Genomic DNA, 121,830 nt, shown 5'->3' on the forward strand with positions numbered 1-121,830 from the left:
TTTTTTATTACAAGTCAGAAGAAGAAAACTCAAATCTTTACTCAGGCCTGCGGTTGAGTTTCCCACTTCACATCCTCCGTGAGTTTCTGTTTTTGGCTAACTGGAATGTGTATCTTGAACTCTGATCATGCTTCTTGGGTGCCTGGTTGGAGAGTATGCAACTGGGTGCTGAAACAAGCCTACAAAGGTGAAATTGCTGTGCCCACTTTTGCCTCTAGCTCCACCCACAGCTGGCATCTGGCCCCTGGAAGGTTGCTCAAAAGGGAATGTGGCCCTCTGGCTGAAAAACATTCCCCATTCCTGCCATATAGTGCTTGACAGTAAACAATCCCCCACAGACCTGTGGCACTATCCAGACCAGCCCATCCAGCGTGGCTGGGGCTTTCCTGGGTCAGAGCTCATGGCCTCATTTGCATAATTGGTGAATTATTATTTACTTCCAGCAGCGACCAAGGGGGAGGAGGGCCTGTGCCTGCACTGGCGGGCGCAGCAGCGCTTGGGCCACCTTGCACAGGTGCAAAGGAACTGACTGGCCACAAGAAGTGCCCAGGGTGGTTACAGGTCAAGGAGGACAGGGGCCTGTGTTGGCAGTTGCTGGTAGCCAGTCAACATCTGTGGGCTTGGAGGGGGTCATTTATTCATTTATTGCTGGATTTATATGCCCTCCCCTGATTTAAAGCAGCAAAATTAAAAATTAAAATGCAACAGAACAAATGCAATGCACTATCAACCTTTGCTGCTTATGCTGTCAAGAGTGATGTCCTCCAGAAAGGATGTGGAGCCTCCCCTGCCCCAGCAGCATTATGCTCTGCTCCACCTCACCAGCCCCCACTGCTTAACACCAAGGATTCATGGTGGCCTTGCCAGAACAAGCAACAAGGGCTTTCCTGCCAGGATCTGGCCAATGACAACATTAGCAAAACCTCCTCTAGAAAGAGAACACAACACTTTTTATTTGCAAAGTGCACTTCCATTTTGATTGTATTTTCCTTACAACAGCATTGTGAGGTATGGTGAAGTGGAATCTGAGTGACTTCCACAAGGCATGCCCCCCTCTGCTTCCCCTGGCTTTCTGTTATTAAATAACAGCAGTTTATATGTGATGGGGCTTTTGGACTGGTGGCATAGATGCAGGAGGGGCAGGTGAACATCACCAATCCCGGTCAGCCCTTCCCAGTGAGGAAACTAGTCCTGGTCCAAACATTCAGCCGTTTCCCCTTAGCTTCTCCACTGCAAAGATTGCCACTGGGAAATGGTGGAGGGCCGGGGCTTGCCCCTTTAAATGTACTATATTGTGACTTCAGCATGAGCTTATATCATTTGGTTTGAGATTCAGCCAGGATGTTTTGCTTTGTGGTGTCAGAATGCTGTTTATTGGGTTTGTGTCTTGCAGCTTAAAAAGCAGTTTTATTCAGAGCTGTTCTCTGTGAGTTGATGATGATTTTGCAATAAACAAGTTGGAGTTGTGCTCAAACAGCCTCTGGTGTTTTTAAAAGCTTGCACTGGCTGCCCATACATTACCGGGCCAAGTTCAAGGTTCTTGTATTAATCTGCAAGGCCCTTAACCACTTGGGTCTGAATATCTTAAAGACTGCCTGATTTCTTACACCAGTTGATCACCGAGATCTTCGGGGGAGCGTCTGTTAATGGTCTGCTATGGCTTGGATGTACAGCTCATACCCACCAGAAGCCATGCACTCAGCATAGTGGGGCTGATTCTGTGGAACTCCCTTCCAGTTGAGACTAGATAGGCACCCCTTCCTTCAGACACTAGACAAAGACCTTTCTATTCCAGCAGTTATTTTAAGGAAGTTTTCTTTTTATGATTAATTTTAATTGATTTTAACCACTGCATGCTTTTTGTGATCAGTTTTTATTGCTAAACTGCTTTGACGTGTTTTATGTGATTCAGAAATGGAATGAAACAAATGGTCAATAAATTAGTAATAAACACTCTCACGACATTAAACCAAGACAATCGGGTTTGTTCATTGTTTTATTAGGCAATACATTTGTCAGTCTCTTGCCACCTAAAAACAAGACTGGCTTTAAGACCTGGTTGGCTTTAAAAATTCTCAAATAGGTTAAAACGGGAGATATTGAGAGAGTCGACTAAGATGGTAATAAATCAGGAAAATTCCAAGCACAACTGTGATGGCGCATATTTTTTGGTAACTGGAACCACAAAAACGTCCCTTGGCTCGTTTCCTGCTTTCTGCCACATATGATCGGAACGCTGCAGCCATTGAGGAAGCCTGCAAGAATGGCCTCCCGACCCCATATCTTCTATTCTCCTGGACCATTCCCAGGACCATTTCCATCAGCTCCGAGACCTGGTCCTCTCGTTCTGCTCCTTCTGCTCTGTTATTGAAAGCGCAGAGGCGGCCCCCACATTTTTGAAACAACTCCAGGACAGCTTTGTTATCTGACCCCATAATGCTGCAAGGAGCCCTCTCCTAAATCTTCTTTGCGGGTGAACAAGACAATCATGTGCTCGGTGGCCTCCTTTCCAAACACTTTCTGGACTTGCTTTGCTGCTGCCTCGTCTTCTGCAGTGAAGCGGCCCACTTGGGTGACGAACACGAATGCGTGAGGGCCAGGCTCAGAGAGGTCAATACAACGCTGGATCTCCTGGCACGGCCCTTCACTGCAAGCTTCCAAGTCCAAAATATCTGCTGTGTCAGTCACTGAGACTTCCCAGCCTTTCCATGTCCCGTACTCCCGTTGGCAGGCCTCTGTTGTCGTCCTTATCTGAAGCCTGGAATCAAACACCCTCTGGCCAAGGATGGTGTTTCCTGTGGCACTTTTCCCACCTCCGGTCTTGCCAACCAGGACAACCCTCAGTTCTGATTCTCTGCCTTTTCCTGTGGGTTTCGAAGAACGTTGAAGACCATGTCAGCAAAAAGGTAGAAAACCATTGCTAAGATCCCACTTACTATGTGATTGTTAAACTTAAAGAGTTTAATTGGGCTGATCTACACAGTGGTTTAGTGTGTGTTTGGCGCTACTCAGGTCTCCTTTAAATTTGCGTGGTTCACATGACGTTACTGGCAAACAGAAGCCATCACGCAGTTTCCCCCATGCAAATCTGTACTAACCCAATCCACTGACAATACAAAAAGTTTAGAAAAATACGGCTCCACTCTGCTCCAAACATCTTTGAAGGTTTGCTTCGATGGTTTTCAGTGGCCGGGTAAATCGTCACTTTTGGCTGTTCTCCTTCCTCCGCCCACTAACTCTCCCATGAATTCCATTTCGTTTTCCATGGTTCATCCAGCAACTTCCGACTGCTCTGTCCTCCCCCCTTCACAGTTTGCTGCAGCCCTCTCTTCTTTCCTCCCTTTCTCCCCAAGTAAACTTCCTTGATTCCTTGTTAACTAGTGATGGGATTTGCCACTGGATTTCATCATTCTTTCTCATATTCTCTATCTTTGCGGAGAGAATTTTGAAGTAACATCTCTCTGCGCTTGGATGCCAATTTCTCCGCCCCCCCGATTCCTTTTTTGAAAAATTTGCTTTGAAATCATTGATAAATGTGATCAGTACGTTTATTGATGTATTTTCTATCATTACAAAGTTGAGAATAAACATCAATACCAGTGGAGACTCATGAATGAATATTGATTATAATATTGATAAATCTCTGCAAAGCAAAAAAAATTTTTTGGAAGAGATCAGAAAAATGGGAAGATAGTGAAGAGAAAAGGAACTGGACCATTAAAGACCACCGGGGGGGGCACACTTAAAAACTAAACGTAAAAAGGAGAGGATTGCATCCCTGTAACAGACCAGGAAGAAGAGGAGCTGGCTGGTGACTCCACTTCTCATCAACTCCCAAAATACAATCTTTCCTCCTAACAGACTAGTGTAAAGTGGGGAGGGAGGGGTGCTTGTGTGACTTAAAAGAATTGTGATGGCGAACCGGGAAAAGGAAAAAGGGGAGCAGGCAATGACCCCACTTCTTTTCAAACGCCAAACTTCAGGAAGTGGTGCGGGCAGGAGGGAGTGGAAATACTACATAGGTCAAAAATATTTGCACATGCCCAGTAACTGAGCGACCAGAGGGTGTAAAAATGTAAAACTAGAGGGCGGAGCCACAAGGAAACAGCGACAGTAATCCTTCCCAGAGGAACGTCTACTTGCATGAATGGAAAACAACGGATTCGAAGCTACCATTGAGCACAAAGTGTTGACCTTGCAAATCTGTTATGATGGTAAAAGCCGTGCATTTGCTATGAAGAAATGCTCCCATGTGGATGAAATGAAAATGGAAATGGACTGCCTTCACGTTGCTTCCGACTTATGGCGCCCCTATGAATAGGGTTTTCATGGTAAGCGGTATTCAGAGGGGGTTTACCATTGCCTTCCTCTGCGGGTGAGAGGCAGTGACTGGCCCAAGGTCACCCAGTGAGCTTCATGGCTGTGTGGGGATTCGAACCCTGGTCTCCCAGGTTGCAGTCCAACACCTTAACCACTACACCATGTGGATAAGCCCATTGTTTTCTGATCCTCGCTGTAATTTAGTGCACGGCTACATTTTGGGGAGGCCAGCACAGCTAAGTAACAGAGCACCAATGCTGCATGCAGGAAGTCCCAGGTTCAGTCCCTGATGTCTGCTTTTAAAGGATTTTATGTAGAAAGTTAGAAGAGATTTCAGCCTAAGACCCTGTAGAACTACTGCCTTGCATGGAAGGACCGCAACTCAGTGACAGACGACCTGCTTTGCACCCTGACGGTCCCAGGCCCCATCTCTGGCACATCCAGTCAATGTGATCAGGGAGTAGGTCACAGGAAAGCCAGGAAGTTGCTGGCAGTCAGGGTGGAATAATGCTGTTTGTTCTCACTCTCACTCTCCCTGGTTATGTGTAGGCTTCAGAGCCAGTGTGGCCTAGTGGTTAGAGTGTTGGACTACGACCTGGGAGACCAGGGTTCAAATCCCCACACAGCCATGAAGCTCACTGGGTGACCTTGGGCCAGTCACTGCCTCTCAGCCTCACAGGGAGGCAATGGTAAACCCCCTCTGAATACCACTTACCATGAAAACCCTCTTCATAGGGTCGCCATAAGTCAGAATTGTCTTGAAGGCAGTCCATTTCCATTTTCAACACATGAATAAAACACCCAGATCAAGCTATAGTTGTGTGCTGGTAGCAGCATGCCCCTAACGCAGATGGCAGATTCTGGGAAGGATTTTTATGCTGGGGGTTGGGGAATAAGGAAACCGATTTAATTTACTGCAGAAAGGGTTAAACTCCCCCTCCTCCACCTGCTCTGGTTTTTATCCTGATCCCCCATGCCTAGTTTTTGTTTTAAATAACTTATTATTTAATTCACCAATTCATTTATTTTTTGGAGCAAACAAAATGCTTCCCACCCCCCAGTGGAAGCCAAGCAGTCCATCTGCCTATGAGTCACTTGGACCTTACCTTCTCTGATCCTGTCCATCTTGCCCTGAAATAGTTGTAAGAAAAGAGTATATTAGTTTTATGCAGTCTGCAAACCCAGCACGTCACAATGCTTTGTTAAAAAAATTGCAAATTCAACAAAAGGGTGAAAAAGGAAAAAAGAAAAGGATGATTAAAGACAAGTAAATAATAATAAATAAAAGGAAATAATAAATTACTAATTACTAAATACTAAGAAACCACCATAATCAGCTCACATTAAGGATGCACTGATCACCAGTGTGATGTAGGCAGCGTGATGTAGAGCCAAGGTTCGAATCCCCACACAGCCATGAAGCTCCCTGGGTGGCCTTGGGCCAGTCACTGCCCCTCAGCCTCAGAGGGAGGCAATGGGAAACCCCCTCTGAATACCGATTACCATGAAAACTCCATTCACAGGGTCGTCATAAGTTGGGATCGACTTGAAGGCAGTCCATCTCCATTTTCCCCCAATCACCAATACATCCATCTTAAGTTAAGCGGGTAACTTGGGCATACACAATGCTAGTTGAGAAATTTGTTATCGCCAGAGAAAAATGATTCCTATCCTTGAGCAAGCAATGAGAAAAGAAACGCCAACTAAATTGCACAGAAGGCCGACTGCGGGGGAAAGGCTCCAACCTCAGCTTGCATTAAGTGCAGCCCTGCAGTTCTGCCCGGTTGCTTGTTTTCAAACAGCAGCTGGGCAGTCGGGCGGGCAAGCATCGCTCCAACCCGATCTGGCGTCTGCACAAGCACCGCAGCTCAAGCGGAGGGGTTATTACTATTATTACTTATTGCATTTATATTCACAAACAGTTCCCTCTCTTGGCACACGGCAGCCCCTGGGCAAACAGGCTCTCCAGGAGTGGGGAGACTTGCTTTGTCTGAGCGCTGGTGAAAGCGAGGTGCCCCACGACTGGCACCCTGCGGCCAGCTCAGGGCGGAGAACTTTACGCGGCGGTTCTGCCCTTCCGCACTTGGGGACGCCCTCCGCTCCCCGACGTCGCGTTCTGGAGGACAGCGCTTCCGCCCCCCCGCTCCGAGGTCCTGACAAAAATCCCCCCCCGGTACTCTTTGCCCTGGGAGGGAAGAGGCTCCTCTGGGCCGGTCTCCATGCGCCGCGAGCCTGCAAGGGGCCACGGCAGAGCGGGCGCTTCGTCGCTGCGTTCCCTGCGGAAGAACCCGTCAGCCTGGGCGGCTTCTGCGGGCGGGCCGACCAGGGAGCGCCCCCGTCTGCGCGCGAGAGGCCCCACGGGGCCCACCTGGCGAAGCTGTCGGGCGCTTTCCCCCGCGCCGTGCGCTTGGAGAGACGGAGCCCCGCGCCCTACCTTTTCCCAGCCGCCTCCTCTCCCCTCGTCAGCTGCTGCTGCTGCTGCTGCTCCTTCCCGGTCCCGCTCCTTCGCCCGCTCCTCCTTGCAGCTTCGCTGCAGTTGACCGGCGCTCGTGCCAAGCGGCCTTCCTCGCCAAAGGGAAAACGAAAGCGACGCTGAAGCCGCAGGACGAGCGGCGCGGGCCTCCCAGCGGCCGCCGGAGAAACAGGGCGCAGGCAGCAGTACTGTAGTAGAGTGACAAATTCAGAGGGGCGGGGGCCCTTCATGTCAGTCATAACCACGCCCCCTCCCCTTTTTTGCCGCTGGGTTGAGAATGAGAACCTTCTTAATGCCATCTCCCACAACAGAAGCCCCGCGGAGCCAATCAGCATGAAAAGGGGAGAGTGTGTTAGCTACTGAGAAGAATCTTCTCAGTGGCTGACTCCCCTCCTTTCACTCTGATTGGCTCCAAGTGGCAAGAAAGGACAAAGAAGCATGTTAGAAGACTCTCCCCTTTCATTGTGATTGGATCATAGAATGCTGGAGACATAGGGACCCTGCCCCCCAAAAAGTAAGGGCTCTAAGACCCCTGAGCCTCTGGGCTATACTCCTGGGCGCAGGAGTCTAGGTTACCAGGCAGAGCTTTCCAGGGGCGGGGTGGGGTTGAGCCTGCTCTAGAACTTGGTACGTTTGCATAAGTAGCGGCACCTCCTCTCTCCCCCCCCCCAGTGCATTGCTTCTTTATTTGTAAATGTGGATATTTCCAGGACACCCGTTAACAGTCCCCAGCTCTCTCCTCCAGGGGAAACTAGCCCTGCAAAGGGAGCACAGAAAAAGGAGAGGGACCCCATTCAGAACAAGTTAGGGGAGAGGGAAAATGGCCTTTTTTTTTGGAAGAAAGTCTTCAGATATTTTTTCCAAATTATTTTCTGAGACATTTTAGTCGAATGCAAGGGCAAGCAAAGGCTTGAGGAGTGGCTGTCTTCTAGGCTTCCTGACTCTTTTACAATTCCTCCCCCCCCCCCCGGTGGTGAGAAAGACAAGACACCACTACCTGGAGTTTCAGCCCTCAGGTGTTTTCTGCTGCTGAAGCTTCAGGCAGGCCCGGTGCCAGAGGGCAGCCATGTTGGGCACTGGCCAAGGGCCCCTGTGGCTGAGAGGGGCCCCTGCTGCTGGCAATAGGTAGATGTAGCTCCTGCTCTGCGATCCATGCTGGCATCAGGTCATGGACCATGCACCCTGCAACTTGATGCTGGCACTGATCGTGGAATGGGAGCCACCCTCCCAGGCAAGACCCCTTCCTCTGCCAGCATGGGCTTAAAATAGGCCCAGCCACACCACTGCCTGTGTTGCTGCATTAGTGTGCCAGTGTGCCGTGCTGCCACTGCTGAGGGCCCCCTGCAGTCTGGTGCCAGGCCAGGGTTGCCCTTTTCCTCTTTGCACATTGAGAGCAGGGAGGTGGCCAGATTTGCTGCTGATACTAAATGGTTAAAACAAAATGGCATTGTGAAGAGTTCCAAAAGGACGTCTCCAAATTGTGAGTGGGCAGTAAAATGGCAGATGCAATTTAGTGGGAGCAAATGTAAAGTGATGCATGTCAGGGCAAAAAAATCCAAATTTCACATATATGCTCATGGGGTATAAACTGGCAGTGACTGACCAGGAATGAGACCTCGGGGTCGTAGTGGAGAGCTCGATGAAGATGTCAGCCCAGCGTGCAGCAACTGTGAAAAAGGCAAGTTCCATGCTAGGGAACATTAGGAAAGGTATTGAAAATAAAACTGCCAATATCATAATGCTGTTGTATAAGTCTATGATGTGGCTGCATTTGGAATACTGTGTACAGTTCTAGTCGTCTCATCTCAAAAACAAAGTGGAGAATTTCATCATCTATGGTGGGAATATTTTGCAGCTAAAAGGATGCAGGAAAAAGATCCAGTAGGATAATAGGAAAGTTATTGGGGTATGTAGTTGCATTTGACCCTCTTTTTAAAATATCCTGAACTCTGTGGATGGTGTTGCCTGTGGATAGCCATGCATCCTACATGGTGGCCATGGCTGGAGTGCTTTATTCAAAATATTGGAGACTGCAAACACCGCCTTGGATTGAAAAAACCTGGGAATATGCACTGATGGCCCGACTGACCTATTGGCCTGGTTCACACATAGCACTAAACCATGGTTTATGAAATGATGGTTTATTCAACCATGGCTCAGTGTCATGCATGAACTGTGCCCAACAGCTTAACAAACGTTTGTCAACTATGGTTAAGAGTTGTTCATTAACCGCAGTTAGTAGCTGGTTTATAAGCTGATGTGGTGTGATCAAAATGAACAGTCTGGTTAACAAACTTGTAGGTCTATTAAAGGCAGCCTTGTGTAGAACACATTACAGTAATCTGAACATTCCCCCCCCTGCGGAATTCCCTCCCCTTGAATATCAGGCAGGCGCCATCTCTGCTATCTTTTTGGCGCCTTTTGAAGACTTTCCTCTTTCAAGAAGCCTTTTAGGTTGAGACCTATTCCAGTCTGTGTCTGTGTTAGAATTACTTTTAATATGTTTTCTTTAATAATATGTTTTTAACCTTTTTTAAAAAAGATGTTTTTAAAGCTTTTTTAAAAATGTTTTTAATGTTGTTTCATAGTGATGTATTTTAAGGTCTTTTTATGATGTTTTAAAGTGCTTTTAGCGTTTCTGTTTGGTGCCCTGGGCTCCTGCTGGGAGGAAGGGCGGGATATAAATCAAATAATAAATAAATAAAATAAATAAACATTCATAATTCATAATGGCGAAAAGCCAGCAAATCACAAAACAGTCCTGCAATTTTTGTGTTCAACCTGGAACGGAATGGACAAGAGACAGAGCCCTACAGGTGAACCAAGAGCACGGGAAAAAGTGTGGGGTGGAACACATGAGTCACTGAGTACAGTTGGCCTCTGTTTCTGAGGAAGCAAACAGCCTATAAGACAGTTTTTCTTTTCCTTTTGAAAGTAGTAGCTTGCCAGCCTGAAAGAGGCAAGTGCCCACATCAGACCTTGTTTGCTATGTTATGTTTGCGAAATTGCTTATTTTTATCTAACTTGAATTTATTGCTGTGTTTGTAGACTGACTTCTCTCCCCTCCCCCAGTGCTTTTATTTTGAGTGTTTGTTGTAAGCCACTTTTGGCACAGGTCACTGTGGAAAAGTGGCATATAAATAAACCCAGTCAATCAGTCAATCAATCAATCAGCATGAGGACATCAGAGCATGGGTAACTGTTGCCAGGCGTTCTCTGTCCAGGGAGAGTCACAGCTGGTTTATCAACCAAAGCCGACAAAGGGCACGCAAAGCCACCGAGGCTGCCTGTGTTTCCAGTGACAACGGTGGGTCAGTGAGCATCCCCATCACTCGAGCAGATGAGCCCAGCCATAAATTGCAGCCTAGCCACAAATGTAGGAACGTAGAAAGCTGTCCCATACCAAGTCAGACACACTGGTCCATCTAGCTCAGTATTGTCTACACTGACTGGCAGCAGCTCTCCAGGATTTCAGGAAGGAGACTTTCCCAGCCCTACCTGGAGATGCTGCCGGGAACTGAACCCGAGACCTTCTGCATGCAAGGCAGATGCTCTACCACTGAGCTACAGCCCTTCCCAACCATTCATTTATTCATTGACCATTTAATTGAGCATTTAATAGTCAATGAATGAAGCATTTGGGAGACATTTATCCCCAGCTATTGCAAATGGGCTACCCTGGAGTCAACGCTGCATGAGGTTGTCTGACCCACCCAGGGTGATTTCCCCACTTCTACCAGGCTGTAAAGTGAGATAATCGACCAGCACCTTCTGTGGCTCCATGAGCAGGAGGGAGACGAGATGTAGCACATCGTAGTGGTGAGTTGAATTGTGGTGGTGGCAGGCTTCCTATGCCTCAGTGTCTGCACAAAGGTGCAAAAAACAAACATTTGTGGAACAGGCAGCAGTGGGGAAATATGATTTCGCCTCTGTTGTTTTTCAATGAGGGTAGAATCACAGAACAGTAGAGTTGGAAGGAGCCTATAAGGCCATCAAATCCAACCCTCTGCTCAATGCAGGAATCCAAATTAAAGCACACCCAACAGGTGGCTGTCCAGCTGCCTCTTGAAGGCCTCCAGTGTTGGAGAGCCCACCACCTCCCAAAGGAATCGGTTCCATTGTTGTATTGCTCTAACAGGAAGTTTTTCCTGATGTTCAGCTGAAATCTGGCTTCCTGCAACTTGAGCCCATTATTCCGTGTCCTGCACTTGCACGCCACACAGTCAAGCAAATCTGGCATTGGGAAAAATCCACTGAGTTTACAGCAAACATGCTCGCTGCTCACACAGAGTGAGCATGGATACTATTGAAAAATCCAGTAACAAATTTGAAGTAAGCAAAATTCTCACCCTTCCCTAATCTGGGCAGCCCTCTCTCCCTGTTTATTTGTTGAAGACATTTATATACCACTTCCTCATTCCACAGCTGGGTCCCACTACTGAAAGCACAGCTAAAAAACAAAGAAGAAGGAACTAAATGGGGGGGGGATAACCCAAGGCTGCTTGCGATTAAAAAGTGACCAAAAAGTGGATGTGGCCATCACACACAAACGCATGTCAAAAAAATGCACAGAGGACTTGTACTTAGTGAGCTAAATAGTAACAACAGCAGCATTTTTAAGAATGGATCCGTAGTAGAAAAGTTGATCAGTTTGTTTTTTTTAAAACTCTCATATCTGGACAAGGTGCTTGTGACGATGCGACCAGCAACATGTCCTCTTGACCCTTGCTCTTCTTGGCTTATTAAAGCTTGCCGAGGGAGTATGACCGAGTGGATCGAGGGTGTGGTCAATGCGTCTTTGCAGGAGAGTGGTCCAAGCCACCCTGAAAGTGGTGGTGATCTGACTGTTGGCATGAGGCCTAGTAGTTTTCCATCAAGTCTGAAAGTTTTGAAAGTAAAGAGGAGTTATGTCTTTGCCAGTCTGGGAACGGACAGTGAAGGCCGTTGTTATGGTAACCATCAAGATATAGACTGGGAAAGTTCTAACAGAGTCTGAGTTGTTGTCTCTTCTGCACCATGCCTCTGACCTGAGAGGCTGTCTTACTTTTGCTTTTGAAGAGAAATGTGCTGTAGAGCTAGAGGGGGGGAAGGAAACTGCTGAAAAGCTTTAATGTCTTTGAATAAAGACTCTTAACATGCTCTAATGCTCTGAAGAAGTTTCTTGCTCAACTTAACTCCAACATAATGTATGCTGTTTCACGCAACAACGCACACACGCCAACAGGGGTTATGGGCCCAGATCCACAGCGCATTACACGGGAGTAAGTTGCTGGTCTGAACGGCAGATGGAGTTCCAGAGAGGGCAGCTTGATTGATTGAACCAGACGGAGGTGAGCAACATGGCTGTAAACCTGTCTAGGGGAGGCTTGCTGATGGAACGGCTCAATGAAAAGAATTATGGCAGCTGGAAGCCGAGGATGCGGGCTTTGCTGATAACAGAGGATTTATGGGACATTATAGATGAACCACCCCCGGCGGTACTGACCGCGGCCTGGAAGCGTCGAGACCAGAGGGCGCAGGCGTTTATTACTTTGGCTCTATCGGATTCTCAACTGATGTGTGTGAGAGATGAGCCATTGGCTAAACAGATGTGGGACGCGTTGCAGGATTTGTCCCAGGAATGGCAGCGGAGGCAGGAGGCGCAGAGAGCCCAGCCGGTGGAAGCTGTCAGAAGCAAGGAGGAGAAATGTGCCGAACCGGAGCAGGCTGTCGAAAGCAGACAGGAAAACAAGCGGGAGCAGCAGCGGCTGAAGTCTTGTTTTGCCAGTGGGGCTCGTGGGCATCTCCGTAAAGATTGTGCAATCAAGCGAAACTCCAGGGACGGAGGCTTGAAGCAGGGAAGTGTGAACTTTGTTTGTAAACAGAAGTCTAAAGACTTGGACCAAATTAACTGGCTGCTTGACAGTGGAGCAAGCCATATATTAATTAAAGACAGACGTTTGTTTTACACTTCAGAAAATGTGAAAGACTTTGTTTTACTTGCTGATGGATCACGTAAGAACGTTGAAGCCCGTGGTCTGGTGAAATTTGACAAGCTTGGAATAATGTCAGACTGTTTGTTTGTTCCGGAATTGGCTCATAATATTTTATCAGTTAGAAAACTGGTGAGTTGTAATTATTCAATTTTGTTCCACAAAGACCAATGTTTTGTAATGAGGGGAGATGAAGTGTACATGCAGGGAAGCCTTAATGATTCACAGTTTGTAATAAAGAGCAGTCAAGCAGGGTGTGCTGTGTTAAACGCTGAGGCACAGGTACATCAGGGCTGCGTCCATGAATGGCATCAAAGGCTGGGGCATGCAAACCTTGACACGATAAAGAAAACCCCTTTGCACAGTGAAAACATGTGTTTAAGAGATTGTGGTCAGTTAATGGATTGTGATTCTTGTAATCAAGCTAAAATGACTATTGCACCAATAAACCGGGAGGCTGAGAGAACCACAACAGCTCCCTACCAGCTAGTACATGTTGATTTAGCAGGGCCAATAAATGCTTCACGAGGAGGTGCGAAATTCTTCATGGTACTGGTAGATGATTTTTCAAGATTTTGTCATGTTTTTCTGTTAAAGCATAAAAGTGAAGCTGAGCAGAAGCTGAAACTGTTCATTAAGAGAATCGAAACTCAACACGGCGTCACGGTGGGGCTATACGCTCGGACCAAGGTGGGGAATTCACGAGTAAAGCATTGAGTGACTTTCTGGAGAGTAAGGGAATAAACCAGAATTTCACTGCTCCACACAGCCCGTTTTCCAATGGAACTGCTGAGAGAAAAAATAGGGTGCTTGTGGAAGCAATGAGAGCCATGCTGCTGGATTGCAGTTTAGGGAATTCTTTCTGGGCAGAAGCAATTCTTTATGCGAATTACATTCACAACAGGGTGTTACACAGTGCTATTGGAATGTCTCCTTATGAGAAACTTACTGGCAGAAAGCCTAGAATACAACACATTCAAAAATTCGGGGCAAGGTGCTGGATCCATATTCCACAGGGAAAAAGGAGGGGCAAGCTTGTGCCCAGAGCACAGCAAGGTTTTGTTTTGGGATTTCAGAATGCATATTTCAGAGTTTGGTGTCCAGAAACACAGCAGTTAATTCTGAGCAGAAGCATTAAAGTCTCAGAAAAGCCTTGGGATCAAAGGCAGACAGTCCTTCTTACAGGAACAAATGACACACAAACACAAACACGAACACAATCACAGAAATTTAAGCCAGATGTTGACATTAAAGTGGAAGGTACACAAATACCTCTCAGAGATGCTTTGAATGAGCTCATTCGTGGAAAACGCAGATCAAAGAAACGAAAAGCTGAGGAAATGGATGATCCTGGGCACGCGGTGCCAAGCACAAGCACAAATGGGGGGGCAGAGAGAGCCGAAGCTCTGGTTCCTTTAAGACGCTCCACGAGAGCGAATTTAGGCAAACCGCCTGACAGATTTAATGTGGGATTAATAACAAGTCCTGGAATGAATAAAGTTGTAGACATGGATCCTGAGACACTCTATTTGACATGTGTTGAACCAAAGTTTGATTGAGTAAAGTTTTAGCTAAATGTACTGAGATGTAATTTTGAACTGTACTGAACTGCAAATGTATGATGCAATGTACTGAAATGTATTGCAAGAGGTATTGTAGAAATGTATTACTGTATGAAGATGTATTGCTGAGATTTCTTTGTAATTGACAGACATGATGAGAAAAAGGGGGGCTTGTTGGCATGAGGCCTAGTAGTTTTCCATCAAGTCTGAAAGTTTTGAAAGTAAAGAGGAGTTATGTCTTTGCCAGTCTGGGAACGGACAGTGAAGGCCGTTGTTATGGTAACCATCAAGATATAGACTGGGAAAGTTCTAACAGAGTCTGAGTTATTGTCTCTTCTGCACCATGCCTCTGACCTGAGAGGCTGTCTTACTTTTGCTTTTGAAGAGAAATGTGCTGTAGAGCTAGAGGGGGGGAAGGAAACTGCTGAAAAGCCTTAATGTCTTTGAATAAAGACTCTTAACATGCTCTAATGCTCTGAAGAAGTTTCTTGCTCAACTTAACTCCAACGTAATGTATGCTGTTTCACGCAACAACGCACACACGCCAACACTGACTGCTCCTGAAAAAGCCCACCCTGGACCCCCTGGTTTGTGACAATTACTGCCCAGTTGCAAATACCCCCCTTTTTAGGGAAGGTGATTGAGAGGGTTATGGCACAGCAATTGCAAGTACTCTTGGATGAAACCGATTATCTTGACCCATCCCAGTCTGGGTTCAGGCCTGGTTATGGGACTGAATCGGCCTTGGTCACCCTGATGGATGACCTTTATTGGGAGGACAGGGGAAGTGCAACCCTGTTATCCTTACTTGATCTCTTGGCAGCTTTTGATACCATTGACCATGGTATCCTTCTGGGCCAACTTGCTGAGATGGGTATTGGAGGACCTGTTTTACAGTGGTTCCGATCCTATCTCCAGGGTCGCTCTCAGAGAATAGCATTGGGTGACTGTCTTTCGGCCCCCTGGCAGCTGTGCTGTGGGGTGCCGCAGGGTACCATCTTGTCCCCCGTGCTGTTTAACATCTATATGAAACCCTTGGGAGCAGTCATCAGGAGCTTTGGGGTGAGGTGTCAGCAGTATGCTGATGATACCCAGCTCTATTTCTCTGTAACATCTGAATCAGGAGAGGCCGTGCAAGCCCTGGACCGCTGCCTGGACTCGGTGGTGGGCTGGATGAGGGCCAATAAACTGAGTCTGAATCCTAGCAAGATGGAGGCGCTGTGGGTTGGTGATTCCCGAGTTCGGATAATTGGTCAGTTGCCTGCTTTGGACGGGGTTGTACTCCCTGTGAAAGAGCAGGTCTGTAGTCTGGAGGTGCTCCTAGATCCATCTTTGTCGCTAGAGGCCCAGGTGACCTCCGTGGCTAGGAGTGCCTTTCACCAGCTTTGGCTGGTAAGACAGCTGCGGCCATTTCTGGACCAGGATAGCCTGACCACTGTTGTCCACGCCCTGGCCACCTCCAGGCTGGATTACTGTAATGCGCTCTATGTGGGGCTGCCCTTGAGGTTGGTCTGGAAGTTGCAGCTAGTGCAAAATGCAGTGGCGAGACTGTTCACTGGGGCAGGGTATTGCCAACATGTCACCCCACTGCTGAAAGAATTGCACTGGCTGCCCATTTGCTACTGTGCCAAGTTCAAGGTTCTGGCTTTGGTGTACAAAGCCCTTTACAGCTCGGGACCAGGATACTTGAAAGACCGTCTTATTGCTTACATACCCAGTGAGGGCCTCCTACAGATACCATCTTATCAGGAGGTCCGTGTGGCAGCACCTACCCCGTGGAATTTCCTCCCCTTAAACATTAGACAGGCGCCATCTATGTTATCTTTTCAATGCCTACTGAAGACCTTCATCTTTCAACAAGCCTTTTAAGTAGAGAACTTATCTAGTCTGCATCTGTGCTGGAATGGCTTTTTAAGATGTTGTTAAAGCTGTTTCTTCTTTTAAAAGATATTTTTAATATGTTTTGTCTTAATATGTTTTTAAAGATGTTTTGCTTTTTTATATAATTTAAGGTCTTTTGTTTTTAAGATGTTTTAAGAGTATTTTTGTTTGCTTTTGGGAGGAAGGGCAGGATATAAATAAAAATCCATCCATCTGTCCCTGCCAAGAATTCTGGTGTGTATTCAACTAAATCCTACTCAGAGCAGACCCACTGAAATTAATGAATCTAAGTAAATTATGTCAATTGACTTCAATGGGTCTACTCTGAGTGGGACTAGCATTGAATGCCATCCATAGCTGCTAAGAACAATTAGTTAGAGATCCCTCTGCACATGATCCCCAGACTTACCAGTAAAAAAACTGACTTCCAAAACAAGTGTGTGTTTGCGTGTGAATGAGTGAGTGAGAGAGAGGAGGGGGTAGAGAGTGATTACAAAACTGGAAGGACTCCACGGCCTTTCCCGGAAAGCCTGTGACTGTATAGAAGACAAGCCCTTTTCTAACAAAGTTGCTTTCCTGCCAGAGTCTGTCTGTCGGGTCCCAGTTTCCGTCCTTGGCGTGTAGCTCAAGCAGCGCTTCCTGGGCCTTCGCTTGCCTTGCCTTCACCTTCTCAACGTGCTCCAGGGCATCCCTGCTGCAAATGGGAGGTGGGAGGGGGTCGGGGGGGTTGGAGTGGGGAAAGTGAGGGCAGGGAAAGTGAGGGCAGGGAAAGTGTCCTGTGCTCCCTTCTCTCGCCAACTCTCCACTCCTGCCCAATTGTTAGAGCAGCTGCTTTGCATGCAGAAGGCTCCAGGTCCAATCCCCCACGTGAGCAGGTACAGTCTAGAGTTGGGGTGAGCAGTGAAGCGGCCATGTTTTGCTGCTGCTGCTACGAAATTGTTCAACGTTATTACAACAGGAAGGGATTGTGCAGGGCTCCAGAAGGGCCCCTTCGGACAGAGTGATTCAGTGGTGAAATGGCAAATGCAATGTTCAGCGTCAACAAGCATGAAGTGATGCGTGTCGGGGCAAAACATCTTAGGAGAGGGTACGTGGGGAGGGGGGGTCACCTGCACAGATGGGAGGGAGCAGCTGCTGTTGCTGCTGCACCAGGAGGGAAACCGCTCAGAAACCCAACGGCCCTGAAAGTAAAGCCACACAGCTTTGAATTCTGTTTTTATTGTTGCATTTATACCCCACCTTTTCTCCTCCAAGGAGTTCAATGCAGCATACTAAGATGGTTCTTCCCCTCCTTGCAACAACCCTGTGAGGTAGGTTAGTCTGAGAGACAGTGACTGGCCCAAGGTCACCCGATGAGCTTCAGAGCCGAGTGGGGATCTGAACCCTGGCCTCCCAGGTCAACACTCTAACCACTACACCACACTACACCACTGAGAAGGCCCACTCTTGTGTTGCCACTGTCTGCATCTCCTTCAGAGGGGGACACACAATCCCTGTCCAGATAGCATCCCTTTTTGGCATCAATTTCTGTTCTAAACAGCCTGATCTGTTCTGCTCCAGCTTTTATACCATCCCAATTTTTAACCTGCCTTTTGGAATTCCTGCCCTCAAAACTGCCACTATCGATTGCTGATGCGGAAATAAGGCATTCGATCATGTTCGACTCCAATTACCCCCCATGCTGTTCTGCAGGTTCGTGTAAGCAGAATTGACAACGGAAAGCTACAAGTCTTACACTTGTAAGTCTGGACTCAGAAACACTTCCTTAACAAGTCTGCCAATTTTCATATTGATATTTTAAAAACTCAGGGAGAATTCACAGGTTAATTTTTTTAAAAAATGGTGTGAACAAACCCAGAAGTGGGTTGGGCATTTTTCTAGGATGTTCTCATGATTTTCACTCTCAATTTTTTTTTTAAAAAAGACAAACTACAGTGGTATCATTTGATAGCCCCATCATGTGAGGCGGCCCTTTTGGGTTTTTCAAGTTAAAAAAACCCAGTGATTGAATTTTAATACATTTATAAAATGTCAAACTCTATTCACTGGAACGACAATCAAAATGGCCACCGGGAGTAAAAGGACCACAAAGAAGATGGCTGCCATGAAAAGTGTCCACTATGTAATTTGCAAAGGAGGAGGAGAGGGAAAGCACCAGAACAGAGGGAGGCCATATGACTTTTTCCCCATCAGAGAAGCAACTGTGACCGTCATAACCCCTTCTGAACCAAAGTCAGTCACTTTACAGGTAGTTGCTGGTGACTCTGCAGTGGAAGGGAGTTCCAGTGGTGAACATCCTGTTTGCAGAGCAATTGCTCTAAATTCCTTGCAGCTTATCCCACCAAGGAATTCATGCAATAACATTTTTTCAACAATGTCAAGGTTATCAATGAGTTCTACACATTAATTTTGATGAACAACATCTAAAAAGAATGGTTTGTTTTTAACAAAGGGATGTTAGCATACAAATGAGGGAAGTGTCTCTCAGTGCAATTCAGGGCCTTGTGCCTGATCCATTCTTATATAGAAGAAATCTGGAACACACTGCTGTTTCGGAAGCCAAATTACATTTTCCAAATAAAGTTTCAGATAGACTATGATTATAACTGTAGGTTCCACATTTTATCTTCCTTTTTGGTCAAAAAGTTATTTGCAAGCAAAACTTTGTTTATTAGGAAAAGAAGGTTCATTAGTGAGAGGGTACACCTTGGTGGATCCAAGGAAAACAATCAAATCAGTATTTCAAGCTCCGTGGTATGAAATTTAAAATCAAGCCAAGTTTAATGCAAAACTTAACATTTACTTTTTCAAGATGGCGGCAGCATCAGCAGTGTCTGAAACAGCTCTTGGTCATTACTGAGCTTTTAATCTCATTTGAGTTTAAACAGAAAGTTAAACAAAGATAAATCAAATAGCCTCAGGAGTTTGTTATTCTCCGTGACTTTGTGTTATTTGGTGGAGGAGGGAGCCTTTGAAGAAAAAGCAAAGGAAGAGCGTTCCTCCTGACCTTGGACGCTGAAGGAAGCTTGCTTTAACTCCCTCCCTCCGAAGAGTTAGGGTAATGGCTGGAAGTTTATCATAACTCCAGGCGACCTTGGAGTCGGAGGAGAAGTCTGAGAAAAAAACAGGCAAGGCTGAAGCACTGTTTCAACTCATCTCCGCGTGCAAGTTGTTATATCTGACATTGAGATGCTCCAGCGACTGTGCCTACCTTGTCTGTGGTGCTCACGGAATCGTCATCGCACTAGTTATTGGCATAATATTTCCTGCTCGCCCCAACCTGCCTATTTGTCGTTATTGATGTTAGTAGTATGGAAACTCGCTCACTTGTTTCAAAGGCAGGATTTTTTTGCCAATTATTCGATAGATCATAGTGCATCTTTGGCTGTGGTCACGGACACTTGGCTATCAATAGATGACTGTGTTCTTTTGGCCACTTTCAAAACTCATGTCTTTCCTTGTGTGCATGCCCCTCCAAAGTCCAGCCGCAGGAGAGGGTCTGCAATAACTTTCAAGTCATCGCTGTCCACCAAACCCCTTTTGGTAAATCAACAAGTGCTGCCAACTTTCGAAGTGATGACGCTTTGGGTTGGTCATCCACCAGTGACAGCGGCGGGGATTTGCAGGCCCTCTGGATTAAATGAGGCTTTTTTGGAAGAGTTTTTTGAGTGGCTGTCTGCATTTGTGCTCCTAAACTCTTCCCATTTTACCTTTCGGGATTTTAATATTAAGAAGAAGAAGAGCCTGCTGGATCAGGCCAGTGGCCCATCTAGTCCAGCATCCTGTTCTCACAGTGGCCAACCAGGTGCCTGGGGGAAGCCCGCAAGCAGGACCCGAGTGCAAGAACACTCTCCCCTCCTGAGGCTTCCGGCAACTGGTTTTCAGAAGCATGCTGCCTCTGACTAGGGTGGCACAGCACAGCCATCACGGCTAGTAGCCATTGATAGCCCTGTCCTCCATGAATTTGTCTAATCTTCTTTTAAAGCCGTCCAAGCTGGTGGCCATTACTGCATCTTGTGGGAGCAAATTCCATAGTTTAACTATGCGCTGAGTAAAGAAGTACTTCCTTTTGTCTGTCCTGAATCTTCCAACATTCAGCTTCTTTGAATGTCCACGAGTTCTAGTATTATGAGAGAGGGAGAAGAACTTTTCTCTATCCACTTTCTCAATGCCATGCATAATTTTATACACTTCTATCATGTCTCCTCTGACCCGCCTTTTCTCTAAACTAAAAAGCCCCAAATGCTGCAACCTTTCCTCGTAAGGGAGTCGCTCCATCCCCTTGATCATTCTGGTTCACAGGGACACCTCTTCATTTTCTCAGAATTTTTATTCCTTTTTGGAAATATTTAATCTTAATATTTGGAACCACCCACCCCACCCCCCGCACTCATGAGGCAGGAAGGATCCTGACTCTAGCTTTATACAGTAAATTGAACATGGTATTGGATGAGATTATAGACTCGGGGCTATTGGATGACTTTCTGGTGTCTTGCCAGGTGGAGGTGGCATTCCCTCCCTTCCCCCCTCCCTGACTGAGGCAATGTCAGAACATGTCAGGGGTAGCTTTGGATTCTTTCCCCCAAGGTCTTAGCTCAGTATTAGACCACTCTTCAAGAACGGCCTCAGGCCCAAGGATGAGTGAATTGGGGAATAGGTTGATGATGAATGAGAGGCAGAATGCGGGTAAGCAGGGCTGGTGCCAGGCACTCTGGGGCCCTTGGGCACCAGCCTGCCCTGGGCCCCGGCACACGAATGCACACACACACGCCTCACCTACCTCTCTGAAGGGCCCCTCCTTAGGGTGGATGGGTATTGTTCCCACAATCTGCAGCACGGATCGCAGAATGGAGCGCTATGCATCCACCCTAAGGAGGGGTCCAGGGGCTCTCAGCCAGGGCCCAACCTGGCTGCCCTCTGGCAACGGCCCTGCGGGTAAGGAAGAAGGGCAGAATTTGGCAGGCGGGCGGTGCATTATATCCTGACAGCTTGGTTTGTCAGTTTAACACTATATATTGTATTTTATTGTATCTATGTTCACCGCCCTGAGAGCTATTGCTAGTCGGGCGGTATATGAGTTTTAAAAATAAATAAATAAATAATAAACACCATAACTACAGCCGCCTTGGAAATGGTAGCATTTTCCAGAACCCGCCTGGTATTACGATGTCTCCCTCATTCTTGGATGCACACAAAGCTGTGTTTGGAACAGACCACTGTATGTCGGTTGGAGAGGCAATGGAAACAAATTCCTTCAGTCGAATTGCATCAGTCTTTGAGGGCTTCTCTTACTACCACCATATGGACGCATCTCGGCAGTCTGATTTACAGAAGATTCAGTCCCAAGCTCATGTGCCACGCCAGTTATTTACAATGTTTAAGAATGGGCTAATTGATTGTGGCTGAGAGGGCTTGGGGTGGGGACTTGGTTTGGAGGAGAATACATGCTTTGGTTTTGGTGTTAGATGCCTTTTATGACGATGGTTGGTATTATGAGTTGTTATGTTATTTTATGTATTGCTATTTTAATTGTATATGTTTGGTGTGCCGCCCTTTGGTGGAAGGGTGTTACTGTATAAATAAATATCATCATCATCATCATCATTAATCTGTAGTGTGGAATTCTACCTGCAATGAATTTATCGGGCCACCAGAGGGTGTAAGATTAGGTTTAAATAAGAATCTGACCTCAGTTTTACTTGTCTGGAAAATGGACAAATAAAAAAATATTCACAAGCAAATAAAACAGGGACCCAGTTCTTACAAGTATTATTCAGAGTTTCACACAAAGCATTAAAAGGAAGTAAAAGGAAGTTTAGGGAAGCCTCCTGCCCATTATAAAGTGAGCAACGCAAAACGTTTCCACTTAGGATCACTACATTTTAACTCAGTGGTGCAGTTAGGTAATGTTAGACTCTGGATTTAATGGTCTTACAGGGACAACACAGTCCCTCACCCCCCTTGCTTTGGATGGCAAGGTGTGTTCTTTTCCATGCTACAAAGTGTGGTGAGCTGGTCCTTCAGTATTTAGGGGCCCTTGTGGTCCTTCTGTGGAGTGGGATTTGGAAGGGTGATGGTGCAGGGGGGGTAGAGATGGAAAGATCTGTCAATTTCAGTTCTCTCAGTTCCTCATTTTTCCAATCTTAGAATCATAGAATCATAGAGTTGGAAGGGGTTTATGGGGTCATCAAGTCCAACCCCCCCTCAGTGCAGGGATCCAGCCTAAAGCCTACCTGACAGGTGGCTGTTCAGCTGCCTGCTGAAGGCCTCCAGTGCTGGAGAGCCCACCACCTCCCTAGGTCATTGGTTCCATTTTTGTATGGCTCTAACGGTTAGGATGTTCAGTTGAAATCTGGCTTCCTGCAACTTGAGCCCATTATTCCGTGTCCTGCACTCTGGGACGATCGAGAAGAGATCCCAGCCCGCCTCTGTGTGACAACTTTTCATGTACTTGAAGAGTGCCATCCTATCTCCCCTCAGTCTTCTCCAGGCTAAACATACCCAGTTCTTCAGTCTCTCCTCACAGGGCTTTGTTTCCAGTCCCCTGATCATCCTTGTTGCCCTCCTCTGAACCTGTTCCAGTTTGTCTGCATCCTTCTTGAAGTGCAGAGACCAGAACTGGACGCAGTATTCAAGATGAGGCCTAACCAGTGCTGAATAGAGAACCAATACTTTATGTAATTTGGAAACTAGACTTCTGTTAGTACAGTGTAAAATAGCATTTGACTTTTTTTGCAGCCACATCACACTGTTGGCTCATATTCAGCTTGTGAACAACAATCCCAAGATCCTTCTCGCATGTAGTATTGCTGAGCCAAGTATCCCTCATCTTATAACTGTGCGCTTGGTTTCTTTTTCCTAGTGTAGAACGTTGCACTTAACCCTGTGAAATTTCATTCTGTTGTTTTCAGCCCAATGCTCCAGCCTATCAAGATCCCTTTGGATTTTGTTTCTTTCCTCCAGGGTATTAGATTCCCTCCCAATTTTGTATCATCTGCAAATTTGATAAGCCCCGTGATTGCATATCGAAGGAAGGGGGCTGACCCTGAGACATTTCAGCAGCAGGTGCAACGTGGGCGTGTCGGTGTGTCTTTAACTGCCTCCCCCTCTCTAATCGTCCTCAGAGGACTCCGGGCATTTGCTTCTGCCGTCTTGCTACCCTCCCTCTCTCTTGTTAGGCCTCTCTACGGATCATGCAGCTACAGGCTCAGCTTTACCACTGAGCAGGCCTTCGAAAAGGATCGATGACTGTCCCATCTCCCTGATGAATGTCCTCGTATGCCACATCTGCTTACAACCATGTTCTTGCTTACACATGACTTCTTACTTTGTAGATGTACATGTGAAAGAATGTGAAAGAATGTAAAAGTGTGCAAAGCAGCGATCTCCGTGTCTTGTTCGTTGAATGCCTCAGGCCTGCCCTCAACTTCAACCCGGCTGCCTTTTTTGGAAGCATGAGGCTTGGGCCAGGCTTCATGTTGTGCCAAACATTTGATTGAACGTTGCTTCCATCTTTCCTCCGCTTTGGAGGAGCGGAGTGGGGGAGTCAGGAGCGAGGCTGTGGTGTGCTCAACTCCTCCGCTGCTCCTCTGTTTGCCCTTACCATTGCCCTGAATGCAACCAGTACTTGCTGGTCACTGTTTGTACAGAGCCTGCCAAAGATGTTGTGCTGGGGGTCCGTCTGCCTTTCTGGGAAGCTTGACATCTGCTGGCACTTATCGCCCCCCTGAGGAATCCCCAGAAACCTTCTTGCGGACGCCAGACCACCGTTGGGAAATGGATGGTCATCCCCCAACACTTCACATTTGTGGCTTAAAGGAATGCAGCTGGGTGGAGCAGGCAGGACAAGGGAGCCAGAAACATGGCAATGAAATTCTGCAATCTCATCTGAGGTGTTTGCTGAAAGGGCAGAGTGACAAGTAGCAGGACAAAGGGAGAGAAAAATAATCTGTTGAGAACAACATCCCCTTCTGCTCTGTCAGCGTAGAAACCAAAATCCGCTTCCTGTTTATCAGAAAAGGAATGATACTTCTCATGACTAGAGGAAGTCTTCTTTCCAACCATCTGAGTTCCCCGAAATGGCCCACTGCAGGCGATTCGCTTTTGCTTTTGCCGCTTGCTCTGCTGCGTCCTCAGTGGCAGCTTCTGCCTTTGGGGGGTGGGAGCCTTCAGAAATCCAAACTCCAGGCAGCACCGTCAGGGCTGGTCTCCTGCCATGAGGTGAGGTGGAGATGCTGGCTGCCTTTTGGGGCCGGAGGAGGCTGAGGAAGGGTCACTTTTTCTGACGCAAGAGGGCACAGAACGCTGGGTGGCCCCCGATGCAGAGAATGGCCTTGAGCTCCACAAGACTGAGCTCAGCCTTGTTGATTCGTTTAATCATGAATGTGTATATTGGTCAATTGTAAATAAAACCTCTGAGTGGTGCCTTCATCCAGTGGCTTCGCAGAAGGACACATTCAGCCAGGCCAGCACATGTTGCCTGCCCTGCTAGAACCCACCAGAATATGGCGCCTGTGGTGCTGGGGGACCCTTTGGCCTTGCCTTTCCTGTGGCTCCCATCACCTCCCCCTAGGGTTCCCAGGTGTCCAGTGTTTGCCCAGAGACGCCGGATTTTGGGGGTCCTCTCTGGGTCTCCGGGTGAGTCAGCTTAATCTCCGGACTCTCAGCTTTCATTTTTTTAAAAAAAATTAAGTTTCTAGGTGGACTGGTTCATGAGATGTGCACCAAACTGGCAGCCACCCCGCAACTTCTGTGAGCTGAGAAACTGCTCTAACCCCGCCCTTTCAGGTTTGTAGCCAATAGGTGAAGTCAGGGTTGTGACTGAAAAGGGATTTCTGGGCCTCCAGGCAGTACCTACACCCCATTGCAAAGGTAGAAAACTTGTTTTTTTCCTGTTTATCTGAAAATCTCATAAATTGAGTAAGCATATGGCTTTCAGCAGTACCAAAAGTCTTTTTTTCTCTTGTGTGCAGGAGTCAAACAAGTTTACATTTTCCTGAGCTGGTGAAGAGGGCACTGTTTTGCCCAATATGAAGCTTTAATCCAATACTTGTTTTTCTGGGAGTAAAGCTGCAATGCTAATCCCACGTACCCAGAATAAACTCCATTGAATTCAATAGGATTTATTTTTGAGTAAACATGGTTAGGATTGTGCTGTAAATTAATGGGACTTTTGAGTGAAGCAAAGGATTGTGGTTGTGTTGTAAATCTTTATCTTCTGCTCCAGTCCTATTTTTTAAAGCAATTAGGCAGGGCTTACTGCTTTTAATATGTAGGAAACTAATACTGATTTATTTTTTTTAGAAAATGTTCTACAATGACCAACTGGTTTTGACAATAAACTATTATATGGGGTCTATGTATTTTTACATCTCCTCTGTGCCTGTGTGTGTATGGAAACACTGCAGATTCTGCTTTGTAATTTTGTGGTACTCCTACCTAATATGCACATACTTGCAATTTCTGCTACTATAATGCATTTTAGTATACTATTTTCACTAATGTATGCATTTTATGTGTTTTTCAATTTGTATATTTGTTTTTAATGTTTTTAATTGTTGTAAACTGCCCAGAGAGCTTTGGCTATGGGGTGGTATACAAATGTAATAAATAAATAAATATATTTTATGCCGTTTCTGGTAATATATGCATTTTTGTACACATTATCGGTTGGAGACCTGTACTGCAGAAAATAGAAAAGTCTGGATTTCAAAAGTTAGCAGTGTTTCTTTGCATATTGTTTCAGGAAGTATGAATTGGGAAGATTTGCATAAAATGTGAACTAAATTGAATTTCTCCACAAATTATGATGGCTGCAGCCCCAGCAGGGAATCTTTTGCCTTGTCTTTCTGATAGGCGGGAGAAAACAGCTGTGTGTGAAAGCTCAACATCTTTGAAGAAGGGGCTTGCAGAGCCATAACTTTTGTTCCAGTTGTTATATTTCTGAGGTTTTAAATTTTCAAGGTGTAATTTATTATTTAAATTTTGTATATTGCATATTTTTATTGTTGTAAGCCACTTTGAGCCCAAGACGGTGAAAACGGGGATATAAATTTTTAAAATAGCATTTCACAGAGAAGCAGAGAATGCATTTTCACACACACACAACCACTGCCTTGCTGACACACAGTCACGGATCAGTTTTATTTATTTATTAGCAACATTCACTAATTGCTTTCTATTTAGGAAATTTCAATGCAATGCAAGAAGAAGGATACAGCAATTAATACAATAATGTAACAATAGCTCTTGTTGAATTTTCAGTAATAATTTTCTCAAAATTATAAATTTGAAAATCAGTCTGGGGAAGTAACAGGCTTACAGTTCTGGATGGAACCCCAAAGAGTTATGAAATCCACTCCTTGCAACAAAAGCTGGACTTCTTGATAATGTGAGTGGATCCCAAAGTCGGGCTTGACCTTGAGATATAATCCTCTAAAGCAAGCATGTCATTTTAGCAGTCCCAACAAATCCAAACAGTCCTTATTTATTGAAACAAACTTAGAACTCACTCAGCGGGAAGGATTTAGGACAAGTACCTCTCCTGTCTCAGTTTCCCTTTTGTAAAATGGGAATCATAGAGAAGTGGTCTCTCTCACAAGGTCATTCTGAGGGAAAACACACCAAAGGATATAAAACAATTAAGAAACATGTATGTGTGTGTGTCTCTCTCTCACTCTCTCTCTCTCTCTCTCTCATTCTCTCTTTTCCAGGAGCAAAGTTTATCTAAATGAAACTTCAGTAAAGAAAAATCTAAATCTTTGTGTAGTCCCTCACTCACTATTATATTATGTGTGAAATATGGATTATTTTGTCTTGTGGCAGAGCACAGATGTCTATTCCATCTTGCCCTTTTCTTTGATTCTTCATAGGGCACTCATCCTGTGCTCAGAGGAACGCTGTCCTTAAAACCTTCTTTATATTAGGAAAAAATCAGTATCATAAGCAAAGTGAGTGTTTAATATGAATAACAAAATTTAAGCCAAAGCATTGCAGAAATCAAAGTATTCTTGCAGTGGTTAAACTGTACTTGCACCAGCTATAAGGCTAAAGCATCAAAAAGCAAGCAAGCAAACAGAAAACAACCATCCAGAAGCCATTTCTTGTTTCTGAAATTTTGTTGCCAAAAGCAACCAATAGGCACTAAGGCTGAAATTTTATTTATTTATTTAATTAATTCAATTTATTAGTCGCCCATCTGGCTGGAAACCCAGCCACTCTGAGCGACATACAAAATAAAGGCATATAAACATCAAACATAAAAATATATAATCCTAACCATGTCTACTCAGAAGTCAATTCCACTGAATTCAGTGAGGCTTACTCCCAAATAGGTAAGGTTAGGATTTCAGCTTTAATCTGCTTCCTGTTTTGCTTGTTAAAAACCAATGGAATGCATCACTCATTATGGTTCATTTCATATACTGCCCTGAGCTCCTACTGGGAGGAAGTGCAGGATATAAATCTAACAAAGAAGAAGAATAATATGGAAAGAAGTGATCTCTTTTGTGGATTTTTATCTCTGCTCCTCAGTTAAAGTCCTAGCCCCTTTGCCAAAGTGGGAAGAACCATCTGGATTTGACTGCCCAGTGCACTAAATCATAACATTAAAAGTAACGTTAAATTTAAAATTCCTCTCCTCCCCCAAAACGGTTTTCTTGACTTAGAACTAAACTGCTCCTCTCTGGTATATGAGCAAGGAAAATGATATAGGATGATAAGTTTACACTGAACTGTGAAATCAAGGCAGTGAGAGTGGTTGCAATCCTAACCCACATACTGATAAAGTTTGTGCATTGCTACTTATAGTATGATGCCTGCTCCTGTCTCTCTCAATAAATCTGGCATCACACTTTATGCTGTTTGTTTTGGGATGATGACAACTACAGGAAGGGGAACAGAGGAGACAATGCTTGTGGAGTTCCCACTTTAGGTCCAAGGTTAAACTGGTTTGCCACAGAGCTGAGCTGAACTGGCTAAACTGATCATTGTGTATCCATACCTTGTGGAAGCAAGCAGAAGGGCAACCATATTGCCTAGATTTTGAACGTTGTTGATAGAGCCAGTTTATGTTCCATGTAAACATAGCGAGACAGTGTGAACTTCATCAGAGCATTGTTTCCTTGGAAACTTTCCATGGAGGCCTCAAAGATAATTTATAGTATGACTTAAACCTAGCGAGCCTTGGAGAGAACATTCCTTTGATAATGAATGGAGTCAGTAAGTGAGACATAGTTAAGTGGGGTGCTGCTGGAAGAGAGAAAAGGACAATCTTTTCCACTGGTTTTTGAGAGTGTGCTTGCCTGTGATTGAGACAAGATGGGATATGGATAGACAGGGGGAATGGATGAAAATCCATTTTTAAAATAGATGCCTATGGGTTTTTAGACTTTGACATTCTTACTATTTTCATAAATCCTGTCACTAATAAAAGAATATTTAACAAAAACAGAGTAAAACCAGAACCTTATTCTGTCTAGGTATGCTCTGCAAAAGGGCCACTCTAGCTGGGTTAGATTGTTATTGCTTTGGGGAAATTTGAGGCATCCCAACCTCTCAAATTCCAGCAAAAAGTTTTTTCACCCACATAGGAGTTCAAGCCTCTGACAGGTTGAGTGCATCATTTTATCACATACAACATGGGGATATTTCAAGCCATGTGCTCTGCTGCTGTTATATCAGGAGCAGGGGGCATGCATGTTTTCTCGTTTAATAACTGGCCGGGGAGGGAGGGATTTGCAGAAGGTATAGATGGGGGAGGGGGAAAAGAGGGTTAAACCACCCCAACTGCCATTCAATCTAGATTGACCCCTATGGCTGTTTTTAGCAACAACAGTGACATCAGAGGTGCATGCATGCATTGCTGGTTCTGCCCTATGTCTGCCAAGCATTTGCTTTAGGTCTCCAGTTACGGTAGACTCCATTGCCCAACCCACTGCTATTCAAAATGTTTTGGTATTGAATTGGATGGTCCTCGCTATACTTTATTAGAGTATGTTACATGGTGAGCGGACCCTATCCACGTAGTTCTTCAGCAATTCCTCACGCATCTCCTCACGTATTTCTCTCCTCATCTTCTCATACTCTTCTTGGTCCTTCTCGAGCATGTCCTCAGTGTAGTTCGGGGCTGCTGTGTTCCTTTGGACCATCTGATTAACCATTTCAACCAGTTCGGCAACCTGATCATCATTTTCCTGCCCTTTAGCCCTGTTGTTGAAAGCGAGGCACCGCCCCCCGCACTGAGCAATCTGGTTCTGGAGATCCTCATCTCCCTTCAGCAGGAACTCTCTGAGAGGCATGCCGTCCAGATCATCTTTCCTGGTGAACAAGATGATCATGTACGCCTTGGCTTTCAAGCTGAAAATCTTTTGGATTAACTGGGCGACAGCCTTCTCCTCCTTGCTGAAACGATTCAGTTGAACGACTTGTATGATGGCGTGGGGTCCTGGGTAGAGGTGCTTCACACACGTTTTAATTTCTTTGCAGGTCTCTCTTTCTGGAACATTAGTGTCGAAAAACCCAGGAGTATCGACAACGACGACTTTCCTACCCCCAATGACCGTGTCCTCTTTTTGACACTTTGCAGTCACTGAGGAAGGTGACATGACAGACACAAATCTTTTGTCCCCCAGGATGGAGTTTCCTGTAGCACTTTTGCCAGCTCCAGTTTTACCAACAAGGACGATCCTTAGTTCTGTTTCTACAACAAACAGGTGAGAGAATGTAAGTGACTCTTCTGCAAGGTAAACTCAATGACTGGTATTGTCAGAGATGCCACATAGGAAATTGAGAAGAACAAAAGTGTGAACACCCCCTGCCCATCTCCATCACTCAGGAGCTGTGGGGAGGGATGACAAATCAGCAATTTCTGTCCATTTCTCATGTTCCCAGTCTTAAGTTCAGTGCTCCAAATTTCTACATTGGTTAACAGATTTTTTTAAAAAAACAAGTCTGCATGAACATTTGTACGTGTTTCATGTACATTTTTACAATGTACACATTTGGGAAAGCATGTTTGCCTAATATACACATTCTTGCAAGCAATTTCCCACACTATAATGCATTTTCCCACTAAAATAAACACTCTGTGCACACTTTTTCCCAGTATATGTTTTTTGGGGTACATTTTTGGGTTGAAGAACTGCACCCAATTTCTGTGTTCTGGTTCCTGTGTTTCTTTGGGAATTGTGAGTTAAATAGGTCTGTAATAAAATGCAAATCAAGCACATCCCTCCCCCATCCCCAGATTGACGTGATCCAACACAATCCAAGTATCAGGGAGAATGATATAAAATCAGGGGCTTCAAGGTCTTACCTTTGCTGGTCCCAGCCATATTCAGACAAGTCCACTAAGTCACGACTCACAAGCCAATTTTCAGGATTTCTACATTGGAAACAAAACAAAACAGAGAATCAGCTAATGTGGAGTTGGCTGTACTAGCTAGGAAAATGTGTCCCGCAAAATTTTGCCTCACAGAATTGTTTTTACAGTTTACAGAGGGCTTGTCCTAAGTTGTCTCCCCCACTCCAATATTTTATCAACGGGTATGTTTCAATAATCATCTTTCTGTCCTATGCCATCCTACCGGATCAGGCTAGAAAAATAAATAAATCAGATTCTCAATGAAAAGAAGTCATTATCTCTGTCACCAGTGAGAAGCTATTTGCTTCTTCCAGATGATGCTTAAGCTCAGCCTTTGAGAAGGTTTCCAAGGAAGAGAGTTGTGGACTCGTGGAGGAGCCACTGGTGACTCCTCTAGGCTTCCTGTTAGGATCTGGAGCTAGCAGGAAGTTATGAGGATTCTCTGGCCTGACATGTGTGGAGAGATTTCTGTCCCTGGAGACCTTGAAGACCCCTTTAGGGGGTTCATTCTCATAGCGCTCTCATCTCAAGGCCAACAGTCTAGGCCTCTCCATAGATCTGCTTGCTTAAAGACATATTAAAGCATTTGATAAAAGAGGAACTATGCTCTGCCTAAAATACAAGGGATGAAATAGGGAAGTCGAGGTTAGCTCTAGCTGCCACAAAAAAGCAATACCCCCCCCCGATGTCTGCCATTTCCCCCAGAATGCCTTGGGGAGGAGATGGTGGCTACCAGTCACCAACATGACCACCATTGTTAGCTTTCTTTAAAGTTAAGAGAGTGGAAAGCTATGACTGTGCAAAAAAAATAAACCCATTCAGTTCAGAATTTGGTTTGTCCCTTGGGACTGTCATTGTGCTTTGCTTCAGGTCCCAAGAGGAGCCTTGCTTTGGTGCATTGTCCAAAGCTTTGGTGGACTTCCCCATTAAGCAGAATGGGAAAATGCCCATCCCTTTTTAATTCCTTGGCAGAATTGAGAAGGCCATTTTCAAGGAAAGAAGCCTTCCACGTTTCGGACAAATAAGTGCATGAAACATTGTTCAAAGAGCCTTTAAAGCTTGAGGAAATTGCTAGAAAGAGAGACGGTGTGGTGTAGTGGTTAGTGTTGGACTTGGACCTGGGAAACCAGGGTTCAAATCCCCTGCCCAGTCACAAACTTACTGGGTGACCTTGGGTCAGCCAGTGCCTGTCTAATCTACCTTGCAGGGTTGTTGTGGTGAATCAAACAAGGAGAGGGAGAACCACGTATGCCACCTTGAGCTCCCTTGAGAAAAGGTGGGATATAAATGCAACAACCAAGCAAATAAATAAATGCCCTTCCCCGCTGTGCTTTTAATAGTGAGCAGTGTTCCCTTTCATGTGTGACTGTGCTTACACATGGAGAGTGTCTCCAGAGGGCATGGCTAGTGGCAGCTCCGCACCAGGGATGTGGCTAGCACTCTAGCAGGCCCTGTCCCCATCCCCCTGCCAGCTTCTAACGTGTAGAAGAGTCCCATGTGAGCTGAAAGCTTGCATCTTGCAATTTACACAGGACCTGGTCCAAAGAAAGATATTATTGTGTTTTCTATCCTGATTTATACCTTCCTTCCCTAGGTGATGGGGCAAATGAAAAATCTCACAGTTCTCTCCCAAACGCCAGCATCTCTTTGATCACATAACAATCCAGAGATTGAAACAAGTTGATAGATTATTATTATTGTATAACCATTTATAGACAGCTCTCAAAGCGGTTTACAACACAATACACAAAATACAACAAAAACCATATCAAATTTATTTACAAAGCAAAATACATGCACAATATGCAAAAGCACAATATAAAAGTGAAAGAGTAGTAGAAGGCAGTATAATAAAAATATGAGAGCCAGTGTGGTGTAGTGGTTAGAGTGCTGTACTATGACCTGGGAGACCAGGGTTCGAATCCCCACACAGCCATGAAGCTCACTGGGTGACCTTGGGCCAGTCCCTGCCTCTCAGCCTCAGAGGAAGGCAATGGTAAACCCCCTCTGAATGCCGCTTACCATGAAAACCCTATTTGTAGGGTCGCCATAAGTCAGGATCGACTTGAAGGCAGTCCATTTAGTGATAATAAAAATAACAACCACTGTAAGACACACTCAAACAACCACTCCCCATCCATTCCATACAACCACTCACCATCATTGACCTCAAACATATCAACCAACCACTCATACATCAACTACCTGCACTCAGCAATGTTACAACCAGATGGCTCCACAGCTGGCTACAGAATCGTACGCAAAGAGTGCTTCTCAATGGTTCCTTCTCAAACTGAGGGGAGGTAACGAGCGGCGTACCGCAGGGCTTGGTATTTGGCCCAGTGCTCTTCAGCATTTTTATTAATGACTTGGATGTGGAGGTGCAGGGAACACTTATCAGATTTGCATATGATACAAAATTGGGAGGGATAGCTAATACCTTGGAAGATTGAAACAAAATTCAAAGGGACCTTGATAGGCTGCAGCATTGGGCTGAAAACAACAGAATTAACAGGGATGTGTGCAAAGTTCTACACCTAGGAAAGAGAAACCAAGTGCACAGTTATAAGATGGGGGATACTTTATTTATTTATTATTTTTTAAAGCATGTATATACTGCCCCATAGCCAAAGCTCTTTGGGCAGTTTACAACAATTAAAAACATTAAAAACAAATATACAAATTTAAAAACACATTTAAAAAAAGCAATTTATGCCATTTTGGTTGTGGTGTGTTTGATATTCTGTTGCATTTATTTTATTTTAATTTATTAGATCATTATTACGCTTTGCTTATTTGTAATTAGCCACTTTGACCATCTTCACTTGGAGAGGAAAATGTGGGTTATAAATTTCACTGTTAATAAAGGAAGTTCAAATGAATCACATTTTATATCCACACTTCTTTTGCACATGCCTTTAGTTCCTGTCAGCCGTGAAGTGGGTCAAACATCTATGGAAGGCAAGGAGGAAGCCCACCCCTCCACCCACCCCTCTGACCCAATCTGCTCTGCCTGTGAAAAGGCACCAGGCATTTCTCAGGCGTTTCCCACACCTCTATTTACACGATGAGCGATAGACATTCAGCTTTGTTAAGAAAGAAAGGGGACAGCAGCTGAGATTTCTCTGATGGTTAATTTTCCAGGTCTCATTTTTCGTGCGCCCTGGTGGGAGTCCTGCTGGACACCCCGCTTCCCTCCCAGGCCTCCTCAAAGTCATATAGGATGCCCCTTAGTCCCTCTTGTCAAAAACCCTGTCTGTACATCAGTCGTTAAATGCATGCCCAGAGGCATCCTGCTACCTGCATGGTTGCACTACCCAGTATGAGAATGTTGCAAAAGATTTTGAGGTGGACCTCCCTGCTTGCCTCTTGCTTGACAGGCAACCCTAAAAATGTGATTTCACAATGATTACTGATGTCAGAGTACCACCCCTTCCCCTATGCAAGTCAATGGAGAAATATCTCTCTTGCTGGGAGAAGACACTATGCCCAAAAAATCTGTGGTGTGGGGCAGAAGCCATCCCCATTTTTTCCTGGGGATCCATACTCTTTCTTTGGCCACCCCCCGTGCTCACCAGGGTGTCTACCGCACCACTGTAGCTACAGAATCATTCTGAGATCTGGCAAGCTTCATTCCCACAGAAATTGCTTCTAGTTTCCAGCAGAAAAGAAAAAATGTGAGAGACGTAAAAGAAGAAGACAGAAAGACCCTTCAAAATGTCCCCTGCATGACAACCCCTGGATGGATCTGAGCGCAGTTTTGCCAAGTACCAACCTGGGGCAGCCTGTCTGCGTGTGGGGCTCCTTCTGTCACTCGGTGGGGCTCCTTCTGCAGTTCTGGATGCTTCTCCGAGTGCAGCAGGAAACCAAATGCAGCTCCTCTTGAACTCACCAATCCCATCACAGTTTCATTTGGGAGGAATGCAGCACCAAAGCAGTGAAACCCTCCAGACTTCTCGGAAAGCGCTCTGGCTGCTCGCCAAAAATACTTTCAGAAGGGCGCGAGCGAGAGCGAGAGCGCGAGCGCTCGGCCTCCCCGTTTGATTGATCTCAGGACCGAGTCAGCCATCCGCAAAGAGGGGCAGCACCAAACGCGGCGCAGAGGGCAGCTCCGTCCGACCGGCTGAGTTCTGCAAGCACCGGAGGCCACGGAGAGAAGGTACCGTTTGCTCTCTTGGCTGCCTTGAGGCCGAGACAGGGCACTGGGCTGTCTCGCTCGGTCCTGTCCGCACTGACTGACAAGGCTGCAGACCCAGAGGTCTCCCTCAGCCCTTAGCGGAGATGCCAGGGGCTGCACTTGGGGCATTCTGCATGCCAGGCAGCTGCTCCGCCCCAGAGCTGTGGCCTGTCTCCGCTTCCTCGCCTTTCTGGCCAAGATCTCTTGCGATGTGGTGCTCACTTAGAAGGGTCTCCAGCTCCCATAATACGGGCTTCGAAAGGGGCGTCTGTCCGTGCCTGTGCTTGTGACCAGGGTCTGAGACCTGGGGAGGTGGGCTCTCCAGGGCCGGGGATGGATACCTTTTCGAAAGAGAGTTGAACGTGAAGGACTTGCAAGCTGAGGGGGCTGGAGTGAAGGGTGGCTCTCCTGAACTGTCATGCCTTTTTTAACCCTTGGGGGGGGGCTGGCAAAGGAAATGTGCCTCCGAAAAGAGAGGGGGCTGATTTTTGCAAGAAACAACGTATTCATAAAGGATCCCGAGTTAGGAGGGAGCAGTGAGGTGGCCACGTTTGCTGATGATGCCAAATTGTTCAGGGTGGTTAAAACAAAAAGAGATTGTGAAGAACTCCAAAAGGATCTCTCCAAACAAATGGGCAGTAAAATGGCAAATGCAATTCACTGTAAGCAAGTGTAAAGTGATGCATGTCAGGGCAAACCACTACATTTCACATAGACACTCATGGGGTCTGACATGGCAGTGGCTGACCAGGAAGGAGACAGACTTGAGGCCTAGGGGAGAGCTCGATGGAGATGTTGAGCCAGTGGGCAGCAGCCGTGAAAAAGGCGAGGGATCACTGGCGAAGGTATAGAAAATAAAGCTGTGGTGTATAATCAGGGCTGTGCATGGGCTCCCTGATCTGATTCGGGGCCTGATCTGGTACTTTGAAGTGGCCCAATTCTGATCGAGGATGATCCGGCCCCTGAACCTGATTTCGCCCAGGATCCGAATCCCGCCCCTGAACCCTATTTGGGGGCCTTGCACAATGTGGGGGGGGGAGAGCAAAAGACCCTTCAGGGTGCCTGCCCATCTCCTTCTTCCCCTGTCTCCTCGCTGCCCCCCTTTGACAGCCTGGATTGCTCCAGGTAGACCCAGTCTGACCCAAGGTGATCTGGGGCTGCCTTCACTTGATCCTGCTGAATCCTGGGTTGGCCCAAATTGGGTCGATTCAGTTTGGGATCTGGGACTTGTCTGAATCTGATGGTCACCTCAAAAAGGATATTGTAGAGTTGGGACAGGTTCAGAAAAGCCAATTTCCCATAACATAATACATTTCTGTCTGTTATTTTTACCAATGTATGCATCTTTGATGCACCCTTTACCCGCGTTCAGTGCTTCCCACATTCAAAATTGCTGAGGGTCTTGGCAGACCACATAACGATTTTCCTGCCTATTGTTTAGCAGTTGTCATGTGCTACATTGGCTCCCTATGCCTTTCAAGTGCCCTGTCAGTCTCTTTTATCTGCTTGGGACCTTCCCTTGTCTTGCAATCAGCCAGAGTATATTCCTCTGAGGAAGGCGGAACTTCCTCTACCCGTCACTTCCTGTTCACCCCACTCACTTTCCGGGCAGATCACTGCTTTCGACGAGCAAGGGAGCATGTAGTGGGACCGCCGGTTGTCACACACAGCTACACCACTCTGCAAGAGTTACGGCCACAGACCTCCTGAATGAAGCTCGTGGACCACACTTTGGGAACCCTGGCCTGCCTCCAGCATATGCATTTTTCTCCTTATCAGTTGGATGGAGGACTGTATTCCAAACTTTGGAGTGGTGCAGATGTTGAAGGAGATCAGTGTTTTGATTTGTATATTGTTTTTGGAAAGTGTGAATTTGTTAGGCTCACCTTTAAGTGCAAACTGAATCGAATGTCTCCCCCATTCCTGTAACCACAGAAATCTTCTCTGAAAAATACTTTGGTGACCTCGTTAGAGGAACTGAGGCCAAAAAACACCAGCAGTCCACCAACCAGCAGCAAATCCCTAGTTCAGTGGGGCACACCCTTAGGAAAATGTGCATAGAATGGCTGCCTGAGATACCCACACTCTTCTCACTTCTGTGAAAATGAAATGGAAATGGCCTGCCTCCAAGTCGATTCTGACTTATGGCGACCCTTTGAATAGGGTTTTCATGGTAAACGGTATTCAGAGGGGGTTTTCCATTGCCTTCCTCTGAGGCTGAGAGGCAGGGACTGGCCCAAGGTCACCCAGTCAGCTTCATGGGTGTGTGGGTATTTGAACCCTGGTCTCCCAGGTTGTAGTCCAACACTCTAACCACTATGCCACACTGGCTCTCTCTCATTTCTGCAGGACCAGAGAATTAAAGTAGAGACATACTTACTTTTGTACCAGTTCCCATGCATTGTCACCTCTCTTTTCTGAAAATGGGGGCACACTATGCTAGTCAAACTCCGCCCCTTTTTACTCTAAAACCTGGTCGGATCAGCTCCAGTGCGTTTTTTAAAAAAATTCAGCTTCAGGCAGACTTCACAACAGACCAACCAGTTGCCCCTCCAGGTGTGGCCAGTGGAAACTCTTTGCTGTAGGTGACTAGTGTGTTCACAGCCATAGTTAAGTAGTGCCCCCCCCAGCCTGCTGTGATGTTCTCACCTCAAACAAACTTAACAATAACTTTCCTTTCATGTGCTCTGCTCTCTCTCATGTTATTGACACATAAAATTCCTCCCTTCCTTCCTTTGCAGGTGTTGAAGAAATTACACATTGGTTCAGGCTTTTGTGAGCCCTCCAAAATGGCTAGGCCTCAACATTGTAATGCATATTGCTGAAACTGCTTTTATAAAATTGTGGAAGGAAGTAAGGCAAATGTTAATGGTTAAGATGTATCAAAATACTTGCTTGCATTGCCACATATTGTCATGGGAGATATAAAGGACATAAGGAGGGGGGGAAGGGAGTGATCTGTATGTGACAGGAAGCAAAAAGTTATCTTGATATTGCATATTTCGTAGAAATGTAGTTACTTGTTTATGCCAAGTATGGAAAACTCATGCCAAGTTATGGGACGGAGTGACATACTGTTATCTATCATCATATGATAATTGTGTAATAATGTAACTTTTACAAAGTATATAAGCTGAAGCGTGCAGAATGTTGGGGGGCTTGCACTGAGACCTTACCTCTGGGCAACCTCCCAAGCAATTGCTTGATAATAAAGCTATCTAATCAAAGCATCAATTCTGTGTCTTGAGAGTGTTGGTGGATAGGGCCTCTCAGCATTGAGCATAGCAGGGGTTAGCCCAGTTGGGCTCCTGCAACAGCAGGGAAAAGTGTAACGTGCCAGGATTTATATATTGTAAGATGGTCGTTAACTAACTTCATTTTCTGGGTTGTTTTTGAGTTCAGAAATTTGCCTGAGCAATGGACAGATCAAAAGGGAAAAAGTCTTCGCATGAACATAAAGGTAAGCTTCTCCTCCTTATGAAAGAACCACAGGGCGCTTGTGAAGGCTGTATAATTCTTGATCCATAGTAAGGAGGGTTGGGGTGGCCCCATAAGGCGGCTTGATTTGTAGCAGTATCTAAACACTGGCTTGTGGACAAAGCACAGCACATATGGGAGCTGGACAAGGCTGTCACCTTTGACTGTCCTTCCATTGAAGAGCTGGAATATTTGGTACACACGATAGAGGAAGTTGCCTTATGTGGCCACTACTCCCTCTAGCTCAGTGCTGTCAACACGGGGAAGGCAGCAACGATCCAACATTTTATGCAGGGGACTAGCCCAGCCCTCCCTGGAAACACTGGGGATCAACCCTGGGCCTTTCTGAATGCAAAGCAAGTGCCTACCATTGAGCCACTGGGGTTTTTGCTCGGCCCTTTGGCGAAGGCAAAGTATTATTGATTTATTGTATCTATATACCGCCCCATAGCCAAAGCTTTCTGGGCGGTTTACAGTAACTGAAAACATTAAAACAAATATACACGTTTAAAAACACATCTTTTAAAACCAATTTAAAACACAATTTAAAAATTTAAAACAATTTAAAACACATGCTAAAATGCCTGGGAGAAGAGGAAAGTCTTGACCTGGAGCAGAAAAGATAACAGACACCCAAGGATAGCCCAGAGAGTCAGAAGGCCCCAACGTCCCAACCTGTTTCCCAGTGGCAGGACCTGCCACTTCCCTTCCACATCAAAAGGAGGGACCCTCCCAGACTGCCAGAGTGTTGCCAAAAAGGAGCCACAGAGACCCCCACTTGAGGTGGCTGAAGCAAGAGACCTGAGCCCCACTTTGCAGAGGCCACTTTGGGGGGAAGGGGATCCTTTATCATTTTGGATGGTGGTGATTGGCGAGTCCCTGAGTGGGAGCAAAATGCTTCCAGTGACTCTCCTCTAGTTCCCTTTTATTTTATGGGCTGTGTCACCCCTTTATTTTTCAAGGGGTTACTGTGTAAAACTAAAGAGATAACACTTGGCACATTTTAAGCAAAGCGGAAGATGCGACACAATAATAGCAAAAGCAAATGAAAATGAATCAATTCAATTCGCATTATTATAACGCCAACGGAATACCGCAGTGCACTCTCTTTTCATTGTAACGTCCTTGATTTGGGAGTTTGGTTTCTGGCCCCCTGTCCAGATTCCCCGGGATTACACCCACCTGATCCTGAAGCTGCAAATTACAAAAGGCTCTCTAGATATGGCTTATATGCCCGTTTGCTACATGACTTAAACATCTACAGGTCATTGTCCAAAAAGTGCTCTCAACGTTGGAGTCCATCCAGACATTCAGGGATTTTAAGGAATCACAGGGAAGTAGCTGCTCTGAGGCTTGTGCCGCCCGCCAGGGGTGGAGAACCTCAAGGCCAAGGACTGATTGCAAGCACCCCCAGGCCTTCCCAGCAGGCCCTAGGCCACGCCCCCTCCCTGGCCCTGGACTGCACCCTCCGTGAGTGCTTTTGCCTGGGTGGAATGTGCCCTTGAATGGTGATCACATCTCTGGCTTGCCAGGATAGGGACGTGCATGTTTGTCTGCATAAAAACCTCGGATTATAATATGGTATGCAGTGCAAAGGCAATGCGTCTCATGTGTTGCTTGGCCCAGTTTTGCCTTCGGCCCTGCCCACTGGCATCATGTGCCCCCCCAAAAGGTTTCCCACGAAGCAACGTGGCCCTCTGCCTGAGAATGGTACCCCATTCCAGCAACACACAATGGCTCTCACTTTCTCAGGCTTGGTCTGTGGGATAGATTTACACTACAGAATGCTTGAAGGTCACTTGGTAGGTAAATATGACTAGTGTGTTTCTTTCAGAAGAAAAACATGACAGACACACTCCCACCTCCCCCATGAAGCTCCTTGGTAATTAGATTAGCATAAATCTTAGCAGACAAAAAAAAGGATCAATGGTTTTATTTAAACGATGCCTTATATTACTGCTAGTTTTGCATTTTATAGTCTTTACCATCCTACGCATGCGTACTGGAATAGCAAAGTTGGCTTCCTTATCTCATCTTGCTAGGGCCAACAACAGGATGTTCTTTACAGTTTCCCAACGGTGCAGATACATTTAATCTTTCTGCTAACTCACTCCTCTTCTAGTCTTCAGTAAACGTTCCATGGTCCCCACAATTTCTTTCAGCTTCCTGAAGTCTCTCACTTCTTATTTACCAGCATCCACAATCTCTGCTCTCCCCTTTTAAAACATTTAAACTAAAATACTATATCATCTAGCTCCTTTACCATTTAAATGGAATAGATCAGACTTAATTATCTAGATCACACTCTTCTAGAGTCCAACACAGTTCCCAGTGGACCCCTGCTTTCTTGATGAAAGGGACTTGCCCTGTTCTGGGTGGGACCACACCACACTCCCCTGTAGGGAGAGGGGAGTTGCTGGAACTGCTGTACTTTGGATATGTGTGATGTGACTCTGGCCAGGTCGATATTCTTTCATCTTTGGCTGATATGCCAGCCAGGCTCTTTCCGGAGAATAAGGACTAGGACACTACACGTGTTCTGGTCATGTCTCAGTTGTACTGCTAAATTAGGCATCCCTTGAAAACAGTGCACTCCACAGTGTCCCAGACAAAAGTGATGGATCTTTCTGATTTCTTTCCAACAGATCTAGAATCCCCCAAAGCACAAGGGAGCAGCATCAGCGACTTCAGTGAGGAACCAGAAATACGGATTGTCCTCGTCGGGAAGACCGGAGGAGGGAAAAGTGCCACAGGAAACACCATTCTGGGCGAAAAGAAGTTTGAGTCCACACTCTCCCCACAGCCAGTGACCCAGATTTGTAGCAGAGAGGTCCGGGCAGAGAAGTGGAAAGGGAAACGAGTTGTCGTCATTGACACTCCGTCGATTTTTGATGCCTGCAATGCAGAACAGCTAAATTTCCAGGAGATTGACAAATGCCACTCTCTCTCCCAGCCAGGCCCCCATGCTCTGGTGTTTGTGACCCAGGCAGGCCGTTTCACTGAGGAAGACAACGTGGCCTTCAGATGGGTGGAGGAGATCTTTGGCCCGGAGGCCACGAAGTACATGATTGTCTTATTCACCCGCAAAGAAGACGTAGACGTGGGAAGCCTGGAGAAGTATATATGGCTGTCCGGAAACAGATCCCTCCAGGATTTGGTTGAGAAGTGTGACAGCCGTTGCTACCCTTTCAACAACAGAGCGACAGGAGAGGAACAGGCATTGCAAGTGGAAGAGCTGCTGACTAAAATAAAGTGGATGATGCTGAAGAATCAGAACAAGCCGCATCTGGAGCCGTTTTCAAGGGGAGCGCAGAAGAAACCAGAGGAAAAGAAGGAGGAAATGGATATAGAGGAAGGGGGACAGATCAAGTCCCCTACAGGTAGAATTAAATGAAGATTCTGGGGAAATTATGGGCCTCCCTAATTTGAGTTTCACAATGCGGCCATTCCCTAAGGAGACCCACCAAGTCACATTGTTGTTATGTGCCTTCAAGCTGATCACGACTTACGGCGACCCTATTAATCAGTGACCTCCAATAGCATCTGTCGTGAACCACCCTGTTCAGATGTTGTAAGTTCAGGTCTGTGGCTTCCTTATGGAATCAACCCATCTTTTGCTTGGCCTTCCTCTTTTCCTACTCCCTTCTGTTTTCCGCCGAATTATTGTCTTAGACTCTACCTTTTCTGTACAAGGAAGAGCCTAAATGACAGCCAAGCTCTGCACCTAGAAGAGGCTGGCTCTGTGACACATTTTGCAGATTACAGAAATGGGTGCACATATTTGCTTGTTTTGTGTAATCCATCTTGCACGAGGCCTGTCTGGTCATTTGAGCAAGCGCATGAGGGCAGACAATGGGGAATGGAATGGGGGTCACACACATGCACACATGCACGCCCTGCCCCCAACCTCCCCATGTGCACTGGCTCCACTTCAGGCCTCTGTGTGTTCAGTTTAGAAACCTCCCAGCAGCTGCGAAGCCTGAGCCCTCAGGCCCTGAACATGAGGAGGCTTATAATGGCGTCCAGCGGAATGTGCTTAGAAGCCCGCTTTAGCCCTTCATGCTACATGTGCAATGTGGTGCCAGCGCAAGTGGGGCTGGCGGGGGCTGGGCTCCTCTCTGTGCCCCAAAGAATCTGCCAGTTTTGCTGTCTTTGTTTCTCCGTTTTTGAATCTTAATCTCAGTGCTCTGCATTTCAACTGCCCTTAGTGATTTTTATTTTACAAAAGTACTAATGAGATTAATCATCATTTTGGTGTGAATTTCTCTTTATAAGGACATGTTTGTATGCAATTTCCCCAAGTATATACATTTCTGCAAAGCATTTCTCCCAAATATAATGCATTTTTGAATGTTATTTTCATGAATAGATGCATTTTATGTGCATTTTTGTACACATCACTTTGGCTGGAGAGCTGCATTGTGAAATTTGGATACGTGTGAATTTGGAAGGACAGGTGTGTTTTGGTTCAAACGTTGCTTTGGAAAGTCCAAATCACCTTTAAATGTGAACTCAATCAAATTTCTCCCCCATCCCTTATTCTGACTACACCCTGCCCCATTGAACCCTTCACATGTTCACTCAAAGGCCTGAACAAGGTTGTAGTTGTTCCCAGGGGAGACCCCCCTGGTCCCACCGGTGCTCTTGCCTATGCAAGGAAGGACACGAGACCAACCCAAAGGACCCCAAAGCCCCCCCAGTCCAGTCATCTCCACCCAGTTGAGATTGGAGAGAGGGAAGGATTGGCCTGCTGGCCGTGCGTGCATTGGGGGCTCAGCTGCAATGGGGAAGGTGCCAATGGAGGCTGACCTGCTAGGTCAAATGGGGCAGTGCCCCACCACTCAGTCAGCTCCTACCTGCCTGGCTGGCTGTCAGTTTCCTCTTTATTATTTATATTATTTATTTATCTATTTATCATACTGAGGTTATCATACCTTGGACACATAAGGAGAAGACATGATTCACTAGAAAAGACAATAATGCTGGGAAAAACAGAAGGGAGTAGAAAAAGAGGAAGGCCAAGCAAGAGATGGATTGATTCCATCAAGGAAGCCACAGACCTGAACTTACAAGATCTGAACAGGGCGGTTCATGACAGATGCCATTGGAGGTCACCGATTCATGGGGTCGCCATAAGTCGTAATCAATTTGAAGGAATATAACAACAACAATTTATTTCTTGTTTCCTCTTTATTGTTTACATTTATTATTTATTCATTCATTCTTCCCAAAGGATCCCAGGGCGGCAAAGAAAGCAATTTAAAAACAACAGCAGCGGAGCATTCTAAAACAATTAAAAGCCTTCTAAAGATGGTTATCACTAAAACATTCTAAAAACAGTGCAGGTAAAAACATTTCTACGAACGTTTTGCGTAATCTCTTTTGCTCATGAGGCTGGACAAGGAGCCGCAATGGGGCAGTGAGGTCCCAAATACCCTCTGTCCCCCAGCAGCCCTGTTCAGCCCTTGCTCTGACTCCTGAGATTTCACTCAGTGCCCTTCCCAACACAAGAGCACAGGAAGCCGCCTTATACTGAGTCACACTCATTGGTCCATCTAGCTCCGTGCTGTTTACACGGACTGGCAGCGGCTCTGCAGAGTGTCAGGAAGGGACTCTGTCCCAGCCCTACCTGGAGATGCTACCATTGGGGATCAACTTTAGAACCTTCTTCATGCAAGCAGATACTCAGCCACTGAGCTGCAATGGCCAATCATGTGCCCCTTTGGGACGCCCATATTTTCAGGTGGCAGGAGGAACTGGAGAAGTTTCTCAAGGGGACAGGGGCTTGCAGGTTAAAAACAGGGGCAGAAGCATCTTTTTATAACAGGTTTTCCCCCTTTAACCGATCTTTCACCTGCTGTTGCTTCAAGCAATGTGGAGCAGCTTCAACCCACAAACAACTGGACCTTCATGCCCCCTGGCAATCCCTCACTTGGACCAATGCCACGTCATGACAAAGGGTCCCCTTGTTATCATCAAGGTCTCTCCAGGGAGCAACCATTTGTAGGGCAAATTATGTGCAACCGTTATCGCGTTGTTGCTGGGCACCCAGATATTCCTGCTGTTGTAGAGAATTCCTCCTCCCCTACCAGCATTCAAATTTAATATTTTGTTCTGGGCAAATTATTATGATTGCCTACCTGTTCATGAGGACGTTATAGGCCGGTGCCCTCCAGACATTTTGGGTAGTAGTGCAAAATAGCAGGAGGGGACTGGATTAGCTAAGGCTGTCATAGACTATAGCTAGGCAAATGTCGAGAGCACCCTTTGGAAAGTACTTATAAGAGTTTCTTGGCCCTTCTCCACATATCTGCAACATTTTGCCTGCCTATTAAAGATATTTTACAGAAAAAGATTAAGTCGAGAGCGGACGTTCCCCAGAGCTGCACTGCTTAGTGTTTGAGTGCCAGTTTCTCTCTTTCCCACCCCCAGCTTTTTAAAACACTGTGAGAGAGGAGCGTACACCAGGAAAGGCTACTGCTCTCGTCACCCCTCATAGCACCACATTCCCCCCCCCAGCCATTCATGGCCTTTCCTGGTTTTTGTCATAGTTTCAAAAACCCACTTTTTAATCTCACCTGCTAGGCAGAGCTCCCCTCTCCTTATTAAAGAAATCTGGTCACTTTCATTGCTCCCTCCTTGTCATGTGTGTAATTGACAAAACTCTCTTGCAAGGAACCCTCTTGTTTTTCATGATAAGGTCTTGATGCAGCATAATAGGGATCTGTTGAAAGATCAGACAAAGTGCGCATGGGGTGAATTGCTCCTGGGATGCATTTTAATAGATGGTGCGGTCAAAAATTCAATAATATTCCAACAATGTTAATAGGCCTGATTTCATCTCAACAGAGACTGGAAACATCAGCTTCTCCCACGAGGATCTAGAACTACGTTTTGTCCTCGTTGGGAAGACTGGAGGAGGGAAAAGTGCCACAGGAAACACCATTCTGGGCGAAAAGAGGTTTGAGTCCACACTCTCCCCACAGCCAGTGACCCAGACTTGTAGGAAAGAGGTCCGGGCAGAGAAGTGGAAAGGGAAACGAGTTGTTGTCATTGACACTCCGGCGATTTTTGATGCCCACGTTCCAGAACAGCAGGCTCTTCGGGAGATCCAGAATTGCCACTATCTCTCCAAGCCAGGCCCCCACGCTCTGGTGCTTGTAACACAGGCTGGCCGTTTCACCAGTGAAGACAACGTGGCCATAAAGAGGGTGGAGGAGATCTTTGGCCCAGAGGCCACGAAGTACATGATTGTCTTATTCACCCGCAAAGAAGACTTAGACGTGGGAAGCCTGGAGGAGTATATACGGCTGTCCGGATACAGATCCCTCCAGGATTTGGTCAGAAGGTGTGAGAAGCGTTGCTGTGCTTTCAACAACAGAGCAACAGGAGAGGAACAGGCGCTGCAAGTGGAAGAGCTGCTCTCTCAGGTTGAGAAGATGGTTCAGGAGAACAGGGGCAAGCCGTATCTGAAGCCGCCCCCTCCAAGGGCAATGGCCGCGAGGTCAGCTGAAGGGAGTCTTGCGGCATTTCCAGAGAAAACAGCAGCAGGGAAAGTGGAGGGAGGTCACAAGAGTGCAGGAGAATTGCCTGAAGGGCACCAGAAGAAGACACGCACAGATCGGGCGAAAGAGGTAGGGTGATATCAATATTTTTTGCCCCCATTTCTTTTTAACTTGCTGATCACTTACATGATAACCATCTTCAAATTTTTGAAAGTCTGTCACATAGATGACAAAACAGATTTGCTTTCTGTGGCTCCAGAGGGTAAGAGCTGAACAAATAGCTCCAAATGACAGGAAAGGGGGAGGGGTTAGACTAAAGGTTAGGGAGGACCTTCTGTTGGTCTGAGCTGTTCAGTAGCGGAACTGTCTGCCCTGGGAGGTGGTGGATGCTTTCATTACAGGTTTTTATGCAGATACTGGATGGCTGCCAACCAGGGATGCTGCAGTAGGAGTTTTAGTGCATTGGCAGGGGGTTGGACTAGATAACCTTTGAGATCCCTTCCAACCCTGCAGTTCTATGATTGCTCTGTGCTAAAGGGAGGGGGACAAATTCTTACTTATTTGAGAACTCCACCCCTTCCTTTCCCCTCTTCCTCCTGACTCCAGACAACCACTTCCTGCTTTATTTTCAACAGGCATTTACTACAATGGGCTCTCGTTTTTTCTCCAAACAACCTTCCAAAGAAATGAAGAATGTGGGGGCAGAAGAGAAGCAGGAGGATTTTATAGTTCTGTAAGCAGTGCAAGAAATAACTACAGAAGGATTTCCGATCATTGATATACTCTCATTATTATTGCATGGCGCTATTTCATGGTCTTCATCACCTTTGTCTTCTCAATCTTCTTATGAGATTGGAGACACACACACACACACACCCCCATTTAAAAGAAAATCCCCAGAAGGACAAATGAATGAGGTGGAGAGATTTCCAAGGCTACCCAGGGAAACCTCGGCTCAGCTAGGAAGTGAACCCAATCTTAAGAACATCAGGATATGAGAAGAGCCTGTTGGATCAAGCCAATGGGCTATCCAGTCCAACATCCTGTTTGCACAGTGGCCAACCAGATGCCCATTATGGGATGCCCACAAGCAGGACCTGAGCACAAGAACACTCTCTCCTCCTGTGGTTTCCACCAACTGGTATTAATTTCATTCATTCATTCATTGGAGATCACTCATGGCCGAGTAAGACTGTCTTCCAAGATAAAGTCTTTAGCAGTGGGTCCGTAAGTGACTGTGGAGGCCAATTCTGCATCCACACAGCCTCCCACAGTGAGGACATAAGTTTCCAGATGAGAGATGGTTGCGAAGAGCATAGCCTCGTGGCTAGTAACCATTGATAGTCTCATCATACAATAGTTTGTCTAATCTTTTAAAGCCATCCAAGATGGCGGCCATCTCTATAGGCTTCAGCTGTAGACCTCTAGCCTAGTGAACTGCTTTGGATATAAGGGGGAGTCAGTGAGAGACTTAGGGTAGAGAGACACTCCCTCTTCTGCCGGTTCTAGTGCGTCTCCATCTCTCTTTTCAGAAAATGGGGGCACACGATGCTAGTCACCCCATTCCTTTTTACTGTGGAACCAGGTGGGAGCAGATCCAGTGCATTTTTTTAAAACTCAGCTTCAAACAGATTTTGCAACTGATTGGCAGATCAACCCGTTGCCCCTCCAGGTGTGGCCAATGGAAATGCTTTGCTGTAGGCGACTGGTGTGCTCACAGCCTTTGTAACCTTGACAGCCTAGCGGGAGAGAAAACCTGTTCATTTCTCCTGCTTTTTCCAAAACTCAGCATTAGGGATGCCGCAGAAATCCGCATCAAGTGGCCCCAGGTGCAGATTGTTCACCTTTTCCACCCATTTGCACACTATCAGGACTCAACTCCCCACTTACAGACACCAGCCTAATTGCCATATTGGGTTTTAATTTTTTAATGTTTTCTAGTTTATCTATTTATTTTGCATTTTTTCTTTTGTTGACTTTTTTCCTGACAGACATTAGAGAAGAAAAAGAAAATTTACATATACTCCAAATCCTCTGTCATGCTGAGGTGAGGATGGCTACCAATGACTGTTCCCTTTGTTTTCAAAAAAGTTAAAAAAAGAGAGGCCCTTTTAAGCAAAAAACAGGAGGTGGAAAATAAAGAAGCAGAGTGGAGTTGGGGGAGTTCGAAAAAAAGGGAGGGGGAATTATTCCTTTTTGGTCTGACCAAGACCAGCCTTGCAGGGCTGGTGTGTGTGTGTGTGTGGAGATGAGGATTCTTTGCCTATGAATGGGTGCAAGTGAGCAAGACAGAAGCAGCCTGCATGCAAAACTGACCCAGTCAGCAATCTAGTTTCAGCTTGCAGGCTTCACAACTACACAAGTGACTTCAGAACTTGCGTTAAACCAAAAATTACATCACTACGCCTCTTCTTTTCCCTAAGAAATAACTGTGTACTTAACTATAAGAACAATGACATGCATCACAAATAATTAATAAAATAAGTAATAAATCATGTCTAGTGAAAAGTAAGTCTCTGTGTGTTTAGTGCAGTGATTCCAAGGAGCTCAAGGTGGCCTACAAACATGGTTCTTCCCCTCTGAATTTTATCCTCACAACACCCCTGTGAGGTAGGTTAGGCTGAGAGGCACTGACTGGCCCAAAGCCACCCAGTGAGCTTCATGGCTGAGCAGGGATCTGAGCCCTGGTCTCCTTAGTCCACTCAGCCTTCCATCCATCCGTGGTCGGCAAAATGAGTACCCGGCATATGCTGGGGGGTAAAGAAAGGCTGGGGAAGGAACTGGCAATCCCACCCCATATATACGGTCTGCCTAGTAAATGTCGCAAGACATCACCCTAAGAGTCGGAAACGACTCGCACTACAAGTGCGGGGACACCTTCACCTTTTTAGTAGCCACTGGCCTCCTTAGCAGAGTTAAAGGGGGGAAAGTGTGGCAGGCTACTTTGAGTGGAGCTGGACAAAATGAAAGGCACAGCAGGGGGGGAGGTGACTGAGGCAGCCTGAATGGGGCCACTGCATCTCTCCCTGGAACTGAGTACCGCAGAAGAGGGCCGCCTTATAAGTCCCATTATACCAAGTCGGACCACCTTGGCCCAGCTTCCTTATTACTGGTGAAGACATTCAGGGGCCAAATGAATATCTTGTGGCTGGGGAGGGGGAGAGAACATGGCCCACAAGCTATTTGTTTGCATCTCCCCTCCCCAAGACCGCACTGATTTTGGCAGTTGGAGAAAAAAAATTGAAGCAGACACTCTGACGGGGATGCAAACATTCATCAGATAAATCATCAGATAAATCATCTGATGAGCAGGGAGGGGCGATAACCTCTCTTCTCAGCTAATCTGCATGGATCAGCTGAGTGTGTGTGCCAGTGTGTGCGTGTGTACGCATACTAGTGTGGCATGTCCACACTCAATTTTGGCACACCCACCATGGGCCTGTGGCCTCCAGGGGGCTAGCCAATGGTGGAAGTGGCCATCAGGTCAAAAATGGTTAGCCAACCCTGAGGTACAATGACTGGCTGAAGCTTTCCAGGGTTTCAGGCAGGAGTCTTTCCCCACCTGAGGAGAACTCTGAGGGAGAGGTGGGGGACCCCACAAAGAACCTCAGTGCAGCTGAGGGCCTGGAAGTATCCATGATACCCCTAAAGGCAGCCCAAAGCACCTAAGCCCCTCATGGGCATTTTGGCTTGAAAACATTCCTGGCCACATCCCTGCCTTGACTACGGATTCTGCCCCTGCACCCACCAGAGATCCTGATTGGAGGATAAGTCAGTGTAGGACTGTTTTGATACCAGGAGATCTCCTCAAGAGGAAAGGTCTACTTGGGAGAGGGAAAAGCCTGAGAAGATTCCACTATGCGCAGGGATGGAGGAGAAATTAGGTTCAGTTCACATGTAAAGCCAAATGTCTCAAATTCACAGTTTTCTAAAGAACATGAAACACAGCAATCCTTTTGAAATTCACACTTACACAATTTTTGTGATGCCGTTCTCTAACCAAACAATGCTTACAAAGATGCACATTTTAAGATGTAAAGATAAACATGCTAGTAAAAACAACATTCAAAAATGCATTCTACTAGGATAAAATTGTGTTTGCAAAAATAGGTAATTAGTCAAAACTGCATATAAACTGTGTTTATTAGGAGAAATTTCACACTAAAATGCTGAAGACTTTTCATGAGGATTTTTTTAAAATGCCAATTGCTGCAGAAATGTGGAGAACTGAATTTAAGATTGGGAAAAGAAGAAACTGAGAGGAGGACTGAAACTGACAGGCCCTTCCATCCCTAGCTATGGGCAATGAACCAGCAGGTGGCCAGAAAGGGGGAGAGCTGGCAAGGAGGCCACCATCTCCTGCTGGAACTCGCTGGGATGCGTATTCCATGCATGACACCATGAGGGAGGGGAGGGGAGGAGAGTATGGTGGGTCAATCCTCTGGGACAGCGCCAAGGCCCCATCACTAGCTCCCTTGCACTCTTATTTTTTATTTATTTATTTATATCCCGCCCTTCCTCCAAGCAGGGCGGCAAACAAAGCGCTAAAAACACTTTAAAACTTCATAAAAACAGATCTTAAAATACATTAAAACAAAACAGCATTTAAAAACTTAAAAAAAAAACTTTAAAAAAGGGTTAAAAACATTATTAAAAAACATATTAAGCAATTCTAACACAGACGCAGACTGGGATAGGTCTCAACCTAATGGTGGCAGCGGTGAAGAGATAGCGTATCATCAAGTATCCAGGGCAACCCAGGGCTGAATGCTTTATTGGCACAAAGATACAGGGGGGTTGTGGCCTGCAAGTGCACCCAGACACAAAGTAACAATAAGCCAGAAGTAGACTAAAGCAAAGTCTCAAGGCAATATTGTGAAACAGGGAGTGGCTGGTGGTGCTGCCTAGCAGTAGGATTTTGCAAGATCTGTGCTAGAGCCTGTGAGAGAAATAATACAAACCAGGATCCTGACTGGTGGTGACCCAGGGTGGGACCTGACAGGTGGTGGCAGCAGGAAGGATCCTGATAGGGTCCCCTAACGTTATACTCAATGGTGGCTGTAATTTTTATAAGGGTGTGAGGGACAGGTTGCCTGCACCCCATTTTCCTTGGTAGATCTGATGCAGCTTAAAATCATATATTTTAAAGTCTGCTTTTATGATGTTTTAGGGTGTTTTTGTTTGCCACCCTGGACTCCTGCAGGGAGGAAGGGCAGGATATAAATTTAATGAATAAAATAAATAAAACAAAGTATGTTTTAATGGTAATCTTTTGTTATCTTAAATGTTGCTAAATTTTTAAATATTGTCATTGATACTAGGGCTAAATTGTTTGAAGATCAACAGTCCATGGAGCAATAGGTTTTGCAATGTTTGTTTTATGGTTTGTAAACTTTGTTTGAGACATAATGGCTGGGAGGGGGGGCAGGGGAAGGAGATGTTGTGTCTCTTCCCCACCTGGACAGAGAGCAGGGGGAGGGTTCAATTCTGTGCGGTGCTCTTTTGCAAGCAGCTTTCCTGCAGGGAAGCCAGTTAATAAAGAGCACCCTGCCCCATGCAGGATTGATGTTTCCACTCAACAGCTGTTGGGCAGAGGCATCAATCCTGCAGGGTGCAGCTCCAGGGATGTTATGTCAGGCAGGAATGAGAGTCAGCCGGCGTCACGCTCCTTCCTTCTCCCAGGAAGACACAGCCAGCGGTCAGGTAGGTCTTGGGCTTTTCGCAGGTTTTCTCACCGGATGCCTGCCTCTCCTTTCTGCCTGATGCCGTGCCCCTTGTAAGCCCCAAACTGTTCTGGGCCATCCAATCTGACCCATAGTGTTCTGGGACTGTCTCAACCCGATTTGATTGATGCCCAGATCTCTCTGAATATGCCCAATTTGACTCAGAACTCAGCTGAATCTGGTGCACAGCCCTGGTTAGCACCCACCTTAACTGAAAAGTGTCTTTCATTGGTTCAGAAGAGGTCCTTGCTATCACAGTTGCTTCTCCATGGGAGAAAAAGTGTGTGGCCTGCACCTGGTTCTGATTGTCTCTCTGTCCTCCTCCCTTGCAAACTAAAAGTGGACACTTAAACATTGCTGTTTCATTAATTTTTAGCACCTAAGTGTTGGTTCAGAAGGGGTCCCTGCTGTCACAATTTCTAGTGTGGATTTATGCCAGAATAGCCATACATCACACAGAGGTAAGTCCCCACTTAACTCCATGGGGATTGCTCCCTGGTAAGTATGTAAATGCTTGTAATGCTATTCTCTGGTACTGGTCATGACCCAGCACAAAACCGTGCCTCCAATTCCCAACCCATGGAGATGGTCCAGTAGGATACCATGGTCTATGGTGTCAAGAGTCATGGAGAAATCCAACAGCAACAGGGTTGCAGGGTTGTACCCCAACTATCTCTCCCTTGAAGCAGGTCATTTGTCAAGGCAACCAAGGATGATCCATGCCAAACCCAGGACTGAATCCAGGCTGGAATGGGTCCAGATAATCCATTCTCTCCAAAAGTACCTGCAGCTGAACTGCCATCACCCTCTCAAGCACCTTACAAAAAAGGGGGGTATTGAAGACTGGGCAGTCAGGACAATCCCCTGACACAAGGATGCATTAACCACCCCCTAGGCAGAGCTTGGAAAAGTTACTTTTTTTGAACTACAACTCCCATCAGCCCAAGCCAGCATGGCCACTGGATTGGGCTGATGGGAGTTGTAGTTCAAAAAAGTAACTTTTCCAAGCTCTGCCCCTGGACCTGCTGGGTCAGCCCCCGCCCCAATTTGCATTAACAAACTATAATGGGCAAAGGGCAAGAGGTGGGATGGTCAGTCAGAAGAACTTTGTCCACATTCTTAGGTCTCAACAGCTGGAACGGATGCTGCAGAATTGGAGAAGACAGCGCCCTACGCGTCTCTCCAGAGCAGCTGCATCAAGATCAGTATAAGGAGAACATGTCCTTGAAGTGCCTAGTAAAAGTAGGCCCCATTAACTGCCTTCAGATTATGGAGAATTACTTGCAAATACAAGGAAGAGGACATTTGCAACCAGGCTAGAGTTGTTCAAGTATTCTGGGTCCAAGGAGGCTTCCTTAAGGAAGAGCCTCCCTGCCCGCTCCCTGCCAGATGGCCTGGGGCCGCTCCTTCTCCAGAGAGGCACAGATTACTCCCAGACCCACCCAGCAATGACCTCCCTGCTGGAGGTTACCAGCCACAAGGGAACAAGAGTCAATAATGTAACCTTAGTAAACAGCATGGAACTGGACTTTCCCGAGCCAGTTGGCATGTTATCACTTCAGATAAGACAAATTCTCAGAAACGGCGCACAGCTAATCTCTTTTTTTATTGAGCTCTCTGTCAACACAGAGCCCAGTGTAAACTTTCATTTTCTCTTTCTGCGCTTCCTGGAATGGAGCCATACTTAAGAAAGGTGAATCAGAGGTGGCCGTGCCATGAGATGGGAAATTAGGATTGTCATTATGGGGGGCTGAATGAGGAAGAGATAGCAGATCTGTCCCATGAAGCTTAGGACATTTTCATGCTTTATAAACTACACAAAAAGTCAAACTTCCAAGAGATTTGGAGTGTGTTTTTGGAACTCTTCACGGAACAAAACCTACAGCCAGAAGAAGAGGGAGGCACAACACAATGCAGAGGCAGGCGCTTCTCTAAATCAGCTGTTGTTAATCTGGGACCCCAGCAGAACATTCTCACCTGTTCTAACCCTTACCTGAGCATATGAATCTGACAACTGCAAAACATAGAATCATAGAATCATAGAGTTGGAAGGGGCCTTGTAGGCCATCGAGTCCAACCCCCTGCTCACAGCAGGAAATCCACAGCTAGAGCATCTCCCGCAGACAGCCGTCCAGCCTCTGCTTGAAGACATCCAGCGAAGGGGATCCCACCACCTCCCTAGGCAGTCGGTTCCATTGCCGAACTGCCCTTACTGTCAAGAAGTTCCTTCTAATGTCCAGTCTGAATCTACGCTCCTGCAACTTAAAACCATTAGACCTAGTCCTACCCTCTGGGGCAGCATTGAACAAATCTGTACCCTCCTCTATGTGACAGCCCTTCAGGTACTTAAAGAGTGCAATCATGTCACCCCTCAGCCTTCTCTTCACCAGACTGAACATGCCAAGTTCCTTCAACCTTTCCTCATAAGACTTGTTCTCCATACCGGCTATCATCCTCGTCGCCCTCTTCTGAACCCGCTCTAACTTGTCTATATCTTTCTTAAAATGAGGCGCCCAGAACTGAACACAGTATTCCAGATGAGGCCTGACTAATGCAGAATATAGTGGGACGATTACTTCCCTTGACCTGGAAACTATAGCTCTGTTTATGCAGCCCAAAACCACGTTTGCCTTTTTTGGCGCAGCATCACACTGCTGGGTTATGTTCAACTTGCGATCCACTACAATTCCAAGGTCCTTCTCACACACACTACTGCTAAGCCGGGTATTTCCCATCCTGTACCAGTGCATTTTGTTTTTGTGGCCTAAATGCAGAATCCTGCATTTGTCTTTACTGAATGTCATTTTATTAATTTCAGCCCAATTTTCTAGTCTATCCAGGTCCCTTTGGATTTTATTCCTGTCTTCCATTGTGTTAGCTATCCCTCCCAGTTTCGTATCATCTGCAAACTTCATAAGGCTTCCCTCCACCCCATCATCTAAGTCATTGATAAAAATGTTGAGTATCGGCCCCAGGACAGAACCCTGTGGCACTCCACTCAAGACCTCCTTCCAGTCCAAAGCCGAGCCACCGACGACCACTCTTTGAGTATGGTTTTCCAAACAGTTGTGAATCCACCTGACAGTATTTCCATCTAGTCCGCATTTGACGAGTTTGCTAATCAAAAGGTCGTGGGGGACTTTGTCAAACGCTTTGCTGAAATCTAAATAGATGACATCTACAGCATTTCCACCATCTACTAGGCTAGTGACCCAATCAAAAAAAGAGATGAGATTAGTTTGACAGGATTTTTTCTTGACAAACCCATGCTGGCTCCTACTAATCACAGCATTGTCATCTAGATAGTTGCCAATGGACTCTTTTATTATCCGTTCTAATATCTTTCCCGGTATTGAAGTCAGACTGACCAGCCTGTAATTCCCCAGATCTTCTTTTTTACCCTTTTTAAAGAGTGGGACGACGTTTGCCCGTTTCCAATCCTCCGGCACCTCTCCCGTTCTCCAGGATTTCTCAAAGATGATGGCAAGAGGTTCCGAGAGTACATCCGCAAGTTCCTTCAATACTCTGGGATGCAGTTCATCAGGCCCTGGAGATTTGAACTCATTTAGGTTAACTAGGTATTTCCTGACTATCTCCTTATCAATCTTGAACTGCAATCCCGACATGTTAAACAACTGTCCATAAGAAAATGAAAATGTAAAGAAACAGACAAGGGCATGAAGGCAAAGGGAGAAGGGAAGGGGGTGGGGGGAGGGAACAAGGGATTGTGTTGTCTTATTGTAATCATGTTAAAACTCCAATCAACTATACATAAAAAATGGAACCCTGAAGAACCCCATCATGAAGGGTCCATGGGCCCGAGCAACATCCCCTAAGCACCACCTCCTGGAGATGACCATCCAAGTAGAACTGAAACAATGGCCAGACTTTGCCCCCCAACCATGACGGTCTCCCCAGATGAACTCCATGGCCAATGCTGTTGAAACACACCAACAGGGACACACTCCCCCCGTCCCTCTCCTGACAGTGAACAGCATACAGGGTGACAGAGGTGTTCACAGTGCCAAAACCAAGTCTGAACCCCAATTTGAAAAGGAAATGGAATATCAGTCTCATTCAAGAATGGTTGGAGTTGGTAAGTGGCCAAGAACCTTTCCCAAGCAGGGGACATTTGCAACTAGCCTAGAGGTGTTCAGTTATTCTGGGCACAAGGTGGCTTTCTTAAGGAAGGGCCTCCTTGCCCCCTCACTGCCAGATGGCCTGGGGCCACTCCCTCTCTCAGAGAGGCACAAATTACCTCCCAGACCCACCTGGCCATGACCTTCCTGGCAGCTGTTATCAACCACAAGGGAACAAGAGTCAATAATGTAAGCTTGTTAAACAGCACGGAATTGTACTTTCCCGTGGGAGGTGGAATATTAGGACTTCAGATACAAAGAATTCTCAGAAATGACCCACAGCTAACCTCTTTCTATTGAGCTGTCTGTCAACACGGAGCCCAGCGTGCACTTTCATTTTCTGTTGCTGTTTCTGCCAGGCTTCCTGAATGGAGCCATCCTTAAGAAAGGTGAATTATAGGTGGCCACACCATGAGATTGGAGATTGGGGTTGTCATTACTGGGGGGGGGCAAATTAAGGAAAGGAGACAACAGATCTGACCCATCAGGCACTGGGCCGGTTCACTGAGTGGCCTCAAAAAAGGCTACCATGGTGCAAGCAGCTGGCACCTTTAGAGTGCACCCAAAAAGACCGCTGGGTCACTCACTTCATATCACACACGCTCACATCACAAAGTCTCAGAGTTTGAAAGGGGAATAGTGAAAATAACTGATGTGGACGATTTGGACTGGGTCCATAAGGAAGAGGTGGGAGCTGGTACACCCACAACTTTGCAACCATAACTCACATCTTTAGACAAGCTTGAATCTGATCTCGCTATTTTGAGTACTGCGGTGTTGTGAGGTTGCAAGTGCTTTTTAATAGAGACTCCCCTAGCACCTCCATGTAGCTGCCATTTCCAAAGGGGCAGGTTTGGGAGGTGTGTTAATCAGGTCATTGCTGGACCCTAAACAACTACATATGGAAGTCAGGTTATAAGTGGATGCACAGAAAAGAGTCGCCAGAGTGAAGCCATGATGGATTAATATGGAGGACAATTTCATGCCGTATGTGTCATTTTTGGCTGAAGGTTATTTGCAATGTTGTGATCATTGCACTTTCTGCTACCAGCGGAGCTTCTGATAAGACGTTGGTGCAAAGCTGCTTGGTAGCGAAGACAAAGGGCTCGTTCACATGGAGGTTTACTGTGAATCTGGAGCTATTTGCAGCCCCGTTTAATTCACACGCATCACATGACGTTTTAGGCAATGCGAATGCATTCAGCTGCTTTTACCTTTAAATCCAGATTAAATCTATCCGATAATAATCCGAAAAGCGATTGAAAATCCTTCTCCACTCCGGTGCCCTCCTGCCATGGAGTCACTTTTATCTGCTGCTTGTTGCTGTGCGGGTGGTCCACCACTTTCAGATCCTCCCTTTTCTCCGCCCCCCCCCCCCGGCCACTATAACAATTGCATTTCATTCCTTCCTAACAAAAAGGGGTTTAAATATGTGTGGAGGAAATCAAAGTGACAGAAAATAGTTTTTTGGTTATCAGTTGCACTCCCCCCCCACTGTTTCCCGACTTAGCGTGAAATTGACCAAAAAACCCTCCCCTTCTCCATTAGCAATATGGGTATTGCTGAGGGAGTTAACATGTAAATTTGGGAGTGGGGCCACAAGGAAACAGCAATACCAGATGAACGCAAATGTATGTGAATGCAAGACAGTGGATTGGAGGTAGGGACCGAGGATGGATGTGTGTGAACCGTGGAAATCTATAGCAATGGAAGAACCTGCATCTTTAATCCAGATTTCAGGTCCCATGTGACCCAGCCCAATATCTAATCGAAAGAATAACATATGTCTGTTGATTTGTTGTAATCCCTTGCAGGTTCTTAAGGGCCAAAAGAAATGAATTTGCAATGAATAGCTTGTGAACTTTTTTTCTCTTTTTCAGAAGGAAACATAAAACATTAAACAAAACACAATTGTATATGGTTCTTAGCTCCCAAATACTTAAAAGATAATTGTCCATGAGTCCTTCTTTTTTTGACAAATATCTTTGCAGTCAACTGAAAGTCCTTTTCTTCAGTCTTTGGAACCTCTCTGTCCTATTGCTCTGCACCTCCATGTAGCTGCCATTTCCAAACTACTGCAGTTTTCAGTTTCAGCTAGGCTAAGAAAGTCAATAGGTTCAATATGATTAAAGAATACATATACAAATAGCCGCCATTCAGATATATATATATATATATTCCCCATGCCCTTCCGTACTTCTGTACAATATAGATATACATATGTGCCTTAATCAAGGGGTTAAAGGCCAACTAAGCACCCGCTTCCCCAGCAGCCACACCCAGGACCGTCCTTCCGCTCCACACTCACTCTTTCTTTTTCTTTATTTGACACAAGCAAGGTTTGCTCCTACTTAATCCCACCCACAGGAATGAACCAACTAACACTAGGATGTGGGGGTTACACTGACACTACGCAAAAGGACACTGCTTGGAAAATCACTGGCACAAGGGTCTCAGTACTCCTTTTCCCCTCCCAGACAAATTATGGTAATTCATGGTCTGCATATTGTAGAGTGCCACCCACAATTACTGAAATTTATGTTCAATTATTGGATAATTCCAGCCTTGTGATCCAAGTTTGCTGGGTGATATAAAGGGATGTATTTGCTCTTTAGACAAAAAGCTATTTCTCGGGGTGATGATGGAATCACCTTTGGATGACTTTGTCTCCTTTTCTTGCTGCCACCTGCCCTGCCCTGCCCTGCCCTGCGTTTCCATGCTTTGCTAAGCTGAAAGGTTCAGGCCTACCGCTTGAGATATCTATGTCTTTCTGAATTCTAGTATTCTAGGAAACGTAGAGAAATAATATACATGTAGTGGGCTGGAGGGAGTTAGGAGGAAAATATATGGTTTATTCTGTTAGTTCATACTTTTATTGTTTTAGTTAATTAGTTTATGCAAATATGTATATCACATCACTTTAAGGTATTTTCTAAGTTACTTTAAGTTGCTGTAATGTCAAAGTATTATCCTTCTTTTGTTTTCTATCAATCCTATAATACCGGTGTAACTTTAAGTTTTTTAATTTGTTCCATCATTGAAGATTGTATTATTGTTTTTAATTCTTGAGAACTTTAATAAACCACGGTATTTGTTTCAGTTATAATCTGGAGTTTGTGGTTTTAAGTAATAGACTGCGTTTTCTTTCCAGTTTGACTGGGTTGCTGCTGAGCACTTAGAACCAGGGAGATGTATCTAATGAAGGTTGATGCATAGGCCAGAACTGGCATGGTATGCACCGGCCCTGACTGGATCCACTAACTGAGCTTTAGAACCTTATTTTCAAGGTGCAAATGGGCTAAAACTGATCCTATTAATAATGGCTCAGAAGTTCTTAAATACCGAGGTTAGTATACGACTTTCCCAAATACATAAGATGTGGCTGTGTTATGAATGGAGCACTTCCCCTTGCCCTCTACCCCAAAGACCAGGATTTTGTATTTGTAACTCCCATGACTGGGTTATAGAGGAAAAAAAGAAGGGACCTACAAACTGCAATGTTTGTTTGCAAGCAACATTTTTCCAATTCCCTCTTGGATTCAGAGAGGCTATTGCACTGTTCATGTTCTAAGCAAATTACTGATGCATTTAGCTCTTGGTGGAGAATTCCTGAATTATTTGGTATAATTGCAACTCCAATTAAAGAGAGTTTGTACGCTTGGGCTATTCACAAGGTTCCCACCCCTTCTCTGAACTCTAAAGGAAAAATAGAGTTTCCTGTCACCAACATACTCCAAAATTCCGGATGATCCCACTCGGTACCTTCATTTAGATGTCGAACAGCATGACGGATAAAGTCGAACCTTCAGGAACCCCATCATGGAGGCTCCATGGGGCCAGGCAATCTCTCCCAAGTGCCACTTCCAGGAGACAACCATTCACGCCAGACCAGAATGACTGCCACATAAAGCCTCCACCTCTGACAGTCCCTCCAGAAGGATTCCATGGTCAATGCTCTGAAAATCCACCAAGAGGTCAAAGGGAATCAACAGGTCAACATACCAGACCGCCTCAGTGAGACAGGTCAGAAGCAGGGCACATTCCATCAGCTATGCTGGGAGACCACCTCCATCAGGCACCTCCTACCCTTGAACTGTTTGTATGATGGATGGTCATTACAAGAGGAACTATTTAAGAACTGGTGCTTGAGTTTGCTTTATTCCTCTTCCCTCCCCTGGCCCTTCTCCTTTGTGTGTCATGTTTCTTTACATTGTAAGTCTGCGGGCAGGGACTGTCTTCTATTAACTGCTTGTACGTAAGTAACTCTGGGAGCCTTTTTGGCTAAAGAGTGTGGTACAAATACAATAAATAAATAAAAAATACAGAGTGACAGAGGAATTCTCAGGACCGAAACTGGATGCGAATATCAGTTTTGAAATGGATCTAGAAAATCAGCCTCACCTCAGGAAGGCTGGAGTTGGTCAATGACCAAGCCTCTTGCCTGGGAACGGGACATTTGCAACCAGCCCACAGTTGTTCAAGTCTCCTGGGTCCAAGGAGGGTTTCACCTCCAGACACCCAGGGGCCTCTCCCTCTCTCAGGCAGGTGTTCATTACCTCCTTGACCCCGATGGCAGTATCCGACCTGCAACAAGTGATCAACCACAAGGGAACATGGATCAAGAGAGCAAGAAAATTTGTCAGCATGGGATTATGCTTTCCTGGGTGAGGTGGAATATTATTACTTCAGGTACAAAGTGAAAATGAGTTCAGAAGCAGCCCACAGCTCACACCAATGTGCTGTTGCTGGTTGCATTTTAGCTGTATTTGAGTTTCTGTGTCTATCTATTAGTTTATGTGCACGTGTGCATGCATGCGTCAGTAAGTCTTGTGAGTACATTGTACAGTCCACTTGTCCATTGTACACAGTTCACAAACAGCACATGTAGGGTTGTATTCAGTGTGGAACTGACATTATGTGGCACCTGCAACAAGGCCTGTTCTGCAGAGTGAAGTGTTCGAGTGCTCACATATGGGGTAAGGTGGTCCTGCAAATAAACTGATCCCAAGCTGTTAAGGGCTTTATATTAATAACACCTTAAACTAGGCCCGGTAACACATCGGCAGCCAGTGCAGATCTCTGAGCAGAGGAGTTAGATGCTGAAAGGGTCTCACTCCTGTCAACTGCACTGCAGAATTCTGCACTAACTGCAGTTTCCAGGCCAAGCACAAGGGAAGCCACGCACAGAGCACATTGCAATAATCCAGTCTGAGGTCACCAAAGCCTACTGTGGTCAAGCTCTCCCAGTCCAGGAACGGTCATAGCTGTGTTACCAAGCACAGCTCATAAAAAGTAGTTCTAGCCACTGAGGCTACCTGAGCCTCCCGTGACAAAACTGGGTCCAGAAGCACTCCCCAGATGGCGTACCTGTTCCCCGTCCAGGGCAGGCTACGGAGCAATTTCTCAGACATGGGGACCACTCACCCACAGTGCCTCTGTCTTGCCAGGTTTCAAGCACAGCTTATTTTCCCTTATCTAAACCTCACCATTGCGTCCAGACATCATTCCTGTGTTTTATGGTTTAAATTTTGTATGGTTTTAAAAATTGTATACCTGTTTTTAATGTTCAGTTGTTTCTAATTTTTGCAAACTGCCCAGAGAGCTTCAGCTGTGGGGTGGTATATAAATGTAATAAACCAATCAATCCAAGGCTCACACATCCTCTCCTGATGCAGATGTTAAGGAGAAACAGATCAGCGTGTCCCAAAACTCCTAATGACCACTCACTGCAGCTTCTTATAGATATTAAATAGCTATTAAATAACACTGGAGATAACATAGTACCTTGTGTCACCCCACAGCACAATTGCTAGGGGCCCGAAAGGCAACCAGCCAATGCTATTCTCTGGACTCAGTCTCGTAGGTAGGACTGGAGCCACCGTAACATGGTTCCCCTGCTTGCAATTAGCCCCCACCAGCGCCCCCCATAGCTGCTGCAGGGAAATGCCCTCCCCAACAGAAGTAGGGCGCTGATAGCCCGGCAGGTGGGCTGGTAGGTCTTAATTGTGGACCACAGCACCAGATCTGCAGCAATCTCCGGGGCTCCGTCTCCACTGCCCTTCCCTGCGAAGAGTTTTCCTGTCAGCAGCTGCTGTGACAGGCAGTCAGAGGGAGGACTTTGCCCAGTTATTTCTCCACTGGAGGAAACCTCACCAGAGTCCACTATCGCTTTCATTTTCAACTCAGAGCAAATGTTCATCTTGTAATCATCTTGTAAGGAAGGTAGCCCAGAAACAGGTAAGAGCTGTGTATGTTGCCGAAGAGGATACATCTGTGTGTGTGTGTGTGTGTGTGAGAGAGAGAGAGAGAGAATGTGTGTGTGTGTGAGAGAGAGGTGCAGGTTGAAGAGTGGCAAAGGAATCTGAACTGATTTGTTATTGCACAGTGTGATCCTATATAGGTTTATTGAGAAGTAATTTACACTCGGATCAGTGGCACTCGCTCACCAGTTTACGATTGCAACTTCAGGGTAAGAGAACTAACTGGAAAGTGTTTTCTGCAAGAACACCAATGCATATGCCAAATTCTTTAACAGTATCAGACAACTTCTCAGCTTGTAGCCAATTGAAATAGTGTTTGTGCAGCTGCTGGTTGAAGCCGCTTGGAGGGGTCTGTACCTTGACAAGGCCTGCTTGTCATCAGTGCTGGGGAAGGGTCATCGTGGCAAGGTATCTGCTTTGCACACCGAAGGTCCCGGGTTCAAGCCCTGCCATCTCCAAGTAGGGCTGAAATCCTGCCTGCCTCTGCTAGTGAGTGCAGGACCTCGACGAACCTCTGGTCTGCAGAAGGGAGTTTCCAGTGTCCATCTGTGATTGTGACCAGGTGTGAGTGTGAATTGAGTGGAGACTGCATTTGGAGCAAGGCTCAGCTACAGAACCGGCCTTCAGTGCCAAAGCTCAGACCCAGAATATGTAAAACCATTGCACACAGGAATAGTGGAGGAGACAGAGGATTTGGGGTGATTTAAGGGCCACAGTTCTGTTGAAAGGATCTGGAACAGCAGCAGCTCTTCCTCCCGTTAAACATCCTGATTTCAGTGCCATTGTTCCCACACGACTGTGCACAGGATTGGAACCTTACATTTTAGTTGCTGTTTTTACTGGAATGGTCTGCTTTTAAGGGGGAAAATATAACCACTCTGTGTCTTAGGATCTGGCTGGTTGCTTGCTTGTAGGGAATGGAAGGATATGTTAATTTCGGTTCTCAGTTTCTCAGTTTCCACTCTTAAATTCAGTTTTCCACATTTCTGCAACAATTTGAGATTTTTTAAAAAAATTCAGATCAGTGCAAATTTCGAAAGATGGCTGTTTTGGTTCTCACATTGTTTTAGAAAGTGCGAATTTGATAAATTAAATGAGAACAGGATGAATGCCTCCTCTATCACTGGTTGCTTGTAATTTAAGTGTAAATAACTTGTATCATCTGCAGTGACAACTCCCTAGAGAGTGTGCCTTGCTGGACAGAAGAAATGTCAACTCAGTTAGGTTCATGGGTAAGTATTAATAAAGATGCAAGGAAAAAAATCCAATTTAGAATATGCCCATTCCTGACTGCGCAATTAAGTGGCTATTGCTTTCTGGGCAGAGCTATGTTTACATGCAGATGCTAGCTCTCATGGCTGTGTTCCACCTCCACTCTCTGAGGCTGTAGGCCTCTGAATACCAGTTGCTAGGAATTCCTTAATGCACTTCCCGTGGGCATCTGGTTGGACATTATGAGATGCTGGACTAGATGAGTCTTTGGCCTGATCCAGCAGCCAGGCTTTTCTTAAGTTCTTATGTTCCCAGCCCTGTGGTGCAAGAGCTGCTTAACCAACCCTTGACCAACCCGCACATTATCCCCAGATAGTTTTAACCTACTTTTTCCTAGCTAGGATCTTAGACAGGGAACAAGGGAGCACAATGACTCTGGTGTGGATTTGTATGGAGAATCAGCAGTTGCAGGAAGGGGTCAGCATCCCTCCTCTCCCCCTGCCAGTTTACTCTTATAAATGCACCCCATCCTCACATTTGCATCACTTCTGCAAATAAAACTTTGGGAAAACAGGCATGGAGTTGTCCCCCCCCCCCCCGCTTGCACTGAGAGCTGCTCGGTGTGGCATTTGCAACGGTGGTTCTACGCAGCAATAAATGTGCATTTTTCATGGGAAAGTCTGAAAATATTCTCTCAAGCTTATGCTTCTCTTGTGGCAATGTCACATGTAGTAAATTAGTGTTCTGTGTGTGGTGTGTTTACAGACTGAAAGCTGTTTGGATCTAACATATGTTCTTACATGTATTTTAGGGACAGAAGGACAGGAGCGGACTGGGTAAGGATGAAGACCAAACATTATGTTCCGATGGCATTCTACAATACCACCTTTAAAAATACCTCTCTTTTAAACAACAAGCAGAACACCCATTATTTTTTGAAAAGTTTTTTTTAAAGAGGCTCTGTAAATACTGACTTACCTCTTATTCCGCTGTGTGTGTGAATAGTGGTGGTGGGGATGGTTGTCCACAACCCATAATCAGTTCTGCACAAGTACTGATGCCAACATTTGTCATCAGGAGTCCGCAGGGGACCTGCCTTGAATCTGTAGGACTGCAGTGCACATTTCAAAAGTCTGATTGGTTTCTGACACTCGGTGTTTTCTCTTTGCCTTGATCTGTGTTTTAGCTTCTGGGCTGCTCTGTATACAACAAAACTCTATGATCCCTGTTCACTATAATGGGGAATCTAAAAACAGCGATAACGTTTCCTCCCTTTTGACCAAACTGGATGAAATTCCCAGGAGCCAGTGGAGGAGTCACAAGCAAGCACGTGGAGCTGTGTTCTTGCAGCAGGCACAGCTGCCACCATCTTTCCTCCGAGACAGGAGGAGCCCCACTGCTCAGCTGGTCTCTGCAGTATAAAACTGAATGTTGAAAGCTTTTTTGGAGGGGGTTACCTAAAACCGGCATATACGTTATTGTTTATTCTCGGTGGGGGGCAGAGTTCCTGGAGTGGATGCATCTGTGCTGATTTGGTCCACAGCCTCTCAGGCAGTGCAGAGGGCAGCACCCTCCCGGGGTCCATATTCTGCAGGGGCAGATCATTCCAAGAGACTAAAATGAGGCATCAAGAGGGTGGGGTGTGACTGAGTAAAATAGTGAGCATTTATTGAACTTTGCATTTTTCTTCCACTTTGCAATACCTCTTTTTTTAAAAAAAATAATCATGTCATCTGGGTAACAACAAACTTTTCCATGCGTGTTCATTCCCAGCACCTCTGGATATTCCTTTCCAGCCTCCTTCCCTCCCCATGAACCAACTCCGTTTACTAGTTATAGCCCTTTCCCCTTCTAATGTGGTGCAGCAGTCTACAAGTTCTGGCTAGCTCTGTTCAGCAAGCCAAAAACTGTGGTCGCCGGCCCCTCCTCTCATTGGTTTGCAACCAGGGAAGCTCCCCTCTTTTCTAGTTTGCCCTAACAAATACAGCCAAGGGACCTCCTGTTGTCATGGAAACATGGCTGCAGTCTGGTTGCAATGCTCAGATTCCTTGATGGGCAATCTCCATGCCTCCCTTTCCATGGAGGCCAAAGAAGCCTTCATCTCCCTTCCCTGCTTTGCAGAAGGACAGGGTAGGGGGCTTCTATATATGGCCCCCCACAATGACTACTAGCCATGATGGCTATGATCTGCTCCCATTCTCAGAGGCAGTATGTCTCTGGGTACTCATTGCTTGGAATCATTGGTGGGAGAGTCCTGCTCCCCATGGGCATCTGGTTGACCATTGTGAAGACAGCGGACCACATGGGCCGTTGGTCTGATCCAGCAGGCTCTTCTTAGGCTCTCAGGTAGACTTTCCAATTGCCTCAGTGTTGTGTCAGCCAAATCACTTCCAGTCTTGGAGCTGAAGGCAGGGTGGGGACCACACAACAACTGGGATTGTCACCACCCAAGTTTGCATTTTCGAGGTTAGGATGAAGGTTCAGTTGACCGCATTTGTCAGGCGGAAGTGGCAGCTCACTCAACATGGCAAGCATGGCAAGTGAAGATGCAAAGCCCTGATCTAGTATTAAGGCTGACTGCTATCATCATCATGATATTCATCACCTTGCCAAATATGCAAGTCAGAGCTGAAATTCAAATAGTAAAATAACCAGAATGGAGCTAGTTGGATCAGGTCTCCTGAGCAAGTTATGAGCCGCTTATGCATTTGGAATACTGTGTATAGTTCTGGTTGTCTCACTGCAAAAAATATATTGTGGAGTTGGGAAGGTTCAGAAAAGGGCAACTAAAATGATCAAGGGGATGGAGCAACTATGCGGAAAAGATGCAACCTTGGGGTCTTTTTAGTTTAGAGAAAAGGCAAGTAAGAGGAGACGTGACAGAATGGCACAGAGACAGTGGCTAGAGAAAGGTGTTTCTCCCTCTCTCATAACACTAAAAGTCATGGACATCCAATGATGCTGAATGTTGGAAGATTCAGGACGGACTAAAGGAAAATCTTCACGCAGCGCATAGTTGAACGATGGGATTTGCTCCCACAAGAGGCAGTGATGCCCACTGACTTGGAGGGCTTTAAAAGAGGATTAGACTAATTCATGGAGGGAAAGGCTATCCATGGCTATCAGTCCATGGTCGGAGGCAGCCTGCTTCTGAATACCAACTGCTGGGAACCACAAGAGAGGAGAATGCTGCTGCTGCGCTCAGGTCCTGCTTGGGGGCTTCCCAAAATAGGCGTCTGGTTGGCCACTGTGAGAACAGGATGCTTGACTAGATGGGCCACTGGCCTGATGCGAGAAAAAAGGAGGGGGAACCCCAAGATGCGGAAGAAAAGGAATTCTTGAGTTGAAAATCCAATTAGGTTTTATTAAAAAAGAAGAAGCCCAACACATTTCAGCTTCTCGAGACTTGGCCTTCGTCAGGGGATAACAAGTCTGCAATGTCTGTCTTCAGCTGTTTTGTATGGACATACAAGTTTCACACTCTCAGTTTTTGCTGTACACGGTCAGTTTTCTATTGCACAGAATCGGTGTAGAAATTCCATGCACATTTGTGCATAGGAAACAGCTGCAGACAGACATTTTAGACTTGTTATCCCCTGACGAAGGCCAAGTCTCGAGTTGCCGAAACGCGTTGGGCTTCTTTTTTAATAAAACCTAATTGGATTTTCAACTCAAGAATTCCTTTTCTTCCGCATCTTGGGGTTCCCCCTCCTTTTTTTTCCCACTGGCCTGATGGGCCAGCAGGCTCTTCTTATGTTCTTCATTGGACCTAGACAGAAGAACTTCCATTAGCTGAACCTAAACCACTCCAGAAATGGAATGGTGTGACTTTCTGCTGTACTGGATTGGCTGTGTTGGATTGCATAATGTGAGAGTAAATGTCAGAGATTTGGTAAATATGCACATGGAAATTTGTTTGGTCCTGACAACAATGCCCTGCTCCGTTGCTTAACATGAGCTTCCTAATTCACAGGGGAAGGCAAAGAATCCGAACGGAGGATTGTCCTGGTGGGTAAGACCGGAGGTGGGAAAAGTGCCACAGGAAACACCATCCTCGGCCGGATGAAATTTAGCTCCATTCTTGCAGTGAAGTCAACAACCAAGGCCTGTCAAAAGGAGAATGGGAAATGGAATGGCTGGGATTTTTCTGTGATTGACACGCCAGCTATTTTTGATTCAAAAATCCACTCCCAAACATCTCCCGAACGCAGCCATTGCATCGAACTCTGTGAGCCCGGCCCTCATGCTCTGGTGTTTGTGACTCAGGTGGGCCGCTTCACCGCAGAAGATGAGGAGGCAGTAGAACAAGTCCAGGATGTCTTTGGGATGGAGGCCACCAAGCACATGGTTGTCTTGTTCACCCGCAAAGAAGATCTAGAGGGAGACTCTTTGCAGAATTATGTGAGGTTGTCAGATAACAAGGCCCTCCAGAAGCTGGTTGAGAAATGTGGGGGGCGCATATGTGCTTTCAATAACAGGGCAGAAGGAGCAGAACAGAAACGGCAGGTCTCTGAGCTGATGAAAAAAATCCAGGAGGTGGTTGAGGAGAATGGGGGGAGGTATTGTTCAAAAACCAGAGGCGACAGAGAAAACAGTAAACAAGCCAAGAAAAAGAGAGGCTGCTCAAAGGGGTTGTGCTGTTGCTTCTCCTGACTTGTATCATTACCATAATTTATAGCATTAAGTTCTTTCTAAAATAGCTCTCAATGACTTTCTCATTCTAGTATGTTTCTCATCACGATTCTGGCATTAGTGTGAAGTTTGTTCGCAAAGCAGCTTGGAGCAGCACATCACTTTGGCTCTCATGCAAACTAAAAAGTTGTATATAAGCCATGTAGCATAAATTCAACTCATCTCTGTATTATTATATCTTACTGTTTTTCATTTGCAACTAGGATTCTACGTTATCTGTCGTCATCCTGGTGTGGTTTTGTTTTCTGGAGGTGCTCTACGTTTCTGAAATGCCCACTCTGCAGAACTCTTTATTTGGGATGAGTTATGCTTTTGGATGGCAAAAGTATTGCAGTTTTGTTTTATGATAAAAAGTGTGATGTTAGCCTGTATCCAAAGCTTGGGCATGAGGAAGGCCGCAAATATAAATGATCATATGCACATAAACTGCGCTCTAGTCTGCTTTTTGAATTTATTTTAATAATGTGCCTACACAGTGTGAATGGGGGGATTAGGGGCAGCCCTATTACAGTTGTCTGTGGGTTGACCTAGTCAGTCAAGGAGAAGAACAGCGCTATCCCCCCTTCTGACCCTTCTCCCAACCAACAGGATAGGGGTTGTCCTGTCAACTTGCCACTAGTCTAGTCTAGTGGTGCTGCACTTTAACGTCAGGTTGGTCCATAGTAAATTGACTATATTGCTGTGCGCAACCCCAATCTCCTGCACTTGCTCAGGTTTTTGTTTCCTTGAAAAGAAGGTCAGCAGAAGTTAGTGTCTTATAGGATGTATGGTTTTTATTTGCACACATTCCAAACTAAGCTTAAGATGGAGGGGTTCACAGCATTAACAGTTCATCAGATGTTGCTCCCCATTGACCATAGTTTTGGGGGGTCCAGAGAGCAAGCAAACCTCTCTGTCTGTCTCCCTAGTTCCCTGCTTCTCCAGAGCCTAGAGTAAAAACACACACACAAGCCTCTCCTTGGCTCCAGGAAGGGGGCTGCTGCGGAGGGCTCCTCTCCTGAGAGAATTCCAATATGCAGATAGACCATTCAGTAAATCCATTAACTCACAGGCTAGCTTAACAAAGGAAACGATCCTGACCAGTAGAGCAGGTTTCTTGCTTGCTTATCCCAACTTCAGATACAAGATTACTGACTTGAAGGGGACACAAAGAAATCATCTATCTCATCCCTCAATCCCGTAACAATATATTAGGAATAGGGAAGACATTTGATTCAGTTTGCAATTAAAGCTGGATCTATCAAATTCACACTTTCCAAAACTATACGAGAAATGAAACACAGCCAGCCTTCAAAATTGGCACTTTTGTCCATTTTTGGCATGCAATTCTCCCACAAACCAGTGTTGACAGTACTGCCTACAATGGGGGAAAGTGTGCATAAAAAGGAATATATGAGTGAAAATAACATCAAAAGGCATTATACTAGGAGAAATGGCTTGCAAAATTGTGTACATTAATCAAAACTGCCTACAAAAATGTGTTTATTAGGAGAAATTTCCACTAAAATGTTGAGAAATGTTCACGATTTTTTTTTAATTACAAATTGCTGCCGAAATGTGGAGAACTGAATTTTAGTCTTGCAAAATGAGAAATGGAGAGAACTGATACGGATGGATCCGTTTATCCCTGCTGTCCATTTAATTATGAAGGGCCAACCTGGTGAAGGGCCACCAAGACCTGGGTGGAAGAGCCAAGGAGGGGGTCATGCTCCAACAGCCATTTTCCAGCTGACCCTCTCTGCCTATCGCTCATTCTCACCCCACCCAACATTGCATGCAGGGCCCCCTCCACTTAACCTTCTCTCACAACCGATTTGCTGAGCATGTGCAGGGGACAGCCTATGAAATCCCATAAACTAGCATTAGCCACAAAAATGCCTTTTAAATAAAAGCTACAGCTTTGTCACACAGCACATGGGTACTGCTGGCACATACCAGATGTTTGCCTTAACCTAACACGACAAACCAATTCCCAAATGACGAACGGGGAAATCTTTTCCCCCAAACCACCACAGCCTGTTGAAGTCGAACAAGGGCTACCTGCAACTTGTCAGAGCCTCTTGGCTTATTTTGGGTGAGTTAAATATTTGACATTTCTTATCCTTTTTACCCCAAATTCTGCATGATCCATCTTCAGCCTACCCCTCCAGTAGAGCACTGGCAAATTCAGAAGTGCAGAGTCCCCTCATGATAGTGTTAGGTCCAAACCCAACACGCAAGTCGCCCTGTCAACCCCAACTCGCTTATTACACCCGGGAAGAGTGCGGAGTTGAGTGCAAATGAACCCACTATCAGAGATCAAGTAACATGAGACAAAGAACCTTTGCAAAGGGGACCCAATACTTACAAGCCGAAGTCGGCCAGCATGGGAACCTCGTTTATTGGTGTCATAGGGTTTATATAGGCTCACCCCGAAGTTTACAGTATCGGGCATACGTCACAAAATACAAAAGAAGCAGTTGCTAGACACTATAGCTTTGGGGCAGACAAAAGGAGGTAAAGGGGTGTAGGGGGAAGGACGAAAGTGGAAACACTAAGATTATCTCTTAGATTCCATGTCTGCATACTTCGCATGTCCTTGAGATAAGCACTATGCAACTACAGAAGAAGGGAAGAAATAAAGGGGTGGCCGGCTGCAACCGGGCGCCCCATGGGTAGGAGACAGACATGAAAATTACTACGCTTGCATATCAAAGGGTTTCACAAGTCAAGATCTGTGGGGCAGCGGAACAGCTTATAACATTTCTATGCAAGGCACCTTTATAGCAATAAACAAGGTCATAGGCATGGATGTGATACAAGAGATACATAGTAGGGAAGTTTCCAGCTTAAACCGGCTTTTATTATGCGAGCCACTGGAATGTAGGTAAGGGTCAGGTCGCCAGGGAATAAACTGACATTTTATATCAAAAGTCAACTAAAGGCCATTTTGGTTCTATGTCCCATAATGCCTGAATTTGTTTGGGTAAGGCAAGTGAACTATAGTATTGCAGACGACTGAGGTTCAATTTTGATCCTAACAGTCCCCCCTTTCAGCCCTGAGAGACTAGCTAGTCTCTCAGGTAGCTGCATTACCTTGCTTGGGTTGCCAAATCGGCCTCAAAGCCATCTCCATATAGGTCGGCTGTGATCTCCGGGATAATGACAGCGTGAGCTTACTTAGACAGACCGAAGCCAATTGCATCAAATTTGGTATACATTGTAAGCAGCAACAAACAGAAATCAACAAAGCTAATACCAGAACAATATAGAATAAAATCTTGTGCCAGTCTGGCCATGCTGAGAACCAGTCAGAAAACCCAGAGAGCAAGGAAAAATTCCCAATGCGTTCTACCTCATGATAGATGTTTCCGATATCATTAATGTGTTTAATGACGTCGAAGTTCCTGATACGTTTTGGCTGCCCCATACATTGGAAAAGAAACCTCTCAACACCGCCTCCACTGTGCCTCTCCGGTTACGGCGGCGCAGGGTTGGTAGGGTGTGGGAAACCCGGAGCCCCGGTACCACCCTCCCTAAAGTGCAGGTCCAAGAGCCCGATGTTGGTAGTTTCCTTACCGCTGAGTGCCCACAAAGCCACCAGAGTCCAGCTGGGGTTTGGTGATCCACTAAGTCCGTGAGGAAAGGCACTAAGTGATGGTCTGCAAAAGTTAACCGCAACAAATACTGCCAAATGGATAACCAGGTTAAGCCCTCTACCTTGCGTGTCCCGTTTAAAAATGGCGATGGGCCCGCTTGAAATCAACCCCCCTTCCAACTCCTGTGAACTGGAATGTGAAGCAAAAGAAAGATACTCCTTTAACGGCAAAGGGGCCCCAGTCAAGGGGACTCCAGCCTGTCCAAGGGGCCCCAGTCAAGGGGACTCCAGCCTGTCCGTGTGGTGGTGTGTGTGCACAGACATAGCAAGTACCTTTCTTAGGAGCTGTCTCTTCCATTAAAGCAACAAACGTGTTTCCGTCCCACCCATCGCCTATTTTTGTATTTCTTTGCTTAAATCCACCTATTGGTTTTACTTCACGTATAGTGTGTGTTATCTGATTTTGCGAGGATTTCTGTGTCTCCAATCTATCTTTTAGCCATGCGTAACAGGATGGTATGCCAATGCCTACACAAAACTTCTCTTTCTCTGTAGTTCGGACCAGCAAAGTAATCCTACTATATTCTGCCTTGAAAGTGATCATATTATATTCTGATCTTATGGAATTAACATCTAAGTTAGTGGGGCAACCATAATTGGGCATAGGGCGGTATTGTTTGCACCGAAGCGCAAGTCTGATGGGCCATTCGATTTCTATACGGGTGCAATGAACTACCCATCTGCCGGTGTAGTTGTGTTGCAGTACAACGGCTGCTTTGTGACATAAACGTCCTGCAATGTCAGCTTTTACCGTTCCCTCCTTTATCAGATCCACATCGTACAGAAAAGGGTCTGGACAGTCCTGTGTTTTCGGAATTGTTCGTCCAAAGTCTTTTAGATAGTAATAGTCACTGTCACTACATATTTTTACGTTGGGGGGGGCAACAAAGGGGCCAGGCGTGGTGAATCAGAATGCCCACGACCCACAAATGGGAACCTCCATCCTTGTTGAAGCATATCAGCGTTGTTATTTACTCGATATCTACGTCCTGAAAGGGGAGTTGAGCCGCCTGCCACTGACCGGTTTCTTCGTTCCTCTGCAGGCGTAATTTGGGGACCCGGGGAGGTGGAGATGCCACTACCACAGCAGGCTTTACGTGGGAATGATGTATCCACGACTTCCGACCTTCCAAGAAGACAGCTGCTTGTGTAGATAAGAGGACTTGGTGTGGTCCAGTGTATCGTGGTTGCAAAGAATCGCCCCTCACGAATTTCTTTGCCCAAACAAAGTCCCCGGGGCGGTATGGATGCACTTGGTCCTCAAGGGGCACCGTCTTGGTTAATCCTGCAGATTTCCACAATTCACGAAGTCTGTTCTGCAGAGAAAGATACTGGGATACAGTTATGTGATCCCCCCCCAATAGTGAAACATCCACATTTGGCAAGCTCCCCCCTTTCGTTGGAGGCTTGCCATACATTAATTCATACGGGGAGAGCCCTAAGGCTCGGGTAGGGCGGGTACGCAGATGGAAAAGAATGAGAGGGAGTACCTGAGGCCACCTTAAACCTGTTTCCTGAGTATACTTAGCCAATGCGGTTTTAATTTCCCGGTTCTTGTGGATGGTAAACAGTGTGAAATAAATGCTTGATTCCCAAACCTTCTTCAACTTTCGCCAGGATCTGTCCAGTAAAATGTGTTCCTCGGTCTGAGTCAATTATCTCTGGAACCCCAAACCGTGGTATTATTTCTTTCAGTAATAATTTGGCCACTGTTGTGGCGGTGGCATTTGTAGTTGGGAATGCCTCTATCCATGCTGTTAAAGGGCATACCATGACCAAAAGGTGTTTCTTTCCTTCAGCTTTTGGGAGATCAACAAAGTCAATTTGGATGTGCAAGAATGGTGCGGCTGGTGTAGGTCTACCCCCTTGTGAGGCCCTATTCGGCAAGGCAGGGCCATTGGCTTGGCAAATGTGGCATGCTTTCACTATTGCACTGCATACTGGTTTGATTCCAGGGGCATACCAGAAGCGCGTAATGGAGTCCACCAATGCATGTGTGCCATAATGACCCCCATGGTCATGAAACCATTTTACTGCGGTCTGGTACAACGATCTAGGGAGGCAAGCCCTACCGTCTGGCATGGTCCATAATTGCTGCTTCAGAATCGCTCCTAGCTCAGTCCATCGCTTTAATTCCTGTGGAGGTACTGGAACAGATACAGGTGGGACAAAAGCAGTGGTTACCATTGCTAAAGTTGGCATGCTTATAGGAAACCATGCTGCTTGGCGAGCAGTTTGATCTGCCAGAGCGCTTCCGAGGGTTACAGGATCTTGCTCCTTGGTGTGTGCTTTGCAATGTACCACTGCTAGCTGTGAAGGTTCAAGAATAGTTTGTAACAACTTTTGCACAAGTTCCAGATGTTGGATTGGTTTACTGCCTGCAGTTATAAACCCCCTGTATTTCCACAAATGAATGTGACAATGTATAACCCCGAAAGCACACCTGCTATCTGTGAAGATGGTCACCTTTTTACCTGCCGACAATTGACATGCTCTGACCAGCGTGTAGATTTCTGCTGCTTGCGCTCCCCACCGTCCTGGGAGTGCTGCCGCCTCTACCACATCCCATTGTGTTGTTATTGCAAAACCTGTGTATCTTACCCCATTCTGGTAGTAGGAACTGCCGTCCGTGAAGAGAATGACATCTGATTCCGGTAGCGGTTCATCAGACAGATCTGGTCTGATCTGTAAAGTAGATTGCAGAACTTGTACGCAGTCATGGTCCGGGAAAGGCGGAGGCAGAATAGGCGTGTTGCCGGGGGTCCGCTGCGGCCGGATGACTCCTTTTGCAATAAAACCTTCAATTATGGGGCGTATGCCCTCTCTTGCTTCTAATGATATTGTGCAACATTGGGTGGCAGAAGGAACGGTTTTACCTGAATTCTGACAGGGCTTACCGATCGTAGCAGTCCCACATCCGTATCCTCTGTGCCCCATAAGTCGGGCGGCAAGTCAGCGAGATCTTCTGGTAAGCTGTATCCTGAATGTTTGTGTTTAACTGTGGTTCCCACAGGCACCCCCAATACACTCATCAACAAGCCCACCCCGTCAGGGGTGCAGGTTAAGGTAGCCTCCAGTTTACATAACATGTCACGGCCCATGAGAGAGATAGGACATGAAGCGGAGTAAAGAAAAACATGGTTAAACACTTTATCATTATATTTTACTTGCCATGGTGATGTTATGCACATAGGTGTGGGGTTTCCGTCTACCCCCATTGTCATTTTGACTTCTTTACTTAACCAACTATCATAGGCAACATTTATCAAGGAGTACGTAGCTCCGGTATCTACCAGAAAAGTCACCTCCTGTCCCTGCACGTTTAAAGACAGTCTGGGTTCTTGGATTGGGAGAGAGAGAGAGATAGAAAGAAACCTGCCAGAGACATAAGATTCATTAGCCCCGCTCCCAGCCCCTCCCTATCCACATGTAGTCATTGCTGGTTCGCTTGGCGCCCGCCGTACTGGTCCCATGAAGCCGGTGTCTGTTGAGCGGCAGGTGGAGGTGGGGGCGAAAAATCTGCATTCGTGCCTGTAGAATCTGGGTAAGAAGGGTTGTTAGGGGTGTACTGCGCGTTCCCTGTCCTCCACGGACAGTCTTTCCTGAAATGAGAGTAATCTCCACACTGGAAACAAGCCCTATCTCCCTGCCACGACTGCCTCATCTGTCCCCTTCCTCTCTGGTCTCCGGCTCTCGGCCCCCTGGGAAAACCTCTTCCCCTGCCTCGAAATCCTCTATTTGGTGGCTGGCCTCTTATTGCAAGAGCCAGCATTTCAAAATCCTCCTTCTTCTCCTTCTTTCTACTTTTCTCCTTGTCTTTGTCCCACACAAAATCCGCCACTTCCAAGATTACAGTCACAGCCTCCCCCCCCCAATCCGGGTCTGAAATTTAGAAAATAATCCCTCACCGCTGGTTGCGCTTGATGAACAAAATTAGCAATGAGAGTCGGATGGTCCAGCACGTTTTCTGGGTTCAAATTGGTATAACTACGTGCTCCCTCTAACAAGCGCGACCAGAATTTTCTGGGAGGTTTGCTGGCTTCTTGTTTTATCGCCATGAATTTAGCTTGGTTGGGGGGTTTCTGTGACATTCGCTCCAAATGTGTCAAAATCCTATCCCTATCGGTCTGTAGCTGAGCGCGGCGAGGCTGCGTCCAGTCTCCCGCTGCCCAAGCTGCAGCCGTTTGTGCTCGGTCCGACCAAGCTCTATTTCCTGCTGCCTCCGCAGCCCATGCAGTCTCCATTGTCCACAGCCTGCTACGTTCTTCACCTGTCAGCACCCTTCTCAGCAAATGTTCCACATCCGAGTATGTCGGATTGTGGCTCTCAAACAACCTGCCCAACAGTTCTCTGATTCTCCTCGGCTGCTCCCCAAAAGTGCCAGCCATTCTACTCCATTCTTTCAAGTCCCATTCCAACCAACTCTTTAATTCAACCACCTTGGTACGCTGGATACCACCGCGGCCATCCACGTATGGCTGATCATGTACAAGCAAAGGCATCTCCAACGCTTCTGCCTCTTTTCTTTGCTTTTCCTTTTTTCGCTGGCGTGTGTCCATACCCCCTGAGGCCCCCTGCTCTTTCCCCTTTTCATCTGTCTCATCGTCTGACACATATGAAAGAGCCCCCTCCTCCGGATTGGGATCTCCACCCCCGGGAGCTGGGAGTGGATCCGGAGCAGAGGGTATTATAGAACGGTTCAAGACCGTTCTTTTACTTGACGTATCGTCATTAAAATAATGAGGAGGGGGTTCCTCAATGGACAAGGTTCTCACTGCCATCAAAGTAAGACTATCCCATTTTTGTGATCCTATTTTCCATAGGAGCCAGAATTCCAATTGATCTGGGTGGGTATCCCCAATCCGTCTCCGCACTCCCAGTAGCGGAGCGGTTTCAAAGGACCCACCCCTCGGCCACCGTTCACCCGGCACCGACACTGCAGTCATCCGCGGCCACTCCTCCTCACAGAGCTCTATCATCTTTCTCTTTTTCAGGCCTCTTCTTCGCACAGGCAATTCCTCCTCTTGCCACAGCATACACATTATTCCCAAAGGGCTGTCCTTTACCGGTACACTCCCTTTATTTCCCATGACGTCTGATAACGGGTTTTTCCTCAACTGTGCTTTATCCCCAAAGTGTCAAAGCCGCCCGCTTTTATTGATAACCGAGAAAATTCTCTCGTGGCGCCTGTTATCAAATTAAGGGGTGCAATGGCAAAAAGGGGGTCCGCACAAGGGATCCCGGGCGAGCCCCCAATTGTTAGGTCCAAACCCAACACGCAAGTCACCCTGTCAACCCCAACTCGCTTATTACACCCGGGAAGAGTGCGGAGTTGAGTGCAAATGAACACACTATCAGATCAAGTAACATGAGACAAAGAACCTTTGCAAAGGGGACCCAATACTTACAAGCCGAAGTCGGCCAGCATGGGAACCTCGTTTATTGGTGTCATAGGGTTTATATAGGCTCACCCCGAAGTTTACAGTATCGGGCATACGTCACAAAATACAAAAGAAGCAGTTGCTAGACACTATAGCTTTGGGGCAGACAAAAGGAGGTAAAGGGGTGTAGGGGGAAGGACGAAAGTGGAAACACTAAGATTATCTCTTAGATTCCATGTCTGCATACTTCGCATGTCCTTGAGATAAGCACTATGCAACTACAGAAGAAGGGAAGAAATAAAGGGGTGGCCGGCTGCAACCGGGCGCCCCATGGGTAGGAGACAGACATGAAAATTACTACGCTTGCATATCAAAGGGTTTCACAAGTCAAGATCTGTGGGGCAGCGGAACAGCTTATAACATTTCTATGCAAGGCACCTTTATAGCAATAAACAAGGTCATAGGCATGGATGTGATACAAGAGATACATAGTAGGGAAGTTTCCAGCTTAAACCGGCTTTTATTATGCGAGCCACTGGAATGTAGGTAAGGGTCAGGTCGCCAGGGAATAAACTGACATTTTATATCAAAAGTCAACTAAAGGCCATTTTGGTTCTATGTCCCATAATGCCTGAATTTGTTTGGGTAAGGCAAGTGAACTATAGTATTGCAGACGACTGAGGTTCAATTTTGATCCTAACAGTCGTCATGCCACAACCCCTCTCAACCACAGCATTTTCCACTTTCCGTCACCAATCTTGCTCTGTGTCATCTCTGAGTCCACACTCCACTACAACAAACATCCCTAGGAGCTAATCAGCATGAAAAGGCTGTGTGTTAGCTACTGGGAAGAGTCTTCTCAGTGGCTGACTCACCTCCTTTCACTCTGATGGCTCTAATCAGCATAAAAGGACAAGGACTCTTCTCAGTGGCTAACACACTCCCCTTTATTTATTTATTACATTTGTATACCGCCCCATAGCCGAAGCTCTCTGGGTGGTTTACAACAATTAAAACATTAAAAACAAATATACAAATTTAAAAACACATTTAAAAAAAACAATTTAATGTTGATTGGCTCCTACACAGGGACCTGACGTGGACCCTGCTTCCACAAAGGGGTCTATGACCCCCTGTGACCCAAATGACTGCACCACTGTCCCTCTCATATTCTGGCAAGATGCAATCAGAGTGCTGAACAATTTTCTAGCTGTAAACCATGGAGGTTACTTGCCCCACCTGACTGCTCACCGTAATGGTGGGATGCGATTCAGCCAACTTACTTTTCACAAAGGGCCATAACTTGGGCCCTACACGTTGACTGACCACATGTGTGCTTGCCCTTTGCCCTTCTTATCTCTTAACCACGAGCTGGTCCAAGGAGTGGCAAATTCTTCCTTGGCTGAGGGAGGGGTGACAGCTGCCTTGAAGGCGGTGGTTGTTTGAGAACTCCTTCAGAAGCCTTCCCTAGACCGGGACACTGTCTATAGCTCTCACCCTGTAAATCATCTCAATTTGGGGCCCCAATCTGCATGCATGGTGAAGGGAATCACCCCAGGAGCTGTAGAATGGAACGGAAGCATGCTTTGGTCCAGAGAACTGCAACTCATGGTCTAAGCAGGTCCAAAAGCCTGCTTTAAGGGCAGAAACCTCTCTGGTTGCCTGGGCTCCTTGGTGGAACAGGAGGACAGAAAGGTTTTAGGTGAGGTTTTACTCAAGCTGAGATCATGTGCTAGGAGGAAGGTACAAGTGACCTCTGAGTAACTTTCATGAGTCTCCTCGTCTCCTGGTTTGGCTTGAGAATATGTCATTCCCCCAAATTAATTAATTTTAAACAAAAGAAAACATCTGCTTCACAGGCATTTGCCCCTGAAGTCATTTATCAATCACTGATTTTTTAAAAAAAACTTTTATTAAATCTTAAAAAAACACATACAGTAATCACACCAAATAGTTAAATGCATACACATTATAATATGTATATAACACATATATTAATCGTTTACTTCGTAAGAAAATTATTCTATTAGTCAACATTTATATTATGTTTATTCTTTATAAATTCAATTATAGCAACCCATTTATTTTTAAATTTTTTCTCTTTCTTGACTACCGTCTCTCACTCTAAACAATTATATTAGTTTATACATCACTGCTACTGTCCAAACTTTTGATAACCATTTTTCCTCTGTTGGTGGCATCCTATTTTTCCATTTTTCTGGTGAGAAAACGGGTGGGGGGGTGTTAAAGAAAAGAGCAAATCCAAAGAGAGGGAAAATTTGGAGTATTAGTAAATTCTGCAGCAGGATGCAGGAGACCTTCCAGGCTACGTATTCAACATACCCTGCAGGAGAGGCTAAGGTGCCCAGATGCAAAGGGGGCGGGCTTCCTCTTCTTCTTATTATTATTATCATCATGACTCACCCTTCACCAGCAGGTGAATTACAAGAGTTTAAAATTCAGTATTTAAAACAGGTAAAACAAACTGCAGTCACAGGAATAGTGTGACTCTTAAACCACACACCACCGAACCCGTGCCCCCTTTTCTTGATGCTCCTCCCCAAACCCACTAAACCTTCTTGGTCCTTCTTGTTAACCTTTTCCTTCTCACCCATAAAAAAGCCTTTCCTGCTATGGCCCCTCTTTGAGGAAAGACACACATCTTTCTCAGTGCTAGAACATTACTGTTGTTGAACAAGCTGAAGAACCTGCATTGGAAATAACGTGGGCCCTTCAGCAACGAACGGGGTGGGCAGCAGGTTGTTGCCGTTCATCCGCCTTGTCAAAATCATCTTGAGCCGTCTTTCTGCCTCCTCAGGGATTCACCGCTCCTCTGCTCCTTCACCCAAGTCATTTACAACCCTGGGATTCCAAGGTGGATCCAAGACAGAACCCTGAGGACCCCCACCCACTTGTCACAAATTTGCACATTGACTAAGAGTAATTCTGGGGTCTGGTTCATCAACCAGCTCCAAGTCCTTTCCTTCTGTGAAATGGGCGCGTGGGGGTTAGGGAGATGGCAGAAAAGGAGATCCAACTCCTTCCTGCTTCTGGATTTCTTAAGAGCTAAACGAATGAATCAAATCAGGTTACACGTCCACTCATCTCGAACACTGCATCTTCTTTAGCCTTGAATAAAAAGAATGAAACAGGAATGGCATATGTGAATGGAAGGAGCGCCTATCATTTGCAGGGACAGAAGGGAAAGTGGCCAAGGGGGAGAAAGGGAGAAAACTGACTCTAAAAACAGAGGAGCTCCTAGAACGGCTCCTGTTTGGAAAAGAGTGGGATTCCATGACATTTAGAGTGTCTTTCAAAGCCCCGAATTGTTGGGCAACTTCTTTTAAGTTGACTCGTGATCTTATTGCTTCTAATTCACTCTTAAGTCGGTGTAAGGGAGTGCAAAATGGTGCATATTGGGTCAAAAAAATTTCTTAATTTCACATATTTGCTCATAGGGTCTGAACAGGCACTGACTAACCAGGAACACGACCTGGATAGCTTGATGAAGACGTCAACCCAGCGTGCAGCAGGCACTCAGCACCTGTCAGCCTCCCCCCAGGGATCAGTTTTAAAGCCACCCTGGGCCACTCTAGCTCAAATGGTGGAGCCCGGCCCTTGTGTTCAGGCCCAGCTTGTCCCAAAACGTTCTCCAGTGCCCAAGAAACCCACACCCTCCTCCTGACACCATTGTCTCATCCACACATTGAGGCTAGGCGCCTACACACCAGACATGTAAGGCACATCCCCCACCACGCAAACGAATTCTGGGAACTGTAGTTTACCAGCCACAGAGCTACACTTTCCAGTACCTGTAATACACTACAGTTCCCAGGATTTGGGGGGAGTACTTTAAATGTATGCTGTGTAGTCTCATTCCTCTGGCCTGCAAGGGGGGGGGGCAGAGCATCAAGCCTGGCAGGTGTCAGCTTCCTGCTGGCTCTGTCCTAGTTGGCTGCGCTGTCTGTGCAGACACCCTGTTTGTGCAGTTAGGGGTCATTTGTTTCTTTTGCACCGATGGGCATCACTTGACACTTGCTCACGCTGAACTGCATCTGCCATCCTCACGCCCATTCAAGCATCTTGGAGAGGTCCTTTTGCCCCCCCCCCAGTTCTTTGTTGTTCGAAACACCCCGAACAATTTGGCATCTTCGGCGAACTCGGCTCGCTGCGACTCACCCTCAACTCTACACGCGCAGACCTCCAAAGCGACCCCTCGGCCAGCCTTCCCTACGGAAACCGAACCGTCATTTTTGCAAGACTGGGGCCAAGCGGTGCAACTGCTGCGCGCTTCTTCCGAAGTTGGGTTCCCGGAGTTTTACCCGCGACTAAACGGGCCTAGGCTTGGAGCCTCATAGCGCACTCCTCACCGTGTCTACTCGGACATGGGCCGTACGCGCAAGTAAACCTGGGTGAGGATGCTAACCTCAGCCCGTCGGTGCCCTGGCGCGCCTCTGCCCTGCCTTGCACACGGCCCTCGAGACGCGTCCGCGGGAGACTTCCAGCAGAAGAGACGCGCCGAGTAGTCCCGGCACCAGGACGAGTAAATCGGAGGGGGGGGCCTCAGAAGGGGCCAAGGGTTTTCCTGGTGGGCGAAATATACGAGGGGGGGCGGTTGCCCCACCTTGGCGCCGCCCTACCTCTGAGCGAAGCCCTTTCCAAGGAGCTCGCATCTAACGCGAAAGCCCCCGGCCTTCTCACCTCGGGGCACCTGGACGCGCCGCCCCTCCGGCTCCCGCGGAACGCGCTCCGGCACGGGCGGCCCTTTCACTTTCGCTTCCCGAAAGTTCGGAGGTGGCCTGCCTGGACAGTCACACGCCAGCCCTTGCCCTGGGGCCAAAGCCGCGGCGCGCAGCCGGCACAGCGAGGCAGCCCGCCCGAGCTGCTCTCCGCGCCCCGCTTCCTCCCCAGCTGCGAAGGCTCCAGCCCAGGTGAGGAGGAAGGGAACCGCCCCAAGCAGGGGATTGCTGATGCTGGGGGGTGGGGGGGCAAGACCCGCCCCTGCAGCCCCTCTTGGGGCGAACTGGAGGAGGGCCTCCCCGCGGCGCTGGGCTGCTTTGAGGGCAGGCGGCCACCGAGGGCCCCTCCTGGAAAGTCTCTTCCGAGCGCCGCCCCGGCAGCGGCGAAGGAGGACTTGGGGGGGCGAGACCCAGAGCTGCCCCCATGGCACACTGCCTCCGACTGAGTAAGGGAGACCTGAGAGCTGTCACTGGCCCCCATCCAAAATGTTGAGATCATTAACCCCATGCCAGGCTTCAAAGATGGTGCCACTGACAGTGGGCTACATTTCCACTTTTTAAAAAGCTTACTGATATATCCCGCCTTTTGTCCACTCAAGGCAGGGTACGCAGAACCTCCCAGGTGACCCCTCCTGGCCAGGCACTGAGGGCATCCTCCACCTTTGGCCTCCTCCCCCCTCCATGGACCAGCTCTATAGCTGAGTGAAGTTTGCTTGTGCTCTTTCTTCCCTGCCCCCTTCACACCAAAGGAGTTAGGTGAAGGTGGGCCAGTCTTGTCAAGGTCCTCTCTGGTGTTGGGGGGGGCAGCTATTTTGAACATTGATTATAATGAGATTCTTTGAACCCACACCATCGCTTTTGCAGGTGTGATGTAATTGCGGGTGTCAGGGGTAGGGCTGACAGCCTGAGCAAGCCTGACTCAGATTATGCCCTGCTGTGCCACAAATCCCAGCCATTTTTGCGCCCTTGCGTCATCAGCTGTGCTGGTACCAGAGGTGCAACAGCATTCTTTTCCTTGAGCTGCAGAAATGATATGATATGATAGCTTTATTTGCTTATAGCCATAGGCCATTGCATACATTGCTGCAGAAATGACTCTTCCTCGTGTTCTCTCATCCTGAGAGACCACAATACTCTTACCCGGAACTGCCGTTCAGCCTCCAGCACTACCCAATGAGAACAGAAGACTTCCACTGAGGTTCATTCAGCCTTAAATGGAGACACATCGGGGAGGGGCTCTAGTTCGCGTCTTGTGCCCTGCTTTTTCTGCAGGAGTAATCATAGCATCTTACAAAAATGAAGAAAAAAATGCATCAAAATATAACATTATTCAGATAAAAACAAAGAACCAATCCAGAATGGTATTCTGGCTGGCCGTACCTTCCTTCCATTAAGTTGGCCTTTGGCTAATTGCCCCGGGCTGAGGTTGCTGGTTTCTCAATGGGAGAGAGGGAGAGAGAAAGAGAGGTGGCAATCTCTCTGAGGTGATGCACCTTTTCCATCCCACCAGTTAGGGAGACGAAAAATTAACACATGTGTGAACAGAACAATAAGGACAAACGGGTTTTGAGGCAGAGACCGAGGAAGAGGCAGAGAATAAGCTGAAGAGAAAAGGGCACATTTTTTGAGAGGGTGCTGGTTGCTTCATTGGGAATCAGGGATGGGTAGCTGTCTTCCTGTCTGTGGAGCTTTCATCTGTCCTTTTGCCCACACTCATCTTGTCTCTTTGCAAATAAACTCAAATGTTTAGAAATACCAGAAGTCCCAATGATCCCTCCCACCAAACAAAATCAAGCCTGAGTAAGTCAGTCTGCAGTCCTATATCTGCTTACTTAGGAGTAAGTCATATTGAAATAGGGGTGTTTGGGGGTTTTTTGTAATGAAATGCAGTGGTACTGAGTACCGCCACCTCGTTCCTGCAACCACTTTGTGTTGGCACCCGTGGCACTTTTGTCAAGGTATAAATTCCAGCACCTCGTTTTTTACAACAGCAACCAAAAAGAGAGGCTGCGTTGAAGTCAATGGGACTTACTTCTGGGTAAACCTGTACAGGATTGTGCTGTAAGTGCTCCCCTGGGAACATCTGTGCAGCCGGGGAAATGGAGTCCAGCATAGCCAGTAACAGCAGACGCAGCACCAGCATGAAGCAAACAGGCCACACTCACAATCATAGATGTGCACAGTTTGTGATCAAAACATGGCTGGAATTAAAATGTTTCTAATATACATTTTGAAAAGTGGAGGCAGCAGACCCCGTACAGGAAGGGAATGCCACCAAAACACCCTCTTGGCCTCTTGCACAGTCTGCCCACCTCCACGGATGGAGGGAGCTGGGAGTCAAATCAATGTCCATGGTAATCAGCTCCCAAGCCATTTAAAGGTCTGGCACTTAGAGTCTTCTCTGATGGTTCAAAATGGCCAACTCAGCCCCCAAATCAAGCTGGCTTATTCTGTGGAGTTTACAACACCTCTGGGAACATAGGGAACTGCCTTATTCAGAGTCAGACCGTTGGTCTATCTAGCTCAGTACTGTCTACACTGACTGGCAGCAGCTTAGGCAGGAGTCTGCCTCAGTCCTACCTTGGGATGCCACCAGGGATTGACCCTGGGACCTTCTGCACGCAAGGCAAATGTTCCACAGCTAAGCTATGCCCTTTGCCTTGGGAAAAGGCCTTAGGCACCCCTCCCTAAGATACTGGCATCACTTTAACATAACCCAGCTCATCAGACATATCTGGGATATGGACACATGGAAGGAGTGCCTCTGACCATGCCCAGAGTCCCTGCCTCAATCTCCTTGTCACTTCAAATGACTGAAAGGAGTCTATTAGAGCTGCAGAAACAATCACGGAGACTTGTGGCACCTTAAAGATTAACATCTTTGTTACGGCACTAGCTTTTGCGGCCTCCAGGCCACTTCATCAGTGCTGTGGGAACATAAACTCTGAAAATGCAATCTGTACCACCTCTTGAGCCACATGTTCATGCCCCCCCCCAGATATATTGTATGAACGGGGAAAAACCTCATACACATGACATTTTATTATAATTCCTTTTGGGCCCATGCCAGCCATTTAGGGGACAATCCAGACCCAAGATCCGCTGGATAAGCAAGATAGGATCTGATGGATCCCTGCTTGGCCAGCAGAACTCCAGCTCATCTGAGTCTACACCAGCATAAGTCCCCAATCCTGACTCAGCCAGAGATACATCAGTGTAACTCCCTCACCCTCGTTCAGGTAGCTCTTCAGAGGCCAGCATAAGTTCCCCAACAGGGGTGTGGGGGTGGGAGAAGTCATGGGGAGACGTCTACCTAATCCAAACCTCTTTCAGCTCAGTCGTGACCTGGCAACCTGGTGGAACTTAAAGCAGGAAAAAAGGGTGGTGGAAGTCAAACTTGATTCTGAAGGCTTGTTTCTCCTCTGCCAGGCTCAGACTGTCTCCACTGGCAGTAGCCTCGCTCCTGTATGGAGTTTGGAACAGGGGTAACTTATACCGGCTTAATTTAAGCTGGCATAAATTCCACCATCTTGCTGGAGTGAGGATTGCTCTGCCTGCCACTAAATTGCGTATATATCATTTTCAGTGTCCAGTCACCAGAGGTTGTTACTTTGCAGCAGGAAGAAATGACTTATCAGTCAGTTCAGGAAACTTTGTGGGTAGGTATTAGCAAAAGTTGCTTATTAGAGCTGCTGAGAACTTTCAGAAAGTGCAACAATGTTCAGACCTGCCCTATAATTTACTGGTGAGTGGGAGATTTAAAGGCCAGCTCCTCCAACCTCAAGCTAAAACAATGCTAGTATTTGATCATACTTTTGAGATAATCCAAAATTACAGAGTTTTATTTTTTAACAAATACAAATCTGTTGACCTGTATTTGCTTGTCCGGAATTGGTCAGCTGGCCCAATCAGCCCCTTCAAAATGTTTTCGAAGGTAAGTCCAGATAATTTATTTTGGTCCTTGAAATTCTGCTGTAGCTGATCATAATCTGTCTGTGTAGTGTTTGCTGTTACACACCCATGGAAAATGCACAGGGGTGTGTGAGGGGAGGGGAGACATGCTTTATTGCTCAGAGTCACATCCCATGACATTTAGAAGCCTCTGCGGTGGGTCAGTAAAATCCTCAGAATTAGGAGATGAGCCAGGACTATTCACGTCACTTTTCATGAGAAGAGCCCGGCTGCTAGATCAGACCAATGGCCCAGGAAGCTCACAAGCAGGACATGAGCACGACAGGGCTCACTTTATTATCAGTAACTTTTTAGATTAGCTAACACATAACACAACTTTTCCATGACTTGAGTTTTGAACTGCACAAATGGTTTTTTGTGGAACTTCTCATTTCCTCCCTGGAATTCCACGTTTGATGTTTGATTACAGATTTAAAAAGTCCTGTGACCAAGGCCTTCCAAAGTGGATGCAGACTTGTAGAAAAAGTGTTCAATTCGTTCCATTTGCAATACAAGATAAGACCTTCTGGTAAGAACATAAGAACATAAGAAGAGCCTGCTGGATCAGGCCACCTGGATCAGGCCCACCTGGTCCAGCATCCTGTTCTCACAGTGGCCAACCAGGTGCCTGGGGGAAGCCCACAAGCAGGACCTGAGTGCAAGAACACTCCCACTACCTAATATGTCCATTACAGCTCTATAATGTCTTTAGAAATCCTCTCCAGTATTAATCAACACCATCCACGTGTGGGGTCAGGCCCCATAGATCAACATAAACCAAACTACAGTGGTGCTACAGTCAGGAAGACCCCCAGAAAGTTAGCCAATTTACAAGTTTACAAGTCATGTCACATGGTATTCCTTTTTTATTTTATATTTTCTCATACCCACCTGTCTCTCAAATATCTTTCCACCACCCCCCTTCATCATTTAATTTACCTGCAACTGATTTCTCATCCAGAGCCAAATGCTGGCATGTACTGATCAACAGCTCTGTTCGTTGAGGCCTGTATATTTTTATGCTGCCCCCTAATCACTACCTTGCGGACAACAGTACTCTGTGAGTTACGTGGCATGTCTTGCTGAAGTACTTACTAGTTATATTATTCGGTTGCATCGGGTGGGGAACCTTTTTGTCCACACGTGCAGGGTCCTTTTCAGGATCAGCCTCACAGACCAGATTTGTCCGTGGCTGCCCACCTGTCAGTCATGTGATGCCATTATGACACCACGCGATTGACAGGCAGGCAGGGCCCCCACCTGTGAAAATCCCTTGCGTGGTTCCCAAGCCCCTCCTGCTGCTCCGTGAGAAAGCAGCTCTTCTTCCTGGCCCTCTGCACAGCAGCAGGCGCTTGGGAACCCTGCTGGCTTCCTTCACTCCCTTCCACAGAAAGGCTCTTCCAAGTCTCATCCCCTTCCCCCATTAAATTCCCTACATCGGGGACTTGAAGGAGAGTGAGAGCCAGTGTGGTGATGTGGTTAGAGTGTTGGACTAGGGTTTGGGAGACCTGGGTTCAAATCCCCATTCAGCCACAAAGTTCACTGGCTGACCTTGGGCCAGTCACTGCCTCTCAGCCTAACCTACCTCACAGGGTTGTTGTGGGGATTAAATGAGGATGGGGAGAACCATGTATGCCACCTTGAGCTCCTTGGAGAAAAGGTGGGATATAAATTCAACAAATAAACAAACAATGAAATAAATGAGGAGGAAGAGAGGAGACTCGCAAAGGCTTTTCCAAGTCTCCTCTTCCTTCATCACCAATATTGGGGAGTTAATGGAGGAAGTGGGTAGGCTTTCACAAAGGCTTTAAGACAGCCCTTGCTCTCCTATTTGAGTAAACAGGAGGGGAGGAGCTGTCTTAAAGCTTTTGCCAAAGCCTCTTTGAAATAGTTTGCATGCTCCAGCTACTTCAACAGGTGCTTTTTCACAGGGCTCAGCTAGTGAGCAGGGATTAAATCCTGCTGCCTTGGCTTCACCATCTTGTTCCCTGCTGGGAACAGGATCACGAAGACAAAATGGAAATGGACTGCCTTCAAGTCGATCCTGACTTATTGTGACCCTATGAATAGGGTTTTCTTGGTAAGCGGTACTCAGAGGGGGTTTACCATTGCCTCCCTCTGAGGCTGAGAGGCAGTGACTGGCCCACGGTCACCCAGTGAGCTTCATGGCTGGGTGGGGATTCAACACACTAACCACTATGCCACAAAGAAACCTGCCTTGTGATTAAACTGGTGACATCAGCAGGTGGGTGAGGTTTGGGGGAAATTGCCTTGGGGGGGGACAGATGAGACCCCCTGAAGGGCCATGAGTGGGCCCGAGGTTCCCCAACCCTGAGTTACATTAAGGAGTTGGGCCTGTCAGAAGACAAGGAAACTGATAATTCATTTACAAACAGCTGCCCATCTGGTTATTTGCAATAACTAGGAAAAAGAAACCCTAGCGGTCATATTCGGTGCTTGTTCTCAGGATAGACCCATTTAAGTGAATGCAACTAATTTAGGTTCATTAATTTCAATGGGTGTGCTCTGAGTAGGATTTCAATGATGGATGGATAACTAAGTTATGGGAGATTGTTTATAGGATCAAATGGACAATTCTGGTTAGGACTGCAGAAAAGACAAGCTAATGACCAATTTATTGAAAAATTGAATCTTTTTATTTTGTACTGGAGAAGCAGAACATGAGATAATGTGGAACCATATCCTTTATTAGGTACTTTGCAAAATCAATATTGTAATGGGCCTTAATCATTAATTTTGTTCTCTGTTAACATCTTCTGTTATGGATAAGCATATTGTTTATTTAGAGAAGAAATAATAAGTGTATTTTAGTGGTAAAAAGGAAGGGGGCTGTGGCATAGCCAAGGGACTGGGTAGGTAAGTTAGTAGGCCACTGGGCAAACTGGCTCACAGGCCTGCCAGAAAGTGATTTGTGGTTCACTGGTGGGTCCCAGTCCACTGTTTGGGAAACACTTGCTGTAGGGGAAGGAATGCTTAAGAATTGTGCAATGTTAAAAGTGAAGTATCCTTATGAGCCTATTTAGCTGAATATTTGCAAGTGGCAGGTGCATGTTTTGCCACATGACCCTGTCACAGAGGGACTCCCTCTCTCTTGCAATAGCAGCTGTTGTGGTATGTTTCAGTGCTGTTATATTTTTGCGTGGGCAACAAATGCTGCATATCTTTACCCAAAGTATTTCCTCAGCATTCAGCCTGTCTGGTGAGGCTATCACATTCCTCAATGATTGCTTTGCACGGTGTACTGAAGGGCGCTTGTGTCTTAAAACAGTATTTCCTTGCATGTCTTTCAGGGAGCAATGGACGGGAATGGACACGGTAAGGAATAAAACAAAATAGGGCTCTCTGGTGACAACTCTGTGCAGATGCTTGGCTGGTGTCTCAAAAGCATTTATCTGCTCTAATCTGGGGATGGGTGAGAAATTCAATTCAGTTTGCAATTAAAGCCAAATTGATCAGTTCCACACCCTGTGAAACAACATGAGCATCCTTTGAAATTCTCACTTATCTGAATTTTGCAGTCCAGTTTGCCAACCAACCAATGTTTACAAAAATGCATATAGTAGGGGAAAGGGTGGATAAAAATGAAAATATGAGTGAAAATAACATACAAAATGCATTATATTAGGAGAAATTGCTTGCAAAAATGTGTATGTAAGTCAGCTGCTTACACAAAAGTGTTTCTTGGGAGAAAGTCACACTGAAATGCTGAAGAATTTTCAAGAGAATTTCTTTTTTAAATTGCAAATTTTTGCAGAAATGTGGAGAACTGAAAATTGGAAAAAATTAGGAACTGAGAAAACCAGAATGGAAAGATCCTTCCATCCCTATTCCAATTGGTTTTATTTTATTTGTACAAATTTGTATGCCAGATAATAATAAAGAGAATATCCTCCCAGGTGGACAGCAATATAAATTCCTAATGTGGATAAAATTAGCCGTAAACAACAACTTTAGAGAGAACCTGCTCCAACAAAAAGGGCTTTAGTGAAGCCAGACTACTGTTGCCACTTTCCCAACATCCATGCAGAGGGAATTTCAGAGAGCGGGTGCTTCTGCACTAAAACCTCTTGCCCTGCTGATGGAGGAGCAGACCTCAGGGGCATGAGCCCACCCCGCTGCCCAACAGACTCCCTAGCTGAGCTGACAGAGGTGGTCTCGGGTGTACTGTTGAGATCCCCCAGACTGTTGGTTCTGGGGGATGTCAACATCCATGCCGAGGCCACCTTATCCGGGGCGGCTCAGGATTTCATGGTCTCCATGACAACCATGGGACTGTCCAATATGCCATTGGCCCAACACATGTAGCAGGGCATACTCTAGATTTGGTTTTTGCAACTGGACATGGAGTTGGTGATCTGAATGTGGGGGGCCTTACATCAGTCCCTCTGTCATGAACAGATCACTGCTTGCTGAAGTTTAGACTTACAGTGGCTTTTCCCCTCTGCAAGGGTGGGGGACCTATTAAGTTGGTCTGCCCCCAGAGACTAATGGATCCGGATGGTTTCCAAAGGGCTCTGGGGAGTTTTCCGGCTGATAGGGCTGGCACTCTTGTCAAAACCCTGGTTGAATGTGGAATACAGAAATGACCCGGGCGGTTGACATGATTGCTCTTGAGCGCCCTCTCCTGTGTAGAGCTCGTACGGCTCCATGGTATACCCCAGAGCTGAGAGCGATGAAACAAGATAGGAGACGGCTCGAGCGGAGGTGGAGGCGAACTCCCGACGGATGCAATTATACGCTGGTAAGTGCCTATGGTAAGCTGTATTTAGGGGCACTGAGGGCAGCAAAAAACCAATATTTTGCTGCCACTATCAAATCATCAATCTGCCGCCGACTCAGAGCTCTTCATAATTGTCCGGGGCTATTACACTCTGGCCCCAGGGACATGGTAGAAGCATCTGAGGCCAACTGTAATGAATTTGCTAGGCACATCCAGGACAAAATCTCTAGCATCCCCCAGGACTTAGACTCCAGTGTTATAGCAGGTGAATCAAGCGAGGTATCCAGAGCACAGTCTTGTTCCAATTTCTTGGATGAGTTTCAGTTGGTGCAGCTTGAGGACATTGACAGGGTGCTTGGACAGGTTCGTGCAACCACTTCTGTGCTGGATCCTTGCCCTTCTTGGCTAATAAAAGCTAGCAGGGATGGAACAGCCAGCTGGGCCAGGGAGGTGATTAATGCCTTTCTGCGACGGGGTGGTCCCTCATGTGAAAGAGGCGGTAGTGAGATCACTCCTGAAGAAACCCTCCCTGGACCCAGAAAATCTTAACTATAGGCCGGTAGCAAATGTTCCATTCCTGGGCAATGTCCTTGAGTGTGTGGTTGTAGGCCAGCTCCAGACACTCTTGGATGAGACCGATTATCTGGATCCATTTCAGTCGGGTTTCAGGCCTGGTTTTGGCACAGAAACAGCCTTGGTTGCCCCGTATGATGACCTTTGTCGGGAGAGAGACAGGGGGAGTGTGACTCTGTTGATTCTCCTTGATCTCTCAGCGGCTTTCGATACCATCAACCATGGTATCCTTCTGGGCAGACTGGCTGAGTTGGGAGTAGGAGGGACTGCATTGCAGTGGTTCTGCTCCTACTTGGCAGGTCACCTCCAGAAGGTGGTGCTTGGGGAACATTGCTCGGCACCCTGGACTCTCCAGTATGGGGTTCCGCACGGGTCAGTTCTGTCCCCCATGCTGTTCAACATCTACATGAAGCCATTGGGTGCGGTCATCCGGAGCTTTGGAGTGCGTTGCCATCAGTATGCTGATGACACGCAGCTCTATATCTCCTTTTCATCTTCTCCAGGTGAGGCTGTCAATGTGCTGAACCGGTGCCTGGCTGCGACCATGGACTGGATGAGGACTAATAAACTGAGGCTCAATCCAGACAAGACTGAGATGCTGTTAGTGGGTGGTTCTTCTGACCAGATGGTGGATGTCCAACCTGTCCTGGATGGGGTTGCACTCCCCCTGAAGGAGCAGATTCATAGCTTGCGGGTTCTCCTAGAATCATCTCTGTCACTTGAGACTCAGGTAGCCTCGGTGGCACGGAGTGCCTTCTACCAACTTCGGTTGGTGGCCCAACTACGTCCCTATCGGGACAGGGATAACCTGGCTTCAGTTGTCCATGCTCTGGTAACCTCTAAATTAGATTACTGCAATGGACTCTACGTGGGGCTGCCTTTGAAGACGGTTCAGAAACTGCAGCTTGTGCAAAATGCAGCGGCCAGATTGGTAACAGGGACCAGATGGTCCGAACATATAAAACCGATTCTGTCCTGCTTGCATTGGCTGCCTGTATGTTTCCGAGCTCAATTCAAGGTGCTGGTATTGACCTATAAAGCCTTACATGGCTTGGGACCACAATACCTGATGGAACGCCTCTCCCGATACGAACCTACCCGTACACTACGTTCAAGATCAAAGGCCCTCCTCCAGGTGCCTACTCCGAGGGAAGCTCGGAGAGTGGCAACAAGGGAGAGGGCCTTCTCAGTGGTGGCCCCCAAATTATGGAATGATCTCTTTGACGAGGTGCACCTGGCACCAACACTGTTATCTTTTCGGCGCCAGGTCAAGACTTTCCTCTTCTCCCAGCCATTTAGTATGTGTTTTATAATGTTTTAAATTTTAAATTGTATTTTAAATTGTTTTTAAAATATGTGTTTGAATTGTATCTCTTTTAATGTTTTCAGTTACTGTAAACCGCCCAGAGAGCTTTGGCTATGGGGCGGTATACAAGTATAATAAATAAATAAACATAGTCATTGTGACTCTTGATAGCCATTGATAGCCCTGTCCTCCATGAATCTATCTAACCCTCTTTTTAAGCCATCCAAGTTGGTGGCCATCATTGCCTCTTGTGGGAACGAATCGCCACAGTTTTAACTATGTGCTGTATGAAGAAGTCCTCTCTTTCCTCTGGCCTCAGTCTTCCAACATTCAGCTTCACGGGATGTCCACGAGTTCGAGTGTCTTGAGAGAGGGAGAAACACTTCTCCCTGCCCACTTTTTCTACACTATACATAACTTATACACCTCTTTTTTTGCAAAGTTAAAAATAGGGCTGTGCACCAGATTTGCCCAAACCAAATTGGGTCGATTTTGGGGGCTTTGGACTTGGCCGAACCAGGTGGTGACAGCCCCAGGACGGGTGGGGCTGTCAGAGCAATCCAAGGCTGTCAGTGGGCAGGGCATCAGGAGGAAAAGGCTTCAGGGGTCCACTTCCCCAGCATGTTCCCTGCAGGCAATGCCCCAGGGAAGCAGACCCCAGCAGGACTGGAACTTCCCTCTCTGTTCAGACAGTGAGTGTTGCACTCCAGGTTCACGGGGAGCTAGATCAGGGAGAGGAGTCAGATGAGGAAGATGTCCCTGGGGGTGTTGGAGGAGGGGGGGACTTTGTCAGCTCACAGACTTCTTTGGCCGGCACCCCCATCGAGGCAGGTCCAGCCCCACCTGCGAGATCCCTGCTTGAGCCGTTGGGAAGCAGCCATTCACATGCGCCAATCCCACCTGCACCGGAGTCCCCTTCTGGCATGTCAAACGCTTCCCTGCCAACCTGCTTCCTGCCTCCTGAGGTCGAACTGTCATCTAGTGAAGCCCCGCTGTCAGATGGGCAGTCGGAGGCTCGCCTCCCCTTGCCACGCGTGAGAGGAAGCAAGAAGATGGACTTTCAGAGGGTGGAACTCCAGAGGAGCCATCGTTTACGTGAGAAGACCTTCCCTATTTAAGCAGGTGCCCTCCCCGACTCTATTGCTGAGTCAGCTCTCCCCACACGCTGCAGAGACTGTTTAGGTAGGCTAGTTAGGGAAAGTAGTGAGTCAGGGTAGACAGGTTTATGAAGCGCACCGCTTTGGATGTGTCCATCACATGAATGAAATGAGAATTAGAACAAACCTTGCCTCCGTCTCGTTTCCCTGACTCTGGACAGGACAGTAAGGGGAGGAGTCAGTCCTGCAGGGTCCAGGGCAGTCTTTCACAAATGCCTTCCCTGCACTGAAGGAGCACACCATCCCACCCCTCCGCACCCCCCAGCCAGGCTTCCCCAAGGAGTTTTGGGGTGCGTTGCCATCAGTATGCTGATGACACGCAACTCTACTTCTCCTTTTCATCTTTTTCAGGTGAGGCTGTCGATATGCTGAACCGATGCCTGACTGCGACAATGGACTGGATGAGAGCTAATAAACTGAGGCTCAATCCAGACAAGACTGAGGAGCTGTTAGTGGGTGCTTCTCCTGACCGGATGGTGGATGTTCGACCTGTTCTGGATGGGGTTACACTCCCCCTGAAGGAGCAGGTTCATAGCTTGGGAGTTCTTTTAGACCCATCCCTGTCACTTGAGGCTCAGGTAGCCTTGGTGGCACGGAATGCTTTTTACCAACTCCGGCTGGTGGCCCAGCTACGCCCCTATCTGGACAGAGAGAACCTCGCTTTGGTTGTCCATGCTCTGGTAACCTCGAAGTTAGATTACTGCAATGCGCTCTATGTGGGGCTGCCTTTGAAGACGGTCCGGAAGCTGCAGCTTGTACAAAATGCGGCGGCCAGATTGATAACAGGGACTAGGCGTTCCGATCATATAACACCAATTCTGGCTTACCTGCACTGGCTGCCTATATGTTTCCGGGCCAGGTTCAAAGTGCTGGTTTTAACCTATAAAGCCTTATACGGCGCGGGTCCACAATACCTGGTGGAACGCCTCCCCCGATATGAACCTACCCGTACACTATGCTCTACATCGAAGACCCTCCTCCGGGTACCTACCCATAGGGAAGCTCGGAGGGTGGCAACAAGAAAAAACGCCTTTTCAGTGGTGGCCCCCGAACTATGGAACAATCTCCCTGATGAGGTACGCCTGGCGCCAACATTGCTATCTTTTCGGTGCCAGGTTAAAACTTTAAGAACATAAGAACATAAGAACATAAGAACAGCCTGCTGGATCAGGCCAGTGGCCCATCTAGTCCAGCATCCTGTTCTCACAGTGGCCAACCAGGTGCCTGGGGGAAGCCCGCAAGCAGGACCCGAGTGCAAGAACACTCTCCCCTCCTGAGGCTTCCGGCAACTGGTTTTCAGAAGCATGCTGCCTCTGACTAGGGTGGCAGAGCACAGCCATCACGGCTAGTAGCCATTGATAGCCCTGTCCTCCATGAATTTGTCTAATCTTCTTTTAAAGCCGTCCAAGCTGGTGGCCATTACTGCATCTTGTGGGAGCAAATTCCATAGTTTAACTATGCGCTGAGTAAAGAAGTACTTCCTTTTGTCTGTCCTGAATCTTCCAACATTCAGCTTCTTTGAATGTCCACGAGTTCTAGTATTATGAGAGAGGGAGATGAACTTTTCTCTATCCACTTTCTCAATGCCTTGCATAATTTTATACACTTCTATCATGTCTCCTCTGACCCGCCTTTTCTCTAAACTAAAAAGCCCCAAATGCTGCAACCTTTCCTCATAAGGAAGTCGCTCCATCCCTTTGATCATTCTGGTTGCCCTCTTCTGAACCTTTTCCAACTCTAGAATATCCTTTTTGAGATGAGGCGACCAGAACTGTACACAGTATTCCAAATGCGGCCGCACCATAGATTTATACAACGGCATTATGATATCGGCTGTTTTATTTTCAATACCTTTCGTAATTATCGCTAGCATGGAATTTGCCTTTTTCACAGCTGCCGCACACTGGGTCGACATTTTCATTGTGCTGTCCACTACAACCCCGAGGTCTCTCTCCTGGTCGGTCACCGCCAGTTCAGACCCCATGAGCGTATATGTGAAATTAAGATTTTTTTGCTCCAATATGCATAATTTTACACTTGTTTATATTGAATTGCATTTGCCATTTTTCCGCCCATTCACTCAGTTTGGAGAGGTCTTTTTGGAGCTCTTCGCAATCCCTTTTTGTTTTAACAACCCTGAACAATTTAGTGTCGTCAGCAAACTTGGCCACTACACTGCTCACTCCTAATTCTAGGTCATTAATGAACAAGTTGAAAAGTACAGGTCCCAATACCGATCCTTGAGGGACTCCACTTTCTACAGCCCTCCATTGGAAGAACTGTCCGTTTATTCCTACTCTCTGCTTTCTGCTTCTTAACCAATTCCTTATCCACAAGAGGACCTCTCCTCTTATTCCATGACTGCTAAGCTTCCTCAGAAGTCTTTGGTGAGGTACCTTGTCAAACGCTTTTTGAAAGTCTGAGTACACTATGTCCACTGGATCACCTCTATCTATATGCTTGTTGACACTCTCAAAGAATTCTAATAGGTTACTGAGACAGGACTTTCCCTTGCAGAAGCCATGCTGGCTCTGCTTCAGCAAGGCTTGTTCTTCTATGTGCTTAGTTAATTTAGCTTTAATAATACTTTCTACCAGTTTTCCAGGGACAGAATTTAAGCTAACTGGCCTGTAATTTCCGGGATCCCCTCTGGATCCCTTTTTGAAGATTGGCATTACATTTGCCACTTTCCAGTCCTCAGGCACGGAGGAGGACCCGAGGGACAAGTTACATATTTTAGTTAGCAGATCAGCAATTTCACATTTGAGTTCTTTGAGAACTCTCAGGTGGATGCCATCCGGGCCCGGTGATTTGTCACTTTTTATATTGTCCATTAAGCCTAGAACTTCCTCTCTCGTTACCACTATTTGTCTCAGTTCCTCAGAATCCCTTCCTGCAAATGTTAGTTCAGGTTCAGGGATCTGCCCTATATCTTCCACTGTGAAGACAGATGCAAAGAATTAATTTAGCTTCTCTGCAATCTCCTTATCGTTCTTTAGTACACCTTTGACTCCCTTATCATCCAAGGGTCCAATCGCCTCCCTAGATGGTCTCCTGCTTTGAATGTATTTATAGATTTTTTTTTATGTTCTTAGCAATGTGCTCCTCAGATTCTTTTTTAGCATCCCTTATTGTCTTCTTGCATTTCTTTTGCCAGAGTTTGTGTTCTTTTTTATTTTCTTCATTCGGACAAGACTTCCATTTTCTGAAGGAAGACTTTTTGCCTCTAAGAGCTTCCTTGACTTTGCTCGTTAACCATGCTGGCATCTTCTTGGCCCTGGCGGTACCTTTTCTGATCTGCGGTATGCACTCCAGTTGAGCTTCTAATATAGTGTTTTTAAACAACTTCCAAGCATTTTTGAGTGATGTGACCCTCTGGACTTTGTTTTTCAGCTTTCTTTTTACCAATCCCCTCATTTTTGTGAAGTTTCCTCTTTTGAAGTCAAATGTGACCGTGTTGGATTTTCTTGGCAATTGGCCAGTTACATGTATGTTTAATTTAATAACACTGTGGTCACTGCTCCCAATCGGTTCAACAACACTTACATCTCGCACCAGGTCCCGGTCCCCACTGAGGATTAAGTCCAGGGTTGCCATCCCTCTGGTCGGTTCCATGACCAACTGGTCTAGGGAATAGTCATTTAGAATATCTAGAAACTTTCCTTCTTTGTCATGACTGGAACACATATGCAGCCAGTCTATGTCCGGGTAGTTGAAGTCACCCATTACTACCACATTTCCTAGTTTGGATGCTTCCTCAATTTCATATCTCATCCCAAGGTCTCCCTGAGCATTTTGATCAGGGGGACGATAGCTCGTTCCCAGTATTAAGTCCCTTCTGGGGCACGGTATCACCACCCACAACGATTCTGTGGAGGAGTCTGCCTCTTTTGGGGTTTCGAGCTTGCTGGATTCAATGCCTTCTTTCACGTATAGAGCGACTCCGCCACCAATACGTCCTTCCCTGTTCTTCCAATATAGTTTATATCCAGGGATAACCGTATCCCACTGGTTTTCTCCATTCCACCAGGTCTCGGTCATGCTCACTATATCAATGCTCTCCTCTAAGACCAAGCACTCCAGTTCTCCCATCTTGGTTCGGAGGCTCCTAGCATTAGCGTACAGGCACTTGTAAGCAGTGTCTCTCTTCAAGTGTCTTTGGCACTTGTGGTTAGGCCTGTGGTAATTTTGCTCTTCTGAATTTATATCCTGTGCCCCTGCTCTCACAATGCCTACTTCTAGGCCTACCCCTTTTAACATTTCCTCATTTCTTTGGTCTTTATCCCAGGGGGGAGGTTTATTCCGAACTGGACCTTTCTCAGCTCCTGTCGGGTTTCCCCCCTCAGTCAGTTTAAAAGCTGCTCTGCCACCTTTTTAATTTTAAGTGCCAGCAGTCTGGTTCCATTCTGGTTCAAGTGGAGCCCGTCCCTTTTGTACAGGCCCGACTTGTCCCAAAATGTTCCCCAGTGCCTAACAAATCCAAACCCTTCCACCCGACACCATCGTCTCATCCACGCATTGAGACTGCGAAGCTGGGCCTGTCTGGCTGGTCCTGCGCGTGGAACTGGTAGCATTTCAGAGAAAGCCACCTTGGAGGTCCTGGCTTTCAGCATCCTACCTAGCAACCTAAATTTTGCTTCCAGGACCTCACGGCTGCATTTCCCCATGTCATTGGTGCCAACATGCACCATGACCACTGACTCCTCCCCAGCACTGTCTACCAAACTATCTAAACGATGGGCGATATCCGCAACCTTCGCACCAGGCGGGCAAAACACCTTGCGGTCTGCACGCCCATCACACACCCCACTGTCTATGTTCCTAATGATCGAATCCCCACTACAAGGATCCCTCCACCCCCTGGAGATATATCCTCCGCACAAGAGGATAGCTGCTCATCCCCCAAGGAATGGGTCCCTTCTAAGGGATCGTTTCCCTCTTCCTCAGCTAGATGCTCTCCTTCCCTGAGACCATCATTCTCCATTATAGCAGAAGAGCTATCATCCTTGGAGTGGGACACAGCTGTAATGTCCCTGAAGGCCTCCTCCATACACCTCTCTGCCTCTCTCAGCTTTTCCAGGTCCGCCACCTTGGCCTCAAGGAAATGAAGTCGTTCCCGGAGAGCCAGGAGCTCATTGCACCGAGAGCACACCAACGACTTCTGTCCAACAGGCAGATAGTCATACATGCTGCAGGCGGTGCAATACACTGGAAAGCCCCCACACCCCTGCTGGCTTCTTACCTGCATAGTCTTGTTTAAGGTTTATTACATCAATGGGTTGGGGACTGCGGTTTAGTTGAGGTCAGGGAACAGATGGGCAGAGTGGGGGGCCCTGGCCTCGCCCTGCTGCCGAACTCGCTCTGCTGTTTAACTCACCTTGACGCTTTGTCTTTTTATTTTGTCTTTTTTGTAGTCCGTGGTATGCACAAAGCTCTCATCCAACACCACAGTTCAAATGAGTTGATTTTTTTTCTTATCTGCTTTTTTCACTGTCCAACTTTCACATCCATACATAGAAATTGGGAATACCATGGTCTGAATGATCCTGACTTTAGTGTTCATCTTTGCATTTGAGGACCTTTTCTAGTTCTCTCCTTGGTGCCCTCCCCAGTCCTAGCCTTCTTCTCATTTCCTGACTATTGTCTCCATTTTGTCAACTGTAAAGTTACATAAATCTTCTGCTGTCATTACTTTAGTCTTCTTGACACTCAGCTGTAATCCTGCTTTTGTGCTTTCCTCTTTAACTTTCATCAGCATTTGTTTCAATAAACGAGAAATATTTCTGTTTTCTGCCTGGCAACATTTGCAGGGATAAATGTCTCCGTTAGGCAGGCCACTTCTTAACCAGGTTTTTACTTGTTTTGTTTTTAATCCAGAAATCCTGAGTATTGGCTTGTGACTGGTCCTTGCTGTGTGAATATGGCTACTGTCATCAGAGGTAAAGGCTTTAACCAGTTGACTTTGTATCATTCTCACAGAGGTTGAAAGTCTTGTGTTTTATTTGCTATGAAGTGTCTATTGCTTGTGGAATGCCAACATGGAGGTGTGTATGGGAGACGGGGGAATCTCTTGCCTCTAGCAGAGACCCCCTCCCTGGCAAATGCCAGTAGATCGTTTATGTTTCTCTGAGTGGCAGACAGGCAACCCCATCATCACCACCGTAATCATTCATTACTCACCTTTTCCCCAAAGGTTCCAGGACAGGTTACAACAATTCTGAAACATGACATTTAAAACTATTTTAAAAAAACCTAAAATCCCCAAATAGGGTGGGTCCTAAAGATACATGTCTCAGATGTCCAAGGCCAGGGTGCGTCTTCAGCATTAACCTAAAACTGTACAGTGAAGTTGCCAGACACACCTCAGTGGGGAGAGAGTTCCACCAGAGCTTGGAAAAGTTATTTTTTTGAACTACAAATCCCATCAGCCCCAGCCAGCATGGCCACTGGATTGGGCTGGTGGGAGTTGTAGTTCAAAAAAGTACGTTTTCCAAGCTCTTCCACAACTTAGGGGCTGCCAAAGAGAAGGCCCTCTCCCGTGCCACCCCTCCCCTAAGTTTCCGAGGGTGGCAGAACTACCAAAAAGGCCCCCTCTGGTGATCTCAACACCCGAGAGGGCCTGTAGGGAAGGAGGCAGTCTTTCCAGTATTTGGGACCTAAACAGAAGGAAACACTTTACTCAGTGTGCAGGTTTGAAGCTTTAGTTACTTAAACCAGAAACTATCACAAATTCATTAGAAAATGATTTCCTATTGGACAACATTCCTATCTAACACTAGACAGATTAATACATACGGTATTAAGTATTATTTAAAATGAATGCCTAGTCCTCACTGTGAGAGGGGCCAGCTTTCCACAGCAAGTTCATGGTCTGGTCAGTTCCCTCTGGGTTGGTGTTGGTTCCCCATTCCATGCCCCAAATCGGGGGTTTAAATACCCTTCATTGACAGTCCAATCGAACTAACCAAACTATTATGCTTGGATAAACTTTATGTTGTTACAACTAGCAGGCCCTGACAGAGTTTTCTATGGGTTAACATAGAAACCCATGCAGCATTTGGGGCTTTTTAGTTTAGAGAAAAGGCGGGTCAGAGGAGACATGATAGAAGTGTATAAAATTATGCATGGCATTGAGAAAGTGGATAGAGAAAAGTTCTTCTCCCTCTCTCATAATACTAGAACTCGTGGACATTCAAAGAAGCTGAATGTTGGAAGATTCAGGACAGACAAAAGGAAGTACTTCTTTACTCAGCGCATAGTTAAACTATGGAATTTGCTCCCACAAGATGCAGTAATGGCCACCAGCTTGGATGGCTTTAAAAGAAGATTAGACAAATTCATGGGGGACAGGGCTATCAATGGCTACTAGCCATGATGGCTGTGCTCTGCCACCCTAGTCAGAGGCAGCATGCTTCTGAAAACCAGTTGCCGGAAGCCTCAGGAGGGGACAGTGTTATTGCACTCTGGTCCTGCTTGCGGGCTTCCCCCAGGCACCTGGTTGGCCACTGTGAGAACAGGATGCTGGACTAGATAGGCCACTGGCCTGATCCAGCAGGCTCTTCTTATGTTCTTATGAATCGCCACAGAAAGGTCATCACAGAGAAGTTGCCATTGTGTGGCTGGTCAGTGGCTCCTCAAGAAGAAAAGAGGCTTATTACTGGAATATCCCTTTCAGTTATTGCCCGGTTCGAAACCTTTCCATTTGTAAATACAGGCGGGCCCCACTTATACGGCAGGTTCCGTTCTGGACTGCTGCCGAAAAGCGAAAACCGCCAAAAAGTGGAACCCATTGAAAATAATGATGCACGTTGCGCAAAAATGACGTGAAAATGGCACGCAATGAAAAAAACCACCATAAAAGTGGAACAAGCGCCTTAAAGCGGGGACTTTCCGGAATTGAAAGCCGCCGCATTAGCGCAACGCCAAAAGGCAAAACACCATAAAGCGGGGCCCGCCTGTAATGTGTTTATGAGGATGATTGCTGCATGAGAAAATATCTATTTCCACAGCTACTAAGTGACAAACAGTTTCAAACTAGGCAGGAAGTCAGAAGAGAGAAATTTGGTTGAGATGAAGTCAACAGGTGGGCTTAGGCTGCAATTCTATACATTTACTTGGGAGAACTCCCCATAGAATTACATTGGGCTAATTTCTGAGCTGAAATGCACAGGATTTCCTTTTTAATTTGTAACCAGTAGGCCATTTGTTGCGGAGTTGCTAAGACATCCCAATGGACCACCAAACAATGCAGAATTTGGAGAATACAGATGTCAGTGGAAACCAAGATAGTTCAATCTGGCCACCTGAAAGAATGAAAAAGGGAAAATGGAATTTCTGAAACAGAAACCAAAGATTATTCTTGGGCTGAGCTAAAATGTCCTCCCTCCATGATTTCACCACTCCATTAACAGATGGTTAATTTTGGGGGTATCATTTCTGTGTTTTGCAGGGGTGAAATAGAGTCAAAATGGAGAGGGAGGGAGGGAGAGGGAGGTTTACCAGGGGCACTGCCTTCAAGTCGATTCCGACTTATGGTGACCCTATGACTAGGGTTTTCATGAGGCTGAGCGGCAGTGACTGGCCCAAGGTCACCCAGTGAGCTTCATGGCTGTGTGGGGACTCGAACCCTGGTCTCCTATTGGTGACAATGAAAGCTTTTCTTAAAAGCACCAACCATTTCCACCCTACAGAAATCACCTGGGAACAATGTCATGTTGTCATCTAGCAGTCCTGCAGATGCCTCTTTTAGGCTTTCCCCCCCACACACACACACACTTAGCAGTTGGCTAACTATGAGTTGCTAAGTGAGAATCTCCCTACATAGGAAATATTACACTCCTGTGGGTTCAGCTGAGGAATCATATCAATGTTCCCTATTTATTTATTTGTAATTTGCACTTTCCTAAGTATGCATCACGATGATACACAACATATAAAAACAAAATCAGTGAAACCAAGCATAAAAAATATCATTAAGAAAACCAGTCAATAAATACAGATAGGTTGAAAAGAGATAATTCAAACTGCATAGGCAATACAATATAGCTTTCAAAAAACATCTGAAAGAAGAGAGGGATGGTTCCTATCAAACTCTAGTGGCAGGGAGTTACACAGGGCACAGTCTTCCACATTAAAGGCTCATGAAAGCAAACTGAACCTCAGGGGCATGTGTGACCACCAAAAGTGTCACATCAGAAGAACCCAGTTATCAAGGTGCAGCATCAGGAATTAGACAGACCCAAGTTGTTTCGGACGTTGGGAATTAACACAAGTACCTTGAACCTGACCCGGGAGCAAATCAGCAACCAGTGCAGCTCTCTCGGCAGGAGAAGAGCATGTTGCCAGTAATGTGCTCCTGTGAGCAATCTGGCTGCTGCACTCTGCATTCCTTGAAGCCTCCAGACCAGGTACAAGGGCAGCCCCACATAAAGTGCATTAAGTAATCAAGTCTTGATGTTCCCTATGGATGGATCACTGTGGTCAAGCTGTCATGGTCCAGGAACAGTCACAGTTGGCATTCCAGCCAGAGTGGTGAAAAGCACTCCTGGCCACAGAGCTCACGTGAGCCTCTAGTGACAGAGATGGATCAAGGAGTACACCCAGACTGCATACCTGCTCCTTAAGAGGCAGGTGGCCTATCCCCAGATATGTGAACCACCCACAAGGCCTCCATCGTTCCAGGATTCAAGCTCAGTTTATTGAGAACCACAACATCCAAGCACCAGCCCAGCGCTTGCACTTTCAGATGTTATGGAGAAATAGAGCTGCATGTCATCAACATACTGATGATGCCTTGCTCAAAAACTCCTAATGACTGCTCCCAATGGCTTCATAAAGATGATGAATAGCATAGTGTTACTAGGTCTCCAGATTTTATCCAGAGACTCTTGGGCCCTATCCTGTGATGTCACTGGGACCCACCCCATAACATCACTAGGGCCCACCCCATGATGTTACTAGGGCCTGCCCCTGAAATCTAAGGTTCGATATAGCTGCATTTCCTGCTGTCATTGTACTTTCAATCAAAGGTGGCTTTCTCCATGAGATACACACAGATGATACAGTGTACAGGGGTCACAAGGATGAGATATTGGATTGGAGTTGAGTGGCTTAAGTACAGCTCTCACGAATAGCTTGTGTAGATTTGCAGGCTAGTGAAATGTGAACAAGAGGTTTTTTGAAAGCTTTAGCAAGGTGTTCAGAGCTTGCCACCAATCAATCTGACTCTTAAGATCTGCATCTCCTCCACAGAATCATTGTGGGTGGTGATACCATGCCCCAGGAGGGACTTAATACTGGGAACGATCTATCGTCCCCCTGATCAAAATGCTCAGGGAGACCTTGAGATGAGATATGAAATTGAGGAAGCATCCAAACTAGGAAATGTGGTAGTAATGGGTGACTTCAACTACCCGGAAATAGACTGGCTGCATATGTGTTCCAGTCATGACAAAGAAGCAAAGTTTCTAGATATTCTAAATGACTATTCCCTAGACCAGTTGGTCATGGAACCGACCAGAGGGACGGCAACCCTGGACTTAATCCTCAGTGGGGACCGGGACCTGGTGCGAGATGTAAGTGTTGTTGAACCGATTGGGAGCAGTGACCACAGTGCTATTAAATTAAACATACATGTAACTGGCCAATTGCCAAGAAAATCCAACACGGTCACATTTGACTTCAAAAGAGGAAACTTCACAAAAATGAGGGGATTGGTAAAAAGAAAGCTGAAAAACAAAGTCCAGAGGGTCACATCACTCGAAAATGCTTGGAAGTTGTTTAAAAACACTATATTAGAAGCTCAACTGGAGTGCATACCGCAGATCAGAAAAGGTACCGCCAGGGCCAAGAAGATGCCAGCATGGTTAACGAGCAAAGTCAAGGAAGCTCTTAGAGGCAAAAAGTCTTCCTTCAGAAAATGGAAGTCTTGTCCGAATGAAGAAAATAAAAAAGAACACAAACTCTGGCAAAAGAAACGCAAGAAGACAATAAGGGATGCTAAAAAAGAATTTGAGGAGCACATTGCTAAGAACATAAAAAACAACAACAAAAAATTCTATAAATACATTCAAAGCAGGAGACCATCTAGGGAGACGATTGGACCCTTGGATGATAAGGGAGTCAAAGGTGTACTAAAGAACGATAAGGAGATTGCAGAGAAGCTAAATGAATTCTTTGCATCTGTCTTCACAGTGGAAGATATAGGGCAGATCCCTGAACCTGAACTAACATTTGCAGGAAGGGATTCTGAGGAACTAAGACAAATAGTGGTAACGAGAGAGGAAGTTCTAAGCTTAATGGACAATATAAAAACTGATAAATCACCGGGCCCGGATGGCATCCACCCGAGAGTTCTCAAAGAACTCAAAGGTGAAATTGCTGATCTGCTAACTAAAATATGTAACTGGTCCCTCGGGTCCTCCTCCGTGCCTGAGGACTGGAAAGTGGCAAATGTAACGCCAATATTTAAAAAGGGATCCAGAGGGGATCCCGGAAATTACAGGCCAGTTAGCTTAAATTCTGTCCCTGGAAAACTGGTAGAAAGTATTATTAAAGCTAAATTAACTAAGCACATAGAAGAACAAGCCTTGCTGAAGCAGAGCCAGCATGGCTTCTGCAAGGGAAAGTCCTGTCTCAGTAACCTATTAGAATTCTTTGAGAGTGTCAACAAGCATATAGATAGAGGTGATCCAGTGGACATAGTGTACTTAGACTTTCAAAAAGCGTTTGACAAGGTACCTCACCAAAGGCTTCTGAGGAAGCTTAGCAGTCATGGAATAAGAGGAGAGGTCCTCTTGTGGATAAGGAATTGGTTAAGAAGCAGAAAGCAGAGAGTAGGAATAAACGGACAGTTCTCCCAATGGAGGGCTGTAGAAAGTGGAGTCCCTCAAGGATCGGTATTGGGACCTGTACTTTTCAACTTGTTCATTAATGACCTAGAATTAGGAGTGAGCAGTGAAGTGGCCAAGTTTGCTGACGACACTAAATTGTTCAGGGTTGTTAAAACAAAAAGGGATTGCGAAGAGCTCCAAAAAGACCTCTCCAAACTGAGTGAATGGGCGGAAAAATTGCAAATGCAATTCAATATAAACAAGTGTAAAATTATGCATATTGGAGCAAAAAATCTTAATTTCACATATACGCTCATGGGGTCTGAACTGGCGGTGACCGACCAGGAGAGAGACCTCGGGGTTGTAGTGGACAGCACGATGAAAATGTCGACCCAGTGTGCGGCAGCTGTGAAAAAGGCAAATTCCATGCTAGCGATAATTAGGAAAGGTATTGAAAATAAAACAGACGATATCATAATGCCGTTGTATAAATCTATGGTGCGGCTGCATTTGGAATACTGTGTACAGTTCTGGTCGCCTCATCTCAAAAAGGATATTATAGAGTTGGAAAAGGTTCAGAAGAGGGCAACCAGAATGATCAAGGGGATGGAGCGACTCCCTTACGATGAAAGGTTGCAGCATTTGGGGCTTTTTAGTTTAGAGAAAAGGCAGGTCAGAGGAGACATGATAGAAGTGTATAAAATTATGCATGGCATTGAGAAAGTGGATAGAGAAAAGTTCTTCTCCCTCTCTCATAATACTAGAACTCGTGGACATTCAAAGAAGCTGAATGTTGGAAGATTCAGGACAGACAAAAGGAGGTACTTCTTTACTCAGCGCATAGTTAAACTATGGAATTTGCTCCCACAAGATGCAGTAATGGCCACCAGCTTGGATGGCTTTAAAAGAAGATTAGACAAATTCATGGAGGACAGGGCTATCAATGGCTACTAGTCATGATGGCTGTGCTCTGCCACCCTAGTCAGAGGCAGCATGCTTCTGAAAACCAGTTGCCGGAAGCCTCAGGAGGGGAGAGTGTTCTTGCACTCGGGTCCTGCTTGCGGGCTTCCCCCAGGCACCTGGTTGGCCACTGTGAGAACAGGATGCTGGACCAGATAGGCCACTGGCCTGATCCAGCAGGCTCTTCTTATGTTCTTATGTTCTAGGCACCACCAGGGACTCCACCAGTCCGGACCGCTCTCTCTTATGGTTTCTCTCCCCGCTCTAGCACAGATCTCAACAGATCCCCCTGCTAGGCAACCACCAGTCATGTCCTAAAGTAGTATTCCCAGAGACTCTGAATACTGGTATTGTTATTCTCTTCACCGCTGCCACCATTTGTTACAGTTCCCCTTCAGCCTTGGTCATTACCTTACCCTCCCTTCTGGTCTGTGAAACCCCAGCCAAGGATCAGGCCTTTGGTAAACCAAATTAAGTATTTATTAAAGATAACAAAGCTAACGAGATTAACAAGATTTCTTCTTAAGGCACATAAGCATATGGTTTTACTCAATACTAATCCGAACTCCACCCCCCTCCTTCTCCACTCTCTCCTGGCAAACAACTCTCTCAAACCCCACCAAGCAACCCACTCTTTCTCTTCTCCCCCCAGATTCCACTCTCACTCTTCCTTTTATACGTTCAGCCATTTTAAACACTCAGCCAATCATCTAGCATTCTACTGCCCATTCACTCCCCCTCCTCTTTCACTCCACTTACCATGTATCTTCCAAACAACAACACTTACCATATATACATTAATATAGGAACATCACATTTCCCCCCCCTTAAAACAACAGCAGAGTATTATTCCTGTTCCAGGATTTATACGTCGCGTTAACAAATAAAAGTCTCTATGGGGAAAATGTCTTTCTTTGTTCCTCCGTCTGGTCACATCACTGCAGTCCCAGCCACTTGCCTGGAAAGTCCATCGGCCAGTACATTGTCCTTGCCTTTGATGAACTGGAAGTCCACTTGATAGTCCTGTAGGGCCCAGGACCACCTCTGCAGCATAGTGTTATGGTTTTTCATAGTCTGCAACCATAACAAGGCCCGATGATCCGTAGCCACTGTGAATCTTCGTCCCCACACGTATGGGCGCAACTTGTTCAGTCCCCACACGACCGCTAGGCACTCCTTCTGGACCGACGAATAGTTTTTCTCCCTCGGCGTCAGCTTGCGACTCAGGTACGCCACTGGATGTCTGGTGCCTTCTCTCTCCTGTAGCAAGACGACTCCCAGCGCCAGGTCCGACGCATCTGTAGCCACGATGAATGGTTTCTCATAGTCTGGTGCTATTAATATGGGTCCTTGGCACAAGGCTTGCTTCAGCAGATCAAAAGCCTTCTGACATTCATCCGTCCATACCACACGCTCAGAACACTTCTTCTTGGTCAATTCATGCAAGGGGATAGGCCACAATTGCACTGCCTCTACCTTGCTCCATAAGGGGGTGATTTTCCCACTCCCCACCCCATGTCCTACACAGATTACTTCACTCACAACTTTCCCATTCACACAGCACGGTACAGATCTGACTGGGGCATGCTCTCTAGTATCAATGGAATGTATAACTATACTGGTTCGGCCAGGTTTATTACTAAAGAGATTCCAATACGTTTTCAAAACTCTCAGAATCTCTTCTTTTACTTCCTCCTTCACCTCCTCTGACCATTCCACTTGATCTACCCCTCCTTTGTCTTTGCTTTCCTGTACCAAATCTGGAAGTTCAGGCCCACTTCCCTCAGGGAATAAGGTAACTTGCAACACCTGTGCATCCCTGGTATGGTAAGGCTTTAACATATTTACATGAACCACTTTGCTTTTGTTTAATTCGTCTGTGGTGATTACATATGTCACTGTGTCAAGCCTTTCTCTGATGGTATATGGTCCTTCCCAGTTAGCCTGTAATTTGTCATGTTTCCTGGGTATGAACGCCATAACCATATCTCCCACATCATACACACGTTCCCTGGCTGTTCTGTCATACCAGTAATGTTGCTTCTCCTGTGCTTGACTCAAATTCTTTTCCACCACCTCCATCACTGATGTTAATTTATTGCGGAATTCCAATACAAAATCTACTACAGATGTTTTGTACTCTCCCAGGGTTCCTTCCCATGAATTTTTTAATAGTTCCAAAGGTCCCCTCACTTTTCTAGTGAACATGAGTTCAAAGGGTGAGAAGCTTGTTGACTCCTGAGGGACTTCTCTGTATGCAAATAAGAAGCATCCCAGCCGTTCATCCCAGTCTTGTGGGTGATCTTGAACATAGCTTCTGATCATGCCCTTCAAAACGCCATTGAATCTCTCTGTTAACCATTAGTGGCGGGATGGTAAGTAGTGGTCTTTAGATGTTTTAGACCACAACATTTCCACATACATTGCATCACTTCTCCCATGAATACACTGCCTTGATCTGTCAGCACTTCATGAGGGAAACCCAGCCTCATAAAGATTTTTAATAAAGCCTCTGCCACTACAGGGGCTTCTACAGATCTTAGTGCTTCTGCGTCTGGGTACCTGGTGGCAAAATCCACCACCACCAATAGATATTTCTTGCCATGCCTTGTGGGTTTGGAAAAAGGGCCCACCAAATCTATTCCCACTCTATAAAAGGGTTGTCCAATTATAGGAAGGGGCTTTAAGGGTGCCTTAGTCTTTACTCCACTTTTTCCCACCTTTTGGCATATTCCACAAGATAGACAATGTTGTTTTACATCTTTGGAGATGTTTGGCCAATAATAGTGTGCTGCCAATCTCCTCTTGGTCTTTTTTATTCCCAGATGTCCTGCACATGGGACATCGTGGGCTACCTCTAGCAATCTGGTTCTGTATTTGCTAGGTACTATCAATTGCTTCACTGTTTCACATTCATCCTTTCTCTCAGCGGGCATCCACAGTCTATATAAAATCCCATTCTCACACACAACTTGATTCCTCAGTTTGTCAGTGAAAGGAATCTGTTGGGTCAGAGCTTGTTTCTTTATCTGCTTCAAACTTATATCTTTATGCAGCTCTTCCCTGAATTGATCTGCTTCTTTATTATCAGAGACCACTTGATACAGTTTGTCTCCTTCAGCAGGCCTGCTAGTGGTTGCTATGGTGACCTGAGGCTGGTTAACAGATTCCACCCTGTTTGTTTCAGCCCCCCTTAATATGGCTTCTTTTTCTCTGCCAATTTGCTGTCTGGTCACTACATAGATCTTTCCTTGGGCTCCCATTACATCTCTTCCCAGTATTACTGGTTCTTGTTGCTGGGCATTAATGCCTACTTTATATCGGCCCTCTCGGCCTCTCCAAGTCATTTCCACCAGGGCCACAGGCAAACTTTCTGGTTGACCCCTCACTCCTTGGATAGTCACAGTTTCCTGAGGTAATATTACCTCAGATTTTATTAAATCTGGCCTCAGTAATGTCTGAGCGGCACCAGTATCAAGCAATGCCCAATAATTTGCCCCTTGTACACTCACTTCCTCTCTCAGACTTGAATCAAGGTCTGTTACTTCTGTCCAGTTTATCTGGCAGAACTGAACCTTTTTCGCTGTTTCTAAAGCCTTGGGCTTTGTTTTCACTGCCCTTGTCTGAGCAGGATTACTAATGGGGTTGGCAACCTCACATTGAAAACGTAGGTGCCCCGGTCTACCACATTTGTAGCATAATTTCTCCTCACTTTTAGGGTACACAGATCCACTCTGGGGTGTCCTGTGCCCTTCAGATTTTACTGGAGGACTCACTCTCTGTGGTACCACATCCCTTCTGCCAGCATTATATGGTCTGGGTTTAAAATCTCTTAATGTTTTTCCCACCCAGCCAGTTCTGTTGGAGGCGAAGTGATCCGCCATCTCTGCGGCCTCCTGCACCGATGTAGGGGAACGGTCTTTGACCAGGAGCCTTATTTCTGGTGGTAACTGATGGTATAATTGATCCAATATCATGAGGTTTTTCACCTCCTCCACAGACTGAGCTTTTGCACTTGTCAGCCATTTCCCAAATATGTCCATCAGTTTTGCCCCCAGCTCCACGAAAGACCTCCCTGTCTGTATCTGGCAGTTTCTGAAAAGCTTTCTAAAATGATCAGGCCCCAGTCTGAATCTTTTAAACACTGCTTCTTTGAATTCAGCATAGGTGACGGGCCTGTCTGAGGGGAAATATTGGTATACCTCAGCCAATTCCCCTTTAATCAGGTTTGATAAATACTGCATGTATTTATCTTCAGGTAGCCCCCACAATTGAGCTGCCTTTTCAAAGGTTGTGAGATAAATTTGAGGATCTTGACCAGGCTCATAGACAGCAAAGTCCTTTGGAGTAATTTTTATTTTTGCTCCATCTCTCTCTTTCCTTGTCTCCTCAGAGTGAAATTTCTCTCTATCAAATTTTAACTTTTCTACTTGTAATTCAGCATCCAATGCTCGTTGCTTCTCCCTCTCCTCAAACCCCAATCTCATTCTCTCAGCTTCCAACTCCCTCTGCTTGTCTTTTTCCTCAGCCTCCCATCTTAACTTCTCTCTCAAATACTCTATATAAGCGGGATTGCTTAAGTATCCTTCTGGGGTCTCTTCTCTGACAGGTTGTTTTTGCTGGGCAGTAGCAAATCCTATAAGTGCTACCCTCAATTCATCTACCCCTTTACCCTCTTGAGGTAAATTGAATGTTATGCACTTCTCCACCAGCTCCTCTCTTTTCATTTTTATATATTCAGCCATGGTCACTCACTCTTTGCCACACACTCTTTGCCAGTCACTCTCACAAGTAATCTTGTTGTGTTATTTCTGTTTGTCACACCACTGTTAGGGATTCTCTAGTATTTGTACCACCGCTACAGCCAACACCTGTGACGTAGTCTCCTTTGTCACCACGTGTCTTTGGGACTCTCTTTGGTTCGTATCCCACCGCTACTGCCACCACATGTGAGGCGTCCTTCCCTGGCTCTCCCTGTCAGGTTCCTACCTGCTCGTGGTTACTGCCTGTCTCTAGGCACCACCAGGGACTCCACCAGTCCGGACTGTCCTTTTTTGTGGTTTCTCTCCCCGCTCTAGCACAGATCTCAACAGATCCCCCTGCTAGGCAACCACCAGTAATGTCCCAATACTAGTATTCTCAGAGACTCTGAATACTGGTATTGTTATTCTCTTCACCGCTGCCACCATTTGTTACAGTTCCCCTTCAGCCTTGGCCATTACCTTACCCTCCCTTCTGGTCTGTGAAACCCCAGCCAAGGATCAGGCCTTTGGTAAACCAAATTAAGTATTTATTAAAGATAACAAAGCTAACAAGATTAACAAGATTTCTTCTTAAGGCACATAAGCATATGGTTTTACTCAATACTAATCCAAACTCCACCCCTCTCCTTCTCCACGCTCTCCTGACAAACAACTCTCTCAAAAACCCACCAAAGCAACCCACTCACTTTCATCACCTCCCAGATTCCACTCTCACTCTTCTTTTTATACGTTCAGCCATTTTAAACACTCAGCCAATCATCTAGCATTCTACTGCCCATTCACTCCCCCTCCTCTTTCACTCCACTTACCATGTATCTTCTAAACAACCAACACTTACCATATATACATTAATATAGGAACATCACACACCCCCGTTGTGAACCCTCATTTCCCTGAAGCCATGGCTCAGAGTTCACAGGGCTCATTACACATTATGCACCTCTGTAGTATTTGGAAGTGTCCCCTTTAATTGGAGGCGCTGTCTAATACGTGATTACTCAGAAGTAAGTCTTATTTAGTTCAGTGGGGCTCGCTCCCAGGTGAATGTAGCCATGTAGCTTTAGCATGCAAGGAAAGATCCCTAAAGGGCACTTTCTGGGTTTGTCTGGTGTGTATGCTATATTGCAAGGTTTGTGGTGCTGTGCTCACTTGACCATTAGAAGAACAAGGGGAGTTAAATGGATCTTAAGGGGATTTTTTCCTAGGAATGTTCACCCATAATAAACTATAACAGGGCCTGCTAGTTGTAACAACATAAAGCTTAGCCAAGCATAATAGTTTGGCTAGTTAGATTGGACTGTCGATGAAGGGTATTTAAACCTCTGATTTGGGGCATGGAATGGGGAACAAACATCAACTCAGAGGGGAGTGACCAGACCATGAACTTGCTATGGGAAGCTGGCTCCTCTCACAGTGAGGACTGGGCATTCATTATAAATAATACTTAATACCATAAGTATTAATCTGTCCAGTGTTAGATAGGAATGTTGTCCAACAGGAATTAGAAATCATTTTCTAATGAATTTGTGATATTTTCTGGTTTAAGAAACTAAAGCTTTGAACCTGCACGCTGAGCAAAGTGTTTCCTTCTATTTAGGCCCCAAATATTGGAAAGATTGCCAATTTGGAAACTGCAGTTGCACTGGTGGCTGTGGAACTGCATTCCTAGGCCCAGTTCAAAGTGCTGGTTCCAATCTGGAAAGTCCTCTAGAGCTTAGGACTGGTCTCTGAAGGTCCCTGCTCCCACAGGAACCTACCAGTTTACAGAGACCTCACCAGAGGCCCTGCTCCAGGTGCTTGGCCTACACAGAACAACTCCCTTTCAGTGGTGTCTCTCCAGCCCCAGAACACACTTCCCAAGGACACTCACTGGGCGCCTTCTCTGTGATCTTTCAGCTCCCAGGAAAGGGCAATTCTGTTTGTTTGGACTTTTAATACATTGCTATCTGCAGCCATTTTTAATTTTTATGTGATTTTATTGTTGCAAATTGATTTTATGGGTGTGCTGTTTTTTTAGCTAAACTCTTATATATTTTCCTGTATATGGTGCAAACATCTCAGATAAAATGATAAAACACACCAATGTAGGATATGAGAAAACAACAGCAATTTTCATGGGAATCTGCCATATAAAGGATTCATCGAGCTCAGTCCTGCTGTGACTTAGCAGCGGTGGGTCTCTGAGATTTCGGGCAGGGAGATTTCCTTTCCCAGCCCTGTCTGGAGATGAGGGGAATTGGACCTAGGACCTTCTGCATGCAAAACAGGGGCTCTGCCAGTGAGCTATGGCCCTGCCCTTCCAGAAATGATTTGGGTTACCGAGGCTTGACTACAAGATCCAGAATCCCCAACAGGAAGTGGCTCTCTACACGGCACTTGCCACCAGGCCTACAGGGCTACTCTGGTGCTCCCCCCTCGCCATCTGCTGCTCCCCCCTCTTCCTCACAGAGCGAAGGCCCTTCAGAACTGATGCAGAAGAGCTCACCAGCGGTCCCAGAAGAAAGCGATGGAACGAAATTCCTGACCAATGTCTGGGTCTTCCCCTAGAATTAGAAAAGCAAAGGAAGAGGAATTATTATGTATTTCATGGCATGTAGCATTAAGATAACTCAACCTTGCACCCATCCACCCGTGACAGATACACTCAGTATTTACATACAAAAGACAGGCACTGGCGGTCAGATGTCCTGTTGTGCTTCCCCCACTTTTTATTTATTTGTTACTAAATATATATCCCAACCTTCCTCCCCAAAGGAGCCCAGGGCGGCATTTCCCCAAGTGATGTGAAGTCTTGTGGTCATGCTACACAGTTTGGCTTCTCCTAGCACCGAATCACATTTTGTCAGATTTGCTCTATTACCAAAATTACACAGACAGCCTACACAGAAGGCAGGAAGCAGATCCACCAGCCCACCTTACATCTCCAGAGAGAAGCCCTCTACACTTCCAAGAGGCTGCCAGCCTTCAGCTAAGGGTGATATTACTGGCAACAGCGGTGGCTAGTGCTCATTGAAGGGCAGAAAGCAGGGAGGCCAACAGTAGATGGCACCAGAGGCAAATATCAGGCAGAGCCAACTAAACCCATCCACCTCCCTGTTGAGTTCTACAAGGGGCAGCCCTGAGAGTGAGGAGGAGAAGCTGACCATCAGTGCCACCCCCTGAGTTGGTTGCAAGTAAGAAAGCAGGCAGGTGTGGGGCAGGCTGAGATTGGTGGGGCACTGCCCCATTCTGCCTAATGGACCAGTCTGCACTGACAGGCAATGGACCGCCGCAAAAAAGTATTTCCAGCTCTTCAAGAACATTATGCACAACCTCTAGGCAAAGCTAGCGGAGTGTTAGATCTCCACCCACCCCAAGGAGTGAGAGTTAAACATGTCCTTTGAGGGTCCACTGAAAGAGTGTGAAGTGAACAGTGTTTCAGTTTCACAGAACATGCCCGTTGCATGTCCACATTTTTCTAATAGCTCCCAATTTTATCAAACATTAAAACAATAACAATGGCAATAGCTAAATATTCAGTGAAATACTTAAGAGATGCAGAAATGAGAGGGGAGAGCAGTCAACAAAAGAAGGTTGAACTCCACAGGCTGTAGTCCTCACCAGAGTGGGAATGGGGGTCCAACACTGCCCCAAACTGCAGAAACAGCAGCCATATAAGCTTTCTTGAAATTTATTTTTTCGTTGGCAATTGATAAAAGTAATTATATTTCTTTTGTAGTTTGTGTTTTTTTAAAAACTAGTGTGCACAAACTAAATGACGAATGAACACTCCACTTCAGTCCCCCCTAAATAGCACAGCGGGGAGGAGAGCCTGGCTGGGAGTCCAGAGTCTGAGAGTTCAAATCCCTGCTTGTGTCTCCTGGGTGCCAAGGGCCAGGTAAAGATCACCCCCACAGGGAGTGGCTCAGGGGTCACGTGCCCTGCCCCCTGTGCAGCCGTGGGCAAACTGCATAGTCCCAAGGAGCCCAGTTGCCCCCCAGCTGGCAGTTGCAGACAAGGAAGGGCTGGCTTGTGCAGCTGTGGCAAGCTGAGCAGGCCCTCGCCAGCTGGGGAGGACTAGCCTCAGAGGGAGGCCATGGGAAACCCCCTCTGGATATCGCTTACCATGAAAACCCTACTCATAAGTCAGGATCGACTGGAAGGCAGTCCATTTCCATTTCAAGCTGCTGCCAAGTATGGCAAAGGAGTCGAGTTTCAGAGAAAACCATTAAGAAAGGGCTGGTCACTGTCAGGAATGGGTGAGGCCAGGACAAGTGGGGCAGAACCGCCGTCTCGCCGCGGGAAGTGGGACGTCCTTCACCGTCTCCCTCCCGCCGAGCAGCCCGGGGAGGCGCTCCCGCGGGGCGGCCGTTTCGCTTTCGCTTGCCCGACGGGCGGAGCTTTCCCGGGGAAGTCGCCCTTCGGAAGCCCTCGCTCCAACGCCAGAGCCGCGGTGTGCAGCCCAGCAGAGCGGGGACTCCGACGCCGCGGAGACTTCAGCCCGGGTAGGAAGCCCCCGGCCTGCCCTCTTTGCCCCGGCCTGGCGGAGCGCCGTGCACCGCTTGGGGAAAGCGCTCGCGCAGGGGGGGAAGACGGGAGGCGCCCCCGGCCTTCGAAGGCTCTTGGGGTGGGGAAGACCCTCCCCGAGGGGCCTCCGCCCCGGCGGAAAACTCGGCGCCCGAGGTCTAGCGGGGAGGGCAGCGCCGCGCCGCGCCTGGCGAGCCGGCTTTCCTCGCGCCGCGCAGAGGACGGGGGAGCGCCGCTTCGGCAGCCCCTCCTCGGAGGCGGCCTTCCCTGCGGCTGCCCTGCGCCGCTCCCCGCCCCGAAGCCCGCCCCCTCCCGCGAGGGGCTCGCCCGGTTTTTGGGGGGGCCTCCCGGGGAAGGGCAGGCAGGCCGGCCGGCCATGAGAGCCGCCCCCGCCAAGGCGCTGTCGGCCGAAAGGTGGGTGGCTCTCAGTGGCGTCGGATGAATGCCGCCCCTCCAGTCCAGGGGGTGGAATTCACCCCGTTTCAGTATCCTTTGAACGCGAAGCAATGGGGGCAGCAGACCCCCTGCAGGAAGGGAAGGACCCCCAAAGGACCCTCTCCGGCTCCTCCGCATCTGCCGACCTGGATGGGCCACAGAGTCCAGCCACAGCATACGTCGATTGTAAGGCAATCGGGTGTCAAGCCATTGCAAGGCCTGGCACTTCACGCCAAGTTTTCTCCAGTGATAGAAAATGAGCCTCTCGGGGCAAGATGCAACCTGGCTTATTCTCTGGCGTTTGCCAGTGCCACGGCTCTGGACTGAGGGCTTGGACATGCCTCCCTAAGCGACGGGCAGCGCTTACCTGGGATGTGAGCAGCCCATGGACGGAGCAAGCCGGACCGTGCCTCCTCGTGGCCCTGCCCCAATCCACGCACGGAGAGTCTTGTGGCACCCTGAAGACCTTTGGCTGGGGCTCTGGCCTTCGTGGCCTCCAGCTCCCTTTGTCCGAGGTGTGTGTTCAGGAGCTCTGGCGGTGCCTGCTCTGCCAGCGGCTGCGCCACACCTCCAGGTTCTTTCCTTGGCTTTTCCCCTCCATCCACTTCTCACCTCTGCTTTGTCAGTGGTCTTGTCCTTTCCCCTTCTCTCCACCTCTGTTACTTCCCCGACCCCAATCTCTCCTTTGTTCACCCCTCTCTCGCACGAGCACACCTCCAGCTTTCTTCTGCCAGGATACTCAATCGGGAGCCTGCTTGTGGAAGTCTAGTGCCTCAGGCCTGGCTCCCTCTGTTTTAGCAGAGGGGTTGTGTGATGTGGGCCATCTGCCCCCATGAGCCGTCTGGCTGCTGCGTTCTGCACAAGCTGGAGATTCCGGAACAGCCCCGAGGGCAGCCCCACCTAGAGGGCATTGCAGTCATCCAGCCTGGAGGTTACCAATTCATGGGAACTGCTGTGATAGTTTTCAGTGCTGTTATATTTTGGTGTGGCCAATAAATATACATTTCTTTTTTGTGTAAAATATTTCTTCAAAGTTAACCTTTTTAGTGAGCCTTTCACAATATTAAATAACTACTTTGTGTGTTAACTGGATGTACAGAAGGCTGTTTGCGTCTTCTTAACTCACTGTTTTCTTGTCTGTCTTTCAGGCAGCGATGTACGGGATCAGTCATGGTAAGGATCAAATCAGAACACCACCCTCTGGTGGCAGCTCTGTGCAGCTGCTGTTGGGTTTGTATCTCAAAAGCATTTATTTGCTCCAATAGCTGCTTTTATTTGCACACATTTATTTACTGTTTAATCACACAGAGATTATCAGAGCTTTGAACAATATAAATATATAAATGAACATCAGGATACAATTTCAGAGCACAAGAGCAATAAACCATAACAGACTGGGCATATATGAAACAAAAAGGGTTTTCGGGAAGCATCTAAATAAAAGCCACTGTTGTTGCTGTTTGCCTAATATCCATAAGGAGGGGACTTCGGAGAGTGGGGCCCTCCTCCACCCAATGCCCTTCTCCTGGTAATAGTGGAGCAGATCTCAAGGGCATGATCAATTGCTCGCCATGCGCCACCTAACAATTGCAGTGATTGGGCAGGAGCATAAGGGGTTAGTTATCCAGGTCTCAAGTTGTTTGGGCTTCGTCTACTAACACAAGAACCTCAAACTTGGCCCAGTAGCATATTGGCAGCCAGTACCGTTCTTTCAGTGTTGGCTTAACATGCAGCCGGCAGGCAGCTCCAGTTACCAGCCCAGCCATTTCATTCTACACCGGCTGCAGCTTTCGAACCAACGTCAAGGGCAGCCCCGCAGAGAGTGTGTTGCAGTAATCTAGTCTTGAGATTACCAGTGCATGGACCACTGTGGTCCAACTATTTCAGTTTTAAAAGGGAAACTGAGTAAGAGTCACGGAGCAGAGGAAAACCATTTGGATCGCGGCTGAGGCATTAGGGAAGGAGTGGTTTCATACTCTGGCTGTATGTATTTCCCTGAGTTAACTCTGACCTTCATCTTACGAAGTTTAAAAGTTAAAAAAATGCCTGGCTGATTTTTAATTAATTTAAGAAATTTAGCATTGGAGTCAATGATAAACCTGGGCATGCTCAATAAGAGCCAACTGTCAGTGTTCTAAAACCCAGACTCACAGCTGCTTGGCTTGGCTAGGCTAATTGGGGCAACACCCACGCCAGACCTTTATTTCACTTCAGACAGTCATGGCTTCCCCCAAAGAATCCTGGGAAGTGTAGTTTGTGAAGCGTGCTCAGAGTTGTTAGGAGACTCCTGTTCCCCTGACATGTTAAGCGACACAGGAAGTGGATTGGACTATGAAAAAAAAATGGACTGCCTTCAAGTCGGACTTATGGCGACACTATGAATAGGGTTTTCATGATAAGCAGTATTCAGAGTTGGTTTACCATTGCCTTCCTCTATGAAAGACCAACCCAAATTGTGATCTCATTTTTACAAATGTGTAGGGCAGTACAACATGAGAGGTCAGGTCTCCTGCTCCCCTGGTGCATTCACTATAACTGCCCAATTTCTCCAGCTTTTAAAAGTTTGATAGAAATATCTGTTGGTTATAGGCACGTTCTTCAACTGCAAACATTTTTTGCCTATTAGAATATCTTTATAGATGAAAGAAATGTAAGAACTCTGTTGACGTTCATTCTGAAAATAAGTTGAGTCTGAGCAGTGTTACTGATTGTTTCTCTGACATGTTCTTCAACACCAGCAGGGGGAGAATCTGAGCTCAGGATGATCCTCGTCGGCAAGAGTGGAGGCGGGAAGAGTGCCACTGGAAACACCATCCTTGGCCGGAAGGCGTTTGAGTCCATGCTGGGGATAAAGGCGACGACTCTGAGGTGCCAAAAGCAACAGAGAAGCTGGAGTGGCTGGCAGATTTCTGTGATAGACACGTCAGATATGTTTGGTTCGGAGGCCTGCAGTGAGATGCTGCGACGTGAGATCATGTGTTGCATTGACCTCTCCTGGCCCGGCCCTCACGCTCTGGTGTTTGTGACTCAGGTGGGCCGTTTCACCGCAGAAGATGAGGAGACAGTGAACCATATCAAGGATGTCTTTGGGGTGGAGGCCACAAAGCACATGATTGTCTTGTTCACCCGCAGAGAAGATTTAGGAGGGGGCTCCTTGGAGGATTATGTGAGGTTGTCAGATAACCAGGCCCTCCAGAAGTTGATTTGGGAATGTGGGGGCCGCTTCTGTGCTTTCAATAACAGGGCAGAAGGAGCAGAGCAGGACGGGCAGGTCTCTGAGCTGATGGCAATAGTTCAGGAGATGGTTCAGGAGAACGGAGGAAGCCATTACGTCAATGAGCTCTATTTAGATCCTAACTTAACAGATTCAAAGATCACATCTTACTTGACAAAGAACAGAAGAGCCAGGCAAAGGGCGGAGGGAGCCTCGTGGTTTTTGAATAAAAAATATTTAGTTGTGGGGTTTGGTGCTTTGAATTTGGTTGTGGTTGTGATTATTCTGATTTACAAGTATTCATAAGTCTTGTCTTTTCTTTCAGAACTTGTGTTATATATGGCTTTTTACTTGTACTTCAGATGCTTATTTGTTGTGAACCGCCCAGAGAGCTTCGGCTATGGGGCGGTATAGAAATTTAATTAATAAATAAATAATTAATAAATAAATTTCAAAAGTGACTCAGTAGGTTCCTACATTTGTGGGCATCTGTTTGCAGGAGCCCATCAGCCTCACTTCACCTTGTAAGTTGGTCGTGTCCTTTGGGGATTTAATGGTTTAACAATGGAACCCAGGATATCAAAAGTGTCCTTTGTCTCTGAGCCATAGCGTGTCACCATTTTCTCTTCATATAATGCTACCTTACACCCTGTTTCATTTGTAACTTTGTAGTCTACACTGCACACCACGGATGGGGGCCCTTTTTCAACCCAAGGACCTCATCCCCTTCTGAGCAACCTTCTGAGGGCCACATGTCAGCCCTGAAAAGCCAGCAGAGCAATGAATGTCAAAATTACCTTTGTAGGATAAGCCAGTTGCTGCATGCATTCGCACACCCCTCTCCATCTAGGCAAGCGTGAGGCATCATCAGAGTTCAAGGACACATCCAGCCATGAAAGTGCTCGCAGAGAAGGTGCAAAGCAGGGCCAGTGAGAGGTGTGGCCTGGAGGGAGTTCTGAGGGCCAGATAGAAAGGCTTGGAGGGCCACAGTCAGCCTCCGGGAATGATGCTTCCTACCCCTGGTTTGCATAAATTTATTTTCTGTGCTGTTTGGGGGTTGGGAAACAGCAGCCATAACCTGCGCATCTGTCCTGACCAATTCAAGAACTTCTTTGGGATTATTTTTGTTGCTGGAGTTAAGACTTAAATGGATGACTAAAGGGCTGATCTCTCTGTGTGTATTTTGATAAATCTTTAACAAACATATCTTTATGATGAAATGGGCTGCTTTTACCAGTAACCTACCCCAGGACTTTGCTGCAAGGTAAACCACAAATACGAATATTAAAAAACCTCTATGCATTGTGTGAAGTGCTGTTGCTTGAAATAAATACACTGTTTTAACAATGACTAGTTTAAATGTTTAAAAAGGAACAACAAGTCTTGTGGAACCTGAAAGACAACCAGATTCATCATAGTGTATGCTTTGGGCAGAGGTCACAAACCTGTCACCGCTGGGCACCATGGCACCCTCAAAGGTCTCCATTAGTGCCCCCAGCTGGTAGCTCAGAATCTGAGCTTTCATTAAAAAAAAAAAGTATGTCTCTAGCCCTCCTAGAAAGTTATGGACCAAAATGTGCAGGTCCCCTTCTAAGCGATTGAAATGAGCTGGTGTGGCTGCACCTGCCTGTTTTTAGCCAATGAGCAAAGTCAGAGGTGTGACTGATAAGTGAGTTGTTTGGACACCAGGCAATAGGAATCCCTGGGATGCTCAAGAGCTGCTGTTTTGGTGCACTTGTCCTGCTTCTGCCTTTTCTCCCCCTCTAGTCCATATAATCTCTATAGTTTGTCCTTCCTTTTTCCACAGCAACCAGGACACATCTTTCCTGTGCTGGGTTCGCCTGAGATCAGGTGCTCCCTAGAAGCTATTTTCTGCAAATACTACTACACAATAAGTCTGGATGGATGTTACAGAATCCCCCTCCCTCCAAAAGGCAAACGTGAAAACTTTGCAAAGGGGCTTAGGGACTCATTACAAATTCACTATATAGTTTATAGTACAATGGTATACATGTCTACGCAGAAGTATGACTGTTTAATGGGGCTTCCAGGTAAGTGGGTATAGGACGGCAACCTAAGCTTTGGGTTAGGGTTGGCATTGGGTAATAATAGGGGTTTTGCACCTTTAGAAGCTATATGGCAGGGGGAAAGCTATTGCTAGTTGGGCGGTATATAAGTTTAATTAATAAATAATAAATAAATAAATTCAACAGGTCAAGCCTTTTCACAACATAAGATGAGCTGGCTGGATCAGGCCAGTGGCCCATCTAGTCCAGCATCCTGTTCTCACAGTGCCCATTATAGGAAGCTGAAAAGCCATACCTGAGCACAACTGCAATTCTCCCCTCCTGTGGTTGCTAGTAACAGGTACTTGGATGCATCCTGCTTCCAACCATGGAGACAGAAGATAGCCATCATGGCTAGTAGCCATTGATAGCATTGTCCTCCTTGAATCTGTCTAATCTTTTAAAGCCATCCAAGCTGGTGGCCATCTCTGCCTCTTGTGGGAGCGAATTCCATAGTAACTCTGCGCCTAGTGACAAAGTCCTTTCTTTTGTCTGTCCTGAATCTTAGCCAACATTCAGCTTCTTTGGATGGCCGTGAGTTCTAGTGTTAGCAGATAGAGAAAACTTTTTCTCTCCTATCTCCTTATCATGCATGATTTTATACACTTCCATCATGTCACCTCTGACTCGCCTTTTCTCTAAACTAAAAAGCCCCAAATGCTGCAACTGTTCCTCAGAGGGAAGTTGCTCCAACCCCTTGATCATTTTGGTTGCCCTTTTCTGACCTTTTCCCAGCTCTACAATATCCTTTTTGAGGTGAGGTGACTAGAACTGTGCACAGTATTCCAAATGCAGCTGCACCATAGATTTATACA

The 121,830-nt window shown here is 46.5% G+C and overlaps 4 protein-coding genes and 1 pseudogene across 24 annotated transcripts; 3 read left to right on the forward strand and 2 right to left on the reverse strand.

The window, feature by feature from the left end:
- Nucleotides 1-1,988: 1,988 nt before the first annotated feature.
- LOC133365613 (GTPase IMAP family member 2-like) lies at nucleotides 1,989-6,755 on the reverse strand (annotated as a pseudogene).
- Nucleotides 6,756-26,337: 19,582 nt separating this feature from the next.
- Nucleotides 26,338-35,104, reverse strand: LOC133365615 (GTPase IMAP family member 7-like). The gene is made up of 3 exons (XM_061587837.1): nucleotides 34,346-35,104; nucleotides 30,523-30,591; nucleotides 26,338-29,907 (listed from the first exon to the last, which is right to left on the reverse strand). Exons 2-3 carry the CDS (start codon nucleotides 30,539-30,541, stop codon nucleotides 29,195-29,197), a joined length of 732 nt encoding a protein of 243 aa, XP_061443821.1. The 5' UTR covers nucleotides 30,542-30,591; nucleotides 34,346-35,104; the 3' UTR covers nucleotides 26,338-29,194.
- On the forward strand, nucleotides 34,405-48,214 carry LOC133365611 (GTPase IMAP family member 8-like). The gene is made up of 5 exons (XM_061587811.1): nucleotides 34,405-34,729; nucleotides 38,150-38,207; nucleotides 40,870-41,604; nucleotides 45,074-45,858; nucleotides 46,365-48,214. The coding sequence occupies exons 2-5, from the start codon at nucleotides 38,165-38,167 to the stop codon at nucleotides 46,464-46,466; spliced, it is 1,665 nt and encodes a 554-aa protein (XP_061443795.1). The 5' UTR covers nucleotides 34,405-34,729; nucleotides 38,150-38,164; the 3' UTR covers nucleotides 46,467-48,214.
- Nucleotides 48,215-51,277: 3,063 nt separating this feature from the next.
- Nucleotides 51,278-68,181, forward strand: LOC133365616 (GTPase IMAP family member 1-like). 4 transcript variants are annotated; one of them, XM_061587839.1, is made up of 5 exons: nucleotides 51,278-51,432; nucleotides 51,829-51,913; nucleotides 63,020-63,083; nucleotides 63,875-63,899; nucleotides 67,037-68,181. In XM_061587839.1, the coding sequence occupies exons 3-5, from the start codon at nucleotides 63,060-63,062 to the stop codon at nucleotides 67,714-67,716; spliced, it is 729 nt and encodes a 242-aa protein (XP_061443823.1). In that variant the 5' UTR covers nucleotides 51,278-51,432; nucleotides 51,829-51,913; nucleotides 63,020-63,059; the 3' UTR covers nucleotides 67,717-68,181. The 4 variants fall into 4 exon arrangements, with proteins under 4 accessions (XP_061443823.1, XP_061443822.1, XP_061443825.1 ...); XM_061587838.1 differs by lacking the exons at nucleotides 51,278-51,432; nucleotides 51,829-51,913 and adding an exon at nucleotides 61,580-61,828; XM_061587841.1 differs by lacking the exons at nucleotides 51,278-51,432; nucleotides 51,829-51,913 and adding an exon at nucleotides 61,897-62,060.
- Nucleotides 68,182-81,197: 13,016 nt separating this feature from the next.
- LOC133365612 (GTPase IMAP family member 2-like) lies at nucleotides 81,198-119,410 on the forward strand. 18 transcript variants are annotated; one of them, XM_061587819.1, is made up of 6 exons: nucleotides 81,567-81,704; nucleotides 85,099-85,171; nucleotides 88,775-88,799; nucleotides 99,118-99,179; nucleotides 116,884-116,965; nucleotides 118,474-119,410. In XM_061587819.1, the coding sequence occupies exons 5-6, from the start codon at nucleotides 116,890-116,892 to the stop codon at nucleotides 119,253-119,255; spliced, it is 858 nt and encodes a 285-aa protein (XP_061443803.1). In that variant the 5' UTR covers nucleotides 81,567-81,704; nucleotides 85,099-85,171; nucleotides 88,775-88,799; nucleotides 99,118-99,179; nucleotides 116,884-116,889; the 3' UTR covers nucleotides 119,256-119,410. The 18 variants fall into 18 exon arrangements, with proteins under 18 accessions (XP_061443801.1, XP_061443806.1, XP_061443812.1 ...); XM_061587825.1 differs by having other exon boundaries at nucleotides 81,570-81,704; nucleotides 116,884-116,908; XM_061587827.1 differs by having other exon boundaries at nucleotides 81,570-81,704; nucleotides 116,884-116,908; nucleotides 118,477-119,410.
- The last annotated feature ends 2,420 nt before the right edge of the window (nucleotides 119,411-121,830 follow it).

The sequence above is a fragment of the Rhineura floridana genome, chromosome 10 (genome assembly GCF_030035675.1).
Source record: "Rhineura floridana isolate rRhiFlo1 chromosome 10, rRhiFlo1.hap2, whole genome shotgun sequence".
NCBI lineage: Eukaryota > Metazoa > Chordata > Lepidosauria > Squamata > Rhineuridae > Rhineura > Rhineura floridana.

What these genes read in the sequence shown, in the direction of transcription:
- LOC133365611 (XM_061587811.1), top strand. Translation starts at nt 38,165, where the DNA reads ATGGACAGATCAAAAGGGAAAAAGTCTTCGCATGAACATAAAG. An exon ending in ACAGATCAAGTCCCCTACAG is followed by an intron (nt 41,605 to 45,073) that starts GTAGAATTAAAT and finishes TCATCTCAACAG; the next exon opens with AGACTGGAAACATCAGCTTC. An exon ending in GCACAGATCGGGCGAAAGAG is followed by an intron (nt 45,859 to 46,364) that starts GTAGGGTGATAT and finishes TATTTTCAACAG; the next exon opens with GCATTTACTACAATGGGCTC.
- LOC133365616 (XM_061587839.1), top strand. Translation starts at nt 63,060, where the DNA reads ATGTCAACTCAGTTAGGTTCATGG. An exon ending in CAACTCAGTTAGGTTCATGG is followed by an intron (nt 63,084 to 63,874) that starts GTAAGTATTAAT and finishes CATGTATTTTAG; the next exon opens with GGACAGAAGGACAGGAGCGG. An exon ending in GAAGGACAGGAGCGGACTGG is followed by an intron (nt 63,900 to 67,036) that starts GTAAGGATGAAG and finishes CCTAATTCACAG; the next exon opens with GGGAAGGCAAAGAATCCGAA.
- LOC133365612 (XM_061587812.1), top strand. Translation starts at nt 116,011, where the DNA reads ATGCAACCTGGCTTATTCTCTGGCGTTTGCCAGTGCCACGGCTCTGGA. An exon ending in TCCAGCTCCCTTTGTCCGAG is followed by an intron (nt 116,251 to 116,883) that starts GTGTGTGTTCAG and finishes TCTGTCTTTCAG; the next exon opens with GCAGCGATGTACGGGATCAG. An exon ending in CTCTGTGCAGCTGCTGTTGG is followed by an intron (nt 116,966 to 118,473) that starts GTTTGTATCTCA and finishes CTTCAACACCAG; the next exon opens with CAGGGGGAGAATCTGAGCTC.